This window comes from Agelaius tricolor, unplaced genomic scaffold (assembly GCF_023055355.1).
Source record: "Agelaius tricolor isolate 1412-34295 unplaced genomic scaffold, bAgeTri1.0.p SCAF_36, whole genome shotgun sequence".
NCBI lineage: Eukaryota > Metazoa > Chordata > Aves > Passeriformes > Icteridae > Agelaius > Agelaius tricolor.
The window spans coordinates 747026-863008 of record NW_027269296.1 but is presented as its reverse complement, the minus strand read 5'-3'; the positions used below and the strand labels follow the sequence as shown (position 1 = coordinate 863008).

Here is a 115983-nt window from a genome sequence, read left to right as displayed (position 1 = left end):
GCTGGCCGTGTGCATTTTTGAACTCGTGCTCTTCATATTTCCAACCACAAAAATCCCCAAACCTCGCGTTTCAGTGGAGATTTGTGAGTTGAAAACATCACTGGGGGCTGTGTGAGACTCCAGGGCTGCTGAGCCCAGGCTGGAAGCACATCCAGGGCTGAAATGGGACCTGGGCTCAGAGTGGCACCTTTATTTCCTTTATTTCCTTTATTTCCTTTATTTTCACCTGTCAGGCACTGCAGGAATCCCAGCTGGGGCTGGGGACACTCAGGTGTCACAGACACATTTTAGGAAAAATCCTTTCCTTAGGATTGTTCCTCCTGAGAAGCTGAGAGGCCTCAGGAACAAATGTACCCAATGGTTATCTGCTGCTGTGGAATGCAACAGGTGCATCTGGGATTGGGCTCATGGGGTTGTTTCTAATTAATGGCCAATCACAGCCCAGCTGGCTCAGACTCTCTGGTCACTCACAAGATTTTATTCTCATTCTTATCTATTCCTTTCAAGCCTTCTGATGAAATCTTTTCTTCTATTCTTCAGTATAGTTTTAATACAGCATTTTCTTTCGATATAATATAGATCATAAAACAATAAATCATCCTTCTGAGACATGGAGCCAACATTCTCATCTCTTCCCTCGTCCTGGGACCCTCAAACGCCACCACACTCAGGGATGTCCCAGCACACAAAACTCCCACAAATCCCAGGGGATGATCAGGATTAACCAGGTTGCACTGAGATGTTTACAATTATTATTAGCTCCCAAATCTGCCCTGGCAGAGCAGCCCGGGCGCTGCCCATCTGCTGCTTTACAGCTGCTTTTGCTCCTGCCTGCACCTCAGACCCCGTGTTCTGGCACAGCCTGGCTGGGACTGACACCAGCAGCAGCAAATCTGCCCCTGGGGATGCAGGGCTGGGGGAGAGAATGGGAAAAAGGGGCAAAAATTCAGCTTGAAGGGAGGGAAATCCCATCACAGCTGCAGGAGGGCAGCGCTGCTGGGTGCCCCAGGGTTTTCTGGCTGGCATTGAGGGGTGGGGGCACCTCAGGGGCAAGGGGAGCTCCCCTGGCACCCCCAAAAATCCCCTGTGCCCCAGCCTGGCAGGGAAACCTGCCCAGGGCTGCCCCAGCAGCACAGGAGGGCACAGGAAGGGTGGGGAAAGTGGAGAGCGAAACCTTTTCCTCAGGAAATCCACAAAAACCAAGAGATGGGGCTTGCAGGGTCTCCCCAGGAAAACTCAGCTCTTCATTTTTAATATTTTAACATTTCCCTGCCTGCTGGTGCTCCCCAGGCTCCCGCCCTGGCTGTGAGCAGAGTGTGACAAGGCTGAAATAAATCAGGATTTGTGCAGAGCTTGGACAGGAGCTGTGACAGGAGATGTCCTGAGCCCTCCAGCACGGGGGTTTCTCCCCCCATTTTCCAGGATGCATTAAAAGTGGGGGTGCTCCAGTGATTTCCTCTCCCAGCTGATGTTTTACCCTGCTGTATTTTTATCTTTGCTGCATTATATAACGAGATGTGCTGGTGTCAGTCTGGGAGCTCCAGCACTGTCGGTAAAACTAATCCAGTTTAACACAGGCCTGGATTCCTCGTCACAAAGAGCAGAATTAACCCGAATAAGTGACTGAATCCCTGGTCCCTCTCTTCTGACCCCGGGAGAGGAAATCCCAGCCAGCACAGAACCGTTCCAGCCAAGTTTCCCTCAGCTGCCAGGGCAGTTTGAGCCCGTGCTGGGAGGAGCTGCAGGAGGAACGAGCCCCTCTCAGGGCTCAGCTCCCCTTTCCCAAGCTGCTCCTGTTTCCTCTGGGCTTTCACCTCCTCTTTTTTATCCTTTCATTTCGGAAAGCCTGCGAGGGCTTTGATCTCCCATTCCATGGCGTGCTCAGCAGTTGGTGACACGTTGGTGACGCCAGGGTGGCTGCTCAGGCAGGACATCCCAATATCCCACCCCAGCCCGGGCCACCAAACCCCTCCTGGGGCAAACACAACTTTGTTGGGGTCATGGAGCGAGCAGAGGGGGGTCCTGGCCCTAAATTTGAGTGGGGAAGGGGGGGATCCCTGCGGAGCTGCACCCACAGCTGTGTGGAGGAGGGATTTGGGGCGAGATCCGTGCGGAGAAGCAACTCCTGATTTTGGGGGGCACCCACAGGCCCTGGGTGTGGCCGGGTCACGGTGTCCCCACAGGGCTGTCAGACCTGGGGACCCCGAGGAGCTTTAGGGTCCCCAAGGAGCTTTGGGAACTCTGCGGAGTTTTGGGGACCCTGCCCAGCTTTTAGGTCCCCCGAGGAGCTTTGGGGACCTCGCACAGTTTTTGGGACCCCGCAGAACTTTTGGGTCTCTGTGGAGTTTTGAGGACCCCGCAGTGCTTTAGGGACCCTGCACGGCTTTAGGGACCCCGAGGAGCTTTGAGTCCCCGCGGAGTTTTTGGGACCCTGCACAACTTTAGGGACTCCGCACAGTTTTTGGGACCTCTCAGAACTTTTGGGATCCCGCAGAACTTTTGGGACCCTGCACAGTTTTTGGGACCTTGCACAACTTTAGGAACCCCGCACAGTTTTTAGGACCCCGCAGAGTTTTTGGGGTCCCGCAGCGCTCCGGGTCCCGGGGCGGGGGTGGGCGTGGTACAGGGCGTGGTACGCTGACGTCAGCGCTCATTTGCATAGCCCCGCCCCCGGACGCGGTCAGCGCTGGCGCCGCAGGAAAAGTTTGCGGCGGGGCCGGGCCGGGATGGACGCGCTCAAGTCCGCGGGCCGGGCCCTGCTGAGGAGCCCCAGCGTGCACAAACCGTCCTGGGCCGGCGGGCGGCACAAGAGTGAGAGCCGAGCCCCGCTCCCTGCCCCGGGCCCCGCTCCCTGCCCGATCCCTGCCCCGGGCCCCGCTCCCCGCATCCCGCCCGGCTCCCGCTCCCCGCATTCTGTCCCGGGCCCCGCATCCCGCGCTCCGCTCCGGGTCCCGCTCCCTGCCCCGAGCCCTGCTCCGGGTCCCGCATCCGGCACCCCGCTCCTGCCCCGGGCCCCGCTCCCTGCCCCGCATCTCGCCCGGGCCCCGCATCCCGCACCCCGCTCCGGGCCCCGCTCCCTGCCCCGGATCCCGCCCGGGCCCCGCTCCCTGCCCCGGGCCCCGCTCCCTGCCCCGGGCCCCGCTCCCTGCCCCGGGTCCCGCCCGGGCCCCGCTCCGCTGCTCCGGTCCTTGCCCCTTCCCCTCTCTCCGCTCTGTCCCCGTCCCCTCTCTTCCCCCAGCCCCCTGCTCTCTCTCTGCCTCCTCTTTCGCTTTCTCGTCGCTCTTTTCTCACTTTCAGCCCCACTTTCCGCCGCGCTGTTCGCTCCGCCCCGCGCTCCTTGCGCCCCTTCCCCGGCGGCGGCGGCGGGGCTGGCTGGGGGTCCCCGTGTCCCCCCTGTCCCCGTGTCCCCCCTGTCCCCGTGTCCCCCCTGTCCCTGTATTCCCCTGTATCCCCGTGTCCCCCCTGTCCCCGTGTCCCCCTGTCCCTGTATTCCCCTGTATCCCTGTGTCCCCCAGCGCGGGCCAAGGGCCGGAGCCCGGCGGGCGCGCTGTGACCTCGTCCCGCTCACCGATCGATGGCCCCGTGGCGAGCGGGCCCTGCCGGGGGGGGCACCGGGCCCGGAGGGGCCACCCCGCACCCCCCCGGCCACACCGAACCCGCGGCTGTCGCTGATCCCGTGGGACCGACCCGGCCCGGGTTACAGCGGGACCGGGGGGACACGAACGGGCTGGCCTGGGGACACCGGGGGGCAAAGCCCTCGAGCTGCCCGTCCCAGCTGGCTCCGGGGTGGAATTTCAGGTTTAGGAACCCCCACCTGATTTTCACCTTGGCCCCACACCTGTCCCTGTATTTCGAACCCTCCTTTCCCCCCCAGCACTTTGGGGAACAGTTCAGTGCTGGTTTCCAAGGGGAGAGCAGAGCCCTCTGCTCCTGGGGGGCTCCTCAGGCCTGGGGGGGATCATTCCCCTCACCTGGCTCCCAGCAGCTGCCCGGGATTAGCAGCAAATCCCATTTTAGCCTCCTTGTGCAGGTGAAGCTTTGCAGGGTCAGGGCACGAGGTGGCTCCCAGGTAAACTGGGGGCTCCTGAAGGGTTTGGCATGGAAAACGTTTTGGGGTTTGTTTTGGTGCCTTGGAGAGCTGCAGGGGAGGCTCCCAGCTGAGCACCTGGTGGCTGAAGTGCTGCTGCCGTGAGTTTGTGACTCCAGAGCCTCCCGTGTGTCCCCAGAGCTGCCTGAGAACTGGACAGACACGAGGGAGACGCTGCTGGAGGGGATGCTCTTCAGCCTCAAGTACCTGGGCATGACCCTGGTGGAGCAGCCCAAGGGAGAGGAGCTCTCTGCAGCCGCTGTCAAAAGGATCGTGGCCACCGTGAGTGTCCCCAGGTGTCCCCAAGGGTCACCAGGTGGCCCTGCTGGCCCTTGGGGGGGGTCCCACAGGGAGGAGTTTCAGAGCTGCAGCTGGGGGAAATTGGGATTTGCAGCTCGTGGGGCTGGGGTTGCAGCTGCAGCCCCTCCAGGGGTGTGGGGGGCACTGCAGACAGTTCCAGGCTCTGGGAGCCCCTGGGACCAGCCCAGGCTGTGGGATGGGGCTCTCTGGGCCAGGCTGGAGCGTGCTGAGCTCTGGCTGCTGTGATAAGCTGGGCTGTGTGAGGAGGCTCTGACCTGCTGCAGGCAGCCTGCCCCGGGGCTGGGGCAGGGTTTGGAGTGTGGCCAGGGCTGCTCTGGGCTTTCCTTCCAGGATTTGGAGGGCAGAGAGGGGAAGGGAGCAGGACAGGTCCCAGCCAACACGGGCTCTGTCCCACGGGGACCTCAGAGGGGTGGAATTCCTGAATCCCCCAATTCCCAGCCCTCTCCAGCTCGGAGCCTCCCAGCTCACCAGGCTCTGGGTGAAATTAAGGCTTCTTTAAACCCCTATAAAAGTGACTGAGGCAGAGCCATAAAGCTCAGTGGGGTGGGCAGTGCTGGATCCTCTCCTGAGCTGGACCAGGGCCAGAGGGAATTGCAGGGCTGGGGCAGGACTGCTCTGGGCAGGGCTTTGAGGCGCCCAAGGGACTCAGAATCCCCCAGGGAATGGGGCTGAGGATTCCAGCCTGGCTCCAGCTGGGTGTGAGCTGCAGGCTGAGAGCACCAGGCCAGTAAAGGAGGGAAAGTGGCTGCCAAAGTCTGGTTGGGAGCTGATGTTGTGTCCATTTGCCACTGGAGCGGGGTTTGGCAGCACCCGGGAGCCCAGGCGTGCCAGGCCTGTCCTGCTGCCAGCTCCTGTGGCCGTGCTGGTGGCCCTGGGGACATGTAACATGTTAATAATGGCTGGCAGTGCCTGTGCTGCCTGGTGAGGTGTGTTCCTGTGTTCCTGCCCGCTGACAGGGAAGGGAAGGGAAGGGTTGAGCACACTGTGAGAGCAGAGTGCATCCCCAGCTGCTCCCACACCTTTGGAGGTGCCGGGGTTCAAGCCTGGGCCTTCCCCTCCCTCTGTCCCTCCCCAAGGCCAAGGCAAGTGGGAAGAAGCTGCAGAAGGTGACCCTGAAGGTGTCACCGCGGGGGATTGTGCTCAGGGACAGCAGGACCAGCGAGCTCATCGAGAACATCTCCATTTACAGGTGGGTGCAGGGGCTCTGCTGGGCCCCAGGGCTGCTGCTCAGCACCCCTGCCTGGGGCACAGCTGTGGGAGGCTCAGGGAGGAGGCTGAGCCTTCCTCCCACATCCCCTGAGCTCGGGGAGCATCCTGAGCACCTGCAAACCCCAGCCCTGGGATGATCTGGGCACCCTGCATCACCTCCTGCCCCTGCCTCAGGGTGAAACCCCAGGCTGAGCTCAGCTCCTTTCTCCTTCCTCACCCTCCAGGGAAAACCTTCTGAGGCAGAGCACGGTGAGGAGCTGCTCTGCTGGAAGCTTCCCCTTCTCTAGCCTGTCCTGTCCCACAGTGTGGAAAAGACATTTCCTCTTCTTTTCTTTTCTGTCTTCTCTCCCTCCTGTTCCCTTCTCTTTTCTCCCTCCTGTTCCCTTCTCTTTTCTCCCTCCTGTTCCCTTCTCTTTTCTCCCTCCTGTTCCCTTCTCTTTTCTCCCTTCTCTTCTCCCCCCTCTCCCTGTGGAGCCCATGGGTCTCACCCACGCCCCCACCCTGGCTTCTCCCCCTGCCCACCCCGTTCTGGGCAGCTCCTGTGGCAGCCCCAGGGGGTTCTGGAGGCTGCCCCAGCGCCCATCCCGGGCTGTTGGTGTGTTCCAGGATCTCGTACTGCACAGCAGACAAGGCCCATGACAAAGTGTTTGCCTACATCGCCCAGAGCCAGCAGAGCGAGAGCCTGGAGTGCCACGCCTTCCTGTGCCCCAAGAGGAAGATGGTCAGTGAGGGCAGGGACAGCAGGAGGAGGAGGAGGGCTGGGAGGAAGGCTCAGCACTGCCCAGAGCTGATCCCAGCTGGGCCGGGCTGGGGCTGTGAGGAGCTGAGCCTGCCCCAGGGGCGCCTCCCGGTGCTGCTGCAGCCCCTGAGGCCCTGGGCAGGGGCATTGGGAGCCCAGGGGACCCTGCTGGGGCTCCCTGCACACATTCAGGGACATCTTTGCAGCTGGGGCCGTGCCCTGCCCTCAGGATGTGACCGTGTCCATGGGGTCTGAGGATGAGGGAAGAGAGGAGGATCTGACTCCATGGTTCAGAAGGCTGATTTATTATTTTATGATATATATTACATTAAAACTATGCTAAAAGTAGAGTAGAAAAGGAAAGAATGAATAACAAAGGCTTGTGACTGACCAGACAGTCTGAGCCAGCTGGGCTGTGATTGGCCATTAATTAGAAACAACCCCATGAGCCCAATCCCAGATGCACCTGTTGCATTCCACAGCAGCAGATAACCATTGGTTACATTTTGTTCCTGAGGCCTCTCAGCTTCTCAGGAGGAGCAATCCCAAGGAAAGGATTTTCTATAAATGTGTCTGTGACATCAGGAGAGCCTGACCTGGGCTGGGGAGGGGCTCAGAGCACAGGCCTGGCTCTGGGATGGGCTCAGAGCCCTCCTGGACCTTTCCCTGCTGTTTCAGTGCTCCAGGAGGGGAAGGGACCCGGTGACCCGAGGGAGGAGAGGGGTGAGGGGAGCCCTGGGGTGTCTGGTGGAGCCCTGAGCCCCCTCCCCTAAACCCAAGGGCCTTTAGGGCAGGGCAAGGGCAGCTCAGACCCCTCTGCCCCCAGCCATCCCTCCCTGGTGCCTCTGCATGGGGACAGGGTGTCCCAGATCCCCTCTGGTGCCATTCCCAGCCATTCCTGGCCATCCTCAGCAGCCTCCCTGCTGTGCCTGGAGCTCTGTTCACATTCCCTGCCTCTCCCAGCTCCTTTCTTTCCCCTGGGGACAATAATGGCAGCTACAAGTTGTCCCTCCTGTGCTCCCATCCTGGCACGGCCAAGATAAGCCTCGCTCTGCAAATTAAAATTTAAATCTTCCTGCTGCTAAAAGAATTATCTCAGTGCTGCATCAGCTCAGTGCATCCCCCTCCAAATAAAGTTCTCCAGAGCCTTTTGTGGTGAAAAAAACCTGGGAATAATTTCCTTTTTCCTGCTCTGTAAGGTGCAGGAACATCCTGCTGCTGAGGTGATCCCTGCTCCCAGCCTGGAGCCAGGGCAGGGGCTCTGGCTGCACCACAGCCCCCAGGCACAGCCATGTAATTAGCCCATATTTTTAGTTCCTGGGTAATTCTCAACAGTAGCTGGGCCTATTAAACTTGATTCAGATGTGACAGCTTAAATTGTAAACAGCTGTGAGGAGTTTCATACTTAATTACCATATTTAAGGGGTTTTTTTTTTGCCATAAAGCATTTGCACTCCCATCAAGGATGTAAATAACTCCAACGTCCCAATGAGCCCTCCTTAACTGGCACTGCTGCCTCTGGGGGTCCCCCTGTCCCCCCTGCCCGGTTTTGGGGGTCCCCCTGTCCCCCCTGCCTGGTTTTGGGGGTGCTGTGCCCTGTTTGTGTCCCCCCCATGTCCCTGGGGGCTGCCAGTGGTTTCAATGATTTCAGAGAGCTCAGGGATTGATCTCAGTGATGTCATTGATCTCAGTAATTTCAGTGATCTCAGTTATTTCAGTGATTGATTTCAGAGATCTCAGGGATTGATCTCAGTGATGTAATTGATTTCAGTAATTTCATTTATTTCAGGGGTATCAGTGATTGATCTCAGGGGTCTCAGTGGTTTCAGTGATTTCAGAGGTTTCAGTGATTGATCTCAGTAATTTCATTGATCTCATTGATTTCGGTAATTTCCAAGATCTCAATAATTTCAGTCATTGATCTCAGTGATGCCATTGATCTCAGTAATTTCATTTATTTCGGGGGTATCAGTGATTGATCTCATTGATTTCAGTAATTTCAGAGGTTTCAGTGATTGATCTCAGTGATTTCATTGATCTCAGTGATTTCAGAGATCTCAGTAATTTGAGTGATTTCAGTGTTTGATCTCAGTAATTGCAGTGATTGATCTCAGTGCTCTCAGAGGTCTCAGCCTGTCCTGCTGTCTGTCCCCAGGCCCAGGCTGTCACCCTGACCGTGGCCCAGGCTTTCAGGCTGGCCTTTGAGTTCTGGCAGGCAGCAAAGGAAGGTGAGTTGGAGTTTGTGTCCCTGCCCTGCTCAGCCCAGGCTGTTCCCTCCCCTGCCTCCCACATTTCCAGCTTTCCTTGCTGTAAACCCAGGCAGGTCTGGGCTGTGCTCCTGGGTGGAACTTGCAGGCAACCCCAGCAAGGGAAGAGATGAGAATTTGACTCCATGTTTCAGAAGGCTGATTTATCATTTTGTGATATATATTATATTAAAAGAAAATGCTGTGTTAAAACTATGCTAAAGAAAGAGAAAGGAGACATCAGAAGGCTGGAAAAGAATGATGATAAAATGCCATGACAGACACCCAGCTGTCTGGGGCTGGCCATTAATTAAGAACAATTCCCATGCTGGGTGAACAGTTCTCCAGATCACATTCCAGAGGAGCAAAACGTGGAGCAGCTGAGGCTTCCCAGGAGAAGAAATCCTGGCAGGAATGTGAAAATATCCCAGTGCCACTCCTGCCCTGCAGGGCCTGGGTGCCTCAGAGCCCCTGGGGTTGGTGCTGTCCCCTTCCCTGGGCTGGCAGGAGCAGCAGGGTGGCCCTGGCCCCGCTGTCCCCCCTGTCCCTGCTCCCTGCAGGCAGTGATGGCCTCTCCTCCTGTTGTGCAGAGAAGGAGAAGAGGGAAAGGTCCATCCTGGCAGCAGAAGGGACGAGCAGCCCCGGCTCAGGAGCTCCTGCCCACCCTGGCACAGGTGAGCGAGGCACAGAGCAGAGCCTGGGCTGGGGATTGTCCCCAAGGGGTGGGGAATTGTCCCTGAACAGGGAATGGGATTGTCCCCAAGGGATGAGGACTGTCCCTGAACAGAGCAGGGATGTCCCTGATGGGTGGGGAGTGTCCCTGAACAGCACAGGGGTGTCCCTGAGGGATGGGGACTGTCCCTGAGCAGGGAATGGGATTGTCCCTGAGGGATGGGGACTGTCCCTGAGCAGCACAGTGGTGTCCCTGAGGGATGGGGATGTCCTGTGGGCCATGGGGATTGTCCCCAAGGGATGGGAATGTCCCCCTCCCAGTCCAGTGCAGGGCAGGCAGAAGTGGGACAGGAGGCTCATCCCTCCCCATGCTGGCCACGAGATAAGAGGATTTGGCACAGAGGAAAAAACAGCCTTAAACTGGGCTGGGCTTAAACTCCCTGCCAGGCTGGCACCTCCTGCCCGTGCCTGGGAGGGCTGCAGGTTTCAGGGATTGATCTCAGGAATTTCATTTATTTCAGGGGTTTCAGTGGTTGATCTCAGGGGTCTCAGTGGTTGCAGGAATTCCAGGGCTGCAGAATCTCCTCTGCCAAGGGTGGCACCTGGGGCTGCCAGGGCTGTGGGGATGAGCTCAGCACCTCCCTGGGTGCTCCTGCCCCAGCCCAGGGCAGGCTCTGAGCTGCACCCAGGGCAGGGCTCAGCCCATAAAACCCTGTGGGATGGTCTGGGCTGAGCTGAGGATGCTGCCCAGGAGCTGCTCTGGCCTGGGGCTCACCCTGAGCATCACTGGGCACCCAGGAGCCTTCCCAAAGCTCCTCAGGAGCTGAACCACAGCCCCAGTGTGATTGTGTTCATGGGGTCTGAGGATGAGGGAAGAGACGGATCTGACTCCATGTTTCACAAGGCTGATTTATTATTTTATGATATATATTATATTGAAACTACACTAAAAGAATAGAAGAAAGGATTTCATCAGAAGGCTGGCTAAGAATAGAATAGGAAAGAATGAATAACAAAAGCTTGTGGCTCAGAGAGTCCGAGCCAGCTGGGCTGTGATTGGCCATTGATTAGAAACATCCACATGAGCCCAATCCCAGATGCACCTGTTGCATTCCACAGCAGCAGATAACCATTGGGTACATTTGTTCCTGAGGCCTCTCAGGAGGAGCAATCCTGAGGAAAGGGTTTTCCATAAATGATGCCTGTGCCCCCCGGTGGGGTGGGTGCAGCCCCTCAGAGCTCAGACCTGGGTCCATCCTGCCCGGGTTTGGTGCAGGGAGGTGACTCCTGCAGGGGGTTTGGCTGTGCCTCTGTTGCTCTGCTCCTCTCCCCTCATTCCCCCTGCTCTGCCCTCAGCAGCAGCCCTGGGGAACCTGCTGGACCTGGAGGAGCCGGGCAGGTCCCCCCTGGGCAGCGGCACCGAGCCCCCAGCGCTGGACAACAGCAGCTTTGGGCCCAGCCCCTCGGTCAACAACAACCTGGAGTGGGTAAGGGACAGCCAGGGGGCCCCAGGGCCAAACTGGGCCAAACTGGGAGCTCTGGGGGGCCTGGGCTGCTCCGGGAGGGGCCACAGCTCAGAGTGTCGGGTCCCTCCTGGCAGCAGGACCTGCAGGGCTGGGAGGGTCAGGGGAGGGATTTGGGGGTGATCTGGGGGTGATTTCCATCCCTGCTGCTCTCCTGGATGGAGCTGGGGCAGGATCAGCCCCTTTGGGGGTGATTTCCATCCCTGCTGCTGTCCTGGATGGAGCTGGGGCAGGATCAGCCCCTTTGGGGGTGATTTGGGGGTGATTTCCATCCCTGCTGCTGTTCTGGGTGGAGCTGGGGCGGGCTCAGCCCCTTTGGGGGTGATTTGGGGGTGATTTCCATCCCTGCTGCTCTCCTGGATGGAGCTGGGGCGGGCTCAGCCCCTTTGGGGGTGATTTGGGGGTGATTCCCATCCCTGCTGTTCTCCTGGATGGAGCTGGGGCGGGCTCAGCCCCTTTGGGGTGCAGGAAGGGCCAAAGCCCGGGGTTCCCCTTTGCCCTGCAGAGGAGGCAGATTGCAGAGGAGGTGGCTGAGGCACTCAGGATCCAACAGGCAGAGATATTTCTTTGTCTGAGTGCAGAGCCAGGTCTCTAAATGCACTTCTGTGCAGTTCTCTTAGCAACTACTTGTCTCTCTTTTGATCCCTTCACAAAGGAGATGGATGATGGCCTGGACGAGGCGTTCTCAAGGTAATTCTCAAACTCTCATCCCTCCCTCGAGGTAAATCTCAAACTCTCAGCCCTCCCTGGAGTTCAGCAGGGGAGCAGCCCCAGGGCCATGGCTGTTTGTTAATAATGGCTGTTTGTTAATAATGGCTGTTTGTTTGTTAATAATGTTCACGATGCTCCTGAATCTCACCAGGCTCTGATCTGACCTGCCCCCGGTGCCTCAGCTGGTGATAGAAGGGGAGGCTTTAGGGCTGCATGAGAGGTCAAATATTTTGACAGCCTTTTCAGGATGGAGGGAGTGAGGCTGTGTGTGATGGGGAATTTCATTCCCCAAGCAGTTCCTGGGTCTGCTCCCCCTTGCTGAGGCTTTTCCAGGCTGTATTTATTTTACTCTCTGCATTACTCTGTGTTTATTTTACTCTGTGCTTTCCTCTGTTTTTCTCTGTATTACCCTGTATTTATTTTCCTCTGCACATCACTCTGTGTTTATTTTGCTCTGTGCATTATTCTCTGTATTACTCTGTATTTATTTTACTCTGTGCATTATTCTCTGTATTACCCTGTATTTATTTTCCTCTGCACATCACTCTGTGTTTCTTTTGCTCTGTGCATCTCTCTGTGTGTACTTTTCTCAGTGTTTCTCTGTTTCCCTGTGTGTCTGTGCCCCAGGCTGGCGCAGTCCAGGACCAATCCCCAGGAGCTGGACACGGGGCTGTCGGCTCAGGAGGCTGCAGAGGCTCTGTCCCCCCTGCACTGGAGCCAGCTGGAGCCCAGCCCAGCTGAGCAGGACGATCTCTTCATGTTCTGAGGGCACAGAAACCCTCTCTGAGCCCCTCCTGGGTCCTGCTGTGGGCAGGGAACCCTCCCAGGGTGCCGCAGCCCAGCTCAGACCAAAGCTTCAGAAGCCTGACGTGGATTTTTGTACCTTGCTTTTTTACCCAAACCACAGGATGCTCTTGGACAGATTTATTCACAGTTTACAAACGCTCCTGGGAGGTGTGGAGAGCATCTGCAGGGGCTGCTCCTCCTGCAGGCAGCACCACAGCCCCTCTGTGGGCGCAGACACAGCTCTGGGTGTCACTGATCCAGCCTGGGACAGCACAGCACTGCCTGGCCAGGGAGGATTTGCAGCAGCTGCTGACAGCGTGGAGCCACAGAGGGAGCAGAGCTGCTGCTTTGTGCCAGTGTCTGGGCATCGCCCCAGCGGGTCCCAGCTCCTTTTTAACCCAAAGACTTTTGTAACTCAAAGAAGTTTTGCACTTTAACGCTTGGACTGAAAGCAGTGCTGCGGATTGCCAGGGTGAGCAGTGCCTGGAGCTCTCCTCAGAAGCTTTTCACCCAAAAAGAGCCACCCTGGCAGCGCTGCAGCTCTGCTCTAGGCTGACCCTCATCACCTCTGGTGGGACTCCAGGTCCCAAAGTTGGCTTTAAAAGCAAAACCAGCAGGGAGGAAAGGTTTGTTCTGCTGAATTCTGCTGGGAAGGGCAGCTTGGGAGGAGCAGCAGGAGCTCAGATCCACGTTCCTGCAGGTTTGCCTGGCCAGGGCTGGCTCCTGCCCCACAGCCCAGTGGATGGGATGGGGCCAGGCAGCAGCAATACCTGGTGCCCAGTGGTGCTCCCACCCCTCTCCCTGACAGCTCCCAGGGGGCTCAGGAAGCTCCATCTACCCCTGGGACTGAAATCAGCCATGGAGGTACAACTTGTGCTCACTAAAGATTGGGTTTAACCATCCTCAGTAGCCTCACTGACACCTCACAGTGTTTGTGGCCTTATGTGAAGTGTACTAATCTGTTTTATAGATTTGTAACTTGGGTTTGAAGCACTAATTCATTGCCCAGATAGCTCCTTAGAACTCCCTCAGAACTGCTCACAGAAAGGAAGCAAAACCCTCTCAGTCAGCTGGAAGAGTTCAGCAGGAAGCAGCTGAGTGACTCTGCCTTAGATTGGAGATGTTTTTCCCCCCAGGTGTGAGCGTGAGAAGGTGTTGGGGGTCTCTCAGATGGAACCTGTGCTCTGTGGGTTGTTCAGGGTGCAGTTCCATGTCCTGACAGGGCTGTGCCCTGGCCCCAGGGAGCTCTGCTCTCCCCAGGAACCTGGGATGGAGGGTGAGGAGCTCATCCTGCTCTCCTGGCATGTGTGAGGAGCACATCCTGCTCTCCCAGGAACCTGGGATGTGTGAGGAACTCATCCTGCTCTCCTGGGATGTGTGAGGAACTCATCCTGCTCTCCCAGGAACCCAGGATGGAGGGTGAGGATTGCCCTGTCCTTTCCCAGAGCAGCAGATCCTGACGTTCACAACACTATCTATGTGTGTCCAGAGTGTTTTGTTTGTTTTGTTTGTTTTTTAAGAAAACCTGATGCTGTAAAGAATATTCTGCACTGAGGGGAATAAAAACTGCCATTTTTTGGAGGCTCTGTGCTGGGTCACTTTATTTATCTCCCCTGTGGTTCCTGTGGCAGCTTTTGTGTCTCTGGGTTCTGCCTGGCCCTGGTGCGTGGCAGGATGGGATCAGAAAGGTCCTGGGGGTGATTCCAGGGGGGCTCAGCTGGACTCTGCTCCCAGGGGCTGGAGGTGACACACGGGGACACAGAGGTGGCACAGAGGGACACAGGGCCTGTCCCTGTGTGGCTGCTTTGGCCTCCAGCTGAGGCTGTGAGGAAAGGAGGTGGAAGCCTCAGGCTCACCTGCACATGAGGAGCAACATCAACCCCCAGATCTCCTCCGTGGCAGTTCCTGAGTCACAAAGTGCTTTTCTCTTTTCCTTCAGCTGAGTTTGTGCAGTTGATTGTGGCTAAAGAGAGCCCAGCAGAGCCCTGTGTGCTCCACCCTGCTGGGAAGCACCTGGAGAGTGAAATAAATCCCATCAATCTCATCAATCCCTTTGGGGTGCTGGCACACTGACCTGCTCCCTCTGGGGTTCTGCAGAGCCACCTCAGGAAGCGAACAGAGTTTTAATTTCTGGTGTTAACAGAAATAAACAGAATAACCAGAAATAACCAGAAGTTGATTTTGCAGCTGGATCTGCCTGTTCCAGGCTGAGCTGTCCCAGTGCTGAGCCCTCATGCAGAACTGATGGCCCTGCTGAGGAACACACTGAGCCCTCAGCTCTGATGTCACCTTTTCACAGCCGCCACTTTGGGAGCTTCCAGCATCCATTCCCTGCTTTTAGCTGCCAGTTAAGGAACCTGCAGCATCCTTTCCCTTCTCCTGCAAGGGAGGGCAGGAGGAATTCACTGCTGAGAGGTGGCACATCCCGGGGTGACATCCCAGTGTGACAGCCCTGCTCCCAGGGTCACATCCCAGGGTCACATCCCCAATCCCAGTGTGAGTCCCAGTGTCCCAGTGTCAATTCCAGTGTCCCATCCCCATTCCCAGTGTCACTCCCAGTGTCCCCATACCCTTTCCCAGTATCCCATCCTCTTTCCCAGTGTCCCATCCCAGTGTCCCACCCTCACTCCCAGTGTCCCATCCCCTGCCTCGATCACAGCCACCAAGCCCAGGTGTAATTAATGCAGTAAATGAGTAAAGACTGAAATCTGCTCCCAAGTGCCAATTTTCTCACTTCTCCTGGGCTGTCACAGCAACAGGAAAACTGACAGCAAGGAATAAAACAGTTGCGTCTCTGGCATTTTTTATTACTTTTAATGTGCTTTTTTTTTTTTTTTGGTGAGTTACTGGAAATGTAAATTATAATGGTATGCTTCACTTAAAGAAAGTATCCATAGCAACAGGAACATCTAAATTATTGCAGGCTGATCACTTCCCTGCTGGAGTCACATCTCACTCCTTTCACAGGCGCTCCCAGAGGTGCAGCATTTTAATAGAGGTTTTTTTTAAACCTTTCCTTTTTTGCAAATAAACAAGAGAATACACAGCACCTTCTCCATCAGTGCAATACCTACAGAGAGATCCAAAGGGATCAGTGTCAGCTCACTTTGCTGCCCAGACAGGAGGGGCTCCAGGCTTGCTCTTGAGTCAGAGATTTCTCCTCTGAGTCAGGGGGAACTGGGGGATTTCTGTCCCCTTCAGCTGCTGGAAATTCTCCTGGAGCAGGAGAAAGCAGCAAGGGGAGATTGTCACATTCACATTTTCTGGAAAAATCCCTTTGCCCAGGATTTTTCTCCTGGGAAGCTGAGAAGCCTCAGAGAAAAAGGAAAACAATAATTATCTGATTTGCTTCTCCTGTGTCTTGCTCCTTTGGAATGTGTTTAAAAAGGGAAACAATAATTAGCTGATTTGCTTCTCCTGTGTTTGGCTCCTTTGGAATGTGGTTGGAGATTGTTTACCCACAGATGATTGTTCCATTGGTTTCATGTGAGTTGTTTGCACTCTTTGGCCAATTGGGGCCAAGCTGTGTCAGGGCTCTGGAAAGAGTCACAAGTTTTCATTATTATCTTTTTAGCCTTTTGTAATTATCCTTTCTGTATTCTTTAGTATAGTTTAGTTTAGTATTCTTTAATATAATATGGTATCTTAAAATAATAAATCAGCCATTCCTGCCTTCATTGGGGCACCCTGCAAATACAATAAAGATCAGGAACATTCTTGTTTGATTCTCAGCTGGACAGGGGTTTATTTCTATTTTATTCTTTCCACATTCCTGCCTGACAGGACAAAGGGGAATGGGTGAAAGCTCAAAGACAGTGGGATTAGATGAAATCTTAGGGAGAAATCCCTTGCCCCTGGATCCCTGGCAGTGCCCCAGGCCAGGCTGGAGCACCCTGGGGCGGTGGGAGGTGTCCCTGCCCACCCAGGCCTGGGAATGGGATGGTTTTTAAGGTCCCTTCCCACCCAAACCATTCCATGACACCCAGAAAACAACTCCAGCAGCTGCTTGACATTTGAAAGGTGACGGGGGAGAGAACACCCAGGTATTTTGCTCCCACCATCGCTGAATTTTGGGCTGGAGCAGTCACAGATTTCCACTTTTAAAAGATTCCTTCACTTTAATCACAGCAAAACTCGAGTGCTGCACGCTCTGAGCTGTCACACGTGAGAAACAAACTCGCTGGGAGGAACAGAAATGTGTTTTTTTCCATTCCAATCTCAATTATAGGAATCAAATGCGTCATGTGGATCAATAGTAGGTTGAGATTGCTCAGCCAGAAAGAGTTCAGATATAAAAAGCTGCAGCTGAGAGGCTTCCTGTAAGCTCATGTATTATTGCAAGGGAGATGGTGACAGGGAGCAGTGCCTGCAGTGTCCCTGGCCAGCTCAGGGGAGAGCAGGGCTTTAATCGGGGTCCTGTGTGCAGGAGCAGGGTCCTGAGCCCAGGCAGATCCCATCCTGCCCAGGAGCTGCAGGGATTTGCCTTTGCTGTCCCCTGGTTCCCTGTGGAGCACTGCCAGCCCATCGTGTCCTGCATGTCTGCAATTCCTGCAGCTCTGTCTGCAGAGAACCTGCAAACTGCAGGGCAGTGAGGCAGCCTGGAGATCCATTAAATATTTTAAATCATTTAACCTGTCTAGAACAAGAGCTGGTGTGCAGAGAAGTGGCTGTGGCTCGGCCAGCCCAAAGGAAAATGTTAAAAAAGCAGGAAAAGGTGTCAGAATTCTTTGGGTATTGGGTTTGTTTGTAAGGGAGGCTGGAGGAGGCTCCACGTCCATGGAAAGGAGGGGCTGCAGCTTTTGGGGTGATCAGGGTGACAGCAGGGAGCAGTGGCAGGAGCCAGGTGCATCTCCTGTCAGCACCTCCCAGACCAACTTGGCTTCAGGTGTGAGTTAAAAACAGAGCACAGAAGGTGGGTGGTGGAAGAGGGATGAGAATGATGCAAAAAATCTGCTGGACCTGCAGATCCAGCTCAGCTTTGGGAGTCTCAGCTCCTGTGAAATCACCTGCTCATCCAGGGCCTGGAACAGGAACCTGTAATTTCGTGGTTGCTGCATGAGCCAGAGGATGATCCAGCTGACTCTGGCAGGGCTTTATTGGAGCTCAGGTCCAGCTGGAGTCAGGGATTTTTGCTGAGCAGGGATCACTCCCAGCCCTGCCCTACAGAGCTGGGGCTGGCACTGGCTCAGCTCCCTCCCAGCTGCTCCACATCAGCTCAGGTCTCCCTGCCCACAGCGTCCCCAAATCCACCCAAATCCCACCCCTCAGAGGCGCCAAATAAACCCCAGAGCCGGGGCTGCAGGTTCTGGAGAGGATTTGTCTCCTGTGGTGTGGCTGTGGGATGGGGCTGTGCTGCTCTGCTGGGGATTTGCTTCTTGAGTGGGGCCAGATTTGATCATTGATGTTTATATTTGAGGTTCTGATGGATCCTGAGATCCATCAAATGAGTTCTAATGAGAGTTTAGGGGTCAGTGGCTTGGCCAAATGTGATTTTGTGTGGCAAGAGCCAGTGCTGGGCGGACAGGAGCTTTGCTTTCAGGAGATGTCAGAGGCTGGACTTTGTTTTTTCACGCTGCTTAAACACGGTGACCCAGCCGGCAGCTGGGGGTGTATATCAAGATTAAATTGGGGAAGGTCTGGCAGAATCTGGGTCACCTGCTCCTCTGTGGTCCCGGTGATATTTCGAGCTGGGCTGACTCACGGCTGCGGAATGCGGTGGGAGAGGTGGGAGCGCTCCTGGTGCGGTAATTCACGGGCAGGAGCCCGGAGCCATTCCCAGCCCCGACAGGAGAGGCTCGGCTGGGCATCACCGCCGCTCCCCGGCCCTCGGAGCGCTGCTTTTCATCTGCCGGGAGCGGAGCGAGGCCTCTGAGCCCGAGCAGCCCTGGGCACGCTCCGAGCGCTGATGGATGCTCTGGGCAGAGGCTGTGCCCTGTGCCAGGGTGGGAGCGGCCTCACCATCGCCAGGGTGCTGTGTGTGTGTCCCCAGTCACCTCGGCCGTGCCACCACCCTACCCGCGGTGCCCTCGCCGGGGCCCGCAGCGATGCAGGTGAGTCCCTGCCCTCGGACTGGCACCGCTGCTGCCGCGCTGGCAGTGCCAGCCGCAGTGCAATGGCACCGAATGTGTCTCTTCCGAGTGATTGACCCCGCTCGGAGCCCGGCGTGGAGCTGGGAAGTGCCCGGGCTGAGCATCCCGACCTGCCCGTGCCTCCTGCCCGAAAAAGGCTCCTCTAAATGCTGGTTTAAAGCTGCCTGCCCCGCTGAGCTCGAGCTTTATCAGGGAGGTGCAGGAGTGATAACACAGCGAAATATCTGGAGAGGAGCTCCTGGCTGTGGTGAGAATCAGAACCGGGGGAGCCGCTCTCAGCATCTGCTCTGCCTGTCCCCGCACGGCTCGGGTGTCACCGCAGCCACCAGGGCCCTTCGAGGCCACTCTGAGCTCTCAAACGTGCTCAGGGCTCACCGAACACGGGCTGGGCACAGGCACTGCCCTGGGCAGGGTCTGCTCAGCCTGGCTGAGGCTCCAAGGAAGATATTTTTGGGTTTTTTGTGTGGATTAGGCATAGCCCTGTGGAGAAGATATTTTTGGGGTTTTTTGTGTGGATTAGGCATAGCCCTATGTGCAGTTTTCAAGGAGGAGAAGGAAAGATGAAATCTGAGTGGGTCTGTGGGAGATTCGTCATTCCAAAGGATCTCAGGGAATGAGGAGACGGAGCTGGGGCCACACAGAGACACCAAGAAGGGAAAACATTTCCCTGGTTGACACCAATGAAATGAAAACTATTTCATTTCCTCCTGACCCAGGAAAAATTGAAAGGACATTTCTGAAGGGACCTAGAGGATCAAACCCCCCTCTCCCAGCAGCAGCAGCAGGGGCTGTGCTGGCACAGTGCCACCAGTTCAGGACCATCACCAGCTACTGGGAACACTGGAAACGTGCAGGGTGAGCTCTCAGAGCCGTGCTGAGGCCCCTCCAGGCTCTGGCTGTGTCACAGGACGTGTTTTGCCTGAGGATGCCACCAGGAGCACCAGACTGGCACAGTGACAGCAGCTCGGTGGTGGCCTCCGCGGGCTGGGTTTAAATATAGAGCAGACAGTGATTCATCCCAGGCAGCTTGGGGTGACCTGTTCCTCAGGTTGGGACACATGGACTTCACCCTCAAGGTGAAGTTTGAACTGCACAGTTCTTTTGGGCTGCAGAGAGCCCTCTCCTTGTCTCAGGGCTGGCCAGGGAGCTGCTGCAGCTCAGCAGAAGCAGCTGAAGGGGGTTTGGGCACTCAGGGAAAAGCTGGGCCTGTTTTGCTTTCACCAAGCTCCCCCCTGATTTATCTTTGGGTCTGGTTTGCCTGAGCTGCGTTTTCTGCCAGGTGAAGTCTTTGGCTGAGAATTATTCTTAGACCTTTCCCACTTGGGATCTTCTTTCTGAAGCCGTCTAAAACGGGCTGGTGCTCCACATTCACAGCACTCCTCTGGCCCTCTCCTTATTCCAGCAGGGCAAAATGGAGCACAGGAGTTCTGATGATGCAGATTTTGATGGAAAAACAGGGGAAAAAAAGCTGCAGCCTGCTCCATCAGTCACCTGGTGTTACAGGGAAGTAATAAACCGGGAATGTTGCTGCTCTCTCCTCCATGCACCTTATGTTGTGTTTCTGCTTTTGTGCTGTTTTTCAGCGTCTTTGATATTTTCCCTGGCACACAGGAGGGAAGATTGCTGAGATGTAGACCTTTACCATAATTAAGCAAGATTCCTCCTCTTGTGAGAGCTTGTTCCTACACAATTCTGGGGTGAGGGACTCAGATTGGGTTCTTATCTCAGATATGAATGGGGTTTTTTCCCCTCCTCTGGGATGGAACACGAGTCTGGCTGCAGTGCTGGGGTTTACATCGTGCAGATGTCTCTCTCCTGCCTGCACAGAGCTGTTGGAATTCTCAGCAAGGCTCCTGTGCATCCCGAAGTGTGACTCTCAATTCAGATAATTAATATCTTGTATCTAGGAATGTGGAATGAAAAGCAAAGCAGGCAGATGATGACCCTGGCCCCCAGTGCCACATCCAGTCCTTTTATAAACCCAGCCAGGGATGGTGACTCCACCACCTCCTGGGCAGAACATTCCAGTTCTTTACCACCCTTTCTATAAAAACCTTTTTCCCAATGTCCAGCCTGTATTTCCCTTGGTGCAGCTTGGCTTGCTGAGGGAGGGATGGGGCTGCTCCTCCTTGCCAGGTTGGCAGATGCTGCCCAGGCTCCTCCAGCCCCTGGCAGCAGCTCCAAAGGAAGGTTTGGCCCTGCTCAGGACAGGGACAGCCCTGTGAGCCAGCTGCCACTTCCATTTCTCTGAGCACGGATGGATTTTGGCATTTTGTACCTCAGGCAGCCCCCAGGGACCGGCACCAGCCAGAGAGCATCGCTCCATGGGCTCCCCACAGCTCAGCTCAGACTGAACAGAAATAATCCTTCACCTTCCCTAAATCTCCTCTCCCCTGGGGAAGCCTCACCCAGCAGAGAGGCTGTGTTTTGTCTCATCATTATTGAAAACAACAACCCCAAACCAACCCCTCAAAGCAAAGCTCCTCTGTTCCCGTGGTGGTCCCTTGATCTTCTTAGGGAAGGCCCCAGGATGGGAAAGGTTGGACGGCTCTGCTTCCTAAGAGGATTTGGGGGCATCAAGGAGGATAATAAATAAAAATCAACAGCAGAGAGCAAAGCAGAGGGAGGATAAAGCAGCCAGTTGTGAGCAAAGCAAAGGGCTACGCCTCGCTCCTCATTCCAGGCAGCAGCTCTGGAAAAGTTGGAGGCTTATCTTTTAATTAGGTTAAATTAGGAAATCTTTTTGTTTTGCTTTTTTGTGTTTGGCATAACATTGTCTTCAAGGTAAAAGCTTGGAATTGGAAGGTTCTCCAGATTAGGTTAAATTAAGATATTATGCTTCTTAAAGAAGACAAAGCATTGTCTTCAAGGTAAATGTTTAATTACATTTTAAAAACAATTTTGTCTGTGCAATAATAAGACAGAGCCCAGCTCTGCCCGTGACTGCAATTCCAGACAGAAGCCAAATAAATTGAGAAATTGCTGCTGAAGGAGTTAGGAGGCAGAGTGTAATTACTGGGGAAATGGGGGTCCTGCTGCATTATGATTCTTGGTTTTTTAGCAGCTCTGGAAGAAATAATTTAAAGAAAATTACTTTCTTTTTTTTTTTTTATGGGCATAAGAAAAATAGAATTTAATATCCACCTTTCTGTGAGGAAGCAAACTATAGAGTGATAGATAACACCCAGGGCAAAGGAGTTTGGCCCAATTATTGCCCTTGAGCCTCCAGACTATGTTTTAGAGATCCTCGGTGTTTATTCCTCTCTCAGAGCAGAAAACATTTCTGGTTCTGGCTGTGGGGTGAATCCAGGGCTGGAACGTGGATCCAGAAAGCCTCTCTGGCTCCCAGCTGGGGATCTTTGGGCATCACAGCCCTGAAAGGATGGAGCAGGCAGAGGGAGAGAGGCTCAGGGGCAGAGCCAGGAAGGGGGGAAAAAGGAAGGAAGGAGGGGGAAAGGAAACCAACCCAACAGCCAGGGATGGAGAGGGACAAATGCGGAGAGGGGAAAGGAGAAGGCAGAGGAAGGAAGGGAATGAAAGGAAGGAAAGGGGGGGGAAAAGGAAACCAACCCAACAAGGCAGCCTTGCTCCCCTGTGGTGCAAAGGGATCTGAACACGTCCCCAGAACAGGGCAGCCCCAGCGTGTAGAGCAGACACAGAATCTCTGCTGATAGCTACTACAAAGTGCAGGCAGTGACAACAAACCCTGCTGGGGCTGCCAGCCGTGACAGGAAGGGATCCCCTCCCTCCCTCCCTCCCTGCCGGGGAACAAGCTCGGCTGACAGAACAAGGAGCCATCTCCCTGGAGCGGCTCTGACATCCACAGCCCCATTTGTGCCTCAGCTGCAGCTGCTGGGAACAGAGCTCCTGCTGCTGGGCTGGGGCCTGGATGCTCCCACCTGGCTCTGCCTCACCTGGGGGCCAGCAGGGAGGATGGCAGGCTCTGGGCCATGGTGGCCGTGTGGGCCCTGTGGGCCATGGTGGCCATGGTGCCCTGTGGGCCATGGTGCCCTGTGGGCTGTGGTGGCCATGGTGCCCTGTGGGCCATGCTGCTCTGTGGGCCGTGGTGACCAGGTGCCCTGTGGGCCATGGTGGCCGTGGTGCCCTGTGGGTCATGGTGCCCTGTGGGCCGTGGTGGCCGTGGTGCCCTGTGGGCCATGGTGCCCTGTAGGCCGTGGTGACCATGGTGGCCGTGGTGCCCTGTGGGCTGTGGTGGCCATGGTGCCCTGTGGGTCATGGTGCCCTGTAGGCCGTGGTGACCATGGTGGCCGTGGTGCCCTGTGGGCCGTGGTGCCCTGTGGGCTGTGGTGACCATGGTGCCCTGTGGGCTGTGGTGCCCACAGCTGCTTCACGCCTCAGCAGGCCCTGCCTCCAACCGAAGGGGGGGGGGGGAAAAGCGATTTGAAACCCAAACCATCAAGATGCAAATCCTTTTCAGAGGGTGGCCACCTTCAAGGTCCGCCGGCCAGCCACTGGAGCTGAAAGCATCACGATTGTTTGGGTTTATTTGGACTGAATCTGCAGCAGCTGTGGAGCTGTCGGGAAGGTGAAGTGGGAGGATGGCTGGCCTGAGGTCAAGGGCAGCTCCACAGTCCCGTTGTGCCGCCTGCTTTATGCCCCTTAAAGCTGTTTTCATGGGAAAATGACAATATTAGTGTGGCTCTGACTCTCAGAGATGTGGGCCCTGCAGCAATCAGCTCAGGTATCTGTCCCCTGCGGTGCTGGTTATTGTGCAGGAGGCACACACTGCACACACAAACAGCAGATGATTTCTTTCCTTTCCTCACAGCTCCAGCTCCTTTCCAGCCTACAAAATGTTCCCTTTTAGCTCTTCCAAGTTTAGTCACAGCCGTTCTCTGGTGGCTGCATTTATCCTTTCCCGGGAGCCTCATCCTGCCCCCTTCCCCCATCCAGTTATTCCTGAGGGGTTCCAGATGCCTCTGGCTGCAGATGATGCCCTTTTCTCCCTTTCATTGCTAATTCTGCAGGTTTGAGGGTGTTTTTTGTAACATTTATGAGCTGAAACTCTGATTTACCATCTTCCCCTCTGGTATAGTATTAGCTCACAGGGTCACTCAATTTACCTGGTGAGAAATTGAAGGTTAAGGTGCGGATTTAACAGTTTGGGATTAAGAAGTGTTTCATGGCACTTGAACATGGGCTCATATAAACCAGAAAAGGGGTTCCCAAGGCACCTCCAGCCCCTCTCCAAAACTCCTGCTCCTCTCCTCGTGCCAGGCAGCGAGGCAGTGCCCCCAGGGCCGTGGCACCCGCAGGGTAGGGAGCCCCTCGTGGGGGATCTGTGGGTAAATCGGTCTCTCAGAGCCCTTACAGCGCGTGAGGATCGGAATTGGTGACAGTAGCGTCACCCACACCAGCCAGGCCCTCACAGCCTCTAGAGCCGCCGCGTGCCCGCAGCCCCTTTTTAAAGTAGCGGCGCCCCCCCCTCCGCCAATCGCAGCGCGGACGGGGCGTTCCTCGCAGCCAATGGGAGGCGGAGGCTGGAAGAAAGGGGCGCGGCCAACCCTCGCCGAGCTCGAGCCGGGCGACTGTGGTAAACAAGGGGGCGGGGCCCACGGCTTCCCTGTCGCGGGCAGCAGCCAACGGGCGATGGCAGGAGTGGAGAACCAGCCAATAGCGCGCGAGGGCGGGCAGAGCCTTGCTCGCTGATTGGCTGGCGCGGCGGCGGAGTGACCGTTGGCGGGAGGGGGCGCGGCGGGGGCGGGGCCGGGCGCTGTCGCAGTGAGCGGCGGCGCGGGCGGGGCTCCGGGCGGGCACCGGGCAGCGCTGCCCCGCCGGTCCCCGCGCCCGGCACGGGAGCGGCCAAAACCCCAGCCTGGCCAGGGGCTCGGTGCAGTGAGGCGCTTCCCTCGTGCGTGCTCGCATGGGCAGGGAGAGGAGCTGTCCTCTGGAGAGCGCAGCATCTTCCCTCTCCTACTTGAGCGGACACCCGTGAGCGCTGGCAGCAACGAGGGGCTGTCGCTTTTGGGATGAGCGGGCAGGACTGAGAAGATTTTGCTTGCTGTAGGAGCCAGAGAGGCTTGGATTTGTCCGAGGGGTGAGTAAACAGCGCTGGGGATGCGAGAGCGTCCGCCCCAGCGGGTGTGACGGCGCTCGGGGGCAGCGCTGTCCCTGCCCGCAGGAGAAGGGGCGATTTGGGCATCGCACGTAGGGGTTTAAGCCGTGTCCTGCCGGCTTGCGGGGTCTGAAAGTTGAGCTCTGGCTCTTCGGCAAGGAGAGGATTTGTGGGGGGATATGGATAACTAGCAGGCAGAGATTTGGGAGAAATTTACCGGGATCTATTAGGCAAAACAAAACCCGTAGATTTAATTTTCTTTATTACTATTTTTTGCCTGGAGAAGCTCAGCCTGAGCCGAGCTTTCCGCATGGCTGATTTGCAGCCCCATCGTCCCCAGCCCGGCGCGGGCGAAGGCAGCTCCTGGCAGAGGAGCGGAGCAGCCCCGTCCCTGTCTGTGTGCGCTGTCCCAGGGCACCCTGCCCCTCCTGGGGTGTCCCAGAGCACCTCGTTCCCCGCAGGGTTCTCACCCTTGTCCCCCGGGCTGCCCCGCCAGCACAGCCCGGCATCCCGGCGCTGGATGGGAGATGGTGCAGAGCTCAGAGCTGCTCGCAGACCGGAGAGTTGATGCCAAGTCCGGAGAGAGGGAACCGAACTAGTGCCTCTGGAGGGTGGGGGACCGGCCGGGGACAAAGGCTCGTCTCGCCGGCCGCATCCTCGGCGGTGCTGAGTGACTGCGCTCTTGTCTCCCCCCGCCCCGCAGAAATGCTGCAGCATGAACCCACCGCCGCCTAGAGAGACGGGCTCGCACCGCCCCGGCGCCGCTGCCTGAGCCAGCCCCGGAGCACCGTCCGGCCGGGAGCCCGCACCGGGAGCAGCCCAGCCCAGCCCAGCCCCGCAGCGCCCGGCCCCGGCGGGATGCGCTCGCCGCCGCCTTCATGCCGGCAGGGGGGACGCTGAACCGCCGCTCCGCCCGGCCCGGAGCCACCCACGTGCGGTCCCCGGTGAAGGCGGCCGGTGGTGCCCAGGGCGGGCCCCGCTGAGCGTTTGGCCGCAGGAGCCAGCGGCAGCCCCCGGCGTGGCGGCGGGTCCCGCCCGGCGGCCGCGATCCGGTGCCCCATGGTGGTGCTGCGGAAGCTGCCGGGCATGCCGGGCTGGCCGGCGGCGCTGGGGCTGCGGCTGCCGCAGAAGTTCCTGTTCCTGCTCTTCCTCTCGGGCCTGCTCACGCTCTGCTTCGGGGCCCTGTTCCTCCTGCCCGATTCCTCCCGCTTCAAGCGTCTCTTCCTACCCCGCCGGGCCACCGCCTCCGCCTCCTCTTCATCCTCCGCCTCCTCGTCCTCAGCCTCCTCCTCCTCCACCCGCGACACCGACCTGCCCCGCAGCCCCCCCGCCGCCGCCGAGCCCCGCCACGCCAGCCCCGCGGCCCCGCGCCGCCTGCGGGAGAAGCTCCGCACGGCCGCCCGCATGGCCGGGCCGCCGGCCCGCACCGCGCCCGGCTCCCGGCAGCAGGTGCAGGGCGGCGAGAGCCGAGCCCAGCCCGCCAGCGCCGCGCCCCCGGCCCGGGAGACGCGGGCCCCGTTCCGCTTCGACTACGAGCGGTTCCGCCGGAGCCTCCGGCACCCGGTGCGGGGCGGGCGGAGCGGAGAGGACCCCGAGACCCGCGCCCGCAGGATGAAGATCAAAGAGGTGGGTGAGGAGCGCAGGCAGCGCTCCCGGCCGAGTCCCTGCTCGGGGCTGCCTCAGTCCCTCCATAGCCCCCTCAGGCAGCCTCACCTCAGTGCTCACAGCCCCCTCAGGCGGCCTTCACCTTGCTTCACCTCCTCACAGCATCGGCTGCCCTCAGGTGTGCGTCCCCTCAGACCTCACCTCCCCTCAGGTGTCCCTCAGCCATGTCCCCTCAGATCCCAGCTCCCCTCAGGTGTGTGTCCCTCAGCCATGTCCCCATCAGACATCCCCTCCCCTCAGGTGTGTGTCCCCTCAGTCCTCACCTGCCATCAGCGGCCGCATCTCCCCCTCACTCAGTCCTTGCTCCCCTCACAGCCACGTTGCCCTCAGCAACCCTTGTCCCCTCTCACAGCCATGACCACCCTCAGTTTTCAGGGCCATGTCCACCTCAGCCCTCATGTTTGGGTCCCCCCTCAGTCAGCTGTCACCTCCCCTCACAGCCATGTCCCCCCTCAATTCTCTGTCACCTCCCCTCACAGCCATGTCCCCCCTCCTTGCTCCCACCCCTCACCTTCCCGGCCTCACCCCCATTTCACACACAAGGTCCTTTGCTCCCTCCTTTTCCCAAGCAGGGTGGCAGGAATTGGGGTGTCCCTTTCTGGGGGAGTGTCCCTGTCACCCTCCATTCACCCGGTGTCACTGAAATGAACGAAATGTAAATTTCCGTTTGGTTATTCAGGGAAAAAAGGGTTATGGGGGGAAGGAACTTGCTTGGTGGGAGATGTCTTCGCTTGTGCAAGAGTCTCCATCCCTGGGGGTCAGATTTGCACAAAAACCAGGAGATGACAGAACTTGGCTGGTGCAGGGGGATGGAGGGACGGGATGCAGGACCCGGGGAGGAGCAGGAGGCTCTGTCCCTGCAGGTCCCTGTGGGGCTGGCGCTGGAATTGTCACCCCTGGGAGCTGGGGGGGCCGCCAGGGCGAGGGGAGGCTTTGGCCCCGTGCCTCCAGCTCGTGCTCCAGCCTGGCACACATACGTGGAGCAAGCTGTGACCCAGTTAAGCGGGTTTGTGTGGGATTCCATCGTGGCTGTCGGATCCCTCGCCCTGATGGATAACCGACTTGGAGGGAATTCTGCTCTGGCAAGAGGTGCCAATAACTAAAAAGCACAGGTTTAATTAAGCAGAGTATAAATTTCCTGGGTCTGTGGCTCTCGCAGAGGTGCAGGCATCTAGCGACGACGCTGGATTGAAGAGAGAATCAAGTCAGGGAATAACAAACCGAGGGCTTTCATCCTCTCCAACCTGCATCTGGAAAACAGTTTTGAAAGCTGCCCTCCCGCTGTCTTTGTCAGGCACTAAAACAAAGGCTGCACCGCTGGTGGAATTCCAATTCCTCTGCCAGGCACAGCACACCCAGGGGTGCTGGGTTCCTTGATGGTCCCAGGAGGGATGCAGCCATCCTCTCCTGCTGCAGGGTGTTTGGAATGTTCCAGTGCCCGGCTCTCTGCAGATTCCCACCTCCAAGGTGTGCCAGGGAGCACAGCACGCCCGGGAACAACCCAGCTTCCACTCCCTGCAAACAAATCAAATTGAAAAATCAAATTTAGGGGAAGCGAGTGGCATTCAGCCCTTCATTTGGAGTTAATTATTTTTTAAATATAGCATTATTTCAAGCTGTATGGATTCAGCCCCATCTGTTTCTAACAGCCATAATCAGTGCTGGGTAGCAGAGTTAGAGTTTTCAAGGATGAGAATCCATAAATATTAGTTTTATGCTGACAGCTAATTACTCTTCAAACAGAGCCCTTATTTCTTAAAAGTGCCTACGCTTCTATTTATTCAGAGAGTGAGAAACAAATATGGTGCTGAGATATGAGGCTGAACATGCAAAACAAGGGAGGGTGGTGCAGCCTGGGGAAGAGATAAGGTGTGTCTCTTTTTGTTAATCAAAAAGACAAGAGGAGAACAAACCAGGAAGGTTAGAAGACAAATGTTGCATAAAAAGAAACAGATGGAGCAAAAAAAGAATTGCAAGGAAGAAGTGGTGATACAGCCTTTGGATTAGCAAATATTGCTCACATGATGTGAGATGCCAGCAGGGCAGGTGGTGGCTGTGCTGGCTGCTCTGAGTTGCTTTTCCCTCCTTCCTCCAGGACTTTCAGTCCTGTAACTTGCTAGAAAGAGTCCCCAGCTGTCCTTGCACTGGGAGTTCTGTTCTTTTCTCTGCCTTCCCTCAGGCCATCCTCCCAGGTCAGCACCTCTGTAACGGGGAGGATGGGTGTGGATGGGATTTGTGGATGTTTTTCCCCCTCCTGCCTGCCAGATGAAAGCCAGGAGGAAAAACCTGGTGCATGACCAAAGATGCCCAGAGGTGATGCCCAGCCTAGAGCCTGGAACTTTCTGTTTTCCCCAGGACCCTCCACTGTGAGGAATTCCAGCCAGGAATCCTGAGCTGGTGTCCATTCCTTCCCACCACCTCTGAGCAGCCAAAGCAGAGGCAGTGCCATGGCTTTCCTGTAGCCCTGCAAGACCTTCCCTGCTTAAAAACCAGAGTTTAGAGTGCAAAGCCCTGTGGCCTCTCCCATTTTATTGCTGTTTGGGAAAGCCTTTGGGGCGTGAGGAGCACTGGGGCTGTTTGCAGAGTGAGGAAAGAGTGTGAGGCTGGGCTGGATCTGCTGGGCTGACGTGTGTGTGCAGGTACCTTCACCTCTACAAACAAGCCCAGGGTCAGTTAACAGTTGTTTTCTTGGAAATGAAAAAAGAGAGCAGCTGTATTGCACAGCTTTTGCTGCTAAAGGTCGTTGGTCACCTGGAGAACAGTCTGGGACTCACTGCTGTGTGTTCCTGTGGGCAGCCCAGGGCTGGGGCACTCTGACCTTTCCAGGAAAGCTGCAGGAAGCCAAATAACAAACGTCCCCATGCTGCAGGTTGGGAAATTTTGGAAGGGATTATTCATCTCTTAAGATGACCTCTGGAAAAGGTATTAGTTGTGTAATTGATCAGTCAGGCATGGCTTTGGGGATTAGCTGATTTTTTACATGTGCCAAATACAAATCACTGATGCTCAGGTAAAAAAAAAAAAAGAGAAGTGGTTGTAGCTGGAGAATGACTGCAGAAATTCCACGGTGGGATTCCATATTTATTTGCTCTCAACAATTTCCAGATCAAATTGGCTCAGGGAAAAGTCAAAATTATTTCCCCTCTAACTGCTGCCTCTGCAAACTCAGCCTCAGATCTGAGGAAATCAGACCGTGTGGTTCCTGCCTTCTGCATCATAACCAGTAATAAAGATTTTGCTGCTGGAGCTGAGCTGACAGTTTTGCTGATGATGGATGGAGCCAAACAGGCTGCTCCTTGCTGCACTCCTGGGTCTCACAGGTGGGGGAGCAGGGGGAGACAGGGAGGAGCATTGCTTTCAAGTATTTTTATACCAACCAGTGCTTAAAGACAACCACTGGAGCCAGGCAGAGCAGAAAGTTCAGCATGAAATACTTCCAGCTCAGTCATGGGATGTGAGAAAAATGTGAACAGAGGGAGAGGTTTATTCATTTTTCTTCTCTTTTTTTTGGGTGCAAAAGGCACATTTCCATGCCTGAGGTGTGGGAATGCATCGTGCCTGAACCTGGCAGTGCCTTTTGTCCCTTTCAAATGAGGGAATGTGTCACATCCAGGCAGGGATTGTCCCCTTGGGTCTGACACCTGCGTTCATTTCCTCTGGATTAATGATACCAAAGCCTGTTTGTTTCACTGTGCAGTTCTCTTCATCCTTGCTTTTCCTTCCATCTCCACCTCTCCCTGCCTCACCTGGCTCTGCCCTGTCCTCTTCCAACACAGCTCTAAAGATGTATTTGCTCTCAAAAATCATCCCCTGGGGGAAGGAGGCACCAACTCACACAGTTATCCTGCATCGCTCTGCACATCAGCAGGTGGATCAGTCTTTGGAACACAGATATCTTGACAGTTTATCACTAAAAGGTAATTAGCAAGAGACAGGAATGTTATCAGGAGCTCAGCCTCTGCTGAAAGCCCCTTGGTGGTGGTTGCTGAGCTCCCTTTGTGTGGTTTTGACTCTTATGACTGCAGTGAGAAAACTGCCCATATTTGGGGCAGGGCTGGGGAAATGCTGCAGGTTCTCCTGAATTATTTTTTTTTTTTGCCACAGCCCTGACCCCTTCCAGAAGAGCTCTCAGCCCTGGTGCTGGTTGCCTCTGGTACATCTGTGTGGGTTTGGGTGCTCTCCTGGAGCTCACAGGTGCCCTGGGTTGGGCTGTGATCACCAGTTTGCTAAAAGCAGAGCTCAGCGCAGCTCTCATGCTGAGCTGGGCTGTGAATCCCATCACTGGTCATTTCTGACCATCTCCTTTCCACAGCCAGCAGGAGAAAGATGTCAGCCCTGTCCCTTTGCCTGCGCTGTGCAACTTTCTGTCTGTCCATTTGGAGCAAATGCCTTGCAGTGCTGTGATGTGGGGCTGAGCAGGCTCCAGGCCAGCCGTGAGATCCGCCCGTGGTTCTGTACGTGAGGAGCACCACGCTCAGCCCAGCTGGAAATGCTCCTCCCGTGCCCATCTCCTCTCTGGGGCACGTGGGGAGCGTCTGATCCCGTGTGCTGGGCAGATGGAAACCCAGGGACTTCCAACAGGCTTGCTCTGGCTGCTGGGGGTAAGGAAAGCAGTTCTCTGTAAAATATTTACTGTGGTGCAGTGGAATTATGATCTCAAACCAGTCAGTTGTGCTGTGATTGTAATTCTTTCTCTGGGGTAGAAATACCTCTGCAAGAGAGAATTTCTCTACAGCTTGAAGCACTGGCTGGCTCCAGCCTTGCTGGAATTTTCCTTTGCTCCACACTCCTCATGCATTTATTTACTGAACCTGTGAAAGGGGTACTGTAGTGTAAATCCCACAAATGGTGCATGCAGTGGGTTTTTTGCTTCAGTAGCCTCCGGTGGATTCACGCAAACAGAATTTGGACCTGACCTGGAGCCTGTTTTAGCTGTAGGGGATACAGTTAATTGACTAAAAATGTATTTGTTCTGCTGGTAGAGTGCAGAGCACAGGAGTCTGAGCTGTGATCAGTGCTGCAGAGCTGCTTGCCTCAGTGCTACCTCAGAGCTCGCTCTGACCCGGCTCTCCCGAGCTCAGGGCACGCCGGAATTCGGGAGTGCTCTGCAATTTGCAGTCATTTGCTCTTCTCTCCCCAAGTCTAGCAGCGAAAGCACTTGTTCCACAACAACTAAATTTGATGCTAGACTGGTTTCTGAACTGCCACTTACAGCCAGCACACGGCTCCAGCACTGCGGAGCTGCTGGCGGGCGGGTGATGAGTGACTGCGAGGGCTGGGCGGGGGAAATGGCTCTGGGGTGCCCACGGATCTGTGCTGCTGAAGGACCTGCACGCCCCTGAATCGCTTCAGGAAATGCACATCAGCTCCTGGAAATTGTTGGGATGGGAGGATGGGGTTAGGGCAGGGGGATGGAGCCTGGCTGGGAGCTGTCAGTGACATCCTGCTGTAACCTCCCTGCTCCTCCATCAGGCTGGGGCCTGAGCACATCCAGGCCTTCAAATATTTACTGAAAAGCAGTCACCTGCATTAAGATTCCATCTTCCCAGCCAAAATTTTTATGGACTCATGATTAACTTTTAATCAATGATTAAATCTGCCCCTTAATGGGAGAAAGATTTTGGTGCTAAGTGTTCTTTCCTTTGGTTCTGTATGCAAGGCTTTGCCAGATGAGGCTAATCCATCATGTTTAGTTTACTCTGTGACTCTGTTATTGTACAGATTGTTTGTCATTTTGATGTTTTTGAATACATTCTCCAGTAGTGAAAACAATTCAGATTTTAGATGGGGCAGCTGAGAGGGAGGAAGGGAAATGTACGTTAGTACTAAATGAGAGACTGACCTGAATATAAAATTGACATGGAGCTGTCAGAAGGAGAAGGCAGGAACAAAAATTCACTCCAGTAGTGGCAAGAGATCTTGGTGCTGGGAGCATTCTGATTTTTAAACTTAAGGGAGAGACTACATTTACATTCCCCAGAAAAATACTTTTCAGTGGATGCTGTGAGTGGATTTGGCATGAGGAGCACACGCTGCCATGATTGCTGTCTTTACTCTGGGTCCCCTGGCACTTGAGTTCATCATCTGACACCGCGTTTTGGAAGGGCTCCAGAGGAGCTGTCGTGGGCAGCGGTGTCTGTGAGCTGCACATAATGTGAGGGCTTTGTGCACGATGCACCCAGAGCATGGCAGGAGGCAGAGCACACTGGGAGCCGTGCTGCACGACTGGATAATGAACATCCCCTCTTCCTTCACGGGCCAGGAGGGCACTCGTTTGTCCCCTGGCTAACGGGGCAGAGCAGCCTCTGGGAATTCAACAGGACATGCTGTGCTCTGTTCCTGAGGGCAGCTCCGTGGTGGTGCCTCTGTGAAACGGGCACGCGCTGCTCAGGCCCCGATCCAGCAGGAAAATGCGCAGCAGAGCTGCTCCTCCCGGGTCTCCAGCACTCCCCAGGAGGACACTGGAGCGTGAGCAAAGCACGAGGCTGCACTAAGCTGAAGTGACTGCTGTGCTTCCCTCCTGCATCTCCTGCTGCTGACAGCAGAGCTGCAGAGTGCCCTGCGGGAGTGAGCGTGGCGTCCAAGGAGGGATCTCCAGCGGGTTTGGAGAGGGGAATTGTGTTCCTGAGGCTTCTTCCCTGGCCTGGAAGGTAACAGGGTGCAGCTTTCTAGGAATGTGTGCTGGAACCTCCTTAGAGCCATCAGGCAGCTCGGGGCTCCCCATCCTCGTGTCCCTCTGTGTCCCCTGTGTGAGCCACAGGCCCCATCCTGATCCTGTGCCTGTTCCTCAGTGCAGCCACAGGAACCCTGAACTGACCCCCCCTCTCTTGGGGCACCCTGGGGTCTCCCCTGCTGGCAGCTTGCACTGAACTCTGGTTTCTCTGTGGCCTCTCCCCTCTGTCAAAGCCAATTGGAGTTTTCCAGCTCAGGAGGTACCGGGCAGGACGGGCGGGCGACAGCAGAGCAGAAAATGGTTCCTGGGTTTATTTGAGCTAATTGTTCTAAAGGCTGGGATTGAGTGGGAGCCAGGAGCTCATTAGTTCTAATCCAGCCTCCAATACTTGCCTTGTGTGGCCCTAGAGCTGTTGTTAGATTTCCTCTCTGAGATATTGCAAGAATAAGGCTGCAAGGAATACGAAATGCAAGAGATGGAGAAATCTCGCAGCATCTCGTGCCAGCAGCACTGGCACAGGAGGATGATCTACAGCGAGTGTTCCTCCTAGAGAGTGTCCCTTCCCTTCAGAGGCACTCGGTGACAGAGCTGCTGCTGATTTGTGGAGCAGGATGGCCCTGCACACTGTCTGTGCTGAGAATTGGAGCCGTGTTAGCGGCGTCCGAGCAGCCGTGTTTAAAGCAGGGCTCTTGCTCTAATTGTGTTAACATGATTTCCCTGGGCAGGGAGGGAAGTGCAGAACCGTGTACTTTGAGAAGTAACAAAGGATAATTGTAAAATAATCGCGTTTCATCCATCCTGAAACCCTCCTGCTGCCTGGGTTAGCCAGCAGGATCAAATACAAATAAAATGCTTCCAGTGGAAAAGGGATGTTTCTGGCTCTCCTTCCACATGAGCCTCGTTTTTCTCTGGAGTTTTCTAGGAAGGACACGTCTTTATGTTGGAATGCAGTGCTGATGAACCCAAACAAACCCTTGGCTGATTTCTGGTGCTGTTTTGGCTTTCCTGAAGGCCTTTCTCCAGCACCAAGACCATGTCAGGATTGCTGAACCACCATGGCTGTGTTAGATGATCTTATCTCCCAGAGGTTTGTGCTGCTGAGCCCAAACAACCAGAACCCCACTGCTGCTGGCTGTGGCTCTGCCCACCCTCACTGGTGGCTACACAGCAAAATCATTCAAAAGGTTGATTTCAGCCCTGGCTGGCATAGGACAAAGCCATAGGCAGCTCTCTTCTCGTGGTTCTTTCATTTCTGGCTTTCACAAGCTTAAATCAAGTTTTGAGCTGAGTGTTAGGGTGGGATTTGATGAGTGGGGGCTCGTTCCTTAGGCCTGAGCGTTCTGTGGGTGCCATTTGTGCACTGACGTGGGGTCTGGGAGCAAGGAGCTGCCTCTACTTGTGATGAACCTTTATGGCTGTTTTCTGTAGTTTACTACCCAGATGCCTGGAGCTGCTGTTCCCTGCTTTATTCTGTCAGCAGCCCATTAGTCAGTGCAGTGTGATGGCAGGGCTGGAGCAGTGCCAGGGCCTTGATCCCCCTGGGGTGGGAGGTCAGGCCCAGGAGGGCCAGGCCCCTCCATCCTGCCAGCTGAATCCTAACATTGTTCTCACATCCACCCCACCGACCTCACTCTCATCAGGGATCCGGTGTTTGTAACCTGCTTTGTGATGATTTATTGGGGGCCCTGGGGCTCCTGGAAGGGTTTATCAGCCTCTGGCTAATAAATTTGCTGCTGTGGTCCAAGAATTTCTTGCACCACTTTTGCAAGGTGACAGCTCTGACACGTGGCTCTAGGAAGGCTCTGAGTGAGTTTCTCGTGTCTGTTATTAGCTATTACCTCTGATAAATTATTGGACTAATCTCAGCTGACTACTTAATACTTGAGAATTGCTCTGTTCCTCTCTTCAGAAGTTCCAATCACAAGGAACTCTGGAAAAGGGAGAGGACAGCAGTGCTCCAATCTGTCCCTCTGAGCAAGGACTACAAAGACAGATGGGGAGCAGGTGAACCAGCAAGAAATCATTAAACTAAACTCATCCTCCCAGATCTCTCCTGCTAAGCCATCCAAGTGTGAGATGAAGCACAAGGTGTGCTGGCAGTCCTCAGCCTCCCTCTTTCTCCTGTTCCAGCATTTGGACTGAGACAAAGGCAGTTTCCAAACAGATGTTCCTCCTGCTCCCCGAATCCGTTCTCACAGCGCAGAACAGGAGCGGTGCAGGGTGACTCTTGGCCTGTATTTACATTTTTTTCCTTCCCTTCTCCCTTCCCTTCAGCTCTCCCATCTGCTTCTGCTGTGTTTTGGGCCCCTGAGCCATCCATGTGTCAGCAGCAATTCACACCTTGTGGGTGCAGGGGGGAGAGGCAGCTCAGCTGCTGGGGGATGAGGCTGGGATGGGGAGAGGGAGAGAGCTGGGCCCTGGGGAGCCTGGCCCGGGGCTGTTCCTTTTGTCTCTGGCAGCTGTGCTGGGTGTGGGGCTGATCCTCCCTTTCTGTCTCTGGGGGTGCTTTGGATCCCTTCCCTTGGCTGCTGGGCTGGGAGCCCCCCAGAAGCTCTGGTGCACTCACCCTGATCCCCATCCCACCCAGCACAGGCAGGGAGCTCACAGATCCCCTGCTGCCCTGCCTGGGGTCCATCCTGCCCAGCACAGGGAGCTCACAGATCCCCTGCTGCCCACCCTGATCCCCATCCCACCCTGCACAGGCAGCTCACAGATCCCCTGCTGCCCTGCCTGGGGTCCATCCTGCCCAGCACAGGGAGCTCACAGATCCCCTGCTGCCCACCCTGATCCCCATCCCACCCAGCACAGGGAGCTCACAGATCCCCTGCTGCCCACCCTGATCCCCATCCCACCCAGCACAGGCAGGGAGCTCACAGATCCCCTGCTGCCCACCCTGGTCCCCATCCCACCCAGCACAGGGAGCTCACAGATCCCCTGCTGCCCACCCTGGTCCCCATCCCACCCAGCACAGGCAGGGAGCTCACAGATCCCCTGCTGCCCTGCCTGGGGTCCATCCCACCCTGCACAGGCAGCTCACAGATCCCCTGCTGCCCTGCCTGGGGATGGCTCCCTGGCACATCTGCACACAGGAGCTCCTGAGCCTGTTTACTCTTCCCAGCCCACTGAGGATTCCAGCCATCCTCCTCCCCCAGCTCAGGAGTACAAAGCCTCCTCTCCCTCTCCTCTCTGTTTTGTTTCTTTTCATTATTGATCTGTTTGACATTTGTCCTACAGGCTGTCAAACAGACAGGCCCAATATGTTCTAGAGACTTGGTTTTTCTTTTTTTTTTATTTTCCTTGAAAAAGAAAAGCGAAATATTTCCACACCTTTTCCTCTCCTTCCTTCTCCTTGCTTGTGTTTTGAGTTACTTATGGCTACAGCTCCCTTTGAGCATCCCCTTGGGCTGTGGCTCTCCAGAAATGAGAATTCTGTGCAGATGGTATCTGTAGGGAAAAGGAAAAAAACCTTCCCTTGCCATTATGCAGGTCTGTAAAAACAACCCTGTGTTTGTGTTTCCATCCACCTTCCCATCCAGCGTGGGGGGATCCTGGGGAGGAGCTGATGGATTCTGCTCTGCTCTTGCTCATGCTCACCTGGAATGCTGGGCACTTGCAAGGAGAATTTGCAGTCTGTGTGTAATTAGGGATTTACAAAGCCCTGTGCTGTACATGCTTGAAGGGAAGTAGCTGAAATGGAAGAGCCCTCAAGGCAGCCTGCAGGGATGAGACAGTGCCCAAAATCTTAAGAGCTCAGGGAATTTCCTGTGTGGTTTGTGCTGCAGGCTCAGCACCCAGGAGGGGACTCGGAGGTGACATTTGTGAAGGAGCATCATTACTAGGGAAGTAATTTTTCCCCACTTATTTTTCCTTAAAGTGTGCTGGAATGCAATAGTAGTCACTAAGAAAAGCCAGACTGTCCAGCCTGGAGTGAAATGGAGTTGAAAAAAATGCAAACAGCAGTGTCACACAACGGGTGCTGGTGGCTCTCTGGTCCTCCTGCTGTCCCGTGTGCCTGCAGCCCTGGCAGCAGCTCAGGAATTGTGTTTGCCCCTCGGGTTTAACGGGGTCAGCTCCCCGGGGCAGGTGCAGCCTGGAGCTCAGGGATTGCCTTTTGCTGCCATCTCCCTGCACCAGTGACAGCAGGGCCAGAGTGCTGACAAGCTTAGCACAGGAGTATTTATTGTGCTTATTGCTGGTGAGGCTGTGCCGTGCCAGCCTGGCTGTGCTCTGCAATATCCCGAGCCTGATCAGCCCTAGGGGCTCGCAGGGAACATGAAACTGAGGTGTCAGGGTGGCCAGGAACACAAATTCCTTTTATTCCCATCAGAATTTTCCCCAGGCTTTGATTCTGGGAAGCAAAGGAAGAGGAGGCTGCAGTTTCCCTGATCTCTCCACTAAATCACCCCGTGCTTTGGTCTAGACTTGCAAATTTGTTCTCAGAACCATTGTCAGCCTCTTCCAGGCCAGCATCTCATTACAGAGCTAACTGCAAAATCAACTGCTCTTGCTGACATGTTTCCTGATTTAGATGCAGCTGGATCCAGCTGGGGTTTAGTGCCTCAGATAGCCCGAGAAGGGTTTTATTTTTTTCCCCCTCTTGACACGGTTAAATCTAGTCGCATTAGGAATTTAATTAGGTGTTAGTTTAATTGTGGTTTGAGCTGTTTTCTCCCATTCAGCTTTCCTAGCAGGGACTGACTCTTGAGTTCTATTTCTGTCCTTGCCACTAACACTGACAACCTTGGGCTGCTCTGTGCTGGGCATTTTTCTGTCCTCCCAGTGCTTTTTTCTGTCCTCCCAGTGCTTTTTTTCTGTCCTCCCAGTGCTTTTTTCTGTCCTCCCAGTGCTTCTTGTCCTGCTTTCCCCTGATTGTGCTGGGCAGGGAGTGCTTGGCTCTGCAGGTCTGTGTTGGAGAGCTCACCTTGACCTGGCTGCCTGGGAACAGCAAGGAGAGCTTAAAACTTATTTTTTTTTATATTGTGACTCACTGGAAGGTGATTTATTAAATTCCTAAAGAATTCCCCCGTTGTTCCAGTGATGGAGATCAGTTTTCTGAGCAATGTCTCTTTGGCTGTTGTGCAAGAGAGGGTGAGCTGTGGTAGCAGCTGATGGCAGAAAAATCCACCCATGCAGCTTTGAGAAGGAGTTTGCCAGAAAGAAATCAAAGCAAAGCCCCACTCACCTGTTGCTGGAATTGCTCTGTTACGTTTTTTTCCAGATAAAGCTGCCTGTAGCAAGCAATTCCTCTATCTGCCATCTCCCCCTGAGCTCTCAGCTGGTGTGTTTGCAGTCAGGAGCTGGCAGGGATGGAAATTCTGGGTGAGAATCCTCCAGGAAGAGTGGAGCCCCAGGGAGGAGTTCTGTGCCCAGGCTGCTGCTTTGGGTGTGGAAAATGAACCTTGATCTTGTGTTTAAGGAGAACCTGATGGACCAAGGGAGCTCAGGCTCAGTGCCCAGTTCCCTCTGGACATTGCTGTGCCCAGCTCCCTCTGGGTGTTTCTGTGCCCAGTTCCCTCTGGGTGTTTCTGTGCCCAGCTCCCTCTGGGTGTTTCTGTGCCCAGCTCCCTCTGGGTGTTTCTGTGCCCAGTTCCCTCTGGGTGTTTCTGTGCCCAGCTCCCTCTGGGTGTTTCTGTGCCCAGTTCCTCTGGGTGTTTCTGTGCCCAGCTCCCTCTGGGTGGACATTGCTGTGCCCAGTTCCCTCTGGGTGTTTCTGTGCCCAGTTCCCTCTGGGTGTTTCTGTGCCCAGTTCCCTCTGGGTGTTTCTGTGCCCAGTTCCCTCTGGGTGTTTCTGTGCCCAGTTCCTCTGGGTGTTTCTGTGCCCAGTTCCTCTGGGTGTTTCTGTGCCCAGTTCCCTCTGGGTGTTGCTGTGCCCAGCTCCCTCTGGGTGTTGCTGTGCCCAGCTCCCTCTGGGTGTTTCTGTGCCCAGTCCCTCTGGGTGTTTCTGTGCCCAGCTCCCTCTGGGTGTTTCTGTGCCCAGCTCCCTCTGGGTGTTTCTGTGCCCAGTCCCTCTGGGTGTTTCTGTGTCCAGTCCCTCTGGGTGTTTCTGTGCCCAGTTTCCTCTGGGTGTTTCTGTGCCCAGTTCCCTCTGGGTGTTTCTGTGCCCAGTTCCCTCTGGGTGTTTCCACCCTGCCCAGTCTCTGGGAGGAAAGGGCTGAGTGTGTTTTAGCAGGAGGAGCTGAGGAGCAGTGGAAGGTGCCCAGAGGATGTGTCAGTCACCAGTGGAGAGGAAAGAGCTGGAGCTGGGCTCGTGCTCTCCTGGCTTTCCTTTGGAGTGACAGGCTCAGGTTTTACCCTTGGCCATCAGTCCAAGGGATGAGTTTGATTTGAAGTGGGAGGAGAGAGGGGATGTTGGATTACCACATCCCAAGGTGCTGGCAGCATTTGAGGGCCCATTAAATGGAAATCTCTGCAGTTCCTGAGTGCTCCATCCCAGCAGGAGAGAACATGGCTGCTGGAAAACAGGCAGGTTAGCCAGGGTGCCTTTAAACTGCTGGAGTTCCTGTTGGGATCTATTGGCTTTCCTGTAATCTTTAATTATAAAGTGTAATTACTTTAGGATGGATTATCAATGTTGGTGTCCATCTGAGGGGGTTGCTTGGTAACGTCCCTGGAGCTGCAGCTCCTCCTGCTCTGCACTCCCAGGCTTTTAGAGGCAGCCAGAGGGAGGCTCTGGCTATCAGTGCCTGCCTAAATGGAGCATCTCCATGCTCTGGAGATGCACGCAGCCTTTTTGTTATCATTTTGCTGTTACGTAAAAGCATTACCAGGGACACGGGCCCAGAGAAGTAACCTGAGAAGTTGCTCAGCTTTCTATTAAAGGTTTTCAAATGAATTCCAGCCTTTTTATAGCATTCTGCCCTGCTGTTTGCCTGGGTATTTATATCTCCATGTGCAGCAACACAAAATAAACATGATGCTGTTTCATTACCTTTTCTGCAGATCCTGAATTATACAGGTTTATGCAAGTCTGATAAGGGAAAAATGCATCCATTATTCCAAACAGAAATGAGTTATCCCAATGTGTTCAGGCAGACTTCTTCCTACAAGACTGACAGTTCCTTTTTTTCTTTCTTTCTTTTCATCTGGCGAATTCTGTTTTATACAGGAGGGGAAAATAGATGGCATTATTGCAGCTTAAAGACCCAAAGTGGCACAGAGCTGCTGTGGGGCAAGGAGGTTAAAGGTGGGAAAGAACTGGTCCTGCTTTGGAAACTGTCAGCAGAAATAATCTGCTTCCAGCTGCAGGAAAAGGAAGAGAGATGGGGAAAAAACAAGTTAGGAATACAATGGAGAAAGAAATATTGAAATTACTCTCACCCCTCTGCCCTTATTTTTTTTTTTAACCCAAACTGGAAATTTCTTTGATATTTTATAGGGGAATGTTTGAAGGGAAGTTGAAGGAAGGAGGCTGAAGAGCCAGGGAAGTGGTTATCTTGTGTAGATAATGGCTTTGTGTCATGTTCCTTGGAAGTGCTTGAAAGGGGCTGATTGGTTGGTATATTTAGGTTTCATCTTTTAAGCATTTACTAATTATCCCAGTCTAGATGGATAAAACTAATCAAATAGCTGTTTGGGAATGCTCTGCCTTTGGAAATCTTCCCTGTTGACAAAAGGAGGGCAAGTGATGGTGGGGGAAGCTTTTTCTTCTTTTCTTCCCCTCTCATCTCTCTGCTTTTTGCAAGTGCATAAACCCAGAGATTTGGAGTGGTTTAGATATTAAATGTGCTAAAGATTTGCACATCTCTTCAAAGTGAAAACACTTTCTTGGTCAAGTTTTTATCCTGAGACCCATTTCCTCGTTACCTGGATCACAGCATCCTCCGAGTGCTTTTTGTTCTGCTGCTGCCTCTGTGAAACACAGGTGGGCTTGAAAGCCAGGTCCCTTTTGGGTTTGGATGGAGCAAAGCACAGGCAAAGATAGGGATCTAAGTGGTGAAAATGATAGTGCAGGTTTTCAGAGGTCAGTTTTGTCATTTCTAATTGATTTTAACACAGGCTTGTTGCCTGGCTGGGCAGCTGAAACTCTCCAAAGTAACAAGTGACTTACAGGTGAAAGGAAAAAAAGAGCAATCTGACAAATTAACTTATAAATTTGGAAGTCTCTGCAATAAATCAGTTGAGACCCAGAGTGCTTAGAATACCAGGCCCAAATAGATAATTGTCTGTTAGGTGGCAGATGGCTCGCTGCTGAGAACAAAATCTGAAATTATGGATCTATTTCCATAATTTTTGTGGTTCCAGTGCCATTTTTCAAATGCAAAATGGCACAATGTTAACACTGATGTATTGTAACGTGTCAGGACCAGAATTCATAAAATATTCACTTCTCATCCTGGTGGCTCATCAGAAATGAGCCTGGAACACCTCACCACACACATTCCCCTCCCTCCTGCATCCATCCCTTCCCTTCCAGCCTGGAGTTTGGGTTCTCTGCTCAGAGGAAGCTGCTGTGAATGTGGAGCCCCCCTTTTCAGGACCTTGCTGCATCCCTCCAGTGCTTTGGAAGCTGAGGTGCTAAATTTGGGCTGGAGAGGCAGCTGCAGGCAGCCAGAACGGGCAGAGTGGTGCAGATGCTTTTTTGGCTCTTCACCTTTTCCAGTTGCTGCTTTTTGGAGCTGTCAGTGGAGAGAGGCAAGCTCGGGGATGCTGGGAGATGAAAAGCTGCCACCTTCTGCATCCTGCCTCCCAAATCTGCAGGGTTCCAAGGCAGCCAGCACCGTGTGTGCTCCACCTGAAGGGAGCCTGGCAGCTCCATGAGGCAGCACTGCCATCCCCGGAGCATCAGCTCAGGGCTGAGCAGAGCCAGAGCTTGGGACAGAAATTTGTGCTGGGGAGCTTCTCACAGCAGTGTGGCCAAGGCAGCTGAAATGGTTGGAGAGGCAGATGAGGGGTGCGTGATGGTGTTGGCTCCATCCTGGGGGACGTGGGGCACTTTGGGGAGCCTCAGGCTGTCCCTCCTTGGTGAGGAGACAGGGAAAGAGGGGATTTTCCCTGTAGATGGGGCTCTTGGAGGCTGAAGGGAAGCCTGGGTGGTTTCCATGCCTGTAGGCACCTGAGGGAGCTGTGCCAGCACAGCTGGGTGGGTTCACCCTGGACCTTCTGCACTGGAGGGGTTAAAGAAGTCGAGGGAAGGAAATAACTTCAAATTTCATACTCAGCTTAAAATGAGGCTGACTCAGGATTAGGAGTTTTAGGGAACATTTAGAATCATTTCCACGTCCTGTGTGTGCCAGGAGGGTGGGTCCCCATGGCCAGCCCTGGCTGAGAGCAGTGCCTGGCTGGTTCCTTGTGCTGCCTTGACAAACACCATCCTTCCTGCTGCCAGCTCCAGCAGCAAGCTCTGACACACAGCATTGCTCTGCATTGCCCAGAGAGAGCCAGAGCTCCTCACAGATTCACCCTGGTGTGTGTTCATGGAGAATGAGAGCTTCCCATTTAGAACCTGCTGCCACTGGGGAAAAAAAAAAAACAAAAACAAAAAGAGATTTGGCAAAACTAAAGTGAGCACCCCGAGGCACATGCCTGGGACATGCTTGAGTGCATTTTGTGGAGGGGTTCTTCCCCCTCCCTGGGTCATTATTTAGTTCTCCACTCACTAATTCATCCCACACTGAGTTTTTAACCCCCAAATTGGCTTTATTTGTTTGTCCAGCATTCCATCTCCTGGCGGTGTTGGAGCCTGAGTGTTAACAATCAGTTCAGCAAATGTTTATCCTGCTCCATCTGAACAGCTCCAGGAAACTTTGCTTTGGAAGCTTGATGTTTAAAAAGGAGGGGGGAAGCTGGGGATGTGGCTTTGTGCTAATTAAGGAGGATACTGCCAGGGGCTTGTGATGTTGGGTTTGTGAAACACACAGCTGGAGGGGAGAGTAAGAGCTGAGATGACAGGAGGAATTTCAGGAGGAATTTCAGACCAAGGGAACCTGTGATTCTGACCCTGAAGCAGAGCAGCCAGCACTGCTGCAGCCGTGGGACAGGAGCGCTCTGCGCAGGAAGGATTGTGTTAAACTGCCGTGTTCCCTCAAAAGCCTGGTCTGAGGGAAGCGTTTCAGACCTCTCTTATCTTGGTTGGAGAACATGGCTGGTTCTCTGAAGCCCCCTCTTCCCCTTTGTTATCTTTTTTTTTTGCCAGGAATTGAATCAAAGGATGTTCAGGTCAGTGCAGTGCTGGGGCTGGGGCTGCTCAGAGTCAGGCTGGGGGTTAGAGAAGGCAGCTTGATTTCAGCACTCCTGGGAAGCTGACGAGCCCCAGTCTCTCCCAGGTGAAGAAAGGACACTTGCATGTTTAATTTGGCCTCCCAGAGGGGCAGGAGGACAGCAGAGGCTGCTCTGGGATGTGTGTGTGTGTTGGAACTTGCACAAGCACTGCCCTGCAGCCCTCAGGGGAAGGTCAGGGTGCTGGGCCCGGGCAGGACAGCTCAAACATCCCAAAAGGAATTGTTTGAGTTGGAAGGGGTTGCTCAGAAATCACCCAGCCCCTGTGCAGAGCTCTCTGAAGAGAGCACTGTGGAGTTCTGATAGAAGATAACAAAATGTCATGGGTTTGGTCTTTGGGAATGTATTCTGTCAATTAACAGAATGAAAACCTCTGGGCAGTCCCTAAGATCAGTTCCTCCCTGTGCCTGGGCACAGATCAGCTTTGGCCTTGCATTCTTAGCCCATTTTAACAAACTTTCTGAAATGCTGCTACTCTCTGAAAAAGGTTGGAAATTCAGAGGTGGAGACAGCTTTTTACAAATCCCACCTGGTTTGCAGGGCCAAGGTGAATTGTGGGGTTTTGGTGGGAGGTGTGCCAGGTTCTTCCCCAGAAATGATGAGCTGGAGACTTCCCAACCCTAACCCACTCCTGGTGTTCAGTGGGAATTAAGATTTTATCATCAACGGGCCATGGCTGTAGCAGTGAGTGGGAACCTGCCATGGATTCCCAGAGCTCAGGTGTGGAAATTCTCCCTGGTGCTGACTGTTCCCCCTGCCTTTTGCCCCCCCAGATGATGAAGTTTGCCTGGGATAACTACAAGCAGTACGCCCTGGGGAAGAACGAGCTGCGCCCGCTGACCAAGAACGGCCACATCGGGAACATGTTTGGTGAGTGCAATTCCACTTCTCCTGAGCTCTGGAAGCCACGTGTGCAGGGCAGGGAGGTGCCTGTCCCAGCTCTGAGCCTGTCTCTCTTGCTGGTGGTGAGCAGCAAGGCTGTGAATCCGTGTGCTGTGCCTGTCCCAGGGCTGGGACCTCATCCCTGCAGGCAGCTCCCAGTCCCAGCCTGGGGCTCCTCTCTGTGCACAGCCAGCACCAAATGTGCTAAAATGAAAGTGTCTTTATTAAAACATGAAGCCAGCCCAGAGCTGACAATGCTGCTATTTGTCTGGGCTTGTAGGCTTCAGGACCTGACCAAATTGAGCATTTTCTCTCTCTCATTTCTTCACTGTTGAGCAAGATGTGAATTCCATGAAATATTGAGTGAATCAATATTAAAAGCTCTTTATACTCTGTGCTAACTGGCTTGTATAATTTTACTCTTTAGCAGATTCCCTTTTTTTATGGGAGCCACTTTCAGTGCTGTTCCCCTGCTCATTCTGGTGGGATACTTGTTGTGGCTTTGGGGTATTTGTTGGCTTTTGGGGATATAAATTGTCTTTCTGCTGCTCTGCACTCAGAGCATTTCCCTGCTCTGCTCCCTGAGCCCTTCCTCTCCTTTCCCTTCCCATCCCTAGGGAATTCCTGCTGTGCAGAGGGCTCTGGGCTCCTTTCCAGGGGATGTGTGTGCAGGGATTATCTCCTGGAGTCCCTCCGTGGGCAGGTCACCCGTGAGCTGATTGCAGAGGGAGGCACTGAGGGTTTGGAGAACACTCCCATCCTGTTGTGCACTCTGTAGGTCCCCAGCTCCTTCTCCACATCAGCTCCAGGACCTGGGGGGAGCTTTCAGCCTGTGGAGTTCTGCTTTGTGTGGAGCCCAGCCCTCATCCTGCTCAGCTTTGGGGGCTGAGCTGTGGGGAAGGGAGGTGTGAAGGTGGAAATGGCCCCAGGTGAGAAGAGAAGGCTTGGGGTGACCTGGTGATGGCCTTCCAGGACCTGAGGGAGGACAAGAAAGATGGAGAGGTCATTTATGAGGGACAGGAGTGGCTTCAGAGGGACAGAGGGCAGGCTTAGATGGGACATTAGGGACAGGTCCTTTGCTGAGGGGTGGGGAGGCACATCTGGCTCACAGCTGGGCTGGGCTGCAGGGAAGCCCATTAACCCTTGTGGAGGTTCAGGGATGGAGGTTTGGGATTGTCTCAGGCTGGGTGTGAGCAGCCCCTGCCCCTGGCCAGCCCCTCTGTGCCTGGAGCACTGATTTGGGTGGGTTTGGCCTTTGCTTTGCTCTTTCAGCCCCTCCAGCCACAGCCAGGTTCTTTAATGGAGAATTTGCATGGAGTTCAGGGCAAGCTGAAGCATTTTGCAGCTCTTCCACTCTGGCAAGCTTGTCAAAATTCCTCAAGGAGTGTGCCAGTAAACAGACAAAAATATTGAAAGCTTTAAAATGCATTTATCATGCTAAAACAATTGACAGTACTTATGCTTGTTTGCAGTGTGCCTGTGAGCACTCTCAAGAAAAATGCTTTGGAGCACGAGGATTTGCAGACAATTGCAGAAAAGCAGCTACATGGTACATTTCAGCCTTTTAATAGGCTTTTCCTGCTCCTGGCTGTGCCTCTACAGGAGGGCAGCATCGGGGAATCCCTTGGTGCAGCCCTCTGTCCCTCTGCCCTTCAGAGACTCTGAGGAGGCAGCACAGGGCACTGTGGCCCTGCACTGCTGCCCATTCCCCCTCCTCTCACTCCCAGTGGCTTTTTATCCCAAGCTCCAGCTGGGAAGGAGGCAGGCTGGGTGCTCTCCAGGCTGGAAATGTCAATATTAAGCTGAGATTTCTCTGCAGCTGCTGCCATGTGGGAGGGGAGGAACCTTTTTGGGGCTATTTTGGAGCGTGTTTGCGTGCATGGGAAGCAATCAAGTTCCTGAAGGGTGATTTTGCTGTTGTGGATGTGCTGCTGCTCACTTGGAGCCTCCAGTTTGGCAGCCTCAGCCTGGGGGGAGCTGCTCTGGATCAAATATTCCCTCTAGTCCAAGCAGAAATAAAAATGAACTCTGAATTCTGCTCCTGCAGAGTGTCCTGCTTCTCCTGGCAGCCAGGACAGAGCCTCCCTCCCCATTTTTCCTGCCCAGGTAGGAAAACTTGGATGCCCAGCCCTGTTAATCTCTCCAGAGACCCAACTTTGCCATTTCCCAGGTGTTCTCAGCATCCCCCCTCTCCTGGGCTGTGATCTGGAGACCTGGTCTGACGTTCCTGCTGGTGCTTGGTGTTCTGCAGCTCCTGTTTCTCTCATCAAGCCTCTCCCACGTTTCTGGACTGAGTTTATTTGCACAGAACTCCTGTGATTGCTGTCATTTACAATCACTGCAGCTCGAGAGCCCTTTCCTTAAACCCACAAGCTGTGCTCCTTTCATCAGCATTAATTATTCATCAGTGATGCTTGTGATAAGAAGTGCCACGCTGAGCAGCCCAGCCCATGCCCTCCAGTGGGGTGAACACGGTTTAGGCTTTCAGCTGTGGGATGATTGCCCTGGCAATGGTGCCATGGGAGTGGGCACAGTGCCCCACAGAGCGTGAGGGGCGATCTCTGCTGGAGCAAACCCCACATCACGAGGTTCCAGATGCTCCTAAAGGCTGCACAGCTTGGGGGGGTTAATTATTAATTAATGTTATTGTTGTATTTATTATTTATATGTATTATTATAATTATTATTCATTAATTTTAGGTTCAGGGCTGTCTGCAGAATGCCAGGCACTGATCAAACCAGACCCCAAACGAGCTGGTTTAGGAACATTTAAGCAAAATGGCACAGCTGAGCTTGAGGCTGAGGGTGAGGCTGGAGATGTGCAGGTACAAATTCTGCTCCCAGTGCTGATGCAGTGATTTTAACCCTTCTCAGCCACCTCAGCCCTGCTGCCCTGGGTGCTGTAGGGATTAAATTCAGTGGTGTGAGCAGGGCAGCAGCTCTGTGTGCCACAGCCCCTGAAATGCACCTGTCACCCTGAGCTCCAGAGCACTGCATTATTATTCTGCCCACTCCCCAGCTCTGTCAGAGCCACTTATTTTTCTGACAAAATGTTTTTAAAATCCTGATAGCTTTACAGAGCTTCTGTAGCTACGGGAGAGTGAGCTGGCACCTCGTTCTGCTCGTGCATCAGCTGAATTGTCAGTTACATTTTGATTGCACAGTCTTTTAACAATGATAAGGTGAGAAGCCTGATTTTCAGATATCTCTTGAAGTGTGCAGTGCTGGCAACAGAAGAATCTTTCTTTGACTTATACCCTGAGCCAATTTGCTCTGAAATCAGTGACAGCAAGTAAATATGGAACCCTGCTGTGCTGTTAGGCGTTTCTCACCACCTAAATGCACGTTGGTTTATTAATTTTAGTTTAAAAATAGCAAACCTCAACCAGGTTTCCCCCCTTTTTTCCCCTCTTTCCCCACTCGATATCATGCCTGAGATCATGAATTGCCTCCTTGCAGCCATGGCTCCTCTCAGCATATGCTGAATTTCTGCAGCACCGTGAGGCAGGCGCTCCACGTGCCAACTGTCACAGCCAGGGCACTGCCAGGCCACAGCTCTGCCAGCAGCTGCACTGAATTCCTGCAGGTGTTTGCACCTCACCCTGCAGCAGGGCTCTCTCGTGTTTGATTGCCTGGTGGCAGGGCCCAGGCTGGAGGAATTCCTGGAAAATCCATGGCTGTGTTTGCGTGCTGGGCTCTGACTCCGGCTGAGCTGTTTGCTTTGAGGACAGGAGGTCACTGGCCTCAGCTGCCTGGAAATGGGGCTGGTTTGGCTCTAAGGATAAAGAAAGGGGAAGAAAAGCAGTGACCACAGGAATACATCCAGAGAAGCCTCTGGAAAGGACCCAGCTGATTGTCCTGAGGTCCAGAACCTTCAGATGGGTGGGATCAGGACCTGGTGGGTTCTGAACCTTCAGATTTGTTCTGCCTGGCAGATCCCACCAGACTTTGCCCTGTGGCACTGTGACCTGCCAGGCTCAGATCTGGATGGAGGTTCCAGGAATCCACTGGAAATCCCAGGAATCCCCAGTGGATTTAACACCCCCAAGAAGCTCCTGTGACAGCAGCTTTTACCAGCACCTGCTCTGGGGCTGCCAGCTCAGGTGTTGGACCCCAAAATCTCCACGTGCCCCCAGTCTGGCCAGCTGAGCCAACCATTTCCCAGAGAGCTGCTTCCTTCTCCAGCATTTAGCAGGCAGCAAACACACCCAGCCCGGTTAGAAGCAACAGGAGTTGGTCTGTGAATATGTAACAGAGATAATTGAGTGAAAATATTAATTCAGCAATATCCCAGCTACCAGAAGAGAAATGGGAACCTCCAATTGTGCAATCACTTACTGCACCTTTTCTCTTCTGTCTCTGGGTCTCTTTCCCTGTGATCACAAGATTGCAAAACCCTGGAGAGTCCTTTTATGTGATTAAAATAATAATAATAATAATGGCCCTCCTAATTTCTATGCTGAATTATGCCTGCTGCCTATTGCACATGACATTGGATTCTTGACTCCATGGGCTCTTTAAAGAGAAAAATACCTTGTAATGAAGATGTTGCTGGAACTCTGTTGCTCCCTGGCATCATCATCTTTTTTGTCTTTTTCGTGTGTAATGTTCCCCAGATGAATAATTTTCATTTTTGAAATGCAGGAGGGCATTTTGAGTTGACTTTGGCTTTTGATGTCAGTGAAATCTGCAGCAACAAACTTATTTCCTGGCAGCAGGAAGCAGGGAATCAGGATGTCCTCCAAATCCCAAACTCACTGGAGTCTGGCTGTGTGTTGGAGCTGACATTAATCCCTGTTTGGGGTTTTTTTTTTCCCTGTTTTGAGATCACTCCCAAGCTAATTAATCCTTCAGGAGATCTGTCCCCACTCCACTCCCACCTTGGGTCCTGCTGGCAGTGGTGGCTCAAACCTCAGGGCTCTGCTGAGCCCTAAACCCCTCCCTAAACAGGGGTTTAAGCTGATTACAGTGGCTCAGCTGACTTCTCAGCTTGAACTATTCATTTAAAAAGTTTAACCAGAAAAAATCCCCAATGTCTCAAGAGCGGCCTCCAAATGAGGCCACCTTGGCTCTGGGGCTGGGCAGGGCAGTGGCTGTTGAGCAAATGTCATTTGAACAGAGTGGCTTCATCTTAGGGTTGCCTCTTAGCAGGGAAATAAAGTCAGGAAGGAGAAGGGGGTGGAGAGGCTGGGGTGGGAGAGCCCATTCTGGGGCACTCTGGACACCCAAGCTGCCCTAGCAGCAAACTGGGCGAGTTCCATCCATCAGCCCAGCTTCCTCAGCAGCTTCCTGAACTTTCCACTGACCCCGAGCTGAGGCTGGAGCTTAATGAGGCCTGGGAGGAGCAGAGGGTGCCGTGGGATTTGTCAGGAGTGCTTCGCACAGCAAAACGGGGCAGCAGGAAACAAAACAAGGAACAGAAAAACAGCCATTAGAGCAGCAAATGGGAGCAGGAAAAGGGAGAAAATTGCTTTGAGCTGGGAGTGGGGAGGGTTCCGTGGGGCCTCTGTGGGCTGCTGAGAGAGGAGCAGGCAGAGATGAGGAGGAAGCCACACGTGAGCAGCCCCGTGGCACAGCACGCAGGGAACAATCAGGCTGGAGCTATTTTTTAATCCTTTTTCCAGGCTCTGAGTGTATTTTAAAACACAGTGAGCTCGTCTTTAAGATTTTTTCCTCCTTTCCTTTTAATATTTTCTTTAAGCACCCCATTATGGATGTTGCCTGTGCCTCATTCTGGACACTAATTATGCGGAAATAATTGTCTAATCTTCAGAGATATTGAGCGTGTGATTAAAAGGCAGCCAGCTGAGGGTGGGTGGAGTTGGACTGCTCACAGATCCAGCTCTGGATTAGGAGGCTTTGGTGGCAGCTCCACAGCAAAAGCTGAGTTGGAGGCTTGGCGCTTCCAGCTGGTTTGAACAAACATCCAGCACCCGCTCCAGGGAGCTGGGGATCACTGGGAACCTGGGATGGGATCCATGGGATGGGATGGGATGGGATGGGATCCATGGGATGGGGATGGGGATGGGGATGGGCTGGGGTCCATGGGATGGGATGGGATCCATGGGATGGGATCCATGGGATGGGCTGGGATCCATTGGATGGGATGGGATTGGATCAATGGGATGGGATGGGATGGGATCCATGGGATGGGGATAGGGATGGGGATGGGATCCATGGGATGGGATCCATGGGATGGGATGGGATGGGATCCATGGGATGGGATGGGGATGGGATGGGATGGGATCCATGGGATGGGATGGGATGGGATGGGATGGGATCCATGGGATGGGGATGGGGATGGGATGGGATGGGGTCCATGGGATGGGATGGGATGGGATCCATGGGATGGGATGGGGATGGGATGGGATGGGGTCCATGGGATGGGATGGGCTGGGGTCCATGGGATGGGCTGGGCTTTGAGGGCCCTTCCCACCCAGACCAGTCTGGGATTCCTTAGGGAGGTAAATGCCCCACCTGGGGCTCCTGACTGCCCTGCCTGGGCTGAAGGTGGATTTTGGGATGCTCAGGGCCAGGTGTCTCTGGCCACTGCTTGCAGTCAGATTCTCGATGAGGTTCTTGCCAGAATCACAGAATTAAGGTTGGAAAGGGCGCTTAAATCCAAGCACTGACCCAGCAGCAGCCCTGTGCTCACCACTAACCCACATCCAGGCATTCCTGAGCATTTCCAGGGCTGTGATAACCCATCCAGGGAAGAAATTTTCCCTCTATCCAACCTCAACCTCCCCTGGCACAACCTGAGGCTGTTTCTTGTCCTGTCCCTGTTCCCTGGGAGCAGAGCCTGGCCCCTCTCTGGCTCCAGCTCTGTTCCAGGAGGAGTTTGCAGCCACAGCCCCTCCTGCACTACCAGGAGCTACATAAAATCCAGAGAAGGTTAAGAATATATAAAAAATGCACTTTTAGCTATGCCTTTTAATGTTGGAAATATCTTGAGACTCGTGGGTTTCTACCTTTATCCCTCTGTGTTTTAGCTTTCCCCTGTTTAGGAGATGGAAATTGTACAGGGAAAAAAACCCACTTTGGTTTTAATTCACTTGGTTTCTACTGCTGAAACTTCTGAAGAGATTAAGCAGGTTCCAAACTGGCTTTGCTGTGTTGGATTTCACATTTAGAACTTAACTGCTTTATCACATCATTTTGTGCTGCTGCTGAGGTTTCTTTCCACCCTCATTATGTATCTCATTGGATATTCATCTGGATTAGTGTTAGATTTTGACATTTTTCCATTCACCTCCAGGAGATCATATATCAAATGAGTCCTGCTACTGAATTTCTTCCTCTGTAATTTCTCCAGGTGCTTGTTTCTGATTTTTTTTTTCTCCATCTCTGCTGCCTTTTTGGGGGAGAGGAGTCCCTTATCTCACTTAATCAGTGGGTTTAGCTCCCTCCCTCAGGACATCAGCTTTCAGATTTGTCCCTGCTGGGGCTGGCTCTGTGTGCTCAGAATGCTGTGGCAGGCATTTATCACTGCAAGACCTTTATGCTTTCACAAAGTGCTTCCTTTTAGCCTCCCAGGATTGTTCCTGTCTCTGGAGAAGATTTTTTTGGAGGTTCAAGGAAATCCCTCAGCCTTTGCTTGAGGCATCAGTGTGAAACACAGCGAGGATTTTTTTTTTCTGGACTGACTAAAATTGTTCATCCTCCTTGTGATGTTTTATTCCCAACACCACTTCTGCACCCTACCACACTTTATATGCAGCTCCAAAAGGGAAGGGAAAAAAGGGAAGAAAAAGTTCAGTGCAGGAAAATGAAAGCATTTCAAGAGAAAGTTCTAAAGGCAGAGGTTGTTTCCTACTAATTTCAATAAACCCAGAATTTACCTCTCAGGTGCAAACACAGGGTTAAGAACACCCAATTTATTCCTGTTTTTCTCCACGGTGCTTTCCTCTGAACACAGGATTGCTCTGGGGTGGTTTCCTCACAGAGCTGGGGGTGGGAAAACACAAACCCTGAGTTCTGAAGTGGGGGATCCCAGCATTCAGGGCTGGGTTTGAACAGCTCTGGTTCATCTCCATTTCCAAGCCCCAGGCTGTGCTGTGTGTGCCAGGAGGAGAGGGAATCCAGGAACAAAGGACCTGAGCATCAAGGTCTGCCTGTGCAGGAGTGCAGAGCTTTCATGGACTTCTCCTTCAGACAGCTGGAAGTGGAAGTCACCTCCAGGCATTAAAACTGGCACCTTTTGCCTAGGCTAGAACATTCCCTCTCTCTTGGCAGGCTCCATCCTGGTTGCTGTGGGAACCAGCATTTTTAATTTCCTGACTTTTGTGTGTACATCCCAAATTGTAGCTGTGATGTTCTCTGTCACCAAGGGAGCTCTGGGAAAGGTTTGCAGGGGATGGAGCCAGCAGGAAACATTTCATGGAGCTTTTCCTCCCCTCAGCATCACTCTGCTGCCTCTCCAGAGCATCTTTTCGGAGTCCTGCAGTTCCCACTCATCCCAGGGAGCAGCAGAACACAGAGAAGCAGCCAGGGGCCTTTCAGTGCTTCCCAAAAAGCTGGGACAGTTCTGCCTCAATGCTCTAAAGCTGCTCCTGGTGGCTGACCCCTCTCTCTGCAGGGCTCAGCTGGGACTCCCTGGCCTCTCCCTGGGGATGTGCTGGGTGCTCTTACCCTCAGCATCTCCAGCTTCCTCCAGCCTCAGACCTCCCCAGCTTTAACTGCAGCTCACATTCCTCCTGCTGGCCCCTCTGCAGTCTCCAAATGCTGCTGGGGGGAGGCTCTGTGCCCTTTCTTGGGTGAGGCATCATTGCTCTTCCTGGGGTGGGCTTTGCTCCTTTTCCCAGCATTCCAACGTCTTGGTTTGAGCTGGAAGTCGTTGGTTTGAGCTGGAAATTGGTGATTTGAGCTGGAAATTGCTGGTTTGAGCTGGAAATTGTTGATTTGAGTTGGAAATTGTTGATTTGAGCTGGAAATTGTTGATTTGAGCTGGAAATTGGTGATTTGAGTTGGGAATTGTTGATTTGAGTTGGGAATTGTTGATTTGAGTTGGGAATTGTTGATTTGAGCTGGAAATCGGTGATTTGAGCTGGAAGTCATTGTTCTGAGCTGGAAATCCTTGATCTGAGCTGGAAATCCTTGATCTGAGCTGGAAATTGCTGATCTGAACCGGAAATCCTCGATTTGAGCTGGAAATGGTTGGTGTGAGCTGGAAATGGTTGGTGTGAGCTGGAAATGGTTGGTCTGAGCTGGAAGTGGTTGGTCTGAGCTGCATTTCCTGGGCTGCAGCCTGGGAATGGTTTCCTCACCATTTCTCCCTTCTGCTTCACGGCTGGCTGTGCTTGCCCCGGGGCAGGACGCGCCGTGTGGCCGCACTGAACCGCATCCTGCTTGCTCCTGACTATTTCCCCAGTTTGCTGGGATTATTTTGATATCTAATCCTGTCAAGCAGCATACTGGAGAGCATTTGGAGGCTTTCAGCTGGGGTCTCGTTGGTGTGACTTTAACAATATGGGAGAGAAAGGGAAGAACGGGGACAGATGGTCCCAAGTGATGGAGTTCTGTGCCTTAATGTGTTTGTGCTGGTGGTAATGGAGCATTTGCATTCTCCTGGCCCACTGCATTCACAGAGAAAATGTGCTCAGATTCTCCCATGGATGGTTATGAGGGTTCCCAGCCCAGCTCATGGGTTCTCAGCAGGTGGCCAGGCCCCACACTGAACAGCACAATTAATCTGTTTATTCGTTTTGAGGCAAAGGCTGGTTTGGTTTCTTCATCTCTGAATTCTCTCCCACCTGGGCTGGTGTTAAGGGCCAGATAATTTCTGGGAGGTGATGTTTGCTGGGCTGGGCTGGGCTGGGGATAAAGCCACCACAGGGATGAGTGGTTTTACAGCCCCAGCTCCAACGTGGTGCCTGTTCTGCAGAGCCCATCCAGATCAGATCCGAGGGAAAATCACTGTCAGGAGCTCCAGGCTGTGCTGTCATAACACATCTGCCACTTTTGGGAAGTGTGTTTGAGAGGCAGAAGGGCACCTTCTTCTGATTGTTGTAATGAAGCATCTCCCCTTTGAATTGTGAGGCGAATTAGCAGCTCTGCTCATTAACTGCTACCTGTGGCTCTGGCAGAGCAGGATAATAGTTGCAGGTAGGACGTGTGTGTTTGCTCTAATGGGCCTGTTGGGACCCCTCACATTAAATGCTGCAGGTCCTCCAGGAGGTCTGTGGAGGAGCAATAAATTGAATATAATCAGATTACCTTTAACCACTCCAAAATTAATTTCAAACACCCAGAACAGGGAGGCACCAGCAGTGCTTTGCCCCAGCTGTTGTCTTGTGCTTAACCTCCCTGAACTGCTCCTCCCAGCCGTGCTCCTGCCTTGTCAAATGGCCCATCTTTGTCAGAAGCAATTACCCCTGCTGGCCAGCATCTGAGCCCCACTGCCCGAGAGCAGGAGGGAAGCTCCTTCCCAGAGGAGCATTTGAACGATTATCACCTCCAATTTCCTGCCGAGCTCTCCCCGGCCCACTGAGCTGCCCGTGTGTCACGGGAGACAGATGGGAGGCACGTGGAGGGTGGATTTGCAGTGTGTCTGCTGCACCAGGGGCTGTGCTGGCAGCCTCGGGCAAGCCTCCCCTCCTCCCTGGCTCTTTGGAACAGGAACGGTTTGATTGGAGCTCCAGGAGGTGCTGGAGCCGTGCAGGGATGAAGCAGAGCTGCTTGTTGGAGGATCGCTAAATGTTGAAAGATGGTTGGAGGAACTGGGGGAAAGAGGATTAAACTGGGGAGTGCTGCCAAGTATTAAATATTTAAGAATCAGTTGGCAATAGGTGCTTATCACACGTCTGCTCTCCCGTCCCTCTGAAGGCAGTAACTTATCTGAGGGGCTGGTGCTGTGACAAGTGATTCACTTCTGAGCTGAACACCTTTCTTCTCCTTTTTCCCCAGTGCTTAATAAGGATATTGCTAACCTGTACCCCCCAGCCTCTCACATCCCTGAACGAGCCCGAGCTCTCTTTTGTGTCTCCCACCCATCACTGGATCAGGGCAGAGCTGCCACTGCTGCTCCAGCTTGAACGATAGCCTTAATTCTCCAGGGGAAATTGATATTTGAAAAACATGAGTGGATTGTAATCCAAAAAAGCCATTTCTTCCCCAGCTGGAACACACTCTCTATTAAATTTGATCATAGCAGCCTAAAAGGCGGCACTTGAAGCTGCCTGTCTGCTGCCAGCTTTACCTGGGCAGCCCATATGCCGAGGCTGCTCCGTGCTGCAGGTGGAGCTGGCACTCATTAGCACTTCCCAGGAGCCTGGGAGAGCTCTCCTGCTGACAGCAAAGAGCAGGCTGAGCTGTGTGTGAGCCAGGTGTTTGGGTGATTTCCCTCATGCCAGCCTTCAGAGCTCCTGTGCTGTGGGTGGGAGGCTCAGCCTGGCTTGGCAGTGGAGCTCTGGGGGCTCTGCTGCTTCCCAGCCTGGTGCAGGATTGATTGTTCTGCTGCTCCCGAGCATCTTTCCAGGCACTGATCAGCCCCTGACCTTTCCTTGGCTGGGGGAAATGTGGCTTTAGCACCCTGCAAGCACGGGATGGGGGCTGGAGCTGGTTTGGGTGTGAAGCTCAGAGGGTGACGTGGTGTCAGTGACGTCCTGTGGCTCATAAATGCATGGGATTCCAGTGGATCCCTATTTCCTCTGGAGCTCTGTGGAAATCCACATCTCAGGGCCAGGACTGAGAGCTGAAGAGTTGGTACCTGCAAAGCAGGGCCAGCAACCTGGGAATGCTGAATCTGCCAGGGTGGGGAAGGGGAGGAGACAGAACTGAGACTGAAATCATGGGGAAATTGTGTTTTGGGCTGATGGGGGCTGGTCTGTTGGGGTGTGAGGTGGGGCACAGAGTGTCACCCTGAGACCCCCATGGATGGCAGCTCCCAGCTGAGGGACAGAGCTGCCTGTGACCCTGCCTGGTGGCCTTTGCTGCCCATCAGGGCATGGAGAGCACTCAGGGGTGACCCTTTGACCAGTACCTGCAGAGGAGAGTGAGGAAGATTAATGAGAGGAAGATGGGAAAATAACCTTGGCCATGGAGTGGTTTTTGATGAGGTCCCTGAAGTGTAGGTGCAGTGGTTTATTTGGAAAGCAGAGAAAAATGAGGTTGCTCAGAAGCTAATGGACTTTTTTTTCCCTAACTCTGCAAGAGAATGTGCTGATACAAAAAGAAATAGATCTTTTCTAATTCTTGGACTGCTTCTTTGTCCCCTCTGTCTCTGGCTTCTGCTACCTTGTTGCTCAGATGTAATTTGTTTAGTTTCCCTTAAATAAAGGGAATGTAGTTACTCTGTGTTACAGCTATCAGGCTCCCAGACAAAAAACTCAATAAATAAGGCACAGGCAGGGCTGGAGCTCAGGTCTGATGTTTCTGCTTTCATCTGCAGTAGGTACCACTCACAGGCAGCTGAAGGACTGTAATGAGGTGATTGTGGATTTAACTGGGCAGTTTTCTTTCCTCCTGCAAAGCAAACCCATTTCCCAGTTCCATTTGGATTTTCTGCTTAATTTCTGTCAGCTGGACCCAGTGGTTCCAGCCCTGTCCTGGGGATCCCTGACAGATCTGATCCTTGCAATGGGAGCAGAGTGATTTTCCCCTGGAAAACACCTCCTGGAGCTGGAGTTCATCTCCAGTGCCCAGCCCTGGTGGGAGTGCTGGAGGAAATGTCAAGAAATCAACAGGTGGGGAGGGTTCTGCACCATTCCAGAGGGGAGGTGGATGGATGGATGGATGGATGGATGGATGGATGGATGGATGGATGGATGGATGGATGGATGGACGATCATGGTGGATAAATTCATTCTCATTTTTCTAACCATCACATTCTCTTGCTTTAAACCCTCTTTCTTTTCGTGCTTTGAGGAAAATTCCTCCTGCTTTTTTGGCTGGCAGGAGAAGCTAAAGGCCAGACAGGGAGCTCTGGCCTAAGCCCAGATCCCAGCTCAGGAGCTCCCAGCCTCTGCTTGTGCCTGGCCTGGAGCGCTGTGCACAGGGACTGGCAAATCTTGGCTGCAGGGCAGATTTTTCAAGGAGCTGCAGTGATTTTCACAGTTTACTTGGTTGCCAAGATAATCCTGAGCTGTGTAAAACGTCTCTGTGTGGATTTCTCCCAGAATTGGACAGTTTGCCACCAGCCAGGAGCTGTGTGGTGGCGCAGTCCCAGGCAGCTCCCAGGCTTCTCACACACATTGGGGATAAATGTCAGGAGTTCAGGCTGCTCTCCAGGCCCTGTCATGGAGAAAAAGGACCAAAAAGAACAGGAAAAGCAGCACTTGGAGATGGTAATTTTTCAGACTCCAGCTGTACCAGGGCACTGATTTTAATTGAAGCCTTCAGCCCAGCAGAAGCAGGGAAGGGATCTCGTGTTTTCCCCCCTGTACCCCAGGAGGTGAAGGTAAACAACCAGAGCCCCTTGTGCCTTGGCAGTTAACAAGTTCATCATGTTTCATAGAAACTGCATCCTAATTTTTATTCCAAACAAGGTTTCAGCACTAATTTCTGTTTTGACAAACACGATCTGACATAAGAACAGTGGGAGTCAAGACCTTTCATTTTTGATCTGGGTTTACATTGCGCTGATCTAAATTCCTCCCCCTTCTGCTCTTGCTTTTCAGTTGTAAACTCTGTTATTAAAGTTAGCAAAGAGCTGTTTAAACCCCCTGTTCTGTGGCATTTAAAGAGTCCTGCTGCATGCAAGATTAAGTCTGATATCTTCCTAATGGCTCGTGCTGTTCATCTGAGGCGTTGGCACAAAGCGTCACTGTACGGGTTGGAAATGGCTTTGTTGCAAATGAAGGATTTGGTTTCTGCTCACTGAGTCACTTCATCAAGGGCTCCTTGCCAAATGGCAGCACCAGCCCCCCTGGGGCCCAGGGCATTAGAGATGGCATTCCCCAAGCTCTCTGCTGCTGCAGGGCTGCCTGGGCTCAGGGTGATGGCAGTCACAGGGGAACGTGGCTCTAAACAGGGGGGACACAGCACAGGAAATTTTCTTGTGGAAGGTTGGAATGGGATGATCTTTAAGGCCCCTTCCAACCCCAGCCAGCCTGTGGAAGGATAATTTTATTTGAGCTGAACCCTGACATCAGGGAGTGCTGGAGATCCTGGCGAGGATGCTCCCATCTCCTGCTGCTTGGGCATCCTGGTGTTCACCTCCCCAGAGGCACACCCTGAGCTCCTCCTTGGACCCCAAAGCAAGGCTGGTGGGACAGGAGAGTCCAGCCTGTGCTTTGGGTGCCTTTGCAGGGTCCTTGTTCTCCATGCCCAGGCACAGGGAGTGTGCTGGATCCAGGAGAGCCTCTGGAAGGAGCTCTCCTTCCTGAGGCAAGGCTATTTCAGAGCCCACTCAGAGCTACTTGGCTGCTGAAGCATCACTTTGGTGGCTTTTTTTGAGGCTCTCAAGGGACAGACTTGCAGCTGGGAGCCCTTCAAGTCTGTCTGGCCTGTGATATTCCATGGTGGCTATTTTGGGAAGAGAGGGTTGAGGGAAGGCAGTGCTCTCCATGCCTCCCATCACAGCTGCTCCCCTCTGGAAAATCAGACTTTTGCTAAGCTCTGGGGGCTGGCTGAGTGCTGGGGTTAGGCCACTGGTTCAGGTGTTGGGAGAGGCAGGTGCAGGTGAGTCTGGGCTTGGACATGTAGATCCCCAGCCTGTAAACACCTGGCCCCAAGGTTTTTCATTTGGGGCAGAGTTTCTTCCTAGAGCCTGAGTCACCTCCCACAAAAAAAAAAAAAAAAAAAAAAAAAAAAAAAAAAAAAAAAAAAAAAAAAAAAAATTAAGAAAAGAAGAAACAAAAGAAGGCAAAAGCACCAATGGCAGCTCCTCTCCACCCAGCACCTTTCCCAGCCTTGTGTTAATGAAGTCAATGTTGGTTGGTGCTCTCTGGGGCAGGGTTCAGCTCCTGGGGTGGGTGGCAGCAGGAACAGAGCAGCCTTGTTGCCCACACTCCTCTCTCCATTCTTCTGCTGCACAAAAGAGCAAATCCAGGGTGGCACAGCTCCTTCAGCTCAGGGAGAGATGAACCTTTGTCTGCTCCCCTCAGCTGCTGCTTCTCCTCCCCAGTCACCACTCAGGGACAGCTCTGGGCAGAGGCCCTGCCACCAGAGCTGCTGTGACACTCAGAAATGTCCCCAGACGCCCTGGATTCCTCCTGAGGTCCCTCTTCTGGTCCCTGGTGAAGGTGTCCCCACCCCAGCCAGCCTGGGGCAGGATCAGGAGGGGATTTCATGGCACACTTGGGTTTGTGGGGTCCTGCTCCAAAGCCGCTGCTCCCAGCCCTGGGGATTTCCAGCAGGGTTTCTGTCAGGGGTTTCTTGTGAGGCTTTCTTGGTTTAACACTCCCTCAGAGCAAGAACAGTCAGGCTGAAACCAGCAATTTCGAGCTGAGGGTGTCAGCAAGAGTCAGAAGTGACAGAGAGGGGTTTGATTTGGTTTTGAGCTGCCTCCCCTTTGATTGCAGCCCTCCCACCCTAATGTGCAGGTGCAGAGAGGTGCTGGTGCTGTGACAGAGCTGGCAGGAGGTGGCAGGAGGTGTCACCACCCTGCCAGGTGGGTGTGTTGGTGCTGCACTCATTGCTGGGGTGTGCACACACCAAATTCTGGAATTCTGCCCGCTGCCCCTGCTGTCCCTCCTGCTCTGAGGAAGCCGAGGCTGAGCAGGCAGGAGGGCAGGTGCTGCCCTGGCACAGGAGTCACAGGCTCAGGGGCTCTCTGGGTGCCCTCTGTCCTGGCCAGGGACAGGCACAGCCAGGCCCTGGTTTGATCTGTGCTCAGGAGGGGCAGGAGCTGCCTTTTCACCCTGTCCTGGGGCTGGAGCTGACCCAGCCCCTCCTGGCCTGGGCAGGGCTCTGGGGCTGCAGGAGCAGAGTCACTGAGCATCTGCAGCTGCTTCAAAGCTGGTGCAGAAAAAAGGGAGCATGGCCCAACCCCTGGTACAGAACACACAGCCCCAGGTTCTTCTGATGCAGAGGGTGAGGGAATATTTAAAACAAATGTTTAATGTGACACAAAGGCAAAGCAGCAGGGAGTGAGGTTTGCCCTCCACTCTGTCAAACACAGGCAGCAGAGCTGAGCCACTCCAAGCAGAGCTCCCAGTCCCCAGAGCCATTCCCAGAGTTAAAGGCCTGACTTGCTGAAAAGATAAAAGGCTCTGTCAATCCCAGCAATATTCCTCACTTCAATTAATCATCCCAGAAAATGGTGAGTTTGTTGTCTCTTTGTCTCCATTTAGCTTGAGCAAATCCAACTTTCCTCATTGTCTCTCTGCAGATTATGAAAAGCTTTTGTTGATTATATCATCAAACTCAGGCGAGCCCAGCAGTGTGATTCTGCTCTCAGAATATCACAGCAGCAGCTGTGCCTCAGGTGCCACTGCCCTTCCTTCCCTGTTCAGATGCTCTCCCTGCCTCCCTGGCACGTCTCTCCTTGCTAACAGGAAAGTGTATAAAAATCACCTAATCATTAATATTGAAGAATCATTAGGGCTGATGAAAGCAGCCCTGCCTGCCATGGTGTTGTTTTCCATGCTCGGTGCTTTTGGCAAACACGCCAGGCCCACTTGAGCCCAGCTGATTTTTAGAGCCCACCAGTTGATCCAGGGACCGACTCCATCCACCCACTGCTCCTGGAGGTGGCTGCAGTGACATGGTCATTTCCCAGGCCTGCAGGAATAAATGGATTTCTGGAGGCTGTTTCTGCCTCCCTGCTCTCCCCCAGCCCCTGCTTTTGATGCAGACAGCATCCAAAAGGCAGCAATCCATGGTGGAGCAGCAAAGTCCTGCTTGGGTTTTTATTGAAGCAATGATGTGCTGGCTGGCTGAGAAGTGTCAAAACTGCAATCTTGGAGCATCAACAAAATAAGGCAGGATCCATCCCTAGGGGAGAGGAGGGCTGAGAGGAGGAAGGAGCCCGGGATGGGTGGATCTGAGCCCTTCTCTGGGCTGCACACCAGAGTCAGACCCAGTCCCTGGTCCCTTGGTGAGAGCACAAACGTTGCTGAGCCACTCTGGCCAAGGCAGGGCTGGGAACAAGGCCAGGGCTTGCACTTGGGGCTGGGGGCTTCAGCTGTGGACCCTGACCTGTTCCTTGGGGCAGCTCTTGTAGCCATGATAATTTCTGAAAAATCCTTTCCTTAGGATTGTTCCTCCTGAGAAGCCTCAGGAACAAAATGTACCCAATGGTTATCTGCTGCTGTGGAATGCAACAGGTGCATCTGGGATTGGGCTCAGGTGGTTGTTTCTAATCAATGGCCAATCACAGCCCAGCTGGCTTGGACTGTCTGGTCAGCCACAAGCCTTTGTTATCATTCTTTTCCATTCCTTTCAAGCCTTCTGATGAAATCCTTTCTTCTATTCTTTTAGTATAGTTTTAATATAATATATATCATAAAAATAATATTTTATATATCATAAAATAATATATCTCATATAACAAAATAATATATCTCATAAAAATATATATCATAAAATAATATAATCTATATCATAAAATGCATCATAAAATAATACAATCTATATCATAAAAATGCATCATAAAATAATACAATATATAATAATAATTATTAGATGATGTATTTATGATATATATTAATGTAATATATCATAAAATAGATAATATAATAATATATATATCATAAAGATAATATTTAATATAATATATATCACAAAAATATATGTCATAAAAATATATATCATAATGAATCAAGCCTTCTGAAACATGGAGTCAGCATTCTCATCTCTTCCCTCATCCTAAGACCCCTGCAAACAGCACCACAAGTTCTTGCAGAACTCAGCATTCTTCCAGGCCAGTGGAAATGGTGGGTGCAGAGCTGAAATGCCCCCAGCCCAGGGCCTGGGAGCTGCTGCTGCCTGTGCCAGCCCCCCAGGCTGACTCAGAGCTGTGCTTTCAGCTCTCTGCTGTGTTTCTGCCACACAGGAGGCCTTCGAGGAGCAACTGTGATCGATGCCTTAGATACCCTGTACATCATGGAGCTCGAGGAGGAATTCCAGGAAGCCAAGCAGTGGGTGGAGAAGAGCTTTGACTTGAACGTGGTGAGTCAGCTGCTGGGAATGCCTGCCTGTGCCACCTCAGCTGCCAGCCCTGAGCACAATCTTCCCCAAAGCTCGGTGGGGGCAGGAACCACTCAGCTGATTTTCTTTGTAAGGCCAAGGGGAGCAGCGCAGGGATTCAGCCCAGGGGTTTTCTGCTGGGTGCAGAGGGGCCAGCAGATCAGCCTCAGCTGGCTGACAAGGTTCAGTGTTTAATGGTTCTTGTGTTCTGCTCTGGGTGATAGAAACAGACTCTCACTGCTACACACTCCAAGGAAACGTTGCTCACCAAAGAACAAGTTCTGATTCATCTCAGGTAAATGTCTGCCTGTGATAAAACAAGATTTCCTTATCAAATTTCCTTATTAAATTAGATTAAGGTTGTAAACCCAGCTCCCCTTGTCTGGGCCCTTTGTTGGTGTCACTGCTGGGACCTGTGTGACACCTCAGCAGCAGAGGGGGAGCACAGGGGAGCCAGGGTTTGGGCATCACCTCTGCAAACAGCCAGGGCTGCTTCTCCCTGGGCCCTTGGGGCTGTGCTGGGGCTCTGGTGCAGCTCAGCAGGGCTGGCAGCTGAAGGGTGCTGTCCCTCCTCACCCCCAGCTGATGGCATCCCATCAGTGGCAGCCACAGAGAATGTTCAAACCAAAGTGCAGCTTAAACTTGTATTTGTTTAATGCCAGTCTCGTTGGTGTGAGGAACGGTTCTCCCAGGGGAACAATGCCTGCAGCTGCCTTTTTAGAGAAGCATCATTTGGGAGGGCACCACTGGCATTCAGGGATTCATAAGAGACAGCCCACATCTGATAAATCTGGTGAATGGTCTCAGTCCGTTACTGAATCGATAAACAAGGGACAAAATCAACTGGGAGATAATTTATCTGGATTTCATAAAAGCTTTTAATCTTGGCCTGCAGAATAGATTGATCTGTAAAGACAAGAGTGAATGCAATGGATTGATCAGTGGAGTCGGGGAGCACAGCAAGGGAGGCCGGGGGAATTAATTCAATATTGCCTCTCTACAAGGAGCTCTCACAGTCCAGAAAGGCAGGACAGGGACTGCAGGACCCACAAGCTCTGCTGGAAACTGGGTGCTGTGGTCTGTCTGAAGTTGTGTTGGGGAAGGTTTAGGCTGGATTTTGGGCAAAGGATTTTGGATTGCTGGCACTGCCCAGGCTCCCCAGGGAATGGGCACAGCTCCGAGGCTGCCAGAGCTCCAGGAGCTCTTGAAGAGTGCCCAGGGATGCCCAGGGTGGGGTTGTTGGGGGGTCTGGGCAGGGCCAGGGGTTGGGCTGGGTGATCCAGGGGTCCCTTCCAGCTCAGGAGGTTCTGTGATTGTGAGATCTGCCCTGCCTGCCCCAGCTGCTGCCTCAGGTGGTAAATGGGGCAGTTTGGGTGTTTCTCTTCCCTGCAGAGCAAACAGGGAGAGCTGAGAGATGGGCACACAGTGCTGGGAGACGGGCACAGGGCTGAGGGCTGTGCTGCACTCAGGGCTCTCCTTTGTCTTTGCAGAATGGAGAAGCTTCCCTGTTCGAGGTGAACATCCGCTACATCGGGGGGCTCCTGGCCGCCTACTACCTGACTGGAGAGGAGGTTTGTCCCCACAGAGGGTCCCTCCAGCTCCTGGAGTGTCCCCCCAGCCCCTGGAGTGTCCCCACGGCCCCTGGAGTGTCCCCCCAGCTCCTGGAGTGTCCCCACGGCCCCTGGAGTGTCCCCCCAGCTCCTGGAGTGTCCCCCCAGCCCCTGGAGTGTCCCCACGGCCCCTGGAGTGTCCCCACAGCTCCTGGAGTGTCCCCCCAGCCCCTGGAGTGTCCCCCCAGCTCCTGGAGTGTCCCCACGGCTCCTGGAGTGTCCCCCCAGCTCCTGGAGTGTCCCCACAGTGTCCCCCCAGCCCCAGGCACCAGCTGAGAGCCCTGCCCTGAGCATCAGATAATCCCCCCTTAACAACAGGCTAAACCCATCCTTTTTGTGAATATGGAAATGCCACTAATGTTCCTTTAATTAAGCCTCGAATAATTACCTTGCACACACCGTGCATGGCTCATTTGCCAGAGATCTTCCCTCCTGTGGGCAATTCTAGCCAGACACGTTTGCAGTTGGACACATTGCTCCCCGGGGAAATGCCATTTGCAGAGCATCTTTGTCTCTGTGCTTGTTCCTCTCTCTTGCAAGTCGGATGAGATTTCATCAGACATCGTCCCATATGCTGCCTGGGGCTAAGGAGGGCAGCTGGGAGGGGCAGGGGCTCCCCACATCCCTGTGGAGCAGGAATTCCTGAGCTGGGTGCCCTGGGCTGGTGTCACAGCCCCCGAGGTGGATGCTGCAGCCCTGGGTGAAGCAGGAGCTCTCATCTCCCCTGCCCTCCCTCCTGCCCAGCCTGGAGATGCCATCGTCCGTTTGCTGCTGTGCCTGGGCTGGAATTCTGCATCTGTAGGGAGATGAGGAGATTATGAATTGTTCCTCTGCCCTTTGGTGAGCTGAAACTCTGGTTCAGGGGGAGTTGGGTGAGCACCAGCCCTAAATGAGAGCTCAGCCCTGGGGTGGCTCCTGCACAGTGACACCATTGATCAGGAGCAGCTCTCTTACCTCAGCTGCATTTCAAATGTGTTCCAGGAATGACTTCCCTCTGGGATTTCCCTCCAGGGAAAACTCTCAAAGGCTCGGTGAGACTCAGAGTCTGCCTCAGTGACAGCTTCAACAGGTTTCAGATCAACAGAGCAAAGAGAAGCCACATTAAACCATGAAACTCCAGCAGTGACCCCTTGAAGTCCCATCAGCAGCTGGGGCAGTGCCTGCCACTTACCCAGTGCCACTGAAAGGCAGAACCCAGTCCCTGCTCTTGCTTTCCCCTCTGAACCAACCCCCTGTTTCCCTGTGAGAGTATCAAAGGTCTGAGAGCCCACAGGAGAGCTCAGGTTTCCTCAGTGCTGTATTTTTAGAGCAATGAATTCCTGCTTTCTGAGAGCCACCACCACAGGGCTAGAGGTAAAAGGCTTGTGCTTTATCTCCTAAGTCACTTAGAGGCTTCTCTTGATCAGGACTAATCTCTGCAGTGAAGATTAGTGCTGGTATCAGTCTGTCCCAAAATAATTGCGTGTGCTTGCTTTGTGCTGCAAGGCACCATAAGCTGCAATTTGAGTGGAAAGCCCAAAACTGAGGCATTACCAGTGCAGAAGGAGCAGCTTAGCCATGAAACCACCAATCCTTCTTGGCCAAGAGCTGCAAGGAGAGGGTGGTTGGTTGCAAATCATGTTTTTTACAACAGGAGATGAAAACAAAATCTGGGCAAGCCCACGTTGTAAATCCAGCAGTGCTTCAGCCCAGAAGGATTTCTTCTGATTTCAGCTCAGCCATTGCAGCTCCTTCTGTTCTCTGCCATGCTGGGAATGGGAAGGATTTGGGGAGCACTCTGGATCAGCTCAGATCACAGGGTGCTGGTGTGAGCTGCTCTGCTGCAGGCTGAGGCCTTGGCTGCTGGTTTAGTGCAGATTTGAGAGGAAATTTAGAGATGCCCAAGGTCTGTGAGATTTTTGGTTCAGATTTTTTTTTGTGCAGGGGAGCCAGGGCACAGCACACCTGGAGCAGGGGTTCTGCAGCACCTCCAGTGTTTTATAACTGTGTGTTTGGAAAAGGGGATGTGGGGGATCCTCTGTGACTCCTTCCATCAAATATTTATCCTCCCTTTTAACAGGTGTTCAAGAGCAAAGCCCTGGAACTTGGAGAGAAACTTCTGCCAGCCTTCAACACCCCCACTGGAATCCCCCGTGGAGTCATCAACCTGGGCAGGCAAGGCACATCCTCAGCAGCATTTCCTTTATTCTGGGAGCTGGGGAGGACCAGGGCCAGCAGCAGCTCCTCAGAGCTGTCCCCTCCAGGGCAGATTCCTCCAGGTCCCTTCCTTTGCCAGCTCAGACCCTGGCACAGATTGCAGGTGACTCAGGTCACACCCAGCTGTGCTTTGTTAATTAATTTGGTGCTGGCCACAGTTTCTTCCTCTGCCTCCTGCCAGGGCTCCCTGCTGCAAGAGCATTTTCCTCACTCTCATGTTCTGTGAAAGGTGATTTTCTACTCTGCTCATAGCAGGGATTTTTGCAGTGTGCCCAGCTAGATGCATGTGAATTCATCCAGGAAAAAATGGATTTAAAAATTGGAAAAACTGGGCAAGGGAGTGGATGGGACTGGCTGAGAGTTTTGGTGCTGGAAAACAGAGTAGAGCACAGAGCCCTCAGCCAGGCTCTGTCCTTCCTCAGCCCCAGGGTTCAGGCTGGTGATGTTCTCAGGGCCAGGGAGGCTCCTGAGCTCAGTCAATCCCTGCCTGCAGAAGGTCTGGCAGCCAACAGAGCAGAGCTGGGGCTGCCCTGCTGCTCCTGCCTCTCCTGGCAGACAATTCCCTGCCAGCCAGGCAGGATTTGGATTTGCTGCTTCTGATGCATCCAAACAAATCCACGGGTGAGAGCTGCAGGAAATGCGGGTTAACAAAGCCTTTCATCCTCACCTCTTGCGAAACCCTCAGAGTCATTTTCCAGCCCTTAGCCCAAATCTCCTCCTTGGCTCTGCAAGCAAAAGACTTCCAAACATTTGGCTCACGCTGCTGCGTTGCTCAAATATCACTGTCAGCCCTCAGCTGTCTGATGTGCTCCTGATCCCGGGAAAATTGGAGCCACCAGCAGCTCTGTAATTGTCCTTTTTTACAGCACAGACATCCTGCTTCCTCTGTGCCTGATAAAGGCTCTGCATAGACTAACCTTTCACAGAAATGCCAAACCCTCCCCTGCCCTTTGTGAAGACAATTGGAGCAGCCTCCGTCTGCCCAGACATTCCCAAAATGTTTTGCTGGTGACCTTGAGTGAGAGCAGAGAAAATCGACAGAACACGCGGGCCACAGGCAGAGCCCCCGCTGCTGCTGCCTGGAGCTCTGGGGCTGGAGTGCCAGGTGATTGAGGAGCAGGGATGGAGGGACTGCATCCACAGCCTGAGCAGCCAAAGGCTGCAAACCCCCAGGGAATGGGAGTTACTCAGAGTGCAAGGGGAGGGCGAGGTGAGGCTGTGAGACCCAAACATCAGGGCCACAACAAAGCCCACGAGAGTTTTGCAACGAGGAATTTTCTCTCCAATTCTGCTTTTGCAAGGATGTGCTAATTCCAGAGAGACCTCAGCATCCCCAGAAGGAGGAGGAGGAGGAGGAGGAGGGTCCTGCAGTGTGTGTGGGCCTCTGCTGGTGGGGGGGTGGGTTAAAAGGGACGTTCAGAAATTTGAAACCAGAAAACCCCCCTGGCATTGAGTCAGCTCTGCACATTCATTCTCGAGGGCCCAGCACAGCCTCCCCCCAGCTCTGCCATAACCAGCTGCCTTTATCTCTTGCTGTCACCTTTTCCTCTGGGGTCCCCTCTCTGCTGAAGAGTTTCCTGTGGCTGCCTGCTGTCCCCTGGCTCCTGTCCCATCCCACCCTCCTGCTTTGCTCTGTGTCCCATCCCTCACTCCTGCTTTGCTCTGTGTCCCATCCCTCACTCCTGCTTTGCTCTGTGTCCCACCCCACCCTCCTGCTTTGCTCTGTGTCCCATCCCTCACTCCTGCTTTGCTCTGTCCCATCCCTCACTCCTGCTTTGCTCTGTGTCCCATCCCACCCTCCTGCTTTGCTCTGTGTCCCATCCCTCACTCCTGCTTTGCTCTGTCCCATCCCTCACTCCTGCTTTGCTCTGTGTCCCATCCCACCCTCCTGCTTTGCTCTGTGTCCCATCCCTCACTCCTGCTTTCCATCCTGCTGCTCCAGCTGCCACGCTGGCCCTGGAGTGCTCTGTGTGCTCCAGCTGCTGCTCTGTGCTCTGCTCTGTGCTCTGCTCTGTGCTCTGCTCTGTGAGCTCTCCCTGTGCTGCAGCCCTTTCCTTCACACGTCCCTAAATCCCCTCTGTATTCCACATTTTCCCTCAGCATCCTCTCCTGGCCTCTCTCCTGACCTGCCACTGGTTTTGCTGCTTTGGATCTCCACGGGGGAAGGCAACAATTTGACATTTCAGACCCACTTATCTGGAAGATAAAGGAGGTTCTGGGCATGTTCCTTTCCCTTTGGAGGCCAAGGTCCTTTAAGCAGTGGCTTCCTCTGAGCTGCTGGAGAGCAGAGCAGCTCTGGAGGCCCAGTTTGTGAGGCTGACAAAACATTTCCTGCAGGGGGTCACTGCAGGCTGCTCTCGGAGCCAGGGCTGGCTGCAGATGGGCTCTGTGTCCTCCCTCCCTGCCCTGCCCTGCCCTGCCCAGCAGCTCTGCCGTGCTGTGGGACCCCAGCTCAGCTCCAGCAGCGAGCACATCCCGGGCTGTGCTTCTGGGGAGGGCATCTCTGGGACCCCACAGAGCTGCAGGGACAGCAAACACGGCCCCACTTGGCAGCTGCAGCCCTGCTGGGCTGAACTGAGCCGAGCTGAGCTGAGCTGAGCCGAGCCGAGCTGAGCTGTGCTGAACCCTGCTGGGCTGATCTGAGCCGAGCTGGACCGAGCCGAGCTGAGCCGAGCTGAGCTGTGCTGAACCCTGCTGGGCTGATCTGAGCCGAGCTGGACCGAGCTGAGCTGAGCCGAGCTGAGCTGTGCTGAACCCTGCTGGGCTGATCTGAGCCGAGCTGAGCTGAGCTGTGCTGAGCCCTGCTGGGCTGAACTGAGCCGAGCTGAACTGAGCTGAACTGAGCTGAGCTGAGCTGAACCGAGCTGAGCTGAACCGAGCTGAGCTGTGCTGAACCCTGCTGGGCTGATCTGAGCCGAGCTGAACTGAGCCGAGCTGGACCGAGCTGAGCTGAGCTGAGCTGAGCTGAGCTGAGCCGAGCTGAGCTGAACCGAGCTGAGCTGAACCGAGCTGAGCTGAGCCGAGCTGAGCCGAGCTGAGCTGAGCCGAGCTGAGCTGAGCCGAGCTGAACTGAGCTGAGCTGAACTGAGCTGAGCTGAGCCGAGCTGAACTGAACCGAGCTGAGCTGAACTGAGCCGAGCTGAGCTGAACCGAGCTGAGCTGAGCCGAGCTGAGCTGAGCCGAGCTGAACTGAACCGAGCTGAGCTGAGCCCTGCTGAGCTGAGTTGAGTTGAGTTGTGCTGAGCCAAGCTGAGCCGAGCTGTTTGTGAGGCTGTGTGTGGTGCAGCCTCCCTCCAGGGCAGTAAATCAAGGGCAGCAATGGACTCCTGGCAGGTGTCCCCATGTCCCCAGAGCAGGGCAGGGCAGGGCACGGGTGCTGCTGGGGCTGTGACCCTGCAGGGCAGGGACTGAGCACTGTGACCACACCGCCTCTCTTGACCAAACAGCCAGCTCGGGGCCTGCCACGTTTTCCTCTCCATCACAGCAAGGGAAACTTCTTTTATTTCCTCACAAGGATCATTGGTTTTAACCTCCTGTAAACAACAAACGCGTCCCTCTCCCAGCCAAGCTTCCCGGCGCCATCTAGTGTCACCCCCAGCCTTCCCCGTCCCTGGAGCTGCCAGGAGGGACCAAACGGAGCCACCACACCTCTGGGGAGCGCCCACAGCGGCTGCCTTGGTTACATCCAACCCTGCATCCTCCAGGACGTTCTCCTCTCTGGGGGGTTCCAGGGACACCCAGAGCTGGGGGTACCACGGGGATGTTTTATCCCAAGTATCTGTGTGGGGCAGGGTGGCAGTGCTCCTCCAAAGCTGTTTGTCAGCTGAGCTGTGCAGGAGGGATTCCTCTCCCACCAAAAAAAAAAAAAAATGCAGTTTGTGCAGTCTGTGTGTGCTAGCCCAGTCCTAAAGAATCTCTGGAAAATCACAGCTCAGTGCCACTGGAACTGCTGCTGAAAATCTGTGTGTGTGTCCTAAAATCTGTGTGTGTGTCCTAAAATCTGTGTGTGTGTCCTAAATCTGTGTGTGTGTCCTAAATCTGTGTGTGTGTCCTAAAATCTGTGTGTCTGTCCTAAAATCTGTGTGTGTGTCCTAAAATCTGTGTGTCTGTCCTAAAATCTGTGTGTCTGTCCCAAATCTGTGTGTGTGTCCTAAAATCTCTGTGTGTGTCCTAAAATCTGTGTGTCTGTCTCAAATCTCTGTGTGTGTTCTAAAAATGTGTGTCTGTCCCAAATCTGTGTGTGTGTCCTAAATCTGTGTGTGTGTCCTAAAATCTGTGTGTCTGTCCTAAAATCTGTGTGTCTGTCCCAAATCTGTGTGTGTCTGTCCCAAATCTGTGTGTGTCTGTCCCAAATCTGTGTGTGTCTGTCCCAAATCTCTGTGTGTGTGTGTGTGTGAGTTCTAAATCAGTGTGTGTGTCCCAAATCTGTGTGTGTGTGTCCTAAATCTGTGTGTCTGTCCCAAATCTGTGTGTGTGTGTGTGTGTGTGAGTTCTAAATCAGTGTGTGTGTCCCAAATCTGTGTGTGTGTGTCCTAAATCTGTGTGTCTGTCCTAAATCTGTGTGTCTGTCCCAAATCTCTGTGTGTGTGTGTGTGTGTTCGAAATCTGTGTCTGTCCCAAATCTGTGTGTCTGTCCTAAATCTGTGTGTCTGTCCCAAATCTGTGTGTGTGTGTGTGTGTTCGAAATCTGTGTCTGTCCCAAATCTGTGTGTCTGTCCCAAATCTGTGTGTGTGTGTGAGTCCCAAATCAGTGTGTGAGTCCTTTCCATGCCCCAGTGACACCTGGCAAGGGCAGGGCTGCCCCGGGGCAGGGCCACCCCAGGCTCTGGCTGTTTGCTGGCACTGAGAGCTCCCTTTTCTCTCCTTGCAGTGGCATGAGCTGGAGCTGGGGCTGGGCATCTGCTGGCAGCAGCATCCTGGCAGAGTTTGGGACCCTGCACCTGGAGTTCCTGCACCTCTCCGAGCTCTCTGGCAACCCAGTGTTTGCAGAAAAGGCAAGTGAGCCCAGCCTGGCTTCTGTGGGGTGGCCTCTTCATCCTCCTGGGGGGCTTTTCCCAGTGTGGATTTTACCCAGAGAAGGGCACAGCCATCAGGAGCCTGCTTTGAGGGACACAGATTGTTCCGGGCAGAACCCAAAGGGAAATGGGGCTGGTCCAGAGTGCCACAGTGGGGTACAAACTGACAGGATTGCCAAAAAAACACCCAAAAATTCTGCTTTTCCAGCATGTGTCCAGTGCAGGTCTGTCAGCTGTGAAACAAGGAGGAGAGACAGGAAAAAAAAAGAGGAGGAAGAAGCTGGGAGAGGAAAGTGGAGCTGGGATGGAGGGGATGGAAAGCAGTGAGGGTGGGGTGAGCAATGAGTGTCACAGAGGAGGGAAAAGCAGAGGGTGAAGGGAAACAGGAAAGCCAGGAAAATCTGTGGGAAGATGAAGAGAGGCCGGTGATGTGAAACAGAGACAAGGCTGAGGTTCCTGAGGACAGGGATAATGACAAATTGCTGCCAGGGAGGAGAGGCCAGGGAGAGGAGCACTGTGAGGAAATGAAGGGAGGGGAGAGATAAGGAAACGCGGGGGATGCACTGCTGAAAACCAGAATTGCATCCTCAGTCTGGGTTCAAACCTCTGTCCCCAGCCTAAGAGATTTTCCTCTTCTCCTCCTAAGCCTGTGGAGGGAAAAGGGCAAAACCTTTCTGAGGGACTCTCCTGGGCTGATGTGTGCACAGAAAATGGAGCACAGCCACCCTGAGAGGGAAAATGTGGGATGGTGTGGGCTCCACCAGCCCAGCCTGGGGAAATTCCTGCAGGGGAATGGGATCAACCCATGAGCTCCCAGCCTGGGACTGGGGTGATTTTAGCAGGAATTAAAGCCCATCTGTGTCTTTTATTCAAACCTGTCATGAATATGCCAAGCTCCCAAACTCCAGTAAATATTATGGAGCCTGACAACTTCCTTGGAAGCACTGGCTGAAGGCTGTAGCCAGCTTTTGGCGTGCAAATTGTCTGATTTTGTAAAAGGTTTAGGGCAAATTAGCTGCTCTGTAGGTTATAATAGAATATTTATGCTGCATGGAATTTAACTGGGTCCCTTAAGGGAAAGGCCTGTTGGATTTAATGGGGGTGAAACCAAGGGGGGCTTTAGAGAGTTAAGTGCTGGCTGTTCTGGGGCATTAAAGGAACTGTCTCTCGTTGAAGTTAAAGGCCTCAATTCATCACGTTAAGTGACCACACGGTGAATTTAAGTGCTGTGTGAGTCACTCATCCCTGCCACTCCTTTCCCTTTGGATCATGGAAAAAATCACCCCTGGCATGGCTCACATCTCCCATTTCCACCCAGATCCCCAAGCATAGAATCAGATTTGGGTTTGGAAGGGACCTCAGAGCCCACCCAGTGCCACCCCTGCCATGGCAGGGACACCTCCCACTGTCCCAGGTGCTGCCAGCCCCAGTGCCCAGCCTGGCCTTGGGCACTGCCAGGGCTCCAGGGGCAGCCCCAGCTGCTCTGGGCACAGGGAGGAATTTGGGAAGAATATCCCATCTAACCCTGGTCCCCTTTACCTTGGGGCCATTCCCCCTTGTCCTGTCACTCCACACCCTTGGGGAAAGTCTCTCTCCAATTCCCTGTAACCCCTTCAGGTGCTGGAAGGACAGAATCCCCCAGGGTCCCTTCTGGACCATGGCAGTGAGCTGACCTGGGGCTCTGCAGTGTTTCCAGAGCCATTTCTGAGATTGGGGTTGGGCTGAGCCCCTGAGCCTCTCCCTCCCTGAGCTGTGTCCAGGCTGGGAGGGCTGGAGGGAGGCATGGAGGGAGGGCAGAGCACTAACCCCAGGCTGTCTGTGCTCTCTCACAGGTCAGGAACATCCGCAGGGTGCTCAGCAGAGTGGAGAAGCCCCAGGGCCTGTACCCCAACTTCCTGAGCCCGGTGACGGGGAGCTGGGTGCAGCGTAGGTATCCGTGCCTGCAGCAGGCCAGCCTCTCCTCCCTCCTTCCCTCCTTCCCCAGGGGCACAGCAGCCAGCCAGCCAGGCTGTGGGACAGGAGATGAGCCAGGCTTGGCAGGGAGCAGGGCAGGAACTGTGCCCTTACCCCCAGATGTGTGTCCAGCTGTGTGTGCCAGCTGCAGAGAGAGAATCAGAGCCTTGCTGAGTGTCCCAGCTGCAGAGAGTGTCCCTGTGAGTGTTCTCAGAGAGAGAATCAGAGCCTTGCTGAGTGTCCCAGCTGCAGAGAGTGTCCCTGTGAGTGTTCTCAGAGAGAGAATCAGGGCCTTCCCTGCATGGGGCTCATCCCGCAGGTGTTGGGATCCTGCAGCCAGCACAGGGAGCTGCATGGGGAGCACATGAGGTTCCCCTCCAAAGTTCAGGAGCCACCTGGAGAAGCAGAGGGCTTGGAGGAGCCCTGGATTCCCCTCGGATCCCCCTCAGATCCAGGGAGGAATTCTCCTGTGCATTCCTGTTGCTGTTACCATGGCAGCTCTGCAGAGCCATTTGGGAAGGAAGGATGAGATAAGGGTGTTTGCTTCTCTCCTGTTGGGAGCCCAGCACTGGAGCAATAATCAGGGAAGGTCTTGGAGAGGGCAGGGGAATTGTGGTGGCACACAGGGAGGAGGCTGTGCCCCTCCTCAGGAGTTTGCCCTGTGGCAGGAGCCACTTGTGCAGCTGGGCCCTGATCTGTGACCTCCACTCTCTGCTCTGTTATTGATCTGCTTGTTCTGGCTGCTGGATTTGATGTTGCCAAAGAAAAGTCTCTTTCAGAGACTGGTTTGAACCTGTCAGAGGGTGACATTTATCATCCAGGCAGGTTGCTCTGAGTCCTGCAGCTCCTGGTGTCCCCATGCTCTGTTGCACCTGGGCTGGATCACTGCAGAGCTCTCCCAGCGCTGCTTTTGTGGCTCTGGTGGCAACAGGCAGGGACAGAGCCCTGGCTGTGAGCAATCCCTGACCTGTAACTGGCAGGGCTGGTCCCAGCAGAGTGCCTGGGATGGTCACAGCTGTACATTGAACCAGAGCTGCCCCTGGGTGCTGGGAGGAAGCCCTCATCTCTTCTGCCACGAATTTAATGCTATTTTCTGTCTCTTCTGCCACGAATTTAATTTCTCTTTTCAGAGAGGGGCCTGGTGGTGCTTTCCAAAGCACAGTAAAAGCACTTTCTGATTGCTTGGGACAGGAGGTGCCTGGAGATTTCCTGGTTCCAGACAGACTTTCACAGGCTGTTTGTGACCTTGGGATCTGCCCCCATATTCCAGGGAGGGAGAAGAGTGATCAGCCCCTTCTGTCCCCCAGTGCTGCTGGGGACAAACAGATGAGGGCCAGAGCAGGGAGGCATCTGCAGCCTGCTCCCCAGAGAGGCCAGGCTCTCATTTCCTCTCCTGCCATTAAAGCTCTTTGCAGGAGGCTGTTTGCCTTGAAATTGCTGTGATTTTCTTAAAAGCTGTATCTTTGACCTGGCTGAATGAGCAGATCTCGTCAGTGGAGAGGCTGGGCTGAGGCTGTGGGAGGGCAGTGTTACCTGTGGGCAGTGGATTTATTGATGCAGGGTGCCTGGGAGGCAAACCTGCCGTATGGAGAGCAGCTCTGCAGCAGGGCTGCAGCTTTGGAGAGTTTCTGAATGACACACTCAGGATCACAGAGCTGCTCTTTAAAGGCAGCCTGTGCTTGCAAATCCCCTGCCCTCCCTGCTGGCACGGCAGCCGCGTGTTTAATCTCATTGTTTTGCTAGGGATTATTCCCTGGATCACTGGACACACTGTGTCAGGGATGTTTGCTCTTCAGGTCAGGAAAATGATGCGTGGCTCTTGGTTTGTGCTGCTGGGAGGATTCAGCATTTGGGATAAGCCTCGGGACTTTATCTGTGTACAAGGAGAGGGGAAACAAAAATCTGAGCAGCTCTGACACCTGCTGCATGAGCTCAGCTGGGAAATGAGGGTGGGGCAGAGCCGGGGGGGGGGACGCTGTTAATTTGTTAATTAACAGGATGGCTCAGTCCAGGGAGGGCCGTTTGTCTTGCTCTCTTAAAAATGGGAGTGCTTGAGTGCTGTAAAGAGCTGCCGTTCCCCCTGTGGCAGAGTTTGGAGCTGTGAATGCATCCAGCAGCTCCCCCCAGGCACAAACCTGCAGCTGCCAGGCCCATTTCACTCTGCAGTCCCTCAGCACCTCCTGCGAGGTCAGAGCAGGGGGTGCTCTGAGCAGACAGCCTGGGAAGTTTCATTTCTGCAGAGGAAAGCATGCACTGCACATCCCTGTACCTGACTTTATCACTTTAATTGTGCCAGCAAGCCCCAGCCTCCCCCAGGGCCCAGAGTCCCTCCGTGGGGCAGGAATACAAATGGCAAAACCCAGGAGTGTGTCCACAGCCCCTTGCTGGCAGCTCTGTGGGATCCCAACACCTCTCCTTCCTTTCCTGAGGCAGGGAGAGAGCTCCCAGGGGCTCCATCCAGATGGAAATCCCTCAGTACCCACCACTGCTTTGGTTTATGAGGCTGGATTTATGATGATGGCTCCATAAACAGGAAGCATCTTCACGTGGCAGGATAAATAACTTGCACAATGAGGCCTCTGAATGGTTCTGCTAGGGGATACTAATGCTCTGGAAAATGACAGAACATTTTTCTCCTGATTGCACTTTCCACCTTTCTTCCTCTCTGAAAAGCAATGCTGCCAGCTCTCCCCAGGAAGCTGGGCAGAGGAAGGAGAGAACAAGGGCATTAAATAGGACGGGATTGTTTCCCCTTTGTAAGGCAGCTGCTCACTGTCTGCCATGAGGCTGAAGCTCTTTCCTGGCTTTCCCACCACAGACCACGTCTCCATCGGGGGGCTCGGGGACAGCTTTTATGAATATCTCATCAAATCCTGGCTGATGTCAGACAAGAAGGACTCTGAAGCTAAGAAGATGTACGACGATGCCTTGGAGGTGAGGAGCCAGCTGCTGCTCCCTGCTTTCTGGGGGGGCCATGGTTCATGAGAAGGGTTCAGACCTTCAGAATGAGCCTCTGGGTTTCCTTGGTTCTCACTCCTGGCACTAACTAACACTGAGTAAGTTTTACTCACTGTCCACTCTCTTGAGATCCTGATTTTCATCCCTTTAGGCAATAGAAAAGCATTTGGTGAAAAAGTCTGCAGGAGGCTTGACCTACATTGCTGAGTGGAGGGGTGGCATCCTGGATCACAAGATGGGCCACCTGGCCTGCTTCTCTGGGGGCATGATTGCCCTGGGGGCCCAGCACAGCACGGGGGACAGGAGGCAGAGGCACATGGAGCTGGCAGCAGAGATCACCAGCACCTGCCACGAGTCCTACACACGCTCAGGTACCTGCACTGCAGGGAGGGCATTGCCTGCCCTGCCAGGGGGGTCTGTGCCCCAGTACTTTGGGCTGGAAGGGACCTTAAATTCCATCCCATGGCAGGGACACCTCCCACTGTGCCAGGTGCTCCCAGCCCCAAGGTCCAGCCTGGCCTGGGGCACTGCCAGGGACCCAGGGGCAGCCACAGCTACTCTGGGCACCCTCATGAACCAATTTTTTTCCAGCAGGGAGAGGGTTGGTGTTAAAAGCAGGGATCTGGGTGCTGGATAGTGCTTGCAAGAGACTGGGATTCCTCAGCACAGACCAACATACCCCTGCTTTTCTGCTTATCAAACCAGTGCAGTTGGTTTTGTCACCATCCTGATCCCTTCTCTCCAAGACACTGCAGAAAAAAAGGCTCAACAAAGCCTTAGGCAAACCCTGGCGTGCTGAGCAGCCCGAAGGCAGCTGGCTGGTGTGCTGCTGGTGCTGGCCTGGCAGTGACAGTGCCGTGTCCTTGTCCCCAGACACCAAGCTGGGCCCCGAGGCGTTCCGCTTCGACGCGGGCAGCGAGGCCACGGCCACGCGGCTCAGCGAGCGCTACTACATCCTGCGGCCCGAGGTGGTGGAGAGCTACATGTACCTCTGGAGGCTCACCCACCAGCCCAAGTACAGGCACTGGGGCTGGGAGGTGGTCCAGGTAAGGCTGCAGAGGGCACCGGGCTCGGGGGGTCCCTGCAGGCCCATGGAAATCTTCGCTTCGGTCGGAGGAAGGAGCGGAAATTATTGAAATTGTGTTAAACGCTGAGATGGGTCAGGAATGCTCCAGGCTGGGTTGGATGGGGCTCTGGGAGGCTTGGTCTAGAGGGAGGTGACCCTGTCTGTGGCAGGGGGGTGGAACTGGGTGATTTTGAAGGTTCCTTTCAACCCAGATTGTTCTCAAACCCATGAGCAATGGGGCAGGGTCTCAAACCTGTGAGCAATGGGGCAGGATCAAACCCGTGAGCAATGGGGCAGGGTCTCAAACCCCTGAGCAATGGGGCAGGGTCTCAAACCTGTGAGCAATGGGGCAGGGTCTCAAACCCAAGAGCAATGGGGCAGGATCAAACCCATGAGCAATGGGGCAGGGTCAAACCCGTGAGCAATGGGGCAGGGTCTCAAACCCATGAGCAATGGGGCAGGGTCTCAAACCTGTGAGCAATGGGGCAGGGTCTCAAACCCGTGAGCAATGGGGCAGGATCAAACCCGTGAGCAATGGGGCAGGGATACACAAAGTGCCTCCATTCAGGGTTATCTCCACTGGGCTGTTTCTTCTCCCCACACTGCGGGGGTGGCTGAGGGTTCTGTTCCCCCAGGCCCTGGAGAAGCACTGCAGGGTGGAAGCTGGCTTCTCTGGCATCCGGGACGTGTACAGCACCACGCCCAGCCACGACAACATGCAGCAGAGCTTCTTCCTCGCAGAGACCCTGAAGTAAGTGTGGGCTCCCAGAGCAGCACAGCTCCTGCAGCAGCTGCTCAAGGAGCCTCAGATGATGAGGGGGAAGTCTTCTCCTCCCAGGGGAGGTGTCCCTGCCCAGGGCAGGGGGCTGGAACCAGAGGAGCTTTCAGGATCTTTCCAAGCCAGCCCATTCTGGGGGAAACTGGGCAAGGCTGGAAATCTTTGTGAGCATCTTTTGTGGATGCTCCTGCCCAGGGGCTGGGGCTGAAGGGCTCTGCTGGGTTACCAGAGAAGGGTGGGGATGTCCAGGGAGGTGGGAATGTGTCCCAGCTGCTGCCTGTGCCTGCCTGAGCCCTGCTGAGCTCCTCCAGGCCGTGTGTCCCTGTCCTGCAGGTACCTCTATCTTCTGTTCTGTGAAGATGACGTGCTGTCCCTGGAGGATTGGGTGTTCAACACCGAGGCTCACCCCCTGCCCATCAACCACACAGACTTGAAAGCAGCAGGGCAGGCCTGAGGCCCTGCCCAGCTCCTGCTCCCCCAGCCTGGGCAGACTCTGCTTTTCCTTTCCATTGAAGGAATTCCTGTTGTTCCTGAAATGGTGTTTGGGGGCACTCGTCCAATTGCGGACAGGATTTTCTTGGGAAGATGAACCATGACTAAGCACCTTCTTTTCCTCTGTGAGGAGCTCTATTAGGCTGATGATGAGATGTTTATTCTGGGCCATACTGTACACAGTTCATAGACATTCCTTTATACAGAGAATTTATATGAAATCCACGGATTTTGCTTTATAGTGGCCAAAGGACTGGAAGTTTGCCATAAAATAGACTTTACACATACACGAACACACACACATCCTCCTTTCCTTTCTCTGGTTCATTTCTGCCTTTCATCTGCTCTTGGATTTATCACCTTTCCAGTGGACAGCTCCCAGTGTTCTGGGATTTCTGGTGCTGGGCTCTGGGGGCTCTGCAGGAGAACGAGGAAGGGGAGTTGTCCTTGGTGTGGGAGAGCAGCTGGAATTCTTGGGGGTGGCTGAGGAGCCAGCTGAGAGCTCAGGAGTGAAGGGAGGACAGGGAGAGGTGATGTTCTACTGGGAAATGAGAGGATCAGACCCTGCAGACAGGAGCAGCCTCAGGCTGGAATTTGCAGATTTCAGGGGGAACTTGAACCACCCTGATCCCTGCTGGAGGGGTAACTCAGGAGCAGTCACCCTGGAGTGATAAATTCCTCCTGCAAGGGACACAGGAGCCAACAGAGGGGCTCTGCTGAGCCCAGAACAAGATCTAAGGCTGCAGAGGCTGTGGATGGTGAGTTCAGGATCCTGAGGGCAGCAGGGAGGGGGGAAAGCTCCAGCCTGGGCTGCAGCAGAACACACCTGGACCTCTCCAGAGGGACAGGTGACACAGCTCTGAGGGACAGGTGACACAGCCCTGGGGTTCAGTGACACAGCCCTGGGGTTCAGGTGACACAGCCCTGGGGTTCAGTGACACAGCCCTGAGGGACAGGTGACACAGCCCTGGGGTTCAGTGACACAGCTCTGGGGTTCAGGTGACACAGCCCTGAGGGACAGGTGACACAGCCCTGGGGTTCAGGTGACACAGCCCTGGGGTTCAGTGACACAGCCCTGAGGGACAGGTGACACAGCCCTGGGGAACAGGTGACACAGCCCTGGGGTTCAGTGACACAGCCCTGGGGTTCAGTGACACAGCCCTGAGGGACAGGTGACACAGCCCTGGGGTTCAGTGACACAGCCCTGAGGGACAGGTGACACAGCCCTGGGGTTCAGTGACACAGCCCTGGGGTTCAGGTGACACAGCCTGGGGGACAGGTGACACAGCCCTGGGGTTCAGGTGACACAGCCCTGGGGTTCAGGTGACCCTGCCTGAGCAGGGACTGGGACAGGGCCACCCCAAAGGTCCCCTTCAGCCTCAGCCATTCTGTGACTCTGTGGTGTCACAACTGTAACTAAACCAAAATCCTTGCTCCTGATGTATTTTTATATACTTTTTTTTTCCCCTGTGCTCTTAAAGTACATTTACCACCCATCACATCTCATTTAACTTTCCTTTTATTGTTTTTTTGGGTGTTTTTCTACTTTTATTTGGAACTAAATGTTACGAGTCACTTGTAATAATTTTACTGCTGTAATAGTCAGGTCTGTGAAACAGAATAAAAGTCTTGTAAAATAAAAAGCTTGTTGGGGTTGATCCTGTAAAAGACCAGCGACTCCATGCTTGGAATGAGACAATACTGGATTTAAAGAGCGGATTTGAAGAGTTTTGTGCAGTAGAAGTTGGTTTCTAGGGGAATCCAGGCAGTGGTTGACAGCAATCCCCAGCTCTGTTGAATTGCTGGATCTGGGATCAGCATTGCCTCTGATCACTGCACAGCTCTGTGGCCCTGGGGGATGGAACATTTTTGTTCATTCTTGTGACAGCCTCGTGACAATTGGTTCATTCAGCAACTTGGGGGAAAATAAAGTTGCTTTGAGCAAGTTGTGAAAACAGAAAATGTTGTTTCTAAATTCCTGCCTTTGTAATTCCCCGAGAGAAATAAGATTGTCAGATGGGGACTTAGCATTATCCCAGGGATAAAGCTGCAGCCTGCTAAGCCTGGCCTAGAGGAATGGGTGTTGGTAAATAAACATCTTGGGAGTGAGCTGTGTTATCCGGGAGATTTGGGGATGGGGAGCTCTTGGAGCTCAAAGGATTCTGATAATGGATTAAGGGAATCTCTTAAATAAGAATGACCTGCTCTTGGAGTAACATGGAGCAGAACTTAAACCCTCAAAATAAACAGTGTGGTTCTGGCTTCCTTCAGGAACAGATCCAGGGCTGGTTTCCATTTCACACGGCTGAGTGGGACCATCCCACACCCTCCCAAGAACTTTCCTGCAGCTCGGTGGCCACTCCACAAACCAGGAGCTGTTCTGGCCAAGGGGAAATCTGGGATGGTTTCTCCTGCTGGGTGGAAATCTTCCCTGTTATTCTTTTTAGGATTCCCTTTGATCCAGGTGTGCCTGGGTGGGCCCCACAGCAGATGGATGTGTGGATATTTAACATTCTTCCTGAGTGCTGCAATCCCAGCACCCAGAACAAACCCAGAGAGGTTTGTTCTCTTTCAAGGAGCTGCAGCCACCCTGAATTATTTCACTTTTCTCTTTCATTCTCTTTCCCATCAAATAATCTCCCCGTTTCTCATCTTTTGTGGTGACTGGAGATGGTTTGGGTGTAAAATGAGCCCAAAGAGAACCAGCTCAGCTCTGCCACCACCCTGCCAGGTCCCCTCCTGCTCATTTCCCTGACAAACCAGGGCCTTTATCCTGCTCCAAACCCATCCCATCCCGTTACACTCTGTGGCCCGTGCTGGGTTATTTTATATATGGTTATATATATATGGTTATATATATATGGTTATATATATATATATATATATATATATATATATATATAGGGAAGCAGCAGCAGGTTTTAGAGCACATCTGCTGCAGGTGCTGAGCTCATCCCCTGCTCCCAGACCCATCCCTGCTCCCAGACATCATTTCCATGCTCTGCTAATTCCACAGCCACAACCGGGTTCTTTATGGAGCAGAGTTCCAGGGAAGTTTTCTGCTGTGCTGCAGAAGGAATTTTCACTGCATGAATCACAAATTTCCCCCCTGGTTCCACTGCTGGGCTCCTCTGTTTGCTCCCATCCTCATCCTCCCTTAATGGCTTGGTCATGCTCTCGCTCATCTCCATCTCCAGAGTTCTTCAGACCTAAAACAAAAACGATTAGGCAGGCTTAGGATACAGCAGAGCTTCAAAGGATTAAAGGCTGACGCTTCCTGCTACCCTCGGAGAGATCAAACACTCAGTGCTGGCCCTGCAGCAGAAATCTGCCCTGGCAGTGGGGGATTGGAGCAGGATTGGAAGCACGGAGGAGCGGGAGGATGAGGTGTAGGGAGTTCAAATAATAAATTTGTGTGTCTAAATAAAAATTTTGTGTGTCTTGGCCCAGCCACCGCTAAGGGACAATGTGACAACAATGCCACTGCTGTGGGAGGGACGCTGAAAATATGGGAGGTTGAAAAGCTTGGGGTGGAAATGACCCAAAATGTGACCCATGGTGGTAAAAATGACCCAAAATGTGGGGGTGATGCTGGAGAAAGGAGGCTGAGCACCATCACCCAGGGCTGCCAAGTCATTCCCATGCCCTAATTCCCATCCCTAGGGCTCAAACCTCAGCAGAATCACTGCAAGTGAGCCCACTGATACCCGTTTTATTAAAAAATACCCATTTTGGTCAGCTAGAACCAAGCAGAAGTGCAGGATATGGGTTTGGGAAGTTCAGGGTTTGGTTCCTTCTGGGAAAAGCTGAATTAAGGACAAAATGTGAATGTGAGGATGGACACACACACCCCTGTCTCCCATGGATAATAAAGAAAAAGCCCTTGGAGACAGAGCAGGAGGGGGTTCATCCCCCCAGAGCCCTCACAGCAGAGCCATTTCAGCCGAAAAAGTGCTTTTTCCTGAACAAGTGCCGCTCATTTACCATTAAAACGTGGTTTTATCCTGACAAGTGCCGCTCATTTAACACTAAAAGGAACTTTTCCCTAGCCGGGCGACGGGGCTTTAACCCTAAAACACATTTTTTCCTTAGCGGGTGCCGGTCATTTAAAACTAACACGATCTTTTCCCAGACGCACCGACGCTCATTTAACACTAAAACACACTTTTCCCTGACCGGGGGCCGCTGATTTAACACCACAAAGCCCCTTCCCGTGACGGAGCGGAGGTGATTTAACACCAAAAAGCGTTTTTGTTTCCCCGCGGGGCCCGCGGCCCCTCCTCGGCCGCCTGACGCCTCCCCCGGCCCGGCGGCCATGGCGGCTCCGCGGCGCGGGCCCGGCGCGATGGCGGGGCCGGGGCCCGGGCCGGCCCCTCCGCGCCTGGCGCTGGCCCTGGCGCTGCTGGCCGCGCTGCTGGCCGCCAAGTACTACCGGGACGCGGAGGCGGCGCGGCAGCAGGTACCGAGCACCGGGTACCGGGTACAGGGGCGGGGACGGGCCGGGCGGAGCGAGGGGGAATGGCGGGCGCGGCCGGGCCGGGCTGCGTGAGGGGAGGCGGCGGCGCCGGGCGGGCAGCGGGGCTGAGGGGGCCGAAGCCGGGCTGAGAGAGCTGTAGCGGGGCTGAGGGGGCCGAAGCCGGGCTGAGGGAGCTGTAGCGGGGCTGAGAGGGCCGAAGCCGGGCTGAGGGAGCTGTAGCGGGGCTGAGAGGGCCGAAGCCGGGCTGAGGGAGCTGTAGCGGGGCTGAGGGGGCACCAGGAGCCGGTGGGCACCGGGGATGAGGGAGCCGCAGCCGGGCTGAGGGGGCACCGGGCATCGGTGGGGTCTGAGGTGGCCATGCCCAGGCTAAAGTGACTCCCAGGAATCGGTGGGGGCTGAGGTGGCCATGGCCAGGCTGAGGGGGCACCAGGAACCAGTGGGGGGTTAAGGTGGCCATGGCTGGAGTGACCACCAGGCACTTGGTGAGGTCTGAAGTGGCCATTGCCAGGCTGAGGGGGCACCAGAACCGCTGGGCACCGGGGCTGAGGTGGCTGTGGCCAGGCTGGGCTGACCACCAGGCATTGGGGGGTTAAGGTGGACACTGGGTTGAGGTGGCCAGGCTGAGGTGACCATCAGGCATTGGGGGGTTAAGGTGGACACTGGGTTGAGGGAGATGTGTCAGCACCTGCAGCCAGGTGCTCAGCAGAGCTGTTACCTGTCTATCTCCAGAGCCCAGGATGCTCATCCCCATTCATTCAGGGAATAAAAGCAGGTTAACTGTTGACAGTCCACAGTGCATTGTCCCTGTGCACAAAAAACCATCTCCCTTCATTTTTTAATGTCCTTGGCCATGTCCTCATCCAGATCTTCGTTTTGAGTTCCAGTTTATTTCAATCTCGGCCCTGGAAGTGCTCTGGAAGGCTCTTGAGTGCTTTTGTAGCTGCAGTTGATGGGAGCAAAGCCTTCCAGGCTGCATTAGTGCTGCTTCAGGCTGGCAGGCAACAGATGGAAAATAAACTGGCTCAGGAGCTCTGGGGATGGTGCTGCAGGCAATGGAGAGCAGCAGGATGCAGAGTGTTTGTGCTCCCAGCTCCAGGCTTCTCCAGGGTGGCAGGGCAAGCTGCTGGATCCTGGGGCATGTGCCAAGGGCTGGCTGGCACTGAGGGCTCTGTCCTGCCTGCTCTGTGTCTCTCCCTCCTCTCACACCAACCTGCAGCTCTTGCTCTGCCTCCAGATTGTCCCTTTCCCTTCAGACTGTGGAGTGGAAATGTCTGGAAGCATCCAGAGCTCTTCTGGGGCTGCTCTGAGGGAGACACCACCTTGGTGAGCCCTGTGGGGGCTTGTCAGAGGGAGAAACTGAGGCAGGGAGAAGCTGGGATCCTGTGGGAGTTTCTAGAGAAGGCTGTGGGCTCTGTGACTCCCTGATGGGTGGCTGAGGGAGCAGGGAGCCAGAATATTCCATGCAGTTCCAAGGCTGGAGATCTGGAGGGGCAATGACCACAGCAGGGCAGTGATGCTGGAGTGGATCCCACCACGAGTGGAACTTTCTAATTCCAAGGGCTCAGCTCAGTCCCTCTGTGCTTTTGGAATGTGGTAGTCACATATGTGAGTGCCTTTGTTTGACTGCACATCAAAGTGTGCAGCACTTATCCCAGCAACCACCACCTCCAGGTGCTGCCAGTAGCTGCAGGTTTTGGACTAACTAGCTGGAAAAAGTGAGGAATTTTTCTGGCAAAAGACTCTGAACGTGAGCAAATGGTTCAGCTGGAATTACTCAGGCAGATGCAGGTTCAATATCCTCCTGCCAGCAGTGCCTGGACACGTTGCAAATAGCACCAAATCCTGCCAAGGGGCGTTCATCTTCCCCCTGGATGTGCTGGGAAGAATGGGATTCACTCCAGAGGGGCCAGGGTGGTTCCAATGAACCTCCTCCTGCAGGAGGTTCCAATGAAATCTCTCCTGCCTCTTCTTCCCAAACCAGGAGCTGGCTCTGAAGTCCCTGGGGAATGAGGGGCTGTTCCTCTTCTCCTCCCTGGACACCAACAAGGACCTGTACCTGAGCCCAGAGGAGTTCAAGCCCATTGCTGAGAAGCTCACAGGTGAGTTCCTGTCTGCGTCCCTGCACGGAGCCAAACGTCACGGACCCCACAGCTTGAACTCACTGAATATTTTATTCACTTCATCGTTTTCTGGGTGCTGCTTTGGGTCTTATTTACGTGAAGAGAGGCTGTGAAGCTTTCCATGCTGTTGGAAAGGCTTTAGCAGCAGACATCACTGTGACAAAGTGCAGTTTTTACAAGGTGGAGGATCCCACTGCTGGACTAGCAAAGTACATAAGTTACTTTGTGTGGAGCTTAAAGGGGATTTGGGATGGGTGAGTGCAACAAATGCAGCTCAGGCCGGGCCAGAGGCATCAGTGAGGGCTCCATTCAGCTGGGGCAGCTCTCCTGGGTGGCAGCTGTGGGAGATCATCTCTGGAGGCTGTGTCAGCACAGAGCAAGTGGCACTGCTGGTGCCAGCCAGGGAGGAGTGTGGGGATGACAAAGGACAGTGGGGACACAGACAGCCTTGGCTGTGCTCTCCTGGACTGGCTCCAGTATGGCTGGGATGGGGCTGGGAGTCTGCCTGGGCTTTGCAGCCAGGGAAACAGGGAATCATGGAATGGTTTGGGCTGGGAGGGACCTTAAAGCCCATCCAGTGCCACCCCTGCCATGGCAGGGACACCTCCCACTGTCCCAGGCTGCTCCAAGCTCCATCCCTGGACACTTGCAGAGGGATCCAGGGGCAGCTGCTGCTGCTCTGGGCACCCTGTGCCAGGGACAATTCCTTCCACTGTCCAACCTAAACCCACCCCTCCCACTGTAAAGCCATTAAGTCCATCCCCTTCCCCTTCAGTTTGTGCAGCCAGAGCTGGTCTGGGGATGGGTCTGAGTTCTGCTGTGTGGGATCAGCTGGGAGACGCCCAGTGCTCCTGGATTTTCATTTCACAACTGCTTTAAAGGGGAGGGAGGGGAAGCAGCTGCTTGAATCCCTGTCCTTTTGCCCAGGGGTTGCTCCAGTCTCAGAGTCTGAAGAGGAGGAGACGCCCGATCCAGATGGGGAGACTTTGTCCATCGTGGCCAAGTTCCAGCCCTTGCTCATGGAAACAATGACGAAGAGCAAGGATGGCTTCTTGGGAGTAGGTGTCCTGCAGGCCCAGACTGTGGGACAAACACGTCTGGGGGCTGGGAGCAGCACCAGGAATACGCTGGGAGGGGACAGGGTCCTGCTGAATCCCGTGGGGTTTGCTGGGACAGGGACCCCCTCAGCACTGCAGGGTTCCAGCGCACTGGGCAGTGCCCTGGCCCAGCTGGAGCAGCACACACTCCTTCCCTCCTTCCTTCCTGGGGAGCTGGGAGCAGGACTAGAGCTGCCTCTGCTCAGTGGGTGCAGCAGCACTGCTGGTACAGGCCATGTTCCCTCTGCTCTGTTACTCACATTCTTGAAGGCTGACAGAACTGTTTGGTGGGGTAAGAAGAATTTGGGATGTGATTGTTTTTCCCCCCTTTTCCAAAGCCTCCCTGCATCCATGACATCACTGCACACTGGGGACTCCAGGGTGGGCTCTGACAGCTTCTTCTGTTCCCAGATTTCTCACGTGGCTCTGTCTGGGCTCAGGAACTGGACGGCCCCAGCAGCCCCCATGAGTGTCCTGCTTGCCAGGCAGTTCAAAGCCTTCCTCCCTCCTAAGGACAACCTGGATCTTGGGGATCCCTGGTGGATAATTCCCAGTGAGCTGAACATCTTCACTGGGTATCTCTCCAACAACAGGTTCTACCCTCCACCTCCCAAGGGCAAAGAGGTGAGATATGACACTCAGATTTTATGTGTGAATCCCTATTTTCTAGGGAAGCAGGAATTCTGCAGTTTATAACCAGGAGCACCTAAACAGGAGGCAAAACTTGAGAGCAGGCAAAAGCTCTGTGTGTGTCTGTGACAGCCAGATGAGGCTGACTTGAGTAACTTCATCCTGTTTGTTAAGTGTGTGGGATTGGAGGATAGCTTTTCCCAGAGGGGGTTATTCAGAAAGGACCTGGGATCATTGCTGGTGGAACCCTTGGGTGCCAGCTGGGACCCTGTGTGTGCTCAGCAGGTAAAGCCTGGCTGTGCATCCCCTCCCCTGGGTGCATCCCACCCCTTCAAAGGCTGAAGCGTTGGTGGAGGCAGCCTTGCACATCAGTTTGCTGTTGTGCCTGGGCTGCTGGGAAGCTGCAGCCCATGGGAATGGCACAGGAGCTGTGCAAGATGGATTTGTTTGTGACAGCAGTGCCTTGCTTTGTCTCCTTGCTGTGAGATTAGGTGGGTGTCTGAGCTGGCTGTTAAACCACAGCCGTTCCCAGGTGGGGGTTGCTTTGGAGGAAGTTCTGCTCAGGTGGGGGTTGCTTTGGAGCTGTTGAGGAGCAGTTCTGATGCAGCTGCTGCCCTTCCCTGCAGGTGCTCATCCACAGGCTGCTGAGCATGTTCCACCCGCGCCCCTTCGTCAGGACGCGCTTCGCCCCGCAGGGAGCCGTGGCCTGCCTCCAGGCCAGCAGCAGCTTCTACTACACCATAGCATTCCGGTGAGCCCCGGGGGCTGGGGACACCCCTGGGGGCTGGGGACACCCCCAGGGGCTGGGGACACCCCCAGGGGCTGGGGACACCCCCGGGCGCTGGGGACACCCCCAGGAGCTGGGGACACCCCCGGGGGCTGGGGACACCCCTAGGGGCTGGGGACACCCCCGGGGGCTGGGGACACCCCCGGGGGCTGGGGACACCCCCAGCCTGTCCCTGGCCCAGGCAGGGCATGGGAGCCCTTGCACAGGGCACAGCAGTCCTGGCACTGCAGCGCGTTCCCGAGGGACACCGGGTGGTGTGGCTGGGAGGGAGGTGCAAGCCAGGGTCACCTGTGCTGCCAGTGTCACTGTGTCCTCATGCAAGCCCAGGGTCACCTGTGCTGCCAGTGTCACCGTGTCCTCATGCAGGGCATCACCCTTGGCTGAAAGGGGAGAATCTGGCTAGCAAGAATTCTGTTGGATTTGGGTTTATCAGTGTCTTTATCAGTGGGGGAGAGCCCACACAATTGTTTTAGTGGCAGTGTTACACATTTTACACAGCTGTTACACACTTTACACTTCACAGTGTTACACACAGCTTTGATGTGTCTGAGCAAGCTAAAGGGGCCTTGTTTTGTTCTTGTGTTTCAAGGAATGATAAAGTGTTTTATCCTTCCTGGCTGCCCAGTTCCAGAAGGCATGGATACTGGAGATGCTCCTGCTCCAGGGCATCTGTTCCAGTCTTTCACCTTCTTCACTGTGTGACATGAAAAGCTTTTTAAGCTCCACCTCTCCTGCCCAGTTTAGGTTCATAGTTTCAGGTGCCTGGAGACAGCTTTTCCCTGCTGTCACTGCAGTGCAGGATCCCAGCTGATGGCTCCTCTCTCCTTTCAGGATCCACGCTGAATTCCAGCTGAACGAGCCACCAAACTTCCCCTTCTGGTTTTCCCCGGGGCAGTTCACAGGTTACATTGTCCTGTCCAAGGACTCTTCCCACGTCAGGGACTTCAGGCTCTTTGTTCCTAACAACAGGTACGGCTGTTTCCCTCTCATTTCTTGGAAAATCTGAGAGATTGGAGTTCTGCAGTTGCCTTAAATGCATTTCTACATCACTGAGGATCCCTGAGCCATGCAGGGCCTGATTCATGCCCAGTAACTGTCCCTTGGTGCTGGGAGGATGGGGGGGACAGGCAGGGTGTGGCAGGACTGGCAGTCCCAGTGCAGGACAGCAAGGCCTGGTGCTCCTCCTCCAACACATTTTTTGCTTGGAGTCTCACAGGTTAAGGTTTTGTGTGCAGAGCTTTGCACCAGCTCGTTCCTGCTCTCTGGCAAGGAGCTGGAATTGTTTCAAGGGGAAGAAGCTTCAAATCTCTTTGCCCATGACAAGAGTGAAAATTCTATTACAACGTTACCCTGGCGACTCAACCCCAGTGGCTCTGTCAGCACATTTCTTACAGCCAGCAGCCACTTTGGGCTCTGCCAGCAGCCTTTTGCTTCCAAAAAAACACTTTTAAAAGTTCAGCAAGATCAGAATGTGCAAGTGGAGTGCTGGGAAGGAAGAGGGAGCAAAGACATCTCTCTTTCCTGTCATTTGACAGAGCTCAGAGGTGTTGAGTGTGATTTCCAGAGTGCTGAGTGGGTGCTTGGGCCCTGCTCCAGCAGGATTGGTGTTCCTGGGCTGCTGCAGGGAGCACAGAGACCTCCAGAGGCTCTGGGCCCAGTGCTGGCCCTGCAGGAGGATGTTCCCATCAGTTTGGGGTTCCCTTGCCCAGCTTTAGCCCTGGGTGACTCCTGGGTTCCAGTTTGGGGTTCCCTTGCCCAGCTTTAGCCCTGGGTCACTCCTGGGTTCCAGTTTGGGGTTCCCTTGCCCAGCTTTAGCCCTGGGTGTTCCCCTGCAGGTCCCTGAACGTGGACATGGAGTGGCTGTACGGGGCAAGCGAGAGCAGCAACATGGAGGTGGACATTGGATACCTGCCTCAGGTCTGTGCCCTCTCCTGTGCTCCACACCTGGGCAGCTTCTCCTCAGGGGTTTGTGCTCCCTGAGCTGTGGAGCCTCTGTACCCCATTCCTTGGAGCTTTCCCTGGATCATTTCAGTACAGCAGTAGAATTTCCATTTGTCTCTGTCTGCCCTCTGCAGCCCTGTTGGCAGCTCTTCTGATATTTTCCTTTTTCCCTCAGTGTGGGTTGAATCCTAAGCTTTTGGAGACTTTTTCCTTTTTTAAAACATTGCTTGACAGGCAGGAGGGAAGATGAGGAGCTGAACCCAGGCCCTGAGCCCAGAGCAGGGTATGAATAACTGTGGGTCTGGATTTAGAAAGTGCACGAGGTTGTTCCCCTTTTTAGTGGTAATCCCAGCTCTTGGGACAGGAAACATAAGGCAGAATTCTGAATACCTGAATTCACCAAGCCCGTGTTCTCCTAAACTAGAGTCATGATTATTTTTAATTGGCAGAAGTCAGGAAGGCAGATTTAGCAGAAACGTTTCAGCTGTACCAGAAGCACAGGGAAGCTCCTGGGCAGCTTTTCCTGCTGCTCCCCCTCGTGGCTTCCTAGGGCTGAGCTGGTGACAGAGCAAGATCCTCCAGTGAGCCCCTAATGACTGAAAGGATCTGGTGTCCACAGTCAGTAATCTGCCCTGGGAAGGTGGGAACATGGACTCTGTGCATTCCCAATCCAGAGAGTGCAGCCACACTGGGGGAAATGAAGTTCCTCTCCTGGTATTTCATTGGAAAAGTGCAGCTCCAGACCATGGGAGATGTTCCTGAGGAGCTGCAGGGGTTATTTGGGATCTGTGTCCTGTCCCAGGAGGGCTGGGTGCAGGTCCAAGGCAGGCTGTTCCCTGCAGATGGAGCTGGAATCCACAGGGCCCTCGGTGCCCTCCGTGATCCACGATGAGGATGGGAAGGTCCTGGCCAGCAAGGACCCCTCAGGGGAGCCCATCCAGTTTGTGTTTGAGGAGATCACCTGGCAGCAACAGATCCCCTGGCAGGAGGCAGCCCACAGGCTGGAAGTGGCCATGTATCCATTTAAGAAGGTGAGGAAGGGGCTGGGCTCTCCTTGGCACGTTGATTTGGGGCAGGTTGTCCTCACTCAGCCACCCAGTGAGTGTCCTGGAGGGCCAGCAGGGTCCAGAGAACACAGCCTGAGCAGCATCCAGGGCACTGGGAGGGTGTCCCAGGGTGTTTGGGGTCACACAGCAGCACAGGCAGGAGCAAATTCTCCATGTCAGGTGTCCCCAGGATTGTGCTGTGGGTGTAGGCTCATCCTGCCTGCCCCTTATCACTGGCTGCTGCTGTGATTCTGGAGCAGGCAGGTAATTGTGCTGCTTACAAATGCTTTTTCCTCTGGCTTCACTTGCACAGCAGCCAGGTGCCTCTGGACCAGGCTTCCCTTATCAGCAGAGAACACACGATCTGCCTGTGCCTCTGCAGCCTGCAGCCAGACACAAATTTACAGCTCTGGGTGACCCAAACTCTTGAAGATGCCAGCAGGCTGTGGAGCAGATGGCCACTGCCTGTCACTGCTGCCTTGGCTGGAGGGACACGTTTTGGTGGCTGCCTCCTTGAGTCTGAGCTTACAAATGTCCCTTCAGGCTGCCAAGATGTTCATATCAGCTCCTTCCATTCGAGTGATGGGGGCAGCTCTGTGCAGGCTCCTCTGCCAGTTCTCAGGCTGCTTCAGGAGGTTTCTAATGAATGCCTCAAGGGCAGATTTCCCAGCAGCTGGGGTGGGGCTGCAGACAGCCTGGCCACCCTGCTGCAGGTGTTCTCTGCAGTGTGAGGGTGCCAGGGACAGGGGGACCACAGCCTGCCCAGGAGGTGTCACCCCACGGGGACACCACCACAGTTATCACTTTATCACAGTTACCACTTTATCACAGTTATCACTTTATCACAGTGATCACTTTATCACAGTGATCACTTTATCACAGTTATCACTTCAAACCTGCAGGTCCTGCTGCAGACTGAGCTCTGTGTGTGTCCCCCTGGCTCTGGTTCCTTCCTCCTGCTCCTGCTGGAGCTGGGCTGTTGTGCCTGTCCCTCACACTGTCCCTCTGCCCCCAGGTCTCCTACCTGCCCTTCACAGAAGCCTTTGAGAGAGCACAAGCAGAGAAGAAGCTGGTGCACTCCATCCTGCTCTGGGGTGCCCTGGATGACCAGTCCTGCTGAGGTGAGGGCATTCCCAGCCTGGCTGCAGGGATGGGGGCCAGGGGCCAGCAGGAAACCTTGAGCCACTTGTGTGGGCTCTGGAGATGCTGAACAGACAAAGGCTGGGAGTAGGGATCCCTGGTGGGAGTGGGGATCCCTGGTGGGAGTGGGGATCCCTGGTGGGATCTCAGCTGCCCAGTGGCAGCACCAGCTCTGTCTGAGACAAGCTGTGGGTCAGGTGCCTTTGTCAAGGAGGAGACATGGCTCTGGTCTTTCCCCTTCCTCCCTCCTGCTGGGGAAGAGGCAGCATTGGCAGGGAAAAGGGGCACTGCTCTGTGTGCCTTGTCCCTGGCACCTGCACAGGACAGGCCAGAGCCAGGCCTGGCCCTGGGGGCTGTCCTGATGTGCAGCTTTTCCCCCTCAGTGCCTCAGAGCTCCTGTGCCACCTTGGCAGCAGGGATGGGTGGGAGGGGAAGGGTCCCTTCAGTCCTGTCTGCCCTGAAATACCCTCAGCACTGAGCTGTGCTTGGCATGAGCAGCAGGTGGCACTTGGGGTGGCTGCCATGGCTCTCCTGGGCCTTCTGTGCCTGGCCTGGGCTCTGCTCTGCTGAGCAGCACCTGTGGGGAACAAAAGCCATGGAAAACTGCCAAAAATGGAGCAAAAAGACGGTGGGGAGGGCTGGGGGGAGCAGAGCCAGCTGGCACCCAGCAGGTGGCATCGAGCATGGTGACAGTGACCTGAGGAACCACAGCAAAGCCTCCTGTGCCTCTTCCTGTGCCAGGTTCGGGGCGAACTCTCCGGGAAACCGTCCTGGAAAGTTCGCCCATCCTCACCCTGCTCAACGAGAGCTTCATCAGCAGCTGGTCGCTGGTCAAGGAGCTGGAGGAGCTGCAGGTGAGGCTCACACTCTGCTGGGGTGCCAGGGGGTGCCAGGGGGGATCTTTGTTGTGAGCCCTCCCTGTCCTCGGGCGCTGCAGGGGCCGGGCAGACAGCAGATGGAGGCAGGCTGAGAGGTGGCACTGTGACCCCTTGGCTCTGTCCTGGTGCCAGGTTTAAAGCTAAAACAGATGATTCTCTGTGAGACAGCCCTGCCCAAGGCCTCTGGTGCCATCAGCCAACTGACTCCCCTGCAGCCCAGGGGACAAGCAAATAACCAAATAACCCAATAACTGTCTGAGCCCTGGGGCTCCTGGCTGAGCCTTTCCCCACTTGTGAGCCTGTGCTGTCAGCTGGGATCAGTCACAGAGCTGGGGACTTTGGGAAGGGCTGGCATTGGACTTTGGTGTGCCTGTGATGGGGAGATTTTCTTGTCTGGGGAGAAAATCTGCAGCTGCAATGAGAGAGGGAGCCTGAAAGGGAATGGGAAAGCAGCCTGTGAGAATGGTACCAGTCACCCTTGCACTGCAAAGCAGCTCTCTGCTCCCTCCCTCCCTCCCTCTCTCCTGGGGGCTCCCCTGTGTCATTCTGGTGTCATTCTGCCACGTCTGGGCTGTGCCAATGTGGGGTTTTGGTGTCTCCCTGCAGAGCAACAGAGAGAATGAGTTCCACAGCAAACTGGCCAAGCTGCACCTGGAGAAATACAACTTCCCTGTGGAGATGATCATCTGCCTCCCCAACGGCACGGTGGTAAGGCTGGGCTCCTCCCATGGCATCTGTTCTCTGCAGACTCTCCCACACCTGGAACTGCCCCTGAGCCTTGGGCCCTCCACCTGGAAATCTGAAACAAATGTGTTTTAGTTCTTCATCTTCTTCTTAACCTAAGCAAAGGGTCAGCACCCTTGGGGGAAGATGGCACATTCTCCTCTGACTGTGAAATTCAGACCCGAATTCTGGTTCCTGAATTAGCACTTGGAAGGAATCAGATATTCTGTGGGAGCTGTTAGAGCCTTGTCTGCTCTGTGCTGGCTGCAGGCCAGGGCAGGGGATGGGAATTGCTCTGACCCTTACAAGTCTCCTCTCATCTGTTTTCTTTGCCAGATTCACCACATCAATGCCAACTATTTCCTGGACATTACTTCTATGAAGCCTGAAGATGTTGAAAGCAGCATCTTTAGTTTCTCAACCAATTTTGAAGACCCTTCAACTGCAACTTACCTCCAGTTCCTGAAGGAAGGGCTGCACAGAGCAAAACCATACCTGCAGCCCTAAAACCAGGCACTGAATGCCCCCCTGAGATGGCCAAAGACTTTAGAGATCTATTTTGGTTACAGCAAATCCTCCTGGTGCCCGTGGCAGCCGTTGGTGTTGAGCTGCAGGCGGTCCCAGCTGGGGCTGTGCTCTGGATCCTGGTGTGAGCTGAGCTCCAGTTTCACAGCCTGCCCCTCTCACCTCAGGCACGTTTCTGCAGGAGTGCAAATCCTTGGACACGCTCCCAGTGCCCCTGCCTGGGTGTGCACCCACCCCCATCCCTTTGCAGCTCCTGCTGCAGCTGCTGCAAGCCCAGAACTGACCTGCAGGACGTGCTGGCTGCAGGGACAGCACTGCCATCGTGACCAAACACTCGTGCTGAGGACAGAGCCAGCAGCAGGGCCAGCCTGGTGTCCTGGGCAGCTCTGGACACTGACAGGGACAATCTGTGTGACAGGACTCTGAGCAGGGCCCTGTGTCACCTGGTGCCTCACTCAGGCAGGGTCTGTGCCCCGAGGGTGGCACGGGGACACCAGGAGTGGGCACCAGAGGGGTCGGGTGAGGATCAGGCTGAGCTCCCCCAGTGACCCCAGGCTGAAGGACACAGCAGTGAGCAGTGTCCCTCCCATCCATCCCTCCCATCCATCCCTCCCAGGGCTCCCTCCCCAGCAGCTCTGGGACCTTCCCCCCGTGTCCCCTTGGAGCTGCTGCTCTGTCCCTGTCTGCTTTGAGCTTCTGGGGGAGGAACCATGAAGTTCCCTCCTGGCTGAGGACTGGGCAGTTCTAGAAGCCAGAAGTACAAAAAGGTATTTTCAGGAATTATTTTTCCAAAGAGATTGTTCAGACATGAAGCCATTATCCCTTACCCAAAGCCACCCTGAGCAGTTGCTCCTACTCTGTGCCAATGCCTGCATGCAGAATGAGCATCATTTTGTAATTTGGGGAAGGAAAGGTTAAATGAAGTGGGATTTAAGGAATATTCCTACAGACACGTGAGGGGACAAAGCATCCTCAGTAGCTGCCTGCAGCCAGCCCTGGCTGGTGATGCTTTTTCTGCTCTCTGAAGCACAATTTTGTTGGACCAAATCAAATTAAGGGAAAAGCCTTTTTTTTTTTTTTTTTTTTTAATTTCAGTCCTGGGAGGAGCCTGGTGGTGGCAATTCCCCTGTCCCCATCCTGCCCCAGCCCTCCCGTCCGTACCTAAGCCTGGAGCCTGAGCTTAGCTGCACCTCTGGGCTGAACCAGTGTCACTTCACTAATTGCTCTAGTGAGATTAATTAATGACCCCGGGATGGTTGCTTTGTAACTATGCATTAGCTCTGCACTTTCTGACTCCCCGGTGGGACAGGCTGGGGTCAGGGCAGCACTGCAGAGCTCTGTCAGCCCTTGGGGCCCTTCCATCCCCGCAGGGCTCAGCCCTTGGGATCCCACTGAGTTTATTTCATTCTCCGGAGCTCCCCCAGCCACCTGCAAGCGCTCTCGGGATGAGCCTGGACAGTGGCAGGGGGAGCCCAAAAGGGTTCCCGAGCCGGAACCGAGCCGGAGCAGCCTGGGGGATCCCGAGGGGTCACAGCCCGTGTCCCTTTTCCCGTGCCAGGCTGCGGGGCTCCAGCAGTCCATGCCAAGTTCCCCCCGTTCCGTCTCTGCGTTCTCCCCGTTCCCTCGGTGCGTTCTCCCCGTTCCCTCTCTGTATTCCCCCCGTTCTCTCGGTGCGTTCTCCCCGTTCCCTCGGTGCGTTCCCCCCGTTCCGTCTCTGTATTCCCCCCGTTCCCTCGGTGCGTTCTCCCCGTTCCCTCGGTGCGTTCTCTCTGTATCGGCTCCGCTGCCGCCCCTCCCGTGCCTGGTGACGCCCTGGCCCGAAAGCGCGGCGGGCCCGGGCCGATGTCGGCCGGGAGGGGCGGCGGAGCGGCCCCGGTAAAACCATCCGTGCATCCTCCGCTGGGCTCGGCTCTGCTCTGCTTCCTGCGCCGGGGCGAGAGGGGCGTGCCCGGGGTGTGCCCGGGGTGTGCCCAGTGTCCCCTTTGCACCGGGGTGTCCCCAGGGTTCCCTTCCACTGGGGTGTCTCCAGTGTCCCTTTGCATCGGGGTGTTCCCAATATCCCTTTACATCGGGGTGTCCCCTCCCACTGGGGTGTCCCCAGTGTCCCTTTACATGGAGGTGTCCCCTTGACACCGGCGTGTGCCCAATGTGCCTCCTGCACCAGGGTGTCCCCACTGTCCCCTTCCACCGGGGTGTTCCCAGTGTCCCCCCCGCACGGCGGTGTCCCCAATGTTCCCCTGTCCCCATGTATTCCCGGGCTGTCCCCTTATCCCCTGGCTGTCCCCATGCCGTCCCGTTGTCCCCTCGCTGTCCCCCGTTCCCGGCGCAGGCGCCGCGGCCCCGGAAGGCGCGGGGCGGGTCCGGTTCTGGTTCCGGGGATGGCGGCGGAACGGGCGCTGGCAGCGGGCCCGAGCTGCGCCGCCGGCCCGCAGGTACCGGGGCCGGGCTGGGCTGGGGAGCCGGGCCGGGCCGGGCCGTGCTGAGCCCCCGTTGTTGTTGCAGTGAGCGGCGGAGCGGGTGCGATGAGCGGCCGGCGCTGAGCCTGCGGACATGGACGCGGAGGCCGTGAGTGACACGGGCGGGACGGCGGACACTGCCCCCGGCACTGCCCCGGGATACTGCCCCGAAACTGCCCCGACACTGCCCCGGGATACTGCCCTGGGACACTGCCCCGGGATACTGCCCCGAAACTGCCCCGGACACTGCCCCGAAACTGCCCCGACACTGCCCCGACACCTCCTCCGAGCCCCGGCACTGCCCCGACTCCTCCTCCGAGCCCCGGGACACTGCCCCGGGGGCCGCCCCAGAACCTTCCCCCGGCGGCGTTTCCCAACAGCAGCTCCCGGGCACTGCCCCCGCCCCTGTCCCCAGGCAGAGATGGCAGAGATCTGTCCCCAGGCACAGATCTGTCCCCTCCCTGCCCCAGCCCCTGTCCCCAGGCACAGATCTGTCCCCTCCCTGCCCCTGTCCCCAGGCACAGATCTGTCCCCTCCCTGCCCCAGCCCAGAGGCTCTGTCTGAAGGGCTCATCGGGAGTTTCAGGTGTGTCAGCATGAAGCAGTGCTCAGGCACAGAGCACAGAATGAGCTCCAGCAATAAATCGATTGTTGGGTGTGCTCTGGGCTCCTTGTGCTGTTCCCTGTGCAGGGAGGGCCTTGAGCTGTTCCTGCCACAGGAGCTCTCATGGGCAGAGCACTTCACCCTTTGGCTGCAGCTCAGAAGTGTCCTAAGAGCTCCAAACCAGCTGATAACCTCAGTTATCACCAGGTTCTCAGTTACAAGTGAAGACATAACAAGCCAGGGATCAGCCCCTGACAGCTGAGGAGAATTTCCAGCGTAATGAACTGCAGGGAGGGCCCTGGGTGCAGATGCTGACTGTGCTGTGTCCCTGCAGACCATCCCCATCTGGCAGAACAAGCCCCATGGCTCAGCTCGCAGCGTGGTCAGGATGATCGGCTCCAACCTGCCCCTGAAGCCCTGTCCCAGGGCCACCTTCGAGGTGAGTGTCCCCTGCCTGGGGGGCTGGGGGAGCTGGGCAGGACAGGGCACTGCCAGCACCTGCTGGTTTGCCCCCGCACATCTGCAGAGCTGTAGCCACAAAACCTGCACCAGTACAGTGAAGTTTAAGAGATTTTTTTTTTTTTGTAATTTATTTTTTCTTGAATTCTGTTCTTGCAAAGTGATCCCTGGCAGCTTGAGGAAATCCCTGCTCGGGCAGTGCCTGAGCTGAGGGAGATGGAGAGGTGGAGCTGCTGCCCCAGGGTTTTGCTGTGTGACCTTCAAGGGGCCTGGTGCCCTCTGGGGCTGTTCCAGGACTGGGGAGTCCCTGATGTCACCCTTGGAGTGGCAGAGGGTGGCACATGGCCTTGGCAGCTCCTGGCCTGGATCAGGTGTCCCCTCCTGCCTCACTCACACAGCAGGGAGGAGCTGCAGCTGGCCCAGGGAAGCACAGAGGATTTATCTCCCACCTCCAAAACCTCAAACAATTGTACAAATTAAAGGAAACTGCTGGAATTGCTGCTGTGTGCCTGACAGAGCTGCCCACAGCACACCTGGGGCAGCTGCAGGAGAACAAGCACCCTCTCCTCAGCAGCATCTCCCCCTGCCAGGTGCTGCCAAGCGTGTCAGATCTGTACCTGGGGGATGTGCCCCCCGTGCCCACCCTGGCTGACATCGTGTGGATCGCAGCGGACGATGAGGAGACCTACGCCAGGGTCAGGTGGGTTTTCCTCTGCTGCTCCTGGCACAGAGCTCAGGCCACACTCTGCTCACGTGAGCACCACTTCCAGTCCCCTCAGGGTCTCGTGTGGTGCCTCTTGAAAGACATTTTTCCCCAGAGAGGGGAAAAAAATTTACAAAGCACCTGGAGAGGAATTGCTGTGGGAAGTGCCAGGAGCCTGTGCATGTCCTGCTCTGTGCACAGTAACCCCTCTCCAGGGGGTTTTCTGGCCAGCAAGTGGAAGGGTTGAGCTCTCCAAGCACTGAAATGCCCTGGGCACTTGCAGGGATCCGGGGGCAGCTGCAGTTTCCTGTGTTCCTGGTGCTGCAGAGGTGCTCTCTGCTCTCTGAGGGGACACAGAGGCTTCACTGTTTCCGTGGAGGCTCTGCTGCCCTCGGGGGAGGCCAGGCTTTGTCCTGGACAGGTTTGGCTCAGGGACTGACAGTTCTGTGTCCCCAGAAGTGACACTCGCCCGCTGAAGCACAAGTGGAAGCCAAGCCCCTTCACGGTGATCCAGAGGAACGCCTCAGTGCCCAACCTGAGGAAGCAGGAGGAGAAGCTGCTGGCCCTGAAGAAGCCTGGTTTGCCAGCCCTGAGCAGGACCACGGAGCTGCAGGATGAGCTGAGCCACCTGCGGAGCCAGATCGCCAAAATCGTGGCTGCACAGTCAGGTAGGGCCAGGTTCCTGCTGGGGCTGAGCCCTGCCTCCCTCCAGGCCCCCTCTGGGCTGGTTTCCCAACCTTTACCCTGCCTTTTACATTCTTTCCTCACTCCTCCATTGCTGCTGACCAGCAGGCATGGATCAGTATATACAGAACCAGGTATATCCTAAACTGCATTCAAGGTGCCAGAGTCTCAGTGACACTACAAAACTCAAATATACAAACAAGACCCAATTGTGGTTTTTTTTTTTTTTAAGTATCACAGGTATTTTGTTTAATGGTTCATCTGATTTACTGATGGGGGCTGAGCCCTGGGTTCCTCCAGGCCCCCTCTGGGCTGGCTCCCTGCAGTTCCCTGGTGGGGTGCTGGCTCTGGGGGCAGCCCAGGAGCTCTGCTCAGTTTTACATTCTGTTGTGCTGGTTTAAAGCTGTCCCAACCCCTGGATTGCTGTGAGTTCATCCATCACCTCCTGTTTTCTGTTCCAGCCTCGGCCCAGCTGACCCCAGATCTGTTATCTCCAGGGAGCTCGAACGCCTCCTCTCCCGTTCATTGCTTTGGACCCTCTTTCCAGTCCACCACGTCCTTTGTGATCAGCGACATCACGGAGGAGGAGGCGGAGCTGGAGAGCCCCGAGGCGCCCTCGGTGGCCGAGCTGCCGCCGCTCTGCTCCGCCCCCGAGGGCCGGCCCGAGCCCCGCGACCCCGACGAGGAGGACTCGGTGTCCCTCTCCAAGGCCAGCAGCTTTGCTGACATGATGGGAATCCTCAAAGACATCCATAGGATGAAGCAGAGCAAAGACTTGTAAGTGCTTCCTGAAATTCTTCTGGAATTCTGAGTGAAATCCCTGCAGAGCCTGGGCAGGCACTGGGCTGGAGCTGCTCCCTGTCCTTCACTCCTGGGGGAAATGAGATATTGGTAACTCATTTCTGGGGGTTTTGCCTTTTTGGGACAGGAAATAATGGAGAATTTTTGTGGGGGAAATACCTCCTTGGAGCAGAGCTTGGTAACTCATTCCTGGATTTTGTTGTTCAGGGCTGACTGCAGTGAGTTCAGTGCTCTGTGCCCCTCAGGAGCCAGGCTGAGCTGTCAGGCAGGAATTTGGGCAGTCTGCAGTGAGGTTTGGGCAGTCTGCAGTCAGTTTTGGGCAGTCTGCAGTGAGGTTTGGGCACTCTGCAGTCAGTTTTGGGCACTCTGCAGTCAGTTTTGGCCTCACTGCACTGAGTTGTGTCCCCTCAGGAGCCGCCCTTCCCTGAAGCAGGAGGACCCGGCCGTGCTCATTGCAGAGGTGCTCAGGAGGAAGTTTGCCCTCAAGGATGAAGACCTGGCCCTGAAGGAGAAGTGATGCTGCTGCCCTCAGCTCTGCCAGCAGAGCTCTGCTCCCAAAAGCTCCTCCACAGTAGCTGCCTTCTCCTAAGGATTGAGCCTTTGCCTCTTTTATTAATCATGGTTTGTGCACGGACACTTGGTCAGGAAATTGGATTTGATGTGTTTGCCATGTGTTGTTCTATTTAAGAAAATCCTTTTTAAGAAGATGGAAGCTCTTTCCCAGCTGTGTTTTGGTGTTGGTGAGGATCTCCTGGAGTGCTGCTGGATGAAGTTCTGTGCTCCTGCACTTTTCCTTGGGTTCCAGTTCAGCCCTGAGCTGCAAGGACAGAACCAGTTCCCCTGCCCAGTTGGAACAGGACAAAGCCCAGTTTTTATCCTGAGTGTGGCACAGAGCTGAGAACCAGCTCCTGGGTGCTCCCAGCCTTCCAGGGCTGTTGGATCATGGTGGGAAAAGGGATTTTAATTCCCCAAATCCCCCCTGGCTCGGACCTGAGGGATTTCCTGTGCCCTGGGTGTTCCTTCTCTCACAGATCAGCCACAGTTGCATGACAGAATGGCCTTAATTTCCTGCCAGTAATTTAATGTCCCATTAAAGTCCCTGTGCCCCCAGCCTGTGTTTTATTTCACCTCTCAGGGTCTGTTTATTGACCTGGCACCCCAAGCAGAGCAGGGCAGGAGCTTGGCCTGGCTGTGGCTGCAGCTCCCCCTCACCCAGAGCTCTCCCCCAGCTCCACCTTCCCTGCAGTGCCCCCATGGCTGTATTTAAAATGTGATTTTTTTTTTTCTTTCTATAAAATGGAGCCTTAATAAGACACTGATGGTCTGTGGGGTTATTGATGGGCTCGGGGTGGGGCTGGAATCCCAAATATTCAGGGGCTGGGGCTTTCTTCGTCCTCCTGGATGTCCCTGAAAAATTAAATCATCATCCCCACCTCCAAAACCAGAGAAGAAGAGGATTCTGTGGCAGAGAGATGTGAGAATGTCCATTTTTAGGGAGCTCCTCCCCTGCTGGATGCACCCAGAGCCCCTGGGTGCTGTGGGCACTGTCCCTGTCCCCACAGGGCCCCTCTGCACCAGGATTTGGGGGCTTTTGGTGGAGATGGAGCTCTCAGCACTCCCTGCTCTGGGAATGAGCTCCAGGGACACAGCCAAACCCTCAGAAACAAAAACTCCAACTTTTATTTGGATTAAAGCAGCATCTCAGAGAACAAACAGCAGCTGGGGGCTGCACCGAGGGCTTCCCTCCCCACTGTGAGCACCACAGAGCCGGGCTGGGCTCTCACCAGTGCTTGATGACCCTGTTCCCTTCTGAGTCCTGTGTGAACAGGGGCTCAGAGCCCAGCTCGGGGGGGTGCGGGGCCCTGGGGGGGCTGGGGGTGGCCCTGGAGGGGCTGGGGGTGGCCCTGTCCCTGTCCCTGGAGGGGCTGCAGGTGGCCCTGGAGGGGCTGTCCCTGTCCCTGTCCCTGGAGGGGCTGTCCCTGTCCCTGTCCCTCCCCCGGCACAGGAGCTCCATGCAGGGCCCCGCTGGGGCCTGGCCCCGCTCCCGCAGGGGCTGTGCTGGCCCCGGGCTCTGGGGGGAGCAGCAAACCCCGCTGGGAGCAGCCCCTGGGGCCGGGTCTGTGTGCCCTGGCCCAGCTCTGGGGCAGGGCAATGCTGTCCTGCCCCCTGAGGCCGTTCCTGCAGGAGACACCCAGGGGTTGCTGCTGCCCCAGCCCCAGGAATGCCCCCCAGCCCCAGGGGAGGCTTTGCTGAGCCTCTGAGGCCCCACCTGGGGCTCCAGGGGTGTTTGTCCTGCCCGGGCTGTGCCCTGCAGGCCCTGCCCAGCCCCGGGGGGCCCCTCCTGGGCTCCCTCCAGCCGTGGCAAGGGCAGGATCTTCACCCTGGATTCCTCCCAGGGGGCAGCAGGCCTGAGATTCTCTTTGTCTCTTTCATCTGCAAACAACAAGGAATTGGTGAAAGCTGAGCCATTCCCAGGGTTAACCACCCCCAGAGCATCCCTGCTGTGCCCTGAGTGTCCCCAGGGACTGTCCCCAGCACTGCCACCACCCCCAGGGGTCCCCAGAGCTGCAGCTCCAGCCCAGAGTCACCAAAAACCCCCAGAACTCCCCAGCTCTACCCTGGCCTCACACTGGCATCGAGTCCCATGTTTGCCTCTGAAACCATCCCATAGAAAATCCAAGTTTTGCCTCGGAAACCATTTCATTAAAAAATCCAAGTTTTACCTCGGAAATAATTCCATAGAAAATCCAAGTTTTACCTCGGAAACCATTCCATATAAAATCCAAGTTCCCAGGACCATCCAGCTCCCCCTTCCTGGGAGTTCCAACCTTTGCCCTGTGCCCCACAAAATGCCCAGCATTTTCTGCCCAGGAGAGGAGAGCTGGGTTGGTGAGGGCTGAGTACCTGGCTGGGGGCTGAAGAAGCTGAGGATGGAGCTCTGCCTGGAGCTGATGCTCTGCCTGGGGCTGGTGCTCTGCCTGGGGTTGATGCTTTCCCTGCTGCCAGGCTGTGGGAGCAGCACCAGGCTCTGCTTCCTCCCTGCAGCTCGGGTGGGTGCTCTGAGCGTGAGGGGCTGCGGGGAGAAACACGTGAAAAATATTAAATTAAATAGAAAACCAACTCTGCCCCTCTCCCAGCACTGTGGAACAGCTCACACCTTCATTATGCAGCATCCGAATGCTGGATAAGTCATTATCATTTGACAATAATTATTAGTTATTAATAATTAGCAAAGCATCGGTCATTTGGGGTGGGCAGCTGTTCCACGGCTCTGCCACCCTCATGGCAAGAAGTTCTTCCCCACACTGAGGTGGAACTCGTTGTGTTTTGTTTTATTTTATGGCCATTGCTCCTCGTCCTGTCCCTGAACAGAGCCTGGCACCATCCTCTGACAGCCCTTGGGAATATTTTATGGTTTTTGGGGTCCCCTCCCAGCTTCCCCTCCCCAGGCCCCGAATGAGCCCCGGGGTTCAATGGCAGCGCCTCAGCCCGGCCCGGGGGTCCCGGGGGGCTCCCGGTGCTGGCACGACCCCCCCCGGTTCCCCTCAGGGCCTCACCGGCGCCCGGCCCCGCTTCAGCTCCGCCGTGTCCAGCCACACCCCGCAGGCCTCGGCCGGGGCCGCGCCGGCCCCGCGCCGCCGCCTCATCCCGGGGCTGCCGGCGGCTCCCCGGGACCGGGCCTGGGCACGGTTCCTGTTCCGGGTTTTCCCGTTCCCCGGTTCCGGTTTTCCCCGGTCCGTTCCCCGGTTCCGGTTCCGGGTTCTTCCCCTTCCCCGGTTCCGATTTTTCCCGGTCCGTTCCCGTTCCCCGGTTCCGGTTCCGGTTTTTTCGGGTTCCCGGTTCGCGTTTTCCCGCTCGCGCCGGCCCCGCCCTCAACACGCACTGCGCACGCGCCGCCCGCAGGAACGGACCAATGGGAGAAGAGAGGCGGTACCATGTGTGCCCCGCCCCCTAAGACGCACTGCGCACGCGCTGCCTGCGGTACGGACCAATGGGAGATGAGGGGCGGTGCCACGCCTGTCCCGCCCCCTAAGCAGCACTGCGCACGCGCCGCCTGCGGTACGGACCAATGGGAGACGAGGGGCGGATCCAGATGTGGGATGAGACCACGCCCATACGGGACCTGCCCTCTATAAGGGATTGTGGCGGCAGGGTGTCTGCGGAGGATTGGGAGCGGAACCGGAGCAGGACTGGACCGGAGCGGGGCCAGCGGAGGCAGAACGGCCCCAGCTTTGCCCGGATCCACGGCGGGACATCCACACCCGCCTGTTCCCAGCCTGACCCGGTGCTGGGGCTCCCATCGCACCAACCCCTCCTCTCCCCGCACCTTCAGGGCCAGGGCTGTGCCCATGCTGCTCACAGCGGGTAAAGGACAGGGCCTGGCACTGCATGGAGAGCTCTGAACAACTCCCTCAGCCCTACAGGAGGGGCCTGACGTGATGTTAAATTAATTTGTCACCTCAGTGGTTTAACCAGCCTCGCCTTGGTCCGTTTCCATGGTTTAGAGTCTGACAGGGACCAGATGGCCTCTCCTTATCTCGTGCTGGGAGCCCTGGCAGCCTCCCAGAGCCTTCCCAGCCCATCAGGGCACACGGACACTTTGTTCCAACTGTTTATTCAGAGCTGAACTGAACCCTGTACCATTCTATGAGCAAGCTGGAACTTAGGCTGGATTTAAAAAGCATTAAAAGCATTTCTCATTCTTATAGAAAGCACTTGCTGAGTAACAGTTCCTGAAGCAGCATCTGGGGGCTTGGGGCTGGGTTTGGGCTGAGCTCATTTTTTGTTTACTCCTCCTTGAGGCCCAGCCTGTTCCTCACCCTGCGGGCCATGTAGGCGGCTGTGAGGACGGAGCAGGTGATGGTGAGCAGGAACAGGGCAGAGAAGTCGTGAGCCAGGCCCTGCTGCAGGGAGGAGTAGATCTCCCTCCTGGACTCGTAGTCCAGCACCACGGCCTCGATCTGCGCCAGCGTGCAGAGCACCAGGAACACGTGGAAGATCTGGTGGCTCTGCCCCACGAAGTGGCACCTCCCGGGGAACCACTTCTCAGGGTAGGGGTGGGAGAAGAAGAAGGCGGCGAGGAGGAAGAAGAGCACCTGGCACTTGTGGTAGAGCAGGGCGGGGTCGGGGCGCGCGGCCGTGCAGATGCGGTGCAGCACGGGGCTGATGTCCAGCAGGTAGGCCAGCCCCGAGGGCAGCTCCTGGCACAGGCGCCCGGGCAGCGGGCAGCGCGGGTGGAAGCGGAACTTGGCGTAGCAGGAGCCGGCGCAGGACAGCCAGGCCAGCGCCGCCGCCAGCGGCAGGAAGAACCCGCGGACCTGGCGGTGCCAGCCCGGCTCGATGGCGTAGTAGAAGTGACCCAGGGCGCTGCCGTACTGGTACACGGCCACCCCCACGTAGTCCATGAAGAAGAAGCTGTAATGCCAGAACTCAGACTTGGCCTGCAGCAGGTGGGCCAGGCTGCTGAAGGTCAGGTAGGTGATGGAGGCGGCCAGGATGATGAGCAGGGGCCGGGCGTGCGCGTCCTGCCCGAAGTCCACGCGCTGCCAGAGGCGCTGCAGGCGCAGCAGCAGCACCAGCGCGGCCGCCAGGTGCGACCACACGTTGACGGCCTCGTTGTGCTGCTGGAAGAGCGTGGAGAAGTAATAGCGCCAGGTCTGGCGCACGGGCCGGTAGCCGCCGTGGATGTAGGGCTTCCAGAACACCGGGGGCACCTCGGCGCTGCTCACCGTGCCCAGGGACAGCGGCGCCAGCAGCCCCGGCAGCTGCCTCACGCTGATGAGGAGCTGGCTCAGCTTCTGCGGCACCACCGTGGCCATGCTGGGGCCAAACTCCACCTCCTTGTTACCTTTGGGAAGGAGAGAAAGTTCTGCTGTGGGGTTTTAATGCAATAATTGTCACAGACATCTTTTATGGAAAATCCTTTCTTTAGGATTTTTCCTCCTGAGAAGCTGAGAGGCCTCAGGAACAAAATGTAACCAATGGTTATCTGCTGCTGTGGAATGCAACAGGTGCATCTGGGATTGGGCTCATGTGGTTGTTTCTAATTAATGGCCAATCACAGTCAGCTGGCTCAGACTCTCTGTCTGAGACACAAGCTTTTGTTATTCATTCTTTCTTTTTCTATTCTTAGCTAGCCTTCTGATGAAATCCTTTCTTCTATTCTTTTAGTATAGTTTTAATGTAATATAGATCATAAAATAATAAATCAGCCTTCTGAAACATGGAGTCAGATCCTCGTCTCTTCCCTCATCCTCGGATCCCTGCAAACACGGTCACAAATAATCAACAAGCAGGGGGTGTTTAAATGCTCTGGTTGGGGTTTTCCTCCATAGAATCCCCAACAACAGTGACAAAAAGGAGGCTGGAGGGAGATTTAAGAACCCCTGAAGTGCCTCTGCTGTGGGGGCAGCCCCAAGGACACGAGGCTGGGGTTAAATGACAATAATGAACACACCAGACACAGCAGTGCCTGCCTCACCCCCCTCCCTGTGGTTTGGGAACTGCTAAACAAACCAAGCATCCCAAACAAAGCTCCCACTGCAGATTCCCCCTCCTGTAAACTGTTTGCAGTGTCTGTCCTTACAAATACCAACAAGTAACAAAGGCTGCAGCTCCTGTGTTTGGAGTTTTACCTCCTTTTTTTAGCTTCTGTTTTTCCAAGCAGCTTCCCACATCGTGGCCCTGTTACACCACTGAGGTCCAGCAGAGTTATCTTTGTCAGCAGGAATTTCCATATTTACCTTTTGGAAGCTGCTGTCCTTACCAGGAGCAAGGCAGCCCTGCCAGTTTCTTCAGCCTTTTCATAAAAACTTATTGAGATTCTTTACCTGCTCTTGCTCAGACAAGTCCTGAAGAAAACCTGGTTCACGTCCAGCTCCAGTGCTGCTCTGTGCCTCACCCCCAGACCAGTGCCCTCATTTCAGGGACAGGAAAAGCTCTTCAAAGTTTGGGAACAGGAGGAGGTGGGGATGGGACTGTTTGTTTTAAAAAACTCTGTAATTTCCTCATCAAAGTTAGGCTGTAACTCATTCCTGCCTGAATCCAAGGGGCACAGATGCAGAAAGAAAAACAAACCAGGCTCTTTGCTGCTCCATTTCCCTCCCAAGTGCCCTTTGCCCACCTGGCCGGGTTAGAGAGGCCCGGCTGGGGCAGGACCTCACCCCGGCCACCCCAGCCCTCCCCAGCCCCTGCACCCTCCCCAAAAGCCGCCACCTTCTGGGGCTGCCAGGGGAAATTCACCCCCTGAACTTCCTCCGGCTCGGAACCGCAGCAGCCCCGAGAGGGCAAAAGCAGAACCTGCCCAGTTCGGCGGTTGTGCCCCAAATTCCGTGGGCAGCTTGGAGCAAACGCTGCCCGGAGAACTTGCCTGGGTGCCGGGGCTGCCTCCGGGCGCAGGGCAGGGGGCTCAGCTCTCTCTCAGCTCTCGCTCAGCTCTCAGCTCGACCCCTCCGCAGCTCCCAGAAGGGAAATTCCTGCGGGAAAGGCGGCCCTGGGAGATGCCGTGGCAGGAGCAGCCCGGCCAAGGGAGCGGTGTTTACTGCAGCTCCTCCAGAGCTCGTCGGAGCAGGATTTCATCCGCAGAGCTCTTCCCAGCTACCGAGCCTTGAGCAACGCTCCGTTATGACGGGAGCGCATCCTGGAAATCCTCCGTGTGCCTCGTACTCCAAACAACAGCCTGCGCCTCCGCAGAGCTGGGCTCACGCTGCCTCAGCCGCCTGGCGTTTCCTCCGCAGCGCTTCCTTTGCCCGGCAGCATCCACCCCACCCGCTGGATTTTTCTGCGATGATAAAGACTCGCCCCCGGCTGTTTACATCGCTGTTTGCAGCGGCACAGCCTCCCAAAGCCTCCTAAAGCGCTCACAGCGCTCATTTTCCAACCAAACCACCTCGGGTTTTCTCCGGCTCCGATCAGCCCCCGATCCACCTGAGCCCCCGCAGACCCTGGGCAGCCCGGGATGGTTCTCCCGCCCCTGGGATGGGGATGAGCCGGGTTTTGGTTCCCGTCCCATCGTGGAGCCCCCTGGGACCCCCGGCCCCGCCCCGGCACCTGCAGAACGGCCCCGTCCGGTCCGAACGGCCCCGGCCCGGCCCCGCCGCCTCCTCCCGCCCGGGGGTCCCGGGGGTCGCGGCCCCTTGGAGCTGCTCCGAGCCGCTGCTCCTCCCTTTGCAGCCCCGACGCGGCTCCGCATCCCTCCCTCCCTCCCTCCGCGGCTGGAATAAGTTGTTGTTGTTGTTGTTGTTATTATTAATAATTTTTTTAAGGAACCGTTTCCAGCCCAGCTCTCCCCAGAGGGACCCCGAGTTCTGTTTTCCTGCCCTGCTCATTCCCTTCCCTTACCCCCCCCCCCCAGGTCACTGCTGTCCTCTCCCTCCTCCCGCCCCCCAAATCCCCCCGGAGCCCTCGGGGACCCCCGAGCGGGCCCTGCAGCCCCGCTGAGCCCAGGCTCGGCAGGCACGGGCAGCAGAAGGAAGAGGAGGGAACAGAAGGCCCCGGGCGAGCTCTGACAGCTCTGGCAAGCCTAAACCTCACATTTAGCATCCATTTGGGCTCCAGCACCATTTGGGGTTTGGCAGAGCTGCCATTCTCCTCCCCCACGTTTGGGAGAGAGGAGAAAAAACCCCACATGGCATCGGGGACACTTTCCTCAGCAGGTAACTACATTAAAATGAAGATCTGGGGGGTTTTGATTGCTGATTGTGCCTCATTTTGTACTCGGGAGCTGCTCCAGGGCTCCCTCAGCCTCCATTACGCAGTGCCAGGTGCTCAGCCTCTCCTGGCTGCACTCACAAGCTTTGAGACCAAGTTCAGCCCTGTTTTCCTGCCCTCAGCCTGTGGGGCAAACCCTGACCCCATCTCTGGGCAGATTCTGACCCTATTCCCAGGCAGACCCTGACCCTATTCCCAGACAGACCCTGACCCCATCCCTGGGCAAACCCTGGCCCATTCCCGGGCAGGCCCTGGCCCCATTCTCGGGCAGGCCCTGGCCCCATTCTCGGGCAGGCCCTGGCCCCATTCCCGGGCAGGCCCTGGCCCCACAGCGGTGCCCTCAGGTTCCTCCCTCACCGCCGGGCCATGCCGAGGAGCCCCGAGCCCAGCAGGGAGCAGCACCGCCTCTCCCGTCCCTCCAACCCTGCCGCAAATCGCTCAGGGCAGGGCCAGGACCCACGGTGGCACTGCAGGGCTCTGTCCCGCTGCTCCTCTGGGGTAAGAATAACTCGGCAGAGCCCAGGGGGACACGGGCAAAGTGTCCCGAGCCGAGGCTCCTTCTCCACCACAGCCCAGAGCAGAGCCCAGCGGGCCAGGACTCCCCGAGTCCCTTAGAAAAACCAATTCTCTACGGATATTCCACCTTCAGGTGCTCTGGGTGTGGAGTTAAACTGAAAACAAACCCGGGAGCCAAGGGCAGAGGAAGGATTGAGGCCAGTGCCAGCAGTGCCACCTCCCAGGAGCTGCGGCAGCCCCAGGGTGTTTTGGGGAGGGTGGTGGTGCCTGCTCACACCCCCATTGCAGCCCAGGTACCTGTGGGTATGCTCAGGGCAGGGGTTGGGGTACAACACAGCGATTTTGTTCCAAATCCACCTGAAAATCATCTTTGCTCAGAGCCCCTCCCCTTTCTTGCAGGCAGAAGGAACAAACAGAGCGGGCTGGGGGCAGGTGCTGCTCCACCCCAGCACAGAAATTGTTCTTCTGCCCTGGGCCCTTGGGGCAGCCACGCAGGTCCTGCTGGCCCCTGTGCCACACACGTCCCCCCAGAGCCCTGGGCAACAAGGGCCGTTTGTTGGATGGCCCAGCAGCACAAACAGCCCCAGCTGAGGTGTCCCACAAAGCCCCCATTGTCACAGCCCCAGGACAATGCCCTGGCCCTGCACCCAGCCCTGGCTCCTGAGGAAGGCAGGCAGATAACAGCACTGTGCAGCTTTATTGAGTCACTTGTTACAGCAGGATTTTAGCAGACTGGACAGTCAGAGATTTTTGTTTGAAGTGTAACGGATATTCAGCATGGAACAGTTACCAGAGATTCCTTGCACAAAGGTCTTACAGAGCTGATACAGTACTCGCCATCAACCCAGGAGCGAGTGCACTGGCGTAGAAAAGGATGCAACAAGAAGAAAAAGCTACACTGGAAAGACAACACTTTAGAAAAGTGACACATGGAAGGTCTCCCCTCTAGCCCCCAAAGCAAGTGTACAGTTTGGATCTAATTTTACAGTTCTACATCAGTTTCTAAGAAACGTAAAAAAAAAGAAATATATATATAACCGAACCAAAACCAAAGATAAAACCACTGGCCAGTACAGTCTTTGGATATTTGGAGGAGGGGGAGAGTCAGTTGCCAGAGCAGAGTCAGTCGGTCTCGGCCTCGCCAGGGTCTTTGCCTTCTTTGTTCTTTCGGACCTCTTCCACATGCTTGTCCTGAAAAACAGCACAGAACTGAAAACAGCAGCACGGGAGGTGAAAAACAGCAGCATGGGAGCTGAAAAACGGCAGCACAGGAACTGCAAAACGGCAGCATGGGGGACAGGGGGCTCGGGGGACAGGGGGCTCCACACCACTGAGGGGCACAGAGGCTGCCCCAGCTCCATCCCTCCTGCACAGAGCTGGAATGCTGCAGATTCCCCACCTGCTGAGGGCAGCCTCCTCCTCGGGAGGATTTTTTGGGAGTTTTTTCCCTGCTTTTGCCAGCAGGGAGCAGGGGCAGCTCCCCGGGCAGGGCTCCACACCCACCTTCTCCCGCAAGCGCTCCAGCTTGGCAGCCATTTGTGCCTCACGGTTCTCTTTGTTGGCTTCCATTTTGTGGGTCAGCTTCTCCTCTGCCATTTTGCTGAAGTTGTTGTTCTCCTCGATGGCTTTCTGCAGCACCTCCTTCTCATGCTCCCTCTTCTCAGCCAGCTGCTTCAGCACTTCTGCCTCGTGGGACTGGGGAGGCACAGCCAGCAGTGAGGGAGCCCCAGGGCTCCTGGGCTGCCACCCTCCCTCAGAACCTGCACCTCTCACCACATCTACCTGCAAAGCTCACTTTCTGGCATTGCACACCTTGTTAAATGGGGTTTTTCTGGAGAGGGAACATGGATTTGGGTTTTTTGATGTTAATATTGAAGGAACTTTCCTTGAAGATCCTCCCTTCTCACTGAGATTCAGGTCAGGCTCACTTCAATCAAAGCCTCGCCACCCTCGAGGGCTCCAGGCTGCACCCCCAGCCACATCTTTCATCACTCAGACAATTTATTCCCCAACTTCTCATTACACATTCACTGCTGCATTTTCTGGGAGAAAATTCATCTGTTCTGGTGTTAAAAGACAAGAAAAACAGCTTCTTCCTGAAAGAGCTGCCCCTCTCAGCTACGTTCCCTCCCAGTTTTTCTTCAGAATCTCTTTGGAACCAAAACCATGACCACAGAGCTTCATGAGAGCCCCAGGGATTTCATTAATAAATTCCAGTAATATTCAATTTGGCATTTAAAAAACAAACCACTTATCCCAAGAATGAAAAGAGAGCCCCAAACTCTGAGAACTGGTGGAGCAGAGCTCACTTCAGCTGCTCCAGCTTTACCTTGCGTCTCTCCTCAGCTGCTTCCAACTTCTTCTGGATCTCCTCCAGGGACACATCCTTCTTCTTGGGGGGGGACAGAGGGAACTCTGCCACGGCCTCTTTGGAGCGGGGGCTGAGGATCAGCTCAAAGGCCTGCCCAGAGGCTCGCTTCTCCAGCTCCTTCACCTGGATGTCTGCGAGAGCAGGGAACAAAGCCACAAAAACGAGTATTGAGTGCAGGAACTGCCTCGGGTGACATTAAAAACAGCCTTGCAAAATTCAGCACCACCAAGTCCCCCGAGGAAGGGCAGCCAGGACAGGAGTTTTGTTTTCAGCACAGCAATACTGTTAAAAATGTGGAAATTTCCTTTGCAACCCTTGCTCGATCCTGCATCGCCCGAGCACCTGCTGCTTTAATTTGGCCATCAACATCCCAAGCGGTGAGAACAAGTCCATTATTCAAACCAAAAATCATTCTCCACCCAGTGACAAACCTGAGGATGAATTTCCAGGCGTTTGCCTGCAACCTGAGAGAGCCGAGAAGGGAAAAAAGGGTTTTTGGAGAAATGTGCAGGCAGGGCTGTCTCCCCCAGCCCTGCAGGGTGTCAGCTGCACCCGCGTGGTCCCCGAGATGTCTCGGTGACAGCCAGCTCTGCCGAGGGAGCAGATGGCTGCAGGGAGCCCATCTGCTGCCAGACTCCTCTTTTGGGGTGTTTTCACAACCACCCAGCTCCAGCAGCCTCGCCCAAGATGGGAGAAAAGCCTGCTGACAGCGGCTTATTTCACTAGATTTGGGTTCTAAGTTATTCCTGAAGAAATTAGGAGGCAACAAAAAAAAAAAAAAAAGACACAAGAGCATTTAGCACAGGATTCTACCTACCAGAAGTAGCCATGGCCAAGAAAATCAGAGTCCAGAAGCCAAGCCTGGGAGAAGGTCAGTCAGGTGGGTTCCTAGGTAACAAAGAGATGTGCCTTTCAACAGCCAGCACAGGGATCCTGCTCCTTCTAATAAGAACTGCTGAACAGAATTAGAGCTGCTGAACAAAAGGCAGACAAGGTAGGTCACTGCAGTCAGTGATTCCAGGCATTTTGTGCAGCTGATGGACAGTGCTGGGAATACTGGAGATGCTATGGAATTACTGGCGTTGCAGGAGCTGGGTGATATTCGAGCATCTTCAATCTGTTTTATTCCACCTTAAGGTACTCGAACAAAGACCCCCGTTTTAGCATGGGGCTGTGGGGATTTCACTGCTCTCACACATATAAAAGAGCTCGCAGAATACAAAAATGACGCACCACAGGATAGCACAGCTAGGATTCCTGCCACTCCCGAAGGATCTGAAATGTGCGCAATCGAGCTCATTTAAAATTCGGTTTTAATTGCGCAGCTCAAGTCAGATGCTTCACACCGCGGCAGACAGCGAGGGCGTACACCGCCCAGCACACCTCGTGAAAACGGGGCGCCGTAAAAAAATGCCAGAAAAAGGTCTAGGAGCCGTTTAAATTAAAATCAACAAAAAAGGGTTTTTTTGGGGGGGGGTGGAAGGGGCTCGGATCGGGGGCCGGGCGGGGCCGGGGCGCGGAGCGGGGACCGCGCGGCCCTGGCCCCGCCCCCTCGCGGCAGCAGCCAATCACCGCCGAGGCGCCAGCGGAGGCCCCGCCCCCGGCCCGCCCCCGCCCCTCCAACCGCACGGAATTCAAACGGCTGGGGAGAGCGCGCGCGCGCCCGCGCGAGGGGGCTCGAGGGAGGGGGCGGGGCCAGCGCCAACATCCGGGCACCTGCCGCCCCCCGCCTCAGGTGCGGGGCCGCCCCCCCGCCCCCCGCCTCAGCCCCTCAGGGGCGAAGGGGACGGGGAGCGCTGGGCAGCGACACCGGGACAGGGCGCTCCGACAGGGTCCCCCACGGCTCGATGGCGTCGGGGCGCGGCCGCCCGGATACCGCCCCTTCCCCACTAACAATGGCGGGGAGGGGAGGGGGCGCCGCTGCCGCGGGTAGGGCGTCGCCCCTCGCTGAGGGACAATAGCCAGCCCCTTCCCCTCCGCGATCGGGGCACGGGGGGAACACGGACGCATACGAGGAATCCCCCCCATTGTCTCCCTTCCCTTTGTCACCGCAACGCTCCAAAACCGGGCGGCGACGCGATGCCCGCGAGCGGGGACAAAAGCAACCCCCGCCCCGAGCGCCCGAGAAGCGCCCCGCAGCCCCCCTTCACCTTGACACCCACCCTGGGGACCCCTCCGCCGCCCGTATCAACGGGGCGCCGCACCCCCGTGAAGCACCGACACTTCCCCCTGTCCTTCCTCCAGCCCCCTCGAGACGCGGAGGGTGCGGCGCGGGGGCCCCCGCGGCCGCGGCCCGCCCGTGCCCGCTCCCCCGTGGCGGCCCCGCCGCGCACCCACCTGCCCGCGCCGCCGCTCCGGCCACACTCCGCTCGCGCCCGCCCCGCCGTGCACAAAAGCGCCAAACAAAGGCACGTGACCCGCCCCGCCCCGCCCCGATTGGCCGAGCCCGCCGGCACGTGCCGCCCGCCGGGGAGGGGGGGGGGCTGTGGGGGGCTCGCGCCCACCCCCCACGAACGCGCCCCCCCGCCCCCGGCCGCGCGGGGCATGCCGGGAGTTGTAGTTCGCCCCCGGCAGGGGGCGGCGGCCCCCGCGCTCGGCCCGGGCCGCACCGGGGCTGCGGGGCCGGACGGCGACGCCCCCCGGCCGTCAGGGACCCCCAGAGCCGCGCGCTGGGACCCCGCTCCTGCCCCCGGAGCGGCTGGGATTCCCTTTGTGTCTGGTGGGGTGGGCAGGGGCGTCAGGGCCTGTGCTGCGGTCAGGGGTGTCCGGCCCGATGGGGGGAATGGTCAGAGTGGAGCTGTGGCTGGGGTGAGCAGAGCTGCGGCCACCCCACGGCCATGGTCATGTCAGATCCATGGTCACCTCATGGCCATGGTCATGTCAGAGCCATGGTCACCTCATGGCCATGGTCATGTCAGATCCATGGTCATGTCAGATCCATGGTCACCTCATGGCCATGGTCATGTCAGATCCATGGTCATGTCAGATCCATGGTCACCTCACAGCCATGGTCATGTTAGATCCATGGTCCCCTCAGAGCCATGGTCACCACAAGATCGTGGTCACTTCAAATCCATGGCCACCTCAAAGCCATGGTCACCTCATGGCCATGGTCCCCTCAAAGCCACGGTAACCCCAGATCCGTGGTCACCTCAGAGCCACAGCATTGAGATCTCAGTCACCTCAGAGACATGGTCACCGAGGAAAGGGCACGGCCACCTCAGGGCCACCATAACCATAGAGCTCTTGGTCATCACCAAGACGACCACTGAGTCCCTTTGGTCATCTCGGGCTCACAGCCACCACAGAGCCACCACAGCCACAGCATTTGGGGGCCACCCAGAGCAAACCCCAACTGTGCAGATCCCATGGAACGGGCACGGTGGCTCCATAGGGACCTTCCCCTCCTCAGGACACCCCTCTGGAAGCTCCTCACTCCCAAAACTGCTCCCAACAAACTCTCTCCGTGCCCACATGTCCCTCACCAATCAATCCCGCGGTGGTTTCCACGCTCTGGCCACACCAAGAGTCAACGCACACAAAAGGCAGATGGACACACAGCACAATCCTCCACTGCAGCCTCCACACCCTCAACCCCAAAAATATCGATTTTCTGGGACCCCCCCTCGCCAAGCACCCTCCTAAACCCAACGATTTCGCACCAAAAAGAGAGGGCTCCTACCTTTGAAGGTTAATATTGTGACAGAAAGACGGGGAGCTTTCAAAACAGAGATTATTTTAAACGCTGGCCCTGGTTTTTGCTGATCTGACGTCTATTTCCATGGAAACCACATCCAGCCGCCGAGCTGCTGGAACTGGGAGAGGCACGGTGGCCATGGAAGAGCCATTTTCCAGCAGGGTGCTGGAACCTTTTTGTGGCACTGCCGGGATCCCAGACCCCAAATCTGAAACCTGAAACCTGCTGGGCATCACTGCTGGCAGCTCCAGCCCAGGGAAATCCCATCCCTGTCACCCCCAGCACACACGGAAAACATTGGGAGCTTGGATGGAACGGTGCTGGGGGCAAAGCAGCCCCTGCCACCAGGCTGTGATGGACTTTATTTTAATTTATTGATAATTTATTAATTTATTTAACACTGTGGTGGACAAAGCAGCCCCTGCCACCAGGCTCTGATGGACTTTATTTTAATTTATTAACCATTTATTAATTTATTAAACACTGTGGTGGACAAAGCAGGCAGCAGCCCCTCCCACCAGGCTGTGTTGGACTTTATTGTAATTTATTAATTATCACCCGTACAGCCCAACAGTGGGGTGGGGTGGAGGCTTTAATATTAATGCTTTTGAGTCAATCAATGAGCTTATCCTGGGATGATCCCCGGATTTCCCAGAGGAAATGAGGGTTCCTGGGCTCGGGGCTTTTGGGATGTACCTGTGTGAGGGCCTTGAGCAGTGCTCAGCCCCGGGAGGGGAGGAGGAAATTTCCTTTTCAGCAAAAAAAAAAAAAAAAGAAACAAAAAAGAAAAAAAAAGGAGGAAAAAAAGGAACAAAAATAAAAAAAAATAAAGGGGGGAAAATAAATTAAAAAAAAAAAGGAAAATAAAAAGAAAAATTTTTAAAAATTTTAAAAAAGACCTGTCTGTAGCTTACCTTCCTTGGCAGACTGGCTTAAAAGCCAAAAATATTTCCTTCGGGTGAGAATTCTCTTATGTAAGAGGAAACTTATTGACAGAGAGGATTTGGGCCCTGCTCTCAGCTCTGGGATTTTCCATGCCCCATCTCTTGGGATGAGGCTCTTCCCCAGCCCCTTCATCTCCTGCCACTGCTGGTTCTGATCTGAGCCACAATCTCTGAGCACTGTTGTGATACAGAGAGGAGCAAGAGCTCCCAGCAGGTGGAAAGACGCAGAGAAAATCTCATTTTTTGGCCTTGTTGCAAGAGTGGTTTTATTTTTGGAGCGTTTCATAAACCCTGTTGTTTATGTGGCATTTATTTTTGTCTGATCTCGAGGAGAATGGAGTGCATGAAAAGCTTTTATTTAATTTGCATTTGATTTGTGTTTATTGACACATTTTACTGCGGTTCCAAACAGACTCTTCCCTCCTCAGCATGTGGCTGGGGCAGTTTTTATCTATTGGGTTCCTTATCACCAACAAAAGCTTTTTAATTTTTGCTTTAATTCCAGTTTTACCACTAAGAGAGCAGGCAACAGTGGCAGAAGCATCCCCCAACACATCACATTTAGCCCCAAAACGCGTTGGAGCAGAAAAAACACCATTTCAAGCCCAAATGTGACATCAGAACGAATTTCTGCCGGATGAATTT

At 55.0% G+C, this 115983-nt stretch overlaps 8 protein-coding genes and 1 long non-coding RNA gene across 61 annotated transcripts; 5 read left to right on the top strand and 4 right to left on the bottom strand.

Moving 5' to 3' along the window:
• Positions 1–2679: 2679 nt before the first annotated feature.
• Positions 2680–13875, top strand: LDLRAP1 (low density lipoprotein receptor adaptor protein 1). Of its 2 annotated transcripts, none has more exons than XM_071453145.1 (9): positions 2680–2811; positions 4227–4369; positions 5485–5597; positions 6224–6338; positions 8512–8584; positions 9193–9276; positions 10634–10761; positions 11453–11487; positions 12136–13875. In XM_071453145.1, exons 1-9 carry the CDS (start codon positions 2727–2729, stop codon positions 12272–12274), a joined length of 915 nt encoding a protein of 304 aa, XP_071309246.1. In that variant the 5' UTR covers positions 2680–2726; the 3' UTR covers positions 12275–13875. The 2 variants fall into 2 exon arrangements, with proteins under 2 accessions (XP_071309246.1, XP_071309245.1); XM_071453144.1 differs by having other exon boundaries at positions 10631–10761.
• A 10237-nt stretch (positions 13876–24112) lies between these two features.
• Positions 24113–79674, top strand: MAN1C1 (mannosidase alpha class 1C member 1). 50 transcript variants are annotated; one of them, XR_011683455.1, is made up of 16 exons: positions 24113–24441; positions 25163–26085; positions 43786–43882; positions 61830–61945; positions 63454–63534; positions 65633–65727; positions 70640–70763; positions 72617–72710; positions 75556–75671; positions 75847–76066; positions 76569–76741; positions 77397–77512; positions 77873–78879; positions 78988–79008; positions 79053–79074; positions 79140–79674. XR_011683455.1 is itself a non-coding variant. In XM_071452997.1 (13 exons), exons 2-13 carry the CDS (start codon positions 25519–25521, stop codon positions 77991–77993), a joined length of 1920 nt encoding a protein of 639 aa, XP_071309098.1. In that variant the 5' UTR covers positions 24113–24441; positions 25163–25518; the 3' UTR covers positions 77994–79674. The 50 variants fall into 50 exon arrangements, 1 of the variants encoding a protein (XP_071309098.1); XR_011683488.1 differs by lacking the exon at positions 79053–79074 and adding an exon at positions 79075–79095 and having other exon boundaries at positions 77873–78917; positions 78982–79008; positions 79355–79674; XR_011683485.1 differs by lacking the exon at positions 78988–79008 and having other exon boundaries at positions 77873–78938; positions 79047–79090; positions 79198–79224; positions 79355–79674.
• Positions 66369–70632, top strand: LOC139602976 (uncharacterized). The gene is made up of 3 exons (XM_071453289.1): positions 66369–66390; positions 66985–70085; positions 70179–70632. Exons 1-2 carry the CDS (start codon positions 66369–66371, stop codon positions 67974–67976), a joined length of 1014 nt encoding a protein of 337 aa, XP_071309390.1. The 3' UTR covers positions 67977–70085; positions 70179–70632.
• A 2631-nt stretch (positions 79675–82305) lies between the features above and the next one.
• Positions 82306–95292, top strand: SELENON (selenoprotein N). The gene is made up of 12 exons (XM_071453000.1): positions 82306–82490; positions 84490–84607; positions 85556–85686; positions 86137–86349; positions 86982–87106; positions 87974–88111; positions 88978–89059; positions 89926–90114; positions 91145–91250; positions 92011–92123; positions 92754–92855; positions 93207–95292. The coding sequence occupies exons 1-12, from the start codon at positions 82347–82349 to the stop codon at positions 93375–93377; spliced, it is 1632 nt and encodes a 543-aa protein (XP_071309101.1). The 5' UTR covers positions 82306–82346; the 3' UTR covers positions 93378–95292.
• LOC139602832 (uncharacterized) lies at positions 94462–96297 on the bottom strand. Its single transcript, XR_011683490.1, has 2 exons — positions 96181–96297; positions 94462–96035 (listed from the first exon to the last, which is right to left on the bottom strand). It is a non-coding gene; the product is annotated as an uncharacterized lncRNA (long non-coding RNA).
• On the top strand, positions 95736–100414 carry MTFR1L (mitochondrial fission regulator 1 like). Its single transcript, XM_071453005.1, has 7 exons — positions 95736–95827; positions 95898–95960; positions 96789–96893; positions 97504–97613; positions 98073–98284; positions 98762–99077; positions 99513–100414. The coding sequence occupies exons 2-7, from the start codon at positions 95946–95948 to the stop codon at positions 99616–99618; spliced, it is 864 nt and encodes a 287-aa protein (XP_071309106.1). The 5' UTR covers positions 95736–95827; positions 95898–95945; the 3' UTR covers positions 99619–100414.
• A 349-nt stretch (positions 100415–100763) lies between these two features.
• On the bottom strand, positions 100764–103587 carry LOC139602829 (aurora kinase A- and ninein-interacting protein-like). Its single transcript, XM_071453004.1, has 3 exons — positions 102659–103587; positions 102006–102174; positions 100764–101534 (listed from the first exon to the last, which is right to left on the bottom strand). The coding sequence occupies exons 1-3, from the start codon at positions 102746–102748 to the stop codon at positions 100882–100884; spliced, it is 912 nt and encodes a 303-aa protein (XP_071309105.1). The 5' UTR covers positions 102749–103587; the 3' UTR covers positions 100764–100881.
• Positions 103588–103700: 113 nt separating this feature from the next.
• Positions 103701–107293, bottom strand: PAQR7 (progestin and adipoQ receptor family member 7). Of its 3 annotated transcripts, none has more exons than XM_071453001.1 (2): positions 107151–107293; positions 103701–104949 (listed from the first exon to the last, which is right to left on the bottom strand). In XM_071453001.1, the coding sequence occupies exons 1-2, from the start codon at positions 107290–107292 to the stop codon at positions 103889–103891; spliced, it is 1203 nt and encodes a 400-aa protein (XP_071309102.1). In that variant the 5' UTR covers position 107293; the 3' UTR covers positions 103701–103888. The 3 variants fall into 3 exon arrangements, with proteins under 3 accessions (XP_071309102.1, XP_071309103.1, XP_071309104.1); XM_071453002.1 differs by lacking the exon at positions 107151–107293 and adding an exon at positions 106471–107102; XM_071453003.1 differs by lacking the exon at positions 107151–107293 and adding an exon at positions 105932–106455.
• A 1711-nt stretch (positions 107294–109004) lies between these two features.
• Positions 109005–113122, bottom strand: STMN1 (stathmin 1). The gene is made up of 5 exons (XM_071453006.1): positions 113035–113122; positions 111515–111585; positions 110656–110828; positions 109830–110021; positions 109005–109517 (listed from the first exon to the last, which is right to left on the bottom strand). Exons 2-5 carry the CDS (start codon positions 111525–111527, stop codon positions 109449–109451), a joined length of 447 nt encoding a protein of 148 aa, XP_071309107.1. The 5' UTR covers positions 111528–111585; positions 113035–113122; the 3' UTR covers positions 109005–109448.
• Between the last annotated feature and the right edge of the window lie 2861 nt (positions 113123–115983).

What these genes read in the sequence shown, in the direction of transcription:
- LDLRAP1 (XM_071453144.1), top strand. Translation starts at nt 2,727, where the DNA reads ATGGACGCGCTCAAGTCCGCGGGCCGGGCCCTGCTGAGGAGCCCCAGC. An exon ending in TCAAAAGGATCGTGGCCACC is followed by an intron (nt 4,370 to 5,484) that starts GTGAGTGTCCCC and finishes TCCCTCCCCAAG; the next exon opens with GCCAAGGCAAGTGGGAAGAA. An exon ending in TGTGCCCCAAGAGGAAGATG is followed by an intron (nt 6,339 to 8,511) that starts GTCAGTGAGGGC and finishes GTCTGTCCCCAG; the next exon opens with GCCCAGGCTGTCACCCTGAC.
- MAN1C1 (XM_071452997.1), top strand. Translation starts at nt 25,519, where the DNA reads ATGGTGGTGCTGCGGAAGCTGCCGGGCATGCCGGGCTGGCCGGCGGCG. An exon ending in ACTACCTGACTGGAGAGGAG is followed by an intron (nt 63,535 to 65,632) that starts GTTTGTCCCCAC and finishes CCCTTTTAACAG; the next exon opens with GTGTTCAAGAGCAAAGCCCT. An exon ending in ACCCAGTGTTTGCAGAAAAG is followed by an intron (nt 70,764 to 72,616) that starts GCAAGTGAGCCC and finishes GCTCTCTCACAG; the next exon opens with GTCAGGAACATCCGCAGGGT.
- LOC139602976 (XM_071453289.1), top strand. Translation starts at nt 66,369, where the DNA reads ATGCATCCAAACAAATCCACGG. An exon ending in GCATCCAAACAAATCCACGG is followed by an intron (nt 66,391 to 66,984) that starts GTGAGAGCTGCA and finishes GGGCGAGGTGAG; the next exon opens with GCTGTGAGACCCAAACATCA.
- MTFR1L (XM_071453005.1), top strand. An exon ending in GTCCCAGGGCCACCTTCGAG is followed by an intron (nt 96,894 to 97,503) that starts GTGAGTGTCCCC and finishes TCCCCCTGCCAG; the next exon opens with GTGCTGCCAAGCGTGTCAGA. An exon ending in ATGAAGCAGAGCAAAGACTT is followed by an intron (nt 99,078 to 99,512) that starts GTAAGTGCTTCC and finishes GTGTCCCCTCAG; the next exon opens with GAGCCGCCCTTCCCTGAAGC.
- LOC139602829 (XM_071453004.1), bottom strand. Translation starts at nt 102,748, where the DNA reads ATGAGGCGGCGGCGCGGGGCCGGCGCGGCCCCGGCCGAGGCCTGCGGG. An exon ending in TGAAGCGGGGCCGGGCGCCG is followed by an intron (nt 102,175 to 102,658) that starts GTGAGGCCCTGA and finishes TTCTCCCCGCAG; the next exon opens with CCCCTCACGCTCAGAGCACC. An exon ending in CTTCTTCAGCCCCCAGCCAG is followed by an intron (nt 101,535 to 102,005) that starts GTACTCAGCCCT and finishes TGTTGTTTGCAG; the next exon opens with ATGAAAGAGACAAAGAGAAT.
- PAQR7 (XM_071453001.1), bottom strand. Translation starts at nt 107,292, where the DNA reads ATGCGGAGCCGCGTCGGGGCTGCAAAGGGAGGAGCAGCGGCTCGGAGC. An exon ending in CGGACGGGGCCGTTCTGCAG is followed by an intron (nt 104,950 to 107,150) that starts GTGCCGGGGCGG and finishes TCCTTCCCAAAG; the next exon opens with GTAACAAGGAGGTGGAGTTT.
- STMN1 (XM_071453006.1), bottom strand. An exon ending in CAGCTGAGGAGAGACGCAAG is followed by an intron (nt 110,022 to 110,655) that starts GTAAAGCTGGAG and finishes GTGCCTCCCCAG; the next exon opens with TCCCACGAGGCAGAAGTGCT. An exon ending in TGGAGCGCTTGCGGGAGAAG is followed by an intron (nt 109,518 to 109,829) that starts GTGGGTGTGGAG and finishes GCTGTTTTTCAG; the next exon opens with GACAAGCATGTGGAAGAGGT.